At 53.5% G+C, this 128896-nt stretch overlaps 6 protein-coding genes and 3 long non-coding RNA genes across 51 annotated transcripts; 5 read left to right on the forward strand and 4 right to left on the reverse strand.

The window, feature by feature from the left end:
- Positions 1-1928: 1928 nt before the first annotated feature.
- TLCD3B (TLC domain containing 3B) lies at positions 1929-21063 on the forward strand. Its single transcript, XM_085535109.1, has 5 exons — positions 1929-2186; positions 4516-4599; positions 8907-9141; positions 12539-12634; positions 13719-21063. Exons 1-5 carry the CDS (start codon positions 2053-2055, stop codon positions 13983-13985), a joined length of 816 nt encoding a protein of 271 aa, XP_085391235.1. The 5' UTR covers positions 1929-2052; the 3' UTR covers positions 13986-21063.
- On the reverse strand, positions 4558-8737 carry LOC146751243 (uncharacterized). Its single transcript, XR_014941749.1, has 2 exons — positions 8402-8737; positions 4558-4605 (listed from the first exon to the last, which is right to left on the reverse strand). It is a non-coding gene; the product is annotated as an uncharacterized LOC146751243 (long non-coding RNA).
- On the reverse strand, positions 8935-70190 carry RUSF1 (RUS family member 1). Of its 29 annotated transcripts, none has more exons than XR_014941731.1 (18): positions 69774-70088; positions 69522-69599; positions 64519-64633; positions 62755-62800; positions 62022-62054; positions 61826-61931; positions 57241-57342; positions 56566-56636; positions 54262-54659; positions 54082-54139; positions 52937-53007; positions 49105-49266; positions 45675-45752; positions 40249-40544; positions 37835-37882; positions 35917-36015; positions 28514-28559; positions 24349-24811 (listed from the first exon to the last, which is right to left on the reverse strand). XR_014941731.1 is itself a non-coding variant. In XM_085535089.1 (14 exons), the coding sequence occupies exons 1-14, from the start codon at positions 69834-69836 to the stop codon at positions 45479-45481; spliced, it is 1464 nt and encodes a 487-aa protein (XP_085391215.1). In that variant the 5' UTR covers positions 69837-70088; the 3' UTR covers positions 45321-45478. The 29 variants fall into 29 exon arrangements, 11 of the variants coding, with proteins under 11 accessions (XP_085391215.1, XP_085391218.1, XP_085391214.1 ...); XR_014941730.1 differs by lacking the exon at positions 28514-28559 and adding an exon at positions 31322-31448; XR_014941732.1 differs by lacking the exons at positions 24349-24811; positions 28514-28559 and adding an exon at positions 8935-9072.
- LOC107307253 (sodium/glucose cotransporter 2-like) lies at positions 22297-45369 on the forward strand. 4 transcript variants are annotated; one of them, XM_085535084.1, is made up of 15 exons: positions 22297-22418; positions 24770-24841; positions 26956-27060; positions 28516-28575; positions 28679-28783; positions 31359-31464; positions 32320-32400; positions 33156-33346; positions 34409-34544; positions 34993-35100; positions 35927-36077; positions 38882-39050; positions 40275-40574; positions 41564-41657; positions 43531-45369. In XM_085535084.1, the coding sequence occupies exons 1-15, from the start codon at positions 22341-22343 to the stop codon at positions 43881-43883; spliced, it is 2109 nt and encodes a 702-aa protein (XP_085391210.1). In that variant the 5' UTR covers positions 22297-22340; the 3' UTR covers positions 43884-45369. The 4 variants fall into 4 exon arrangements, with proteins under 4 accessions (XP_085391210.1, XP_085391207.1, XP_085391208.1 ...); XM_085535081.1 differs by lacking the exons at positions 22297-22418; positions 24770-24841 and having other exon boundaries at positions 26941-27060; XM_085535082.1 differs by lacking the exons at positions 22297-22418; positions 24770-24841 and having other exon boundaries at positions 26962-27229.
- Positions 70191-70244: 54 nt separating the features above from the next.
- Positions 70245-87320, reverse strand: LOC107307522 (histone acetyltransferase KAT8). Of its 3 annotated transcripts, XM_085535086.1 has the most exons (11): positions 87106-87320; positions 84738-84812; positions 83142-83317; positions 81460-81513; positions 80887-81051; positions 79866-79955; positions 78460-78600; positions 76042-76135; positions 73293-73443; positions 71759-71913; positions 70245-70601 (listed from the first exon to the last, which is right to left on the reverse strand). In XM_085535086.1, the coding sequence occupies exons 1-11, from the start codon at positions 87296-87298 to the stop codon at positions 70537-70539; spliced, it is 1359 nt and encodes a 452-aa protein (XP_085391212.1). In that variant the 5' UTR covers positions 87299-87320; the 3' UTR covers positions 70245-70536. The 3 variants fall into 3 exon arrangements, with proteins under 3 accessions (XP_085391212.1, XP_085391213.1, XP_085391211.1); XM_085535087.1 differs by lacking the exons at positions 70245-70601; positions 71759-71913; positions 73293-73443 and adding an exon at positions 74040-74119; XM_085535085.1 differs by lacking the exons at positions 70245-70601; positions 71759-71913; positions 73293-73443; positions 76042-76135 and adding an exon at positions 76832-77482.
- Positions 87321-87686: 366 nt separating this feature from the next.
- LOC146751245 (uncharacterized) lies at positions 87687-90249 on the forward strand. Of its 4 annotated transcripts, none has more exons than XM_085535102.1 (2): positions 87687-87843; positions 89038-90249. In XM_085535102.1, the coding sequence occupies exon 2, from the start codon at positions 89137-89139 to the stop codon at positions 90220-90222; it is 1086 nt and encodes a 361-aa protein (XP_085391228.1). In that variant the 5' UTR covers positions 87687-87843; positions 89038-89136; the 3' UTR covers positions 90223-90249. The 4 variants fall into 4 exon arrangements, with proteins under 4 accessions (XP_085391228.1, XP_085391227.1, XP_085391226.1 ...); XM_085535101.1 differs by having other exon boundaries at positions 87687-87720; positions 89024-90249; XM_085535100.1 differs by having other exon boundaries at positions 87687-87720.
- Positions 90250-92211: 1962 nt separating this feature from the next.
- On the reverse strand, positions 92212-112143 carry LOC146751246 (translational activator of cytochrome c oxidase 1-like). Of its 5 annotated transcripts, none has more exons than XM_085535106.1 (6): positions 110482-112143; positions 105276-105474; positions 102289-102395; positions 98289-98419; positions 96020-96209; positions 92212-92565 (listed from the first exon to the last, which is right to left on the reverse strand). In XM_085535106.1, the coding sequence occupies exons 1-6, from the start codon at positions 110542-110544 to the stop codon at positions 92344-92346; spliced, it is 912 nt and encodes a 303-aa protein (XP_085391232.1). In that variant the 5' UTR covers positions 110545-112143; the 3' UTR covers positions 92212-92343. The 5 variants fall into 5 exon arrangements, with proteins under 5 accessions (XP_085391232.1, XP_085391230.1, XP_085391234.1 ...); XM_085535104.1 differs by having other exon boundaries at positions 92329-92565; positions 102289-102422; XM_085535105.1 differs by lacking the exon at positions 92212-92565 and adding an exon at positions 92794-93186 and having other exon boundaries at positions 102289-102422.
- Positions 112144-112453: 310 nt separating this feature from the next.
- Positions 112454-112720, forward strand: LOC146751247 (uncharacterized). The gene is made up of 2 exons (XR_014941750.1): positions 112454-112545; positions 112586-112720. It is a non-coding gene; the product is annotated as an uncharacterized LOC146751247 (long non-coding RNA).
- A 703-nt stretch (positions 112721-113423) lies between these two features.
- Positions 113424-116147, forward strand: LOC146751248 (uncharacterized). 3 transcript variants are annotated; one of them, XR_014941748.1, is made up of 7 exons: positions 113425-113689; positions 113910-113969; positions 114030-114109; positions 114170-114672; positions 114813-115539; positions 115620-115719; positions 115960-116147. It is a non-coding gene; the product is annotated as an uncharacterized LOC146751248 (long non-coding RNA). The 3 variants fall into 3 exon arrangements; XR_014941747.1 differs by having other exon boundaries at positions 113424-113689; positions 113790-114672; positions 115600-115719; XR_014941746.1 differs by having other exon boundaries at positions 113424-113689; positions 113790-114672.
- Positions 116148-128896: the final 12749 nt, after the last annotated feature.

Consider the following 128896-nt stretch of genomic DNA (forward strand, 5'->3'; position numbering starts at 1 on the left):
AATCCCCCTTTTTTGGTGCCTCCCCCTCAATATTTAGGCCCAAACTTATGCCCCCTCCTTAATATCACCATTATATGGTACCCAAAACGGCCGCCATCTTGTTTCCCCCCCCCCCAATTTCAACCCGAAATCCTCCATTTTTGTTGCCCCCACCCAAATTTTAGTCCCAAAATCCCCATTTTTAGGGTTTTCTCTTTCAATTTATGGGTCTAAATCCTCCTTTTTTGGTGCCCCCCCCCTCAATATTTAGGCCCAAACTTGTGTCCCCCCCTTCCATATCACCATCATGAGGGTCCCAAAATGGCCGCCATTTTGTTGCCCCCACACACACAATTTTGAGCCCAAATCCTCCATTTCTGTTGCCTCCCCCCCATTTTTGGGTCAAAAATCCCCTTTTTAGGGTCCTCTCCTTCAATTTTTGGGCCTAAATCCCACTTTTTTGGTGCCCCCCCCCTCAATATTTAGGCCCAAACTTGTGCCCCCTCCCCATATAACGTACCGTGAGGGGCGTTCAAAATGGCGACCGTAGACCGTTACGGGCCTAACCGAACCCCCCCCCCCCCCCCCCCTCCCATTTTGGGCCCAAATTCGCCCTTTTTAGCCCCACCACCACCATTTTTATTGCCCCCCTCCATTTCCGGTTCCTCCCCTTCTCATTTTGGGCTCAAATTCCGCATTTTTAGCCCCCCCCCCGACCTTTTAATAACACTTTTTTCGATGTTTCGCTCTCCACCAATAGCAGAGCTCGACGCTTCTAATCTGCCCAGCAACAAGCCCAGCCTTTCTTCCCATTGGCTGCCGCCTTCGCATGCGCTCTCCCCATCCGTCCAGCGGCGCCGTTTGTAAGAAATAAAAGCCATTTTTACCCGAAATTGAGCGGAATGGCCCCAAAATGGGACCAAAATCGGAACTTTTGGCCCCAAATCTTAAACTTTGGACTCAAATCTCCAGTTCTAGGCCTAAATTGGGGCCTTTTTGACCCTACAACCCCATAACGGCCCCATAACGGCCCCATAACGGCCCCATAACGACCCCATAGCCCCATAATGGCCCTATAACCCCATATCACCCCATATCACCCCATAACCACATCTATAACCCCATAACCTACCTCATAACCCACCTTATAACCCCATAACCTGTCCCATAACCCCATATCACCCCATAACCTGCCCCATAACCCCACATCCCCCCCATAACAACCCCTCCCACCCCATAAGTGTGGGGTGGGAGCCTCCGGGGGACTAATGGGGCCCATAAGTTGGGGTCAGTATAGGGCACTGTGGGGTTTCTATGGGGCTCTATGGGGCACTATGGGGTCACTATGGGGTCAGTATGGGGTTCTATGGGGTCTTTATGGGGGACTCTGGGACACTATGGGTCTCTATGGGGCACTATGGGTCTCTATGGGGTCACTATGGGGTTCTATGGGGCGCTATGGGGTCAGTATGGGGTTCCATGGGTCTCTATGGGGCACTATGGGGTTCTATGGGGTCAGTATGGGGCTCTATGGGGTCTCTATGGGGTCAGTATGGGGTTCTATGGGGCACTATGGGGTCTCTATGGGGCACTATTGGTCTCTATGGGGTTCTATGGAATCTATTACCACCCTTAGCCCCGCCCCCTCCTTTAGGCCACGCCTCTTTCGTCCCCAAGCCCCGCCCCTTCTAATCGACCCCGCCCACCTCCTTAGTCCCCGCCCCTTCCCACGTCCACCAATCACAACGCCCCTTCCCTCTGACTCCGCCCACTCCAGCCTTTAAGTCCCGCCCCCTCACAAACTCCCACCACTTCCTCCTTTAGCCCCGCCCCTTCTAATGACACCACCCCACTTCCGGCCGTAGCCACGCCCCTTTTCTATTATCTCATCCCACTTCCGGTATTAACCACGCCCATTGCACGTGACCACGCCCACTTCCGCCTCTCGCCCCGCCCCCTTTCGATGGCCCCACCTACTTCCGGTCATGGCGCCGCCCCACTTCCGGCTGTTGGTCCTTCCCCTTTTACAGTCCCCTCCCGTTCCGGTGCTGTCCCCGCCCGGTTCCGGTTCGGATGGCGGCCCGGTTCGGTTTGGTGCTGTTGGGCTCCGTGTTCTTCCCGTTGTTGTTCGTTCTGATCCGCTCCGCTCTGCGATCGTTACCGGGACAGCGCTGCCCTGAACCGGACGCCGCCATCTTGGCTGCCAGGTAACGGGATTGGGGGGGGGGGGGGGAAATACCCGGATGGAGGGGGGTTAAAATACCCGGATGGAGGGGGGTAAAAGTACCCGGATGGAGGGAGGTAAAGTGGAGGTACCCGGATGGAGGGGGGTTAAAATGGGGGGGGGATGGGAAGTACCCGGATGGAGGGGGGGGATATAGGGGTTATATGGGGTTAAATGGGGTTTTATAGGGGGATCTATAGGGTTATATGGGGGGATATAGGGGTTATATGGGGCTCTATGGGGGATATGGGGTTATATGGGGGGTTTATAGGGGGATCTATAGGGTTATATGGGGTTATATAGGGGGATATGGGGGCTATGGGGGGATATGGGGTTATATGGGGGTTTATAGGGGGATATATGGGGTTATATGGGGGGATATAGGGGGATATATAGGGTTATATGGGGTTATATAGGGGGTATATGGGGCTCTATGGGGATATAGGGGGATATGGGGTTATATGGGGGTTTATAGGGGGATATATGGGGTTATATGGGGGGATATGGGGCTCTATGGGGGGTTATAGGGGGATATAGGGGGGTTGTGGGGCTCTATGGGTGGGTATGGGTTCTATGGGGGGTCTATAGGGTGATATAGGGGGCTCTATGGGGCTCTATGGGGCCCTATGGGGTTCTATAGGGTTTCTATGGGGCCCTATGGGGTTCTATAGGGTTTCTATGGGGCTCTATGGGGTTCTATAGGGTTTCTATGGGGTTCTATAGGGTTTCTATGGGGCTCTATGGGGTTCTATAGGGTTTCTATGGGGCCCTATGGGGTTCTATAGGGTTTCTATGGGGCTCTATGCGGTTCTATAGGGTTTCTATGGGGCGCTACGGGGTTTTATAGGGTTTCTATGGGGCGCTATGGGGTTCTATAGGGTTTATATGGGCCCTTTGGGGTTCTATAGGGTTTCTATGGGGCGCTATGGGGTCTATGGGGCTCTATGGGGCGCTATGGGGGCTGGGTGACATTGTGTGTGTGGGGGGAGGGGACAGAGGACACGGGGGGGGGGGAGGGGAGGGAGGAGATTAATGGGATTAATGGGGTGGGAATAGGGGGGTGGGGCGGAACACGGCCCTATAGGGACACATAGAAACCCCATAGTGCCCCATAGTGCCCCATAGGGACACATAGGGACCCATAGTGCCCCATGGAGCCCTATAGTGACCCCATAGAGCCCCATAGCATCCCATAATCCCATATATCTCCCCATAGGGTGGTCTCAGCCCCATATCTCACCCCATATTTCCTCATAGGGTGGTCTCAGCCCCCCATAGCCCCCTATATCTCCCCATATCTCCCCATGGGGTGGTCTCAGCCCCATATTTCCCCATATATCTCCTGTAGGGTGGTGTCAGCCCTATATCTCACCCCATATCTCACTCCATAACCCTATATCTCACCCCATATCTCTAGGGTGGTGTCAGCCCTATGGCTCACCCTATATCACCCTATATCTCCCTATAGGGTGGTGTCAGCGGTGCAGGCCGTGTGTCAGCCCCATATCTCCCCCATAACCCCATATCTCCCCCCATAACCCCATATCTCCCCCCATAACCCCATATCTCACCCCATAACCCCATATCTCACCCCATAACCCCATATCTCACCCCATAACCCCATATCTCACCCTATATCACCCCATATCTCCCTATAGGGTGGTGTCAGCAGTGCAGGCCGTGTGTCAGCCCTATATCTCACCCCATAACCCTATATCTGACCCTATATCTCACCCCATATATCTCTATAGGGTGGTGTATCTTACCCTATATCACCCCATATATCTCTATAGGGTGGTGTCGGCGGTGCAGGCCATGTGTCAGCGCCATATCTCACTCCATAACCCCATATCTAACCCCATATCTCACCCCATATATCTCTATAGGGTGATGTATCTCACCCCATAACCCCATATATCTCCCTATAGGGTGGTGTCAGCAGTGCAGGCCGTGTGTCAGCCCCATATCTCACCCCATATCTCCCCCCATAACCCCATATCTCACCCCATATATCTCCCTATATCTATAGGGTGGTGTCAGCCCCATATCTCACCCCATATCTCACCCCATATCACCCCATATCTCCCTATATCTATGGGGTGGTGTCAGCCCCATATCTCACCCCATATCTCACCCCATATCTCCCCCCATAACCCCATATCTCACCCCATAACCCCATATCTCACCCTATATCACCCCATATCACCCCATATCTCTCTATAGGGTGGTGTCAGCGGTGCAGGCCGTGTGTCAGCCCTATATCTCACCTCATAACCCCATATCTCACCCTATATCACCCCATATCTCTATAGGGTGGTATCAGCAGTGCAGGCCGTGCTGGCGTCTCTCTCAGGTTTCCTCATTGCCTCCAGCTGCCGGAACGTCATCGACGACACGTGAGTCTGCCCCATAGCGACCCATAAGTGCCCCATAGAGCCCCATAGCGACCCATAAGTGCCCCATAGAGACCCATAGCGACCCATAACTACCCTATAGAGCCCCATAGAGACCCATAAGGGCCCTATAGAGACCCATAGAGACCCATAACTACCCTATAGAGCCCCATAGAGACCCATAAGTGCCCCATAGAGCCCCATAGCGACCCATAAGTGCCCCATAGAGCCCCATAGCGACCCATAAGTGCCCCATAGAGCCCCATAGCGACCCATAAGTGCCCCATAGAGCCCCATAGCGACCCATAAGTGCCCCATAGAGCCCCATAGCGACCCATAAGTGCCCCATAGAGCCCCATAGCGACCCATAACTACCCCATAGAGCCCCATAGCGACCCATAAGTGCCCCATAGAGCCCCATAGCGCCCCATAACTACCCCATAGAGACCCATAGAGACCCATAACTACCCTATAGAGCCCCATAGCGACCCATAAGTGCCTCATAGAGACCCATAGAGACCCATAACTACCCTATAGAGACCCATAGCGACCCATAACTACCCCATAGAGCCCCATAGCGCCCCATAACTACCCCATAGAGCCCCATAGCACCCCATAACTACCCCATAGAGACCCATAGAGACCCATAACTACCCTATAGAGCCCCATAGCGACCCATAAGTGCCTCATAGAGACCCATAGAGACCCATAACTACCCTATAGAGCCCCATAGCGACCCATAAGTGCCCCATAGAGCCCCATAGCGACCCATAACTACCCTATAGAGCCCCATAGCGACCCATAAGTGCCCCATAGAGCCCCATAGCGACCCATAACTACCCTATAGAGCCCCATAGCGACCCATAAGTGCCCCATAGAGCCCCATAGCGACCCATAACTACCCCATAGAGACCCATAGCGACCCATAAGTGCCCCATAGAGCCCCATAGCGACCCATAACTACCCCATAGAGCCCCATAGCGACCCATAAGTGCCCCATAGAGCCCCATAGCGACCCATAACTATCCCATAGAGCCCCACAGCGACCCATAACTACCCTGTAATGCCCCATAGAGACACATAGAGACACAGAGAGCCCCATAACTGCCCAACAGAGACACATAGTGCCCCATAACTGCCCCGTAGAGCCCCATAACTGCCCCATAGCGACCCATAACTGCCCTATAGAGCCCCATAGTGCCCCATAGAGACCCCATAGTGCCCCATAGAGACCCCATAGTGCCCCATACTGACACCGAACCACCTGATAGTGCCCCATAACTGCCCTATAGTGCCTCCTGGTGCCCCATAACTGCCCCATAGAGACCCATAGGACCCCATAGAGACTCATAGACCCCATATCCCCCCATATATCCCCCATATCACCCCATATCACCCCATATAACCCCATATATCCCCATATAGCCCCATATATCCCTTATATAACCCCCTATATCCCCCATATATCCCCATATATCCCCATATATCCCCCATATATCCCCATATATCCCCCATATATCCCCCATATCCCCCCATATGCCCCCATATCCCCCCATAACTGCCCCATATCACCCCATATATCCCCCATATAACCCCATATATCCCCCATATATCCCCCATATATCCCCCATATATCCCCCATATATCCCCCATATATCCCCCATATATCCCCCATATATCCCCCCATATCCCCCATATATCCCCCCATATCCCCCATATATCCCCCCATATCCCCCCATAGACACCCCATATCCCCCCATATCCCCCCATATCCCCCCATATCCCCCCATATCCCCCCATATCCCCCCATATAACCCCATATAACCCCATATATCCCCCCATATCCCCCCATAGACACCCCATAGACACCCCATATCCCCCCATATATCCCCCATATAACCCCATATAACACCCCATATAACCTGATATCCCCACATATCCCCCCATAGACACCCCATATCCCCCCATAGAGCCCCATATCACCCCCATCACCCCATAACTGCCCCATATCCCCCCCATATCCCCCCCATATCCCCCCCTATCCCCCCATAGAGCCCCATATAACCCCATATAACCCCATATATCCCCCCATATCCCCCATATATCCCCCATATAACCCCATGTAACCCCCTATAACCCCATATATCCCCCATATCCCCCCATATCCCCCCATAGACACCCCATATCCCCCCATAGACACCCCATATCCCCCCATAGACACCACATATCCCCCCATATCCCCCCATAGACACCCCATATTCCCCCATATCCCCCCTATCCCCCCCATATAACCCCATATAACCCCACATAACCCCATATATCCCCCATATCCCCCCATATAATCCCATATATCCCCCATAGACACCCCATATCCCCCATATCCCCCATATATCCCCCCATATAACCCCATGTAACCCCCTATAACCCCATATATCCCCCATATAACCCCATATAACCCCATATAACCCCATATCCCCCATATAACCCCATATATCCCCCATATAACCCCATATATCCCCCATATAACCCCATATATCCCCCATATAACCCCATATATCCCCCATATAACCCCATATATCCCCATATAACCCCATATATCCCCCCATAGACACCCCATATCCCCCCATAGAGCCCCATATCACCCCCATCACCCCATAACTGCCCCATATCCCCCCATAGACACCCCATATCCCCCCATATCCCCCCATAGACGCCCCATATCCCCCCATAGACGCCCCATATCCCCCCATAGACACCCCATGTCCCCCATATCCCCCCATATCCCCCTATATCCCCCCCTATCCCCCCATATCCCCACATATCCCCCCATAGACACCCCATAGACACCCCATATCCCCCATATAACCCCATATATCCCCCATATAACCCCATATATCACCCATATCCCCCCATAGACACCCCATATCTCCCCATAGACGCCCCATATCCCCCCATAGACATCCCATGTGCCCCCATATCCCCCCATAGAGCCCCATATCACCCCCTATCACCCCATAACTGCCCCATATCCCCCCATATCACCCCATATCACCCCCTATCCCCCCATATCACCCCCTATCACCCCATAACTGCCCCATATCCCCCCATAGACACCCCATATCCCCCCATAGACACCCCATATCCCCACATATCCCCCCATAGACACCCCATATCCCCCCATATCCCCCCATATGCCCCCATATCCCCCCATAACTGCCCCATATCCCCCCATAACTGCCCCATATCCCCCCATAACTGCCCCATATCACCCCATATCTGCCCCATATAACCCCATATCCCCCCATAGACACCCCATATCCCCCCATAGAGCACCATATCCCCCCCATCCCCCCCCATCCCCCCCCATATCCCCCCATATCCCCCCATATCCCCCCATATCCCCCCATAAACCCCATATAACCCCATATAACCCCATATAACCCCATATAACCCCATATAACCCCATATATCCCCCATATATCCCTATATATCCCCATATAACCCCATATATCCCCCCATATCCCCCCATATCCCCCCATAGACACCCCATATCCCCCCATATAACCCCATATCCCCCCATATAACCCCATATCCCCCCATATCCCCCCATATCCCCCCATAGAGCCCCATATCCCCCATATCCCCCCATATCCCCCCGTATCCCCCCGTATCCCTCCATATCCCCCCATAGACACCCTGTATCCCTCCCTATCCCCCCCTATCCCCCCCTATCCCCCCATAGAGCCCCATATAACCCCATATCCCCCATATCTCCCATTGCAGACACTGGCTGGCGGCTGTTTACCCCCCATTTGCCGTCCCGTACTTCGTGTACGATTTATTCGCCATGTTCCTGATCCCTACCCCATAGCGCCCCATAGAGACCCCATAGTGACCCCATAGAGACCCCATAGGGCCCCCATATCACCCCATAGAGACCCCATAGAGACCCCATAGTGCCCCATAGACCCACATATTACCCCATGACTGCCCCATAGAGACCCCATAGAGCCCCATATCACCCCATAACACCCCATAGAGCCCCATGCTGACCTTATAGTGCCCCATAGAGACACATAGAGCCCCATAGTGCCCCATAGAGCCCCACAGCACCCCATAGAGACCCATAACTGCCCCATAGTGACCCCATAGCACCCCATAGAGCCCCATAGTGACCCCATAGAGCCCCATAGCACCCCATAGAGCCCCATATTGACCCCATATCTGCCTCATATCACCCCCATATAACACCCCATATCCCCCCATATAACCCCATATAACCCCATATCCCCCATATCCCCCTATTACAGACACTGGCTGGCCGCTGTTTACCCCCCATTTGCCGTCCCGTACTTCGTGTACGATTTATTCGCCATGTTCCTGATCCACCGGAACCGGCGGCTCCTCAAAGGCCACAAGAACCGACCGGAACCGACCAGGAACGGAACCGGAACCGGAACCGGAACCGGCAGCTTCCTGCGCAAAGAGGGGTTAATGGTGCTGCACCATGTCACCATGGTCACTGTGTGCTTCCCTATAGCCACGGTGAGGATGTATAGGGTCCTATGGGGCACTATGGGGCTCTGTGGGGTGCTATGGGGCTCTATGGGGTGATATGGGGTGTCTATGGGGCTCTATGGGGTGTCTATGGGGTGCTATGGGGTCTCTATGGGGCACTATGGGGGCAGTATGGGGCTCTATGGGGGCAGTATGGGGTGTCTATGGGGCTCTATGGGGTGTCTATGGGGCTCTATGGGGTGGCTATGGGGTCTCTATGGGGTGCTATGGGGTGTCTATGGGGCTCTATGGGGCACTATGGGGGCTCTATGGGGTGTCTATGGGGCTTTATGGGGTGTCTATGGGGCTCTATGGGGTGTCTATGGGGTGTCTATGGGGCTCTATGGGGAGTCTATGGGGTCCCTATGGGGCTCTATGGGGTCCCTATGGGGCTCTATGGGGTCCCTATGGGGTCCCTATGGGGCTCTATGGGGTCCCTATGGGTCTCTATGGGGTGTCTATGGGTGTCTATGGGGTGTCTATGGGTGTCTATGGCGTGTCTATGGGGCTCTATGGGGCTCTATGGGGTCTCTATGGGGTGATATGGGGTGTTATATGGGGTGTCTATGGGGCTCTATGGGGTTAATGGTGCTGCACCATGTCACTATGGTCACTGTGTGCTTCCCTATAGCCACGGTGAGATATAGGGGGTGATATGGGGTGATATAGGGCTCTATGGGGTGATATGGGGGGATATGGGGCTCTATGGGGTGATATGGGGTGTCTATGGGGTGCTATGGGGTGTCTATGGGGCTCTGTGGGTCAGTATGGGGCTCTGTGGGGTTAATGGTGCTGCACCACGTCACTATGGTCACTGTGTGCTTCCCTATAGCCACGATAAGGATGTATAGGGTCCTATGGGGCTCTATGGGGTGATGTGGGGCTCTATGAGGTGTCTATGGGGCTCTATGGGGTGTCTGTGGGGCTCTATGGGGTCTCTATGGGGTCTCTATGGGGTCTCTATGGGGTCTCTATGGGGTGTCTATGGGGTCTCTATGGGGTCTCTATGGGGTCTCTATGGGGCTCAGTATGGGGCTCTATGGGGTGCTATGGGGTGTCTATGGGGCTCATGGTGCTGCACCATGTCACCATGGTCACTGTGTGCTTCCCTATAGCCACGGTGAGGACATATGGGGTGATATGGGGTGTCTATGGGGCACTATGGGGGCAGTATGGGTCTCTATGGGGTCTCTATGGGGCTCTATGGGGTGTCTATGGGGCTCTATGGGGTGTCTATGGGGCACTATGGGGGCAGCATGGGGCACTATGGGTCTCTATGGGGTGTCTGTGGGGCTCTATGGGGTGTCTATGGGTCTCTATGGGGTGTCTATGGGGTGTCTATGGGGCTCTATGGGGTGTCTATGGGGCACTATGGGGGCAGCATGGGGCACTATGGGTCTCTATGGGGTGTCTGTGGGGCTCTATGGGGTGTCTATGGGTCTCTATGGGGTGTCTATGGGGCTCTATGGGGTTATAGGGTCTCTATGGGTCTCTATGGGGTCTCTATGGTGTTATAGGGTCTCTATGGTGTTATAGGGTCTCTATGGGGTCTCTATGGGGGCTCTATGGGGTGTCTATGGGGTGATATGGGTCTCTATGGGTCTCTATGGGGTGATATGGGTCTCTATGGGGTGATATGGGGTGTTATATGGGGTGATATGGGGCACTATGGGGCTCATGGTGCTGCACCAGTTCACTATGGTGACTGTGTGCTTCCCTATAGCCACGGTAAGTACATATAGGGATCTATGGGGCTCTATGGGGCGTCTATGGGGCTCTATGGGGTGTCTATGGGGCTCTAAGGGGTGTCTATGGGGCTCTATGGGGTGATATGGGTCTCTATGGGGTGATATGGGGTGTTATATGGGGTGATATGGGTCTCTATGGGGCTCTATGGGGTGTCTATGGGGCTCTATGGGGTGTCTATGGGGCTCTATGGGGTGTCTATGGGGCTCTATGGGGTTAATGGTGCTGCACCACGTCACTATGGTCACTGTGTGCTTCCCTATAGCCACGGTGAGATATAGGGGGTGATATGGGGTGTCTATGGGGCTCTATGGGGTGTCTATGGGGCTCTATGGGGTGTCTATGGGTCTCTATGGGGTGTCTATGGGGCTCTATGGGGCTCTATGGGGTGTCTATGGGTCTCTATGGGGTGTCTATGGGTCTCTATGGGGCACTATGGGTCTCTATGGGGTGTCTATGGGGTGTCTATGGGGTGTCTATGGGGTGTCTATAGGCCTCTATGGGGCTCTATGGGTCAGTATGGGGCTCTATGGGGTTAATGGTGCTGCACCACGTCACTGTGGTCACTGTCTGCTTCCCTATAGCCACGGTGAGGACATATGGGGCTCTATGGGGTGATATGGGGTGTCTATGGGGCTCTATGGGGTGTCTATGGGGTGTCTGTGGGGCTCTATGGGGTGTCTATGGGGCTCTATGGGGTGTCTATGGGGCTCTATGGGGCTCTATGGGGTGATGTGGGTCTCTATGGGGCACTATGGGGTGCTATGGGGCCAGTATGGGGTACTATGGGGTGTCTATGGGGTGTCTATGGGGTCTCTATGGGGTGTCTGTGGGTCTCTATGGGGTGTCTGTGGGGCTCTATGGGGTGATATGGGTCTCTGTGGGGCACTATGGGGTCAGTATGGGTCTCTATGGGGTCTCTGTGGGGTGCTATGGGTCTCTATGGGGCACTATGGGGGCAGCATGGGGCACTATGGGGCTCTATGGGGTGTCTATGGGGCTCTATGGGGCTCTATGGGGTGTCTATGGGGCTCTATGGGGTGATATGGGTCTCTATGGGGTGATATGGGGTGTTATATGGGGTGATATAGGGTGATATGGGGCTCTATGGGGTTAATGGTGCTGCACCACGTCACCATGGTCACTGTGTGCTTCCCTATAGCCACGGTGAGGACATATAGGGATCTATGGGGCTCTATGGGGTGTCTATGGGGCTCTATGGGGCTCTATGGGGTGCTATGGGGCTCTATGGGGTTATGGGGTCTCTATGGGGCTCTATGGGGTGTCTATGGGGCTCTATGGGGTTAATGGTGCTGCACCATGTTACTATGGTCACTGTGTGCTTCCCTATAGCCACAGTGAGGACATATAGGGATCTATGGGGTGATATGGGGTGCTATGGGGTGTCTATGGGGTGCTATGGGGTCAGTATGGGTCTCTATGGGGTCCCTATGGGGCACTATGGGAGCAGTATGGGTCTCTATGGGGCTCTATGGGTCTCTATGGGGCTCTATGGGTCTCTATGGGGCACTATGGGGTGTGTGTGTGTCTCTATGGGTCTCTATGGGGCTATAGGGTCGCTATGTGTCTCTATGTGTCCCTATGTGTCTCTATGTGTCTCTATGGGGTGTGTTTGCAGCTGTACCGCGCTGGGAAGGGCGATTTCTTCCTGGGCTGTTTGCTCATGGCCGAGCTCAGCACCCCATTCGTGTGCCTGGGGAAGGTGCTCATCATGGTGAGTGCCCCATAGATCACACACACCCCATAGAAACCCCATTTACCCCATAGAAACCCCATTTACCCCATAGAAACCCCATTCACCCCATAGAAACCCCATCTACCCCATAGAAATCCCGTTCACCCCATAGAAACCCTATTCACCCCATAGAAACACCATCTACCCCATAGAAATCCCACACACCCCATAGAAATCCCATTCACCCCATAGAAATCCCATTCACCCCATAGGAATCCCATTCACCCCATAGGAATCCCATTCACCCCATAGAAATCCCATTCACCCCATAGAAATCCCATTTACCCCATAGAATCCCCATCTACCCCATAGAATCCCCATCTACCCCATAGAATCCCCATCTACCCCATAGAATCCCCATCTACCCCATAGAAACCCTGTTCACCCCATAGAAACCCCATTCACCCCATAGAAATCCCATTTACCCCATAGATACCCCCCCAACCCCATAGATACCAACCCCACCCCACAGACACCCCCATCCCCACCCCATAGATCCCCCCACCCCATAGATCCCCCCCCACCCCATAGACCCCATAACTCCCCCCAACCCCATACCCCATAGATACCCCCCCACACCCCATAGATCCCCCACCACCCCATAGATCTCCACCCAACCCCATAGACCCCATAACCCCCCCACCCCATAGATACCCCCACCCAACCCCATAGACCCTATAACCCCCCCACCCCATAGACCCCATAGATCCCCCCACCCCATAGATCCCACAACCCCCCCCACCCCATACCCCATAGATACCCCCACCCAACCCCATAGACCCCATAACTCCCCCCCCACCCCATAGACCCCATAACCCCCCCACCCCATAGATCCCCCCCACCCCATAACTCCCCCCAACCCCACCCCATAGATGCCTTCACCCCATAACTCCCCCCCACCCCATAGATACCCCCAACCAACCCCATAGACCCCATTACTCCCCCCACCCCATAGACCCCATTACTCCCCCCACCCCATAGACCCCATAACTCCCCCCACCCCATAGACCCCATAACTCCCCCCACCCCATAGCTGCCCCCATAGCGTCCCTATACCCCGCAGTATGGCCGCCAACACACGACCCTACACAAGCTGAACGGTGCCGTCACCCTATTGACGTTCCTGTGCTGCCGTGTCCTCCTGTTCCCGTTCCTTTATGGGATCTACGGGCGCCATATTGGGGTCCCCCTATGGCGGGTCCCGTTCCACATCCCCGGATCCTACAACATGGCGGCCGCCGCCCTATTGGCCCCACAGCTCTATTGGTTCGGGCTGTTGTGCAGGGGGGCCTGGAGGCTGCTCGCCCCACAACCACCGCGGCCACCCTGAGCCTATGGGGGATTTATAGGGGATTTAGGGGGTTTATGGGGTATTTATTGGGGTATTTATGGGGGTTGTGGGGTTTCTATGGGTCTCTATGGGGTACTGGGGCCTGGAGGCTGCTCGCCCCACAACCACCGCGGCCACCCTGAGCCTATGGGGGTTATGGGGGTTATGGGGTATTTATGGGGTCTCTATGGGGTCTATGGGTTCTCTATGGGTCTTTATAGGGTCTATGGGATCTCTATGGGGTCTATGGGTCTCTATGAGGGTCTTGGGGTCTATGGGGTCTCTATGGGGTCTCTATGGGGGTCTTGGGGTCTCTATGGGGTCTATTGGGTCTCTATGGGGGTTGTGGGGTCTCTATGGGGGTCTATGGGTTCTCTATGGGGGTCTATGGGGTCTCTATGGGGTCTATGGGTCTCTATAGGGTCTATGGGGACTCTACGGGGTCCCTAGGGTCTATACAGGGGGTTCTGGGGTCTCTATGGGGTCTCTATGGGTCTCTATGGGGGTCATGGAGTCTCTATGGGTCTCTATGGGGTCTCTATGGGGTCTATGGGTTCTCTATGGGGTCTATGGGTTCTCTATGGGGTCTCTATAGGGTCTCTATGGGGTCTATGGGGTCTCTATTGGTTCGGGCTGTTGTGCCGGGGGCCCTGGAGGCTGCTCGCCCCACAACCACCGCGGCCACCCTGAGCTTATGGGGGATTTATAGGGGATTTAGGGGGTTTATGGGGTATTTATTGGGGCTCTGTGGTGTCTATGGGGTCTCTATGGGGGTTGTGGGGTCTCTATGGGTCTCTATGGGGTTCTATAGGGGTCTTGGGGTCTCTATGGGGTCTATGGGGTCTCTATGGGGTCTATGGGGTCTCTATGGGGGCTCTATAGGGGTCTTGGGGTCTCTATGGGGTCTCTATGGGGTCTATGGGGTCTCTGTGGGTCTCTATGGGGTCTATGGGGTTTCCATAGGTCTCTATGGGGTCTATGGGGTCTCTATGGGTCTCTATGGGGTACTGGGGCCTGGAGGCTGCTCGCCCCACAACCACCGCGGCCACCCTGAGCTTATGGGGGATTTATAGGGGATTTAGGGGGGATTTAATTTATTGGGGTATTTATTGGGGTCTATGGGGTCTATGGGGTTTCTATGGGTAACAATGGGGTCTGTGGGGTCTCTATGGGTCTCTATGGGGTATTGGGGCCTGGAGGCTGCTCGCCCCACAACCACCGCGGCCACCCTGAGCCTATGGGGGGTTATGGGGGTTATGGGGTATTTATGGGGTCTCTATGGGGTCTATGGGTTCTCTATGGGTCTTTATAGGGTCTATGGGATCTCTATGGGGTCTATGGGGTCCTGGGGTCTCTATGGGTCTCTATGGGGTACTGGGGCCTGGAGGCTGCTCGCCCCACAACCACCGCGGCCACCCTGAGCCCACCCCACACTTATGGGGGACTTAGGGGGTATTTAATTTATTGGGGTATTTATGGGGTCTCTATGGGGTCTATGGGGTTTCTATGGGTAACAATGGGGTCTGTGGGGTCTCTATGGGTCTCTATGGGGCACTGATGTCTCTATGGGTCTCTATGGGGGTCTTGGGGTCTCTATGGGTCTCTATGGGGTCTATGGGGTCTCTATGGGGTATATGGGGCTCTATAGGGGTCTTGGGGTCTCTATGGGGTCTCTATGGGGTCTTTATGGGGTCTATGGGGTCTCTATGGGGTCCCTAAGGTCTATACAGGGGGTTCTGGGGTCTCTATGGGTCTCTATGGGGGCACTGTAGGGGTCTTGGGGTCTGTGGGGTCTCTATGGGTCTCTATGGGGGCTCTATAGGGGTCTTGGGGTGTCTATGGGGTCTCTATGGGGTCCTGGGGTCTCTATGGTGTCTCTATGGTGTCTCTATGGGGTCTCTATGGGTCTCTATGGGGGCTCTATAGGGTCTCTGTGGGTCTCTATGGGGTCTATGGGTTCTCTATGGGGTCTATGGGGTGTCTATGGGGTCTCTATTGGTTCGGGCTGTTGTGCCGGGGGGCCTGGAGGCTGCTGGCCCCACAACCACCGCGGCCACCCTGAGCCCATGGGGGTTATAGGGGATTTAGGGGGTATTTATGGGGTATTTAATTTATTAGGGGATTTATATGGGCTCTATGGGGTCTCTATGGGGTCCTGGGGCCTCTATGGGTCTCTATGGGGTTCTATAGGGGTCTTGGGGTCTCTATGGGGTCTATGGGGTCTCTATGGGGTCTATGGGGTCTCTATGGGGCACTGATGTCTCTATGGGTCTCTATGAGGGTCTTGGGGTCTCTATGGGGTCTGTTGGCCCTCTATGGGTCTCTATGGGGTCTATGGGGTCTCTATGGGGCACTGATGTCTCTATGGGGTCTCTATGGGGGCTCTATAGGAGTCCTGGGGTTTCTATGGGATCTATGGGGTCTCTATGGGGTCTTTATGGGGTCTCTATGGGGTCTATGGGGTCTCTATGGGTTCTCTATGGGTCTTTATAGGGTCTATGGGATCTCTATGGGGTCTCTATGGGTCTCTATGGGGTCTGTGGGTCTCTATGGGGGCTCTATAGGGGTCTATGGGGTCTCTATGGGGTCTTTATGGGGTCTCTATGGGGTCTATGGGGTCTCTATGGGGTCTCTAGGGTCTATACAGGGGGTTCTGGGGTCTCTATGGGGACACTATAGGGGTCTATGGGGTCTCTATGGGGGTTGTGGGGTCTCTATGGGGTCTCTATGGGTCTCTATGTGGGCTCTATAGGGGTCTTGGGGTGTCTATGGGGTCTATGGGGTCTCTATGGGGTCCCTAGGGTCTATACAGGGGGTTCTGGGGTCTCTATAGGATGTCTATGGGGTCTCTATGGGGTCCCTATGGGGTCTCTATGGGTCTCTGTGGGGGCTCTATAGGGGTCTTGGGGTCTCTATGGGGTCTTTATGGGGTCTATGGGGTCTCTATGGGGTCTATGGGGTCTCTATAGGGTCTATGGGTCTCTATGGAATCTATGGGGTCTATGGGGTCTCTATGGGGCACTGATGTCTCTATGGGTCTCTATGGGGTCCCTAAGGTCTATACAGGGGGTTCTGGGGTCTCTATGGGGTCTCTATGGGGTCTATGGGGTCTCTATGGGGTCTCTATGGGGTCTATGGGTCTCTATGGGGTCTCTATAGGGGTCTTGGGGTCTCTTTGGGGTCTATGGGGTCTTTATGGGGTCTCTATGGGAGCTCTATGGGGTCTATGGGTCTCTATGGGGGCTCTATAGGGGTCCCTATGGGTCTCTATGGGGTGTCTATGGGGTCTCTATGGGGTCCTGGGGTCTCTATGGGGTCTATGGGGTGTCTATGGGGTCTATGGGGTCTCTATGGGTCTCTGTGGGTGTCTATGGGGGTCATGGAGTCTTTATGGGTCTCTATGGGGGCTCTATGGGGTCTCTATGGGGTCTATGGGGTCTATGGGGTCTCTATGGGGTCCTGGGGTCTCTATGGGGTCTATAGGGTCTCTATGGGGTCTCTATTGGTTCGGGCTGTTGTGCCGGGGGCCCTGGAGGCTGCTGGCCCCACAACCACCGCGGCCACCCTGAGCCCATGGGGGATTTATAGGGGATTTATGGGGTTTATGGGGTATTTATTGGGGTATTTAATTTGTTAGGGTATTTATTGGGGCTCTGTGGGGTCTAAGGGGTCTCTATGGGGTCTCTATAGGGTCTATGGGTCTCTATGGAGTCTATGGGGTCTCTATGGGGTCCCTAGGGTCTATACAGGGGGTTCTGGGGTCTCTATGGGGTCTCTATGGGGTATATGGGGCTCTATAGGGGTCTTGGGGTCTCATAGGGGTCCCTATGGGGTCTCTATGGGTCCTTATGGGATCTCTATGGGGTCTCTATGGGGGTCTTGGGGTCTCTATGGGGTATATGGGGTCCCTATGGGGTCCCTATGGGGTCTTTATGGGGTCTATGGGGTCTCTATGGGGTCTGTGGGGTCTTTATGGGGTCTATGGGGTCTATGGGTCTCTATGGGGTGTCTATGGGGTCTCTATTGGTTCGGGCTGTTGTGCCGGGGGGCCTGGAGGCTGCTCGCCCCACAACCACCGCGGCCACCCTGAGCCCATGGGGGATTTATAGGGGATTTATGGGGTATTTATGGGGTCTCTATGGGGGTTGTGGGGTCTCTATGGGGTCTCTATGGGTCTCTATGGGGTATTGGGGCCTGGAGGCTGCTCGCCCCACAACCACCGCGGCCACCCTGAGCTTATGGGGGTTATGGGGTTTATGGGGGATTTATTGGGGTATTTAATTTATTAGGGGATTTATTGGGGCTCTGTGGGGTCTATGGGGTCTATGGGGTCTCTATGGGGGCTCTATAGGGGTCATGGGGTCTCTATGGGGTCTCTATGGGGTTTCTATGGGGTCTCTATGGGGTCCCTAGGGTCTATACAGGGGGTTCTGGGGTCTCTATGGGGACACTATAGGGGTCTATGGGGTCTCTATGGGGGTTGTGGGGTCTCTATGGGTCTCTATGGGGGCTCTATAGGGGTCTTGGGGTCTCTATGGGGTCTCTATGGGGTCTTTATGAGGTCTATGGGGTCTCTATGGGGTCTATGGGTCTCTATGGGGTCTCTGTGGGGGCTCTATAGGGGTCTGTGGGGTCTCTATGGGGTCTATGGGGTCTCTATGTGGTCTATGGGTCTCTATGGGGGCTCTATAGGGGTCCCTATGGGGTGTCTATGGGGTCTCTATGGGGTCTATGGGGTCTCTATTGGTTCGGGCTGTTGTGCCGGGGGGCCTGGAAGCTGCTCGCCCCACAACCACCGCGGCCACCCTGAGCTTATGGGGGATTTATAGGGGATTTAGGGGGTTTATGGGGTATTTATTGGGGTATTTAATTTATTAGGGGATTTATGGGGTCTCTATGGGGTCTATGGGGTTTCTATGGGTAACAATGGGGTCTGTGGGGTCTCTATGGGTCTCTATGGGGCACTGATGTCTCTATGGGTCTCTATGGGGGTCTATGGGGTCTCTATGGTTCTCTATGGGGTCTATGGGGTCTCTATGGGGTATATGGGGCTCTATGGGTCTCTGTGGGTGTCTATGGGGGTCATGGAGTTTTTATGGGTCTCTATGGGGGCTCTATGGGTTCTCTATGGGGTCTATGGGTTCTCTATGGGGTCTATGGGTTCTCTATGGGGTCTATTGGGTCTCTATGGGGTCTATTGGGTCTCTATGGGGTCTATGGGGTCTCTATTGGTTCGGGCTGTTGTGCCGGGGGGCCTGGAGGCTGCTCGCCCCACAACCACCGCGGCCACCCTGAGCCTATGGGGGTTATAGGGGATTTAGGGGGTATTTATTGGGGTATTTAATTTATTAGGGGATTTATTGGGGCTCTGTGGGGTCTATGGGGTTTCTATGGGGTCTCTATGGGGCACTGATGTCTCTATGGGTCTCTATGAGGGGTCTTGGGGTCTATGGGGTCTCTGTGGGTCTCTATGGGGTATATGGGGTCCCTATGGGGTCTCTATGGGGTCTATGGGGTCTATTGGGTCTCTATGGGGGTTGTGGGGTCTCTATGGGGTCTCTATGGGGGCTCTATAGGGGTCTTGGGGTCTCTATGAGGTCTATGGGGTCTCTATGGGGGTCTTGGGGTCTCTATGGGGTCTCTATGGGGTCTATGGGGTCTCTATGGGGTCTATTGGGTCTCTATGGGGGTTGTGGGGTCTCTATGAGGTCTATGGGGTCTCTATGGGGTCTGTGGGGTCTCTATGGGTCTCTATGGGGGCTCTATAGGGGTCTTGGGGTGTCTATGGGGTGTCTATGGGGTCTATGGGGGCTCTATAGGGGTCTATGGGGGTCTCTATGGGGGTCTCTATGGGGGTCTCTATAGGGTCTCTATGGGGTCTCTATGGGGTCTATGGGGTCTCTATTGGTTCGGGCTGTTGTGCCGGGGGGCCTGGAGGCTGCTCGCCCCACAACCACCGCGGCCACCCTGAGCCCATGGCGGTTATGGGGGATTTATGGGGTATTTATGGGGTATTTAATTTATTAGGGGATTTATTGGGTCTCTATGGGGTCTATGGGGTTTCTATGGGTAACAATGGGGTCTGGGGTCTCTGTGGGTCTCTATGGGGTCTCTGTGGGTCTCTATGAGGTATATGGGGTCCCTATGGGGTCTTTATGGGGTCTATGGGGCCTCTATGGGGTCTCTATGGGTCCCTATGGGGTCTTAGAGGGCTGTGGGGCCGATTGAGGGCTCTATGGGGTCTCTATGGGGTTTATGGGGGTTGTGGGGTCCCTATGGGTTGCTATGGGGTCTCTATGGGGGCTCTATAAGGGTCTTGGGGTCTCTATGGGGTCTGTGGGGTCTATGGGGCCTCTATGGGGTCTATGGGGTGTCTATGGGTCTCTATGGGGTCTCTATCGGTCTCTATGGGGTCTCTATGGGTCCCTATGGGGTCTCTGTGGGTCCTTATGGGGTCTATGGGGTCTGGAGGCTGCTCACCCCACAACCACCGCGGCCACCCTGAGCTTATGGGGTTTATGGGGTATTTATTGGGGTATTTATGGGGTATTTATGGGGTATTTAATTTATTAGGGTATTTATGGGGTTTATGGGGTATTTATTGGGGTATTTATTGGGGTATTTAATTTATTAGGGTATTTATAGGGTATTTATTGGGGTATTTATTGGGTCTATTTATTGGGGGTCTCTATGGGTCTCTATAGAGTCCCTATGGGGTCTCTATGGGTCCCTATGGGGTCTCAGAGGGCTGTGGGGCAGATTCAGGGCTCTATGGGGTCTCTATGGGGTCCCTAGGGTCTATACAGGGGGTTATGGGGTGTCTATGGGGTCTATGGGGTCTCTATGGGGTCTCTACGGTTCCCTATTAATCCTTATGGGTTACAATGAGACCTCCGAGCCGCTAGGGGGCGCTCTACTGTTCTCTATGGGGTCCCTATGGGTCTCTATGGGGTCCCTATGGGTCTCTATGGGGTCCCTATGGGTCCCTATGGGTTCCAATGGGTCTCTATGGGGTTCCTATGGGTCTCTATGGGGTCTCTATGTGCCCCCGACCCCATTAAAGCCGTTTACTGACTGACTCCCGTCTCTGTGTGTCCCTTGTCCGTCCCATGACGTCTAACATGGGGTTACAATGGGGCTCTGTGGGGTGCTATGGGGCCCTATAGGGTCTCTATGGGTCTCTATAGGGTCCCTATGGGTCCTTATGGGTCTCTATGTGTCCCTATGGGGTCTCTATGGGTTCCCATGGATCTTTATGGGGCCTCTATGGGTCTCTGTGGGTCCCTATGGGGTCCCTATGGGTCTCTGTGGGTCTCTATGGGGCCTCTGTGGGTCCCTATGGGGTCCCTATGGGTCTCTATGGGTCTCTATGAGGCCTCTATGGGTCTCTGTGGGTCCCTATGGGTCTCTGTGGGTCCCTATGGGGTCTATATGGGTCACTGTGTGTCCCTATGTGTCCCTATGGGGCTCTATGGGTCCCTATGGGGTCTCTGTGTGTCCCTATGGGGTCTGTATGGGTCCCTATGGGTCTCTATGGGTCCCTGTGGGTCCCTATGGGGTCTCTATGGGCCTCTATGGGTCCCAATGGGGTCTATATGGGTCCCTATGTGTCTCTATGGGTCTCTGTGGGTCCCTATAGAGCCTCTGTGGGTCCTTGTGGGTCCCTATGTGTCTCTATGGGGTCCCTATGGGTCTCTATGTGTCCCTATGGGTCGCTATGGGGTCCCTATGGGGTCTCTATGGGTCCCTATAGTGTCCCTATGGGTCTCTATGGGGTCTCTTTGTGTCTCTATGGGTCCCTGTGGGGTCCCTATGGGGTCTCTATGGGTCCCTAAGGGTCTCTATGGGGTTTCTATGGATCCCTATGGGGTCTCTATGGGTTCTCATGGGTCTCTATGGGGCCTCTATGGGTCTCTGTGGGTCCCTATGGGTCCCTATGGGGTCTCTATGGGCCTCTATGGGTCCCAATGGGGTCTATATGGGTCCCTATGTGTCTCTATGGGTCACTGTGTGTCCCTATGTGTCCCTATGGGGCTCTATGGGTCCCTATGGGGTCTCTGTGTGTCCCTATGGGGTCTGTATGGGTCTCTATGGGTCCCTGTGGGTCCCTATAGAGCCTCTATGGGTCCTTGTGGGTCCCTATGGGGTCCCTATGGGTCTCTGTGTCACTATGGGTCCCCTATGGGTCTCTATGGGTCCCTGTGTGTCCCTATGGGGCCCCACTGTCCCCATCCGCCCCCACATTTCTGTGGGGCACTGAACCGTCCCTAGTTATGGGGCGGAGCTCCAGCCCCACAGCCGCCCCCCTGCCCTATATCAGAGCTGTGGGGCAGAGCTGTGGGGCACAGCTCCATCATGGCCGCCACCGTCGATCCCTGGGACTTGGGGGTCCTGGGGGGGTATTTCCTCTGCGTCTTCGCTGTGGGGCTGTGGGTAAGGACCCATAAGTGGGGGGTGGGACCCATAAGTGTGGGGTGGGACCCACAAGTGGGGGGTGGGACCCATAAGTGAACCTTTGGGACCCATAAGTGGGGGGTGGGACCCATAAGTGGGGGGTAGGACCCATAAGTGGGGGGTGGGACCCATAAGTGAACCTTTGGGACCTATAAGTGGGGGGTAGGACCCATAAGTGAACCTTTGGGACCCATAAGTGGGGGGTAGGACCCATAAGTTATGGGGTAGGACCCACAAGTGTGGGGTGGGAGCCATAAGTGGGGGGTGGGAGCCATAAGTGGGGGGTGGGAGCCATAAGTGGGGGGTAGGACCCATAAGTGGGGGGTGGGACCCATAAGTGTGGGGTGGGACCCATAAGTGGGGGGTGGGACCCATAAGTGGGGGGTGGGACCCATAAGTGAACCTTTGGGACCTATAAGTGGGGGGTGGGACCCATAAGTGAACCTTTGGGACCCATAAGTGGGGGGTAGGACCCATAAGTGAACCTTTGGGACCCATAAGTGGGGGGTGGGACCCATAAGTTGGGGGGTGGGACCCATAAGTGTGGGGTGAGACCCACAAGTGTGGGGTGGGAGCCATAAGTGGGGGGTGGGACCCATAAGTGAACCTTTGGGACCCATAAGTGTGGGGTAGGACCCATAAGTGAACCTTTGGGACCCATAAGTGGGGGGTAGGACCCATAAGTGGGGGGTGGGACCCATAAGTGAACCTTTGGGACCCATAAGTGTGGGGTGGGACCCACAAGTGGGGGGTGGGAGCCATAAGTGGGGGGTAGGACCCATAAGTGAACCTTTGGGACCCATAAGTCTGGGGTGGGACCCACAAGTGTGGGGTGGGACCCGTAAGTGTGGGGTGGGACCCATAAGTGTGGGGTGGGACCCATAAGTGCGGTGGGACCCACAAGTGGGGGGTGGGAGCCATAAGTGGGGGGTAGGACCCATAAGTTGGGGGGTGGGACCCATAAGTGTGGGGTGGGACCCATAAGTGCGGGATGGGACCTATAAGTGTGGGGTGGGACCCATAAGTGAACCTTAGGGACCCATAAGTGGGGGGTGGGACCCATAAGTGCGGGGTGGGACCCATAAGTGGGGGGTGGGACCCACAAGTGGGGGGTGGGAGCCTTCAGGGGACATCTGGGACCCATAAGTTATGGGGTGGGACCCATAAGTGGACCCCTGGGACCCATAAGTGCGGGGTGGGACCCATAAGTGCCCCATAAGTGCCCCATGGGACCCCCAAGTGCCGCCCCCCCCCCGCCCCACACTTGAGTTGTTTGTTCAACCCCTGACCCACGGCTGGGGGGGGGTGTTAATCATTCCCTATGGGGGGGAGACGGAGGGCAGGGGGGTCAGTGGGGCAGTGGGGCATGTGGGGCTCTATGGGGCACTATGGGGCGCTATGGGGTCTCTATGGGGTGCTATGGGGCTCTATGGGGTCCTATGGGTCTCTATGGGGTGCTATGGGGCTCTATGAGGCTCTATGGGGCGCTATGGGTCTCTATGGGTTGCTATGGGGCTCTATGAGTCTCTATGGGGCCCTATGGGTCTCTATGGGGCGCTGTGGGGCTCTATGGGGCGTTATGGGTCTCTATGGGGTTGCTGTGGGTCGCTATGGGGCTCTATGGGGCCCTATGGGTCTCTATGGGGCGCTGTGGGTCTCTATGGGGTGTCTATGGGGCACTATGGGGTTCTATGGGTCATACCGGTCCATACTGGTTCATACTGGTTCATACTGGTCCATACTGATCCATACTGGTTTATACTGGTCCATACTGGTTCATACTGGTCCTTACGTGTCCATACTGGTTTATACTGGTCCATACTGGTCCATACTGGTCCATACTGGTCCATACTGCTTCATACTGCTCCATACTGGTTTATACTGGTCCATACTGGTCCATACTGGTCCATACTGCTCCATACTGGTTTATACTGGTCCATACTGGTTTATACTGGTCCATACTGGTCCATACTGGTTTATACTGGTCCATACTGGTCCATACTGCTCCATACTGGTTTATACTGGTCCATACTGGTTTATACTGGTCCATACTGGTCCATACTGGTTTATACTGGTCCATACTGGTCTATACTGGTTCATACTGGTTCATACTGGTCCATACTGGTCCATACTGGTCTATACTGGTCCGTACTGGTCCATACTGGTCCATACTGGTCTATACTGGTCCATACTGGTTTATACTGGTCCATACTGGTCCATACTGGTCCATACTGGTCCATACTGGTCCGTACTGGTTTATACTGGTCCATACTGGTCCATACTGGTTTATACTGGTCTATACTGGTTCTTACTGGTCCGTCCCGGTTCAGTCCTTACGCCGCAGTTCCCGCAGTTCCGTTACCGGGTATTTCCTGGCCGGGAGGAAAATGGGATGGGCCGTGGTGAGTGACCATGGGGCGCTATGGGGCGCTATGGGGCGCTATGGGGTGCTATGGGGCACTATGGGGAGCTATGGGGTGCTATGGGGCTCTATGGGGCGCTATGGAGCGCTATGGGGCTCTATGGGGTGCTATGGGGCGCTATGGGGCTCTATGGGGCGCTATGGGGCTCTATGGGACGCTATGGGGCTCTATGGGGCGCTATGGGGTTCTATGGGGCGCTATGGGGTGCTATGGGGCACTATGGGGCGCTATGGGGCACTATGGGGCACTATGGGTCTCTATGGGGCGCTATGGGGCTCTATGGGGTGCTATGGGGTGCTATGGGGCTCTATGGGGCGCTATGGGGCGCTATGGGGCGCTATGGGGCACTATGGGGAGCTATGGGGCGCTATGGGGTGCTATGGGGCGCTATGGGGCTCTATGGGGAGCTATGGGGCTCTATGGGGTGCTATGGGGCGCTATGGGGCGCTATGGGGCGCTATGGGGTGCTATGGGGTGCTATGGGGCGCTATGGGGCTCTATGGGGTGCTATGGGGCGCTATGGGGCTCTATGGGGCGCTATGGGGCTCTATGGGACGCTATGGGGCTCTATGGGGCGCTATGGGGTTCTATGGGGCGCTATGGGGTGCTATGGGGCACTATGGGGCGCTATGGGGCACTATGGGGCACTATGGGTCTCTATGGGGCGCTATGGGGCTCTATGGGGTGCTATGGGGTGCTATGGGGCTCTATGGGGCGCTATGGGGCGCTATGGGGCGCTATGGGGCACTATGGGGAGCTATGGGGCGCTATGGAGTGCTATGGGGCGCTATGGGGCTCTATGGGGAGCTATGGGGCTCTATGGGGTGCTATGGGGCGCTATGGGGCGCTATGGGGCGCTATGGGGTTCTATGGGGCGCTATGGGGTGCTATGGGGTGCTATGGGGCGCTATGGGGTGCTATGGGGCGCTATGGGGCACTATGGGGTTCTATGGGGCACTGTGGGGCGCTATGGGGCTCTACGGGGTTCTATGGGGTCTCTATGGGTCTCTATGGGTCTCTATGGGGTCTCTGTGGGTCTCTATGGGGTCTCTATGAGTCTCTATGGGTCTCTATGGGGTTCTATGGGGTTTCTATGGGGTTCTATGGGTCTCTATGGTTCTCTATGGGTCTCTATTGGTCTCTATGGGTCTCTATGGGTCCCTATGGTTCTCTATGGGTCTCTATGGGGTCTCTATGGGTCACTATGGGTCTCTATGGGTCTCTACAGGGTTCTATGGGGTCTCTATGGGTCTCTATGGGTCTCTATGTGTCTCTATGGGTCTCTATGGGGTTTCTATGTGTTTCTATGGGGTCTCTATGGGTCTCTATGGGTCTCTATGGGGTCCCTATGTGTCTCTATGGGGTCTCTATTGGTCTCTATGTGTCTCTATGGGGTCTCTATGGGGTTCTATGTGTCTCTATGGGTCTCTATGGGGTTCTATGGGTCTCTCTCTATGGGTCTCTATGGGGTTCTATGGGGTTCTGTGGGTCTCTATGGGTCTCTATGGGTTTCTATGGGTTTCTATGGGGTTCTATGGGTCTCTGTGGGTCTCTATGGGGTTCTATGGGGTTTCTATGGGGTTCTATGGGTCCCTATGGGTCTCTATGGGTCTCTATGTGGGGTCTCTATGGGTCTCTATGGGTCCCTATGGTTCTCTATGGGTCTCTATGGGGTTTCTATGTGTGTCTATGGGGTCTCTATGGGTCTCTATGGGGTCTCTATGTGGTTCTATGTGTCTCTATGGGTCTCTATGGGTCTCTATGGGTCTCTATGGGGTCTCTATGGGGTTCTATGGGGTTTCTATGGGGTCTCTATGTGTCTCTATGGGTCTCTATGTGGTTCTATGGGTCTCTATGGGGTTCTATGGAGTTTCTATGTGGTTCTATGGGGTCCCTATGTGTCTCTATGTGTCTCTATGTGTCTCTATGTGTCTCTATGGGGTTCTATGTGTCTCTATGTGTCTCTATGTGTCTCTATGTGTCTCTATGGGTCTCTATGGGGTTTCTATGTGTCTCTATGGGTCTCTATGTGTCTCTATGGGTCTCTATGTGTCCCTATGGGGTCTCTATGTGTCTCTATGGGGCTGTTCCAGGTGGGCTCGTCGCTGTTCGCATCCAATATCGGCTCTGGGCACTTTGTGGGATTGGCCGGGACGGCTGCGGCTTCTGGGATCGCCGTGGGAGGATTCGAGTGGCATGTGGGGCTGCCCCATAGATTGGGACCCATAGGGACCCATAGGGACCCCATAGAAACCCATAGGGTCACATAGAGACACATAGGGACCCCATAGAGACACATAGAGACACATAGGAACACATAGGGACCCCATAGAGTCCCATAGCGCCGTGGGAGGATTCGAGTGGCATGTGGGGCTGCCCCATAGCAAGACACTGACACCCCATAGAGCCCCATAGGGACCCCATAGAAAACCATAGAGACACATAGAAACCCACAGACACACACTGGGACCCATAGGGAACCATAGAGACTCATAGGAACCCCATAGGGACCCATTGACACCCCATAGGAACCCATTGACACCCCATAGGGACCCATAGGGACCCCATAGGGACCCATAGACACCCCATAGCGACCCATAGAAACATCCCCTATCCCAGCCCCATATCCCCTCCCTATATCCCTCCCCATATCCCACCCTATATCCCACCCTATATCCTATATCCCCACCCCATATCCCATATCCCACCCTATATCCCCAGCCCCACATCCCAGCCCCATATCCCACCCCATACCCCATATCCCACCCCATATCCCACCCCATATCCCATATCCCACCCCATATCCCACCCTATATCCCCAGCCCCACATCCCAGCCCCATATCCCACCCCATATCCCACCCCATATCCCATATCCCACCCCATATCCTATATCCCACCCCATATCCCACCCCATATCCCATATCCCCACCCCATATCCCCCCACATATCCCATATCCCACCCCATATCCCATATCCCACCCCATATCCCACCCCATATCCCATATCCCCCCACATATCCCATATCCCCACCCTATATCCCACCCTATATCCCATATCCGACCCCATATCCCACCCCATATCCCATATCCCCACCCCATATCCCCCCCTATATCCCCAGCCCCACATCCCAGCCCCATATCCCACCCCATATCCCCCCCTATATCCCATATCCCACCCCATATCCCATATCCCACCCCATATCCCATATCCCCACCCCATATCCCACCCCATATCCCATATCCCACCCCATATCCCATATCCCACCCCATATCCTATATCCCACCCTATATCCCCACCCCATATCCCATATCCCACCCCATACCCCCCCCCATATCCCCCCCTATATCCCATATCCCACCCCATATCCCATATCCCCACCCCATATCCCCCCCTATATCCCCAGCCCCACATCCCAGCCCCATATCCCCCCCATATCCCATATCCCACCCCATATCCCCCCCTATATCCTATATCCCACCCCATATCCCCCCCTATATCCCCAGCCCCACATCCCAGCCCCATATCCCACCCTATATCCCACCCTATATCCCACCCCATACCCCATATCCCACCCCATATCCCCCCCTATATCCCCAGCCCCACATCCCAGCCCCACATCCCAGCCCCATATCCCCCCCTATATCCCATACAGGCCATGTTCATGGTGCTGCTGCTGGGCTGGGTCTTCGTCCCCATCTACATGAGGGCGGGGGTGAGTCCACAGTGACGTCACAATCACCCCCATTATGACGTCACAACGACCCCCATTATGACGTCACAACGACCCCCATTATGACGTCACAATGACCCCATAGGTGACCACGATGCCCCAATATCTTCGGAAGAGATTTGGGGGGACCCGGATCCAACTGTGTCTGTCGGCCCTATCGCTGCTGCTCTACGTCACCACCAAGATCTCTGTAATCTATGGGGCTCTATGGGGCGCTATGGGGCTCTATGGGGCGCTATGGGTCTCTATGGGGCGCTATGGGGTCTCTATGGGGCTCTATGGGGTCGTATGGGGGTCCTATGGGGCTCTATGGGGTCGTATGGGGGTCCTATGGGGGGAGATGGGGTGCTATGGGGCTCTATGGGGTCTATGGGGTCTCTATGGGGTCTCTATGGGGCTCTATGGGGTGCTATGGGGTCTCTATGGGGCACTATGGGGTCTCTATGGGGCGCTATGGGGCTCTATGGGGCTCTATGGGGCTCTATGGGGCGCTATGGGGCTCTATGGGGCGCTATGGGGTCTCTATGGGGCTCTATGGGGTCTATGTGTCTGTCGGCCCTATCGCTGCTGCTCTACGTCACCACCAAGATCTCAGTAATCTATGGGGCTCTATGGGGCGCTATGGGGCTCTATGGGACGCTATGGGGCTCTATGGGTCTCTATGGGGCTCTATGGGACGCTATGGGGCTCTATGGGGTCTCTATGGGGCGCTATGGGGCGCTATGGGGTCTCTATGGGGCTCTATGGGGTCTATGTGTCTGTCGGCCCTATCACTGCTGCTCTACGTCACCACCAAGATCTCAGTAATCTATGGGGCTCTATGGGGCGCTATGGGGCTCTATGGGGCTCTATGGGGTGCTATGGGGCTCTATGGGGTCTCTATGGGGCTCTATGGGGCTCTATGGGGTCTATGTGTCTGTCGGCCCTATCGCTGCTGCTCTACGTCACCACCAAGATCTCTGTAATCTATGGGGCGCTATGGGGTGCTATGGGGCGCTATGGGGCTCTATGGGGCGCTATGGGGCTCTATGGGGTCTCTATGGGGCTCTATGGGGCTCTATGGGGTCTCTATGGGGCTCTATGGGGTCTATGTGTCTGTCGGCCCTATCGCTGCTGCTCTACGTCACCACCAAGATCTCAGTAATCTATGGGGCTCTATGGGGCGCTATGGGTCTCTATGGGGCGCTATGGGGCCTCTATGGGGTCTATGGATCTCTATGTGTCTCTATGGTGTCTCTACAAGTCTCTATGGGTCTGTATGGTGTCTATGGGTCCCTATGGGTCTCTATGGGGTCTCTATGGGGCGCTATGGGGCGCTATGGGGCTCTATGGGGTCTCTATGGGGTCTCTATGGGGCTCTATGGGGTCTCTATGGGGTCTCTATGGGGTCTATGGGGTCTATGTGTCTGTCGGCCCTATCGCTGCTGCTCTACGTCACCACCAAGATCTCTGTAATCTATGGGGCGCTATGGGTCTCTATGGGGCGCTATGGGTCTCTATGGGGTCTCTATGGGTCTCTATGGGGTCTCTATGGGTCTCTATGGGGTCGTATGGGGGTCCTATGGGGGGAGATGGGGCGCTATGGGGTCTCTATGGGGCGCTATGGGTCTCTATGGGGTCTCTATGGGTCTCTATGGCGTCTGAGTGTCTCTATGGGTCTCTATGGGGTCTCTACGGATCTCTATGAGGTCTCTATTGGGGTTATAGGGTCTCTATGGGGCACTGTGGGGCTCTATGGGGTCTCTATGTGTCCCTATGGATCTCTATGGGGTCTCTATTAGTTGCAATACCACTCCCTGCCACTAGATGTCGCTGCTGTCTATTAGTCGCAATACGGCTCCATGTATTTCTATGGGTCTCTATGAGCAGTTGCAATACCTGACATGGCCACACGGTGTCGCTGTTGTCAATGCAGGTCTATTAGCCGCAATAACTCATTGCTGTCTATGGGCAGTTGCAATACCTGACATGGCCACACGGTGTCGCTGTTGTCAATGCAGGTCTATTAGCGGCAATAACTCATTGCTGTCTATGGGCAGTTGCAATACCTCACATGGCCACACGGTGTCGCTGTTGTCAATGCAGGTCTATTAGCCGCAATAACCCATTACTTTCTATGGGCAGTTGCAATACCTGACATGGCCACACGGTGTCGCTGTTGTCAATGCAGGTCTATTAGTCGCAATAACCCATTACTTTCTATGGGCAGTTGCAATACCTGACATGGCCACACGGTGTCGCTGTTGTCAATGCTGGTCTATTAGCCGCAATAACTCATTGCTGTCTATGGGCAGTTGCAATACCTGACATGGCCACACGGTGTCGCTGTTGTCAATGCAGGTCTATTAGCCGCAATAACCCATTACTTTCTATGGGCAGTTGCAATACCTGACATGGCCACACGGTGTCGCTGTTGTCAATGCAGGTCTATTAGCCGCAATAACTCATTGCTGTCTATGGGCAGTTGCAATACCTGACATGGCCACACGGTGTCGCTGTTGTCAATGCAGGTCTATTAGTCGCAATAACCCATTACTTTCTATGGGCAGTTGCAATACCTGACATGGCCACACGGTGTCGCTGTTGTCAATGCAGGTCTATTAGCAGCAATAACTCATTGCTGTCTATGGGCAGTTGCAATACCTGACATGGCCACACGGTGTCGCTGTTGTCAATGCAGGTCTATTAGTCGCAATAACTCATTGCTGTCTATGGGCAGTTGCAATACCTGACATGGCCACACGGTGTCGCTGTTGTCAATGCAGGTTGACCTGTTCTCTGGCGCCGTGTTCCTACAGGCCGCGCTGGGCTGGGAGCTCTATGGGGCCGTGGGGGCGCTGCTGGGGGTCACGGCCCTATACACCATCACCGGTATCAATGGGGTCCATATAGGGGCTATGGGGGCCCTATAGGGGCTATGGGATCAATGGGGACCCTAATAGGGGCTATGGGGGCCCTATAGGGGCTATGGGATCAATGGGAGCTCTATGGGGCCGTGGGGGAGCTGCTGGGGGTCACGGCCCTATACACCATCACCGGTATCAATGGGGGCCCTATAGGGGCTATGGGGCCCTATTGGGATCTATGGGGCCCTATAGGGTGTATGGGGCCCTATGGGGGCCCTATAGGGGCTATGGGATCAATGGGGGCCCTATAGGGGCAATGGGATCAATGGGATCAATGGGATCAATGGGATCAATGGGGCCATATTGGGATCAATGGGATCAATGGGGGCCCTATAGGGGCAATGGGGGCCATATTGGGATCATTGGGATCAATGGGGGCCATATTGGGATCAATGGGATCAATGGGGGCCCTATTGGGATCTATGGGATCAATGGGGCCATATTGGGATCAATGGGATCAATGGGGCCATATTGGGATCAATGGGGCCATATTGGAACCAATGGGATCACTGGGGGCCATATTGGGATCTATGGGGCCCTATTGGGATCTATGGGGCCATATAGGGTCCATGGGGCCCTATTGGGATCTATGGGGCCATATAGGGTCCATGGGGCCCTATTGGGATCTATGGGGCCCTATTGGGGTCTATGGGGCCATATAGGGTCTATGGGGCCCTATAGGGTTTATGGGGCCCTATTGGGATCAATGGGGCCCTATTGGGATCTATGGGGCCCTATAGGGTCTATGGGGCCCTATTGGGATCTATGGGGCCCTATAGGGTGTATGGGGCCCTATAGGTCCATACTGTCCCTATATCAGGGGGGATGACGGCGCTGATGTTCGCCGACATGGTGCAGAGCGCCGTCATGGTGGGGGGAGCCTCCGTGTTAGCGGGATACGGTGCGTACCCCATAGAATCCCATAGAATCCCATAGAATCCCATAGAATCCCATATAACCCCCTATAACCCCATATAATCCCATATAATTCCATATAACCCCTTATAATCCCCCCTAATCCCATATAATCCCATAATCCCATATAATCCCCTATAATTCCCCGTAATCCCATATAACCCCATATAACCCCATATATCCCATATAACCCCATATATCCCATATATCCCATATATCCCCTATAACCCCCTATAACCCCATAGATCCCATATAACCCCATAAAACCCCACAGCGCCCCCTGGTGGCCACTGCATGTAACTACACCCATAGAGCCCATCACTCCACAGCGCCACCTGGTGGCCAAGGCATGTAACTACACCCATAGAACCCCATATAACCCCATATATCCCATATATCCCATATACCCCCATATAACCCCATGTATCCCATATAACCCCATATAACCCCATATAACCCATATAACCCCATATAACCCCATATATCCCATATAATCCCATAAGACCCCACAGCGCCCCCTGGTGGCCACTGCATGTAATAACACCCATATAACCCCATATAACCCCATATATCCCATACATCCCATATATCCCATATAACCCCATATATTCCATATAACCCCATATAACCCATATAACCCCATATATCCCATATAACCCCATATAACCCTATATAACCCCATATAACCCCATATATCCCATATAACCCCATATAACCCTATTAATCCCATATATCCCACAGCTCTTAGGGCCGTTGGTGGGATCCCGGCCCTGTTCCATCGCTTCCCGCTGTCTCTGCCCCCCACAACCCGTCGCTGCCCCATAAGGGACCAGGCCCTAAAACTGCTGCGACCCCCAGGGGGCGACCTGCCATGGCCAGGGATGTTACTGGGATTAGGGGCGACGGCGGGATGGTACTGGTGTACGGACCAGGTATATGGGGTTATATGGGGTTATATGGGGTTATATGGGGTTATATGGGGTTATATGGGGTTATATGGGATCTATGGGGTTATATGGGATTTATGGGGTTATATGGGATTGTATGGGGGTTATATGGGATCTATGGGGTTATATGGGGTCTATGGGGTCCTGTGGGTGTTATTATACCCAGTGGCCACCAGGGGGCGCTGTGGAGTGATGGGCTCTATGGGTGTAGTTACATGCAATGGCCACCAGGGGGCGCTGTGGAGTGATGGGCTCTATGGGTGTAGTTACATCCAGCGGCCACCAGGGGGCGCTGTGGGGTCTTATGGGGTTATATGGGGTTGTATAGGGTTATATGGGGTTATATGGGGGTATATGGGGTTATATGGGGATATATGGGGTTATATGGGGTTATATGGGGTTATATGGGGTTATAGGGGATTGTATGGGGGTATATGGGGTTATATGGGGTTATATGGGGTTATATGGGGTTATATGGGGGGATATGGGGGGATATGGGGTTATATGGGGGTATATGGGGTTATATGGGATTCTATGGGATTCTATGGGGTTATATGGGATTCTATGTGTTTCTATGGGATTCTATGGGGTTATATGGGATTATGGGGGGTTCTATGTAACTCTATGTGACTCTATGTGCCCCTATGGGGTTGTTATGGGGTGATCGTGCAGCGCTGCCTGTCGGGTGGGATTCTATGGGATTATGGGGGTTATATGGGGTTATATGGGATTATGGGGGTTATATGGGATTATGGGGGTTATATGGGGTTCTATGGGGTTCTATATGACCCTATGGGGTTCTATGGGGTTATATATGACTCTATGGGGTTCTATATGACTCTATGGGGTTCTATGGGGTTCTATATGACCCTATGGGATTCTATGGGGTTATATATGACCCTATGGGGTTCTATGGGTGCAGGTGATCGTGCAGCGCTGCCTGTCGGGTGGGATTCTATGGGGTTCTATGTGACTCTATGTGACCCTATGGGGTTCTATGGGGTTATATGGTATTATATGGGATTATATGGGGTTCTATGGGTGCAGGTGATCGTGCAGCGCTGCCTGTCGGGCCGCTCTCTGACCCACGTCCGTGGGGGCTGTGTGCTGTGCGGGTACCTCAAGGTGCTGCCCATGTTCCTCATGGTGCTGCCCGGGATGGCGGCCAGGCTGCTCTACCCCGGTATGGACCCTAAACCTATAGAAACCCTATTGAAACCCTATAGAAACCCTATTGAAACCCTATAGAAACCCATAGAAACACATATAACCACATAGGACCCCATAGAAACCCATATAGTCCCATAGAACCCCATATAACCCCATAGAAACCCATAGAACCCCATAGGAACCCATATAACCCCATACAATCCCCTATAACCCCATATAACCCAATATAATCCCCTATAACCCCATAGATCCCATATAACCCCATAAGACCCCACAGCGCCCCCTGGTGGCCACTGCATGTAACTACACCCATAGAGCCCATCACTCCACAGCGCCACCTGGTGGCCACTGGATGTAATAACACCCACAGGACCCCATAGACCCCCTATAACCCCATATAACCCCATACAATCCCCTATAACCCCCTATAACCCTATATTATCCCATACAATCCCCTATAGAGGTGGTTGCCTGCCCCGACGCGGCCTCGTGTCGTCGCGCTTGTGGGATCGCGGCCGGGTGCTCCAACGTCGCGTACCCCAAACTCGTGGTGGAGCTGCTGCCCCCCGGTACGAGGTTATGGGGTCTATGGGGTTATGGGGTCTATGGGGTCTATATAGGGTCTATATGGGGTCTATTGGTTTCTATAGGACTCTATTGGGCTCTGTGGGGTCTATGGGGTCTCTATGGGGTCTATGGGGCTCTATGGGTCACTATTGGTCTCTATAGGGTCTATGGGTCTCTATGGGGTCTCTATGACGTTCTATAGGTCTCTATGGGGTCTATGGGTCTCTATGGGGTCTATGGGTCTCTATGGGTCTCTATGGGGTTTCTATGGGGTCTGTGTGTCTCTATGGGGTTTCTATGGGTCTCTATGGGTCTCTATGGGGTCTCTATGGGTCCCTATAGGTCTCTATGGGTCCCTATGGGTCTCTATGGGGTTTCTATGTGTCTCTATGGGGTCTCTATAGGGTCTATTGGTCTCTATGGGGTCTCAATGGGTCTCTATGGGGTCTCTATGGGGTCTATTGGTCTCTATGGGGTCTCTATGGGGTCTCTATGGGGTCTATGGGTCCCTATGGGTCTCTATGGGTCTCTATGGGTCTCTATGGGGTCTATTGGTCTCTATGGGGTCTGTGGGTCCCTATGGGTCTCTATGGGTCTCTATGGGGTCTCTGTGGGTCCCTATGGGTCTCTATGGGGTCTCTATAGGGTCTATTGTTCTCTATGGGGCCTATTGGTCTCTATGTTTCTCTATGGGGCTCATTAACACCAATTACCTCCAACCAACCCCCTAATTACCCCCCCCATGTCTCTAATGAGCCCTGAGGCCCATTACCCAGTACCCAAATTACCATAAATTACCATAAATTAGCATAAATTACCTTTAATCAGGTCTCCGCGGCCTGATGCTGTCCGTGGTGCTGGCCGCCCTCATGTCGTCCCTCGCCTCCATCTTGGCCAGCGCCGGCGCCATCTTCAGCCTGGATCTCTATGGCAGGATGAGGCCACAGGCAACGCAACGGCGCCTCCTAATGGCCGGGAGGTGACATTACAACACTGAACCCCATAGAAACCCATAGAACAGCGCCCCCTGCTGGCCAGGAGGTGACATTACAACCCCATAGAAACACATTGAAACCCATTGAAACCCATTGAAACCCATAGAACAGCGCCCCCTGGTGGCCGGGAGGTGACATTACAACGGGTTTATATAGAACCCCATAGAAACCCATAGAACGGCGCAACCTGGTGGTCGGGAGGTGACATTACAACCCATTGAAATCCATAGAAACCCATTGAAACCCATAGAACAGCGACCCCCGGTGGCGGGGAGGTGACATTACAACCCATAGAAACCCATTGAAACCCATAGAACAACGCCCCCTGGTGGTCGGGAGGTGACATTACAACATAGAAACCCATTGAAAGCCATTGAATCCCATATAACAGCGCCCCCTGGTGGTCGGGAGGTGACATTACAACATAGAAACCCATTGAAACCCATGTAATGGCGCCCCCTGCTGGCCGGGAGCTGACATTACAACATAGAAACCAATTTGAAACCCATTGAAACCCATAGAACAGCACCCCCTGCTGGCCGGGAGGTGACATTGCAACACTGAACCCCATAGAAACCAATAGGAACCAATATAATGGCGCCTCCTGGTGGCCGGGAGGTGACATTACAACCCATAGAAACACATTGAAACCCATAGGAACCCATAGAACAGCGCCCCCTGGTGGCCGGGAGGTGACATTACAACCCCATAGAGCCCCATAGAGCCCCATATAATGCTATATAACCCCATAGCACCCTATAGAGCCTGGATCTCTATGGCAGGATGAGGCCACAGGCAACGCAACGGCGCCTCCTGATGACCGGGAGGTGACATTACAACCCATAGAAACACATAGAAACCCATTGAAACCCATAGAACAGCGCCCCCTGGTGGCAGGGAGGTGACATTACAACATAGAAACCCATTGGAAGCCATTGAAACCCATAGAACAGCGCCCCCTGGTGGCCGGGAGGTGACATTACAATGGGCTTATATAGAACCCCATAGAAACCCATTGAAACCCATAGAACAGCGCCCCCTGCTGGCCGGGAGGTGACATTACAACACTGAACCCCATAGAAACCAATAGGAACCAATATAATGGCGCCCCCTAATGGCCGGGAGGTGACATTACAACCCATAGAAACACATTGAAACCCATTGAAACCCATAGAACAGCGCCCCCTGGTGGCCGGGAGGTGACATTACAACCCATAGAAACACATTGAAACCCATAGAGCCCCATGTAATGGCGCCCCCTGGTGGCCGGGATGTAACATTACAATGGGCTTATATAGAACCCCATAGAAACCCATTGAAACACATAGAACAGCGCCCCCTGCTGGCGGGGAGGTGACATTACAACATAGAAACCCATTGAAAGCCATTGAAACCCATAGAACAGCGCCCCCTGGTGGTGGGGAGGTGACATTACAGCATAGGAACCCATAGAAACCCATAAAAACCCATTGAAACCCATATAATGGCGCCCCCTGGTGGTGGGGAGGTGACATTACAACATAGAAACCCATTGAAACCCATAGGAACCCATAGAACAGCGCCCCCTGGTGGCGGGGAGGTGACATTACAACGTAGAAACCCATTGAAACCCATAGAACCCCATTGAAACCCATAGAACAGCACCTCCTAATGGCCGGGAGGTGACATTACAACATAGAACCCCATAGAGCCCCATAGAAACCCATATAATGCTATATAACCCCATATCACCCTATAGAGCCTGGATCTCTATGGCAGGATGAGGCCCAACGCCACGCAACGGCGCCTCCTGCTGGCCGGGAGGTGACATTACAACACTGAACCCCATAGAAACCAATAGGAACCAATATAATGGCGCCCCCTGCTGGCCGGGAGGTGACATTACAACCCCATAGAAACCCATTGAAACCCATTGAAACCCATTGAAACCCATAGAACAGCGCCCCCTGGTGGCAGGGAGGTGACATTACAACATAGAAACCCATTGAAACCCATAGGAACCCATAGAACAGCGCCCCCTGCTGGCCGGGAGGTGACATTACAATGGGCTTATATAGAACCCCATAGAACCCCATTGAAACCCATAGAACAGCGCCCCCTGGTGGTGAGGAGGTGACATTACAACATTGAAACCCATTAAAAGCCATTGAAACCCATAGAACAGCGATCCCTGGTGGTGGGGAGGTGACATTACAACATAGAAAGCCATTGAAAGCCATTGAAACCCATAGAACCCCATACAATGGCGCCCCCTGGTGGCGGGGAGGTGACATTACAACATTGAGCCCCACTGAACCCCATATAATGCTATATAACCCCATAGAAACCCATATAATGGCGCCTCCTGGTGGTGGGGAGGTGACATTACAACATAGAACCCCATAGAGCCCCATATAATTGTATATAGCCCCATAGAACCCCATATAATTGCGCCCCCTAGTGGTCGGGAGGTGACATTACAACATAGAGCCCCATAGAACCCCATAGAACCCCATAGAGCACCATATAATGGCGCCCCCTGGTGGCCAGGAGGTGACATTACAACATAGAACCCCATAGAACCCCATAGAGCACCATATAATGGCGCCCCCTAGTGGCCAGGAGGTGACATTACAACATAGAGCCCCATAGAACCCCATAGAGCACCATATAATGGCGCCCCCTAGTGGTCAGGAGGTGACATTACAATGGGAGGCAATGGGGGGACCCCATAGAACTCCATACAATGACCTGCCCCCCATCTAGTCCTGCCCCATAGCCCTGACCCCCACTTTCTCCCGCCCCACAGGCTGTTCATGCTGTTCCTGGTGGGGGTCAGCCTGGCCTGGCTCCCCATAGTCCGTGGGGCTCAGGGGGGGCGGCTGTTCGATTACATCCAGGCCGTGGGCAGTTTCCTCACGCCCCCCATCGCCGCCCTCTTCTTCCTCGCCGTCTTCGTGCCCAGGGTCAACGAGCCCGTGAGTCTATGGGGCACCATGGGGGGGCTGTGGGGTCTGTGGGGCTCTATGGGGCAGCATGGGGGGGCTATGGGTCTCTATGGGGTCCCTATGGGGCAGCATGGGGGGCCTATGGGGTCTATAGGTCTCTATGGGGCAGCATGGGGGGGCTATGGGTCTCTATGGGGCACCATGGGGGGGCTATGGTTCTCTATGGGGTCCCTATAGGGCAGCATGGGGGGCCTAGGGGGTCTATGGGTCTCTATGGGGCAGCATGGGGGGCCTATGGGGTCTATGGGTCTCTATGGGGCACCATGGGGGGGGCTATGGGTCTCTATGGGGTTTCTATGGGGCAGCATGGGGGGCCTATGGGGTCTATAGGTCTCTATGGGGCAGCATGGGGGGGCTATGGGTCTCTATGGGGCACCATGGGGGGGCTATGGTTCTCTATGGGGTCCCTATAGGGCAGCATGGGGGGCCTATGGGATCTATGGGTCTCTATGGGGTCTCTATGGGGTCTATGGTTCTCTATGGGTCTCTATGGGGTCTCTATGAGGCACGATGGGGGCCCTATGGGTCTCTATGGGTCTCTATGGGGTCCCTATGGGGCAGCATGGGGGGCCTATGCGGTCTATGGGTCTCTATGGGGCAGCATAGGGAGCCTATGGGGTCTATGGGTCTCTATGGGGCAGCATTGGGGGCCTATGGGTCTCTATGGGGGTTTCTATGGGACTCTATCGGTCTCTATGAGTCCCTATGGGTCTCTATAGGGTCCTATGTAAACCCCCCCCCCCAAAATGGCCGCCAATCATGCGTCACTACTACATACCACGTGACCGCCATCTCCCTCACCCCCAAAACGGCGGCTACGAGACCCGGATGTAACACCCCCCCCATCCAAAATGGCGGCTACGATACCCGGATGTAACACACCCCCCCCACTCCCGCATGGCCACCACGATACCCGGATGTAACACCTCCCCCCATCCAAAATGGCGGCTACGATGCCCGGATGTAACACACCCCCCCCCCCCCAGCCCCTCACCACGATACCCGGATGTAACACCCCCCCCATCCAAAATGGCGGCTACGATGCCCGGATGTAACACCCCCCCACCCTCACCACGATACCCGGATGTGACACCCCCCCACCCCAACCACGATACCCGGATGTAACACCCCCCCCATCCAAAATGGCCGCCGCGATACCCGGATGTACCGTTAACATCATGGCTGCCGTTGTAGGGCGCTTTTTGGGGCCTAGTGTCCGGTCTGTCGCTGGGCCTGGCCCGGATGATCCCGGAATTCGCCATGGGGACGGAACCGCCGCCATGTCAAGCCGGAAGTGACGACACCGGAAACGCCACGAGCAGCACATGGGAGCATGTGACCGGAAGTGTGGGGGCGGGTGGAACCGGAAGCGGAAGTTGCCCTGACTTCCTGTGCGGGCTGCACTATCTGCACTTTGCCGCGCTGCTCTTCCTGGTCACGTGTCTCATCGCTTCCGGTATCTCCCTGTGCCACCCCCCCATCGACCGGAAACACGTGAGTGACCCCATAGGGACACATAGGGATCCATAGAGAGACATAGAGACCCATAGAACCCCATAGAGACCCCATAGGGACCCATAGAGACACATAGGGACCCCATAGAGACCCATAGGGACCCATAGAGACCCATAGGGACCCCATAGAGACCCATAGGGACCCATAGAGACCCATAGGGACACATAGAGACCCATAGGGACCCCATAGAGACCCATAGGGACCCATAGGGACACATAGGGACACATAGGGACACATAGGTACCCATAGAGACCCATAGGGACACATAGAGACCCATAGAGACCCCATAGAGACCCATAGAGACACATAGGGACCCATAGAGACACATAGGGACCCATAGAGACCCAATAGAGACCCATAGGGACCCATAGGGGCCCCATAGAGACCCATAGGGACCCATAGAGACACATAGGGACCCATAGAGACCCATAGAGACCCATAGCAACCCCATAGAGACGCATAGAGATGCATAGAGACCCATAGAGACCCCATAGAGACCCATAGAGACACATAGGGACCCATAGAGACCCATAGGGACCCCATAGAGACCCATAGAGACCCCATAGAGACCCATATGGACCCCATAGAGACCCATAGAGACCCCATAGAGACCCATAGGGACCCATAGAGCCCATAGAGACCCATAGGGACCCACAGAGACCCCATAGGGACCCATTGATCCTCATAGGGACCCACTGATCTCCATAGAAACACACTGAGCCCCATAGGGACCCACTGCATCCCATAGTGACCCACAGGGCCCCTTAGAGACCCATAGTGACCCACAGGGCCCCTTAGAGACCCATAGGGATCCATAGGACCCCTTAGAGACCCATAGGGATCCATAGGACCCCTTAGAGACCCATAGGGATCCATAGGGCCCCTTGGAGACCCATAGGGGTCCATAGGGCCCCATAGAGACCCATAGGGCCCCATAGCGCCCCATAGCTGTTGCCGTGTCCCTACAGCTGCACCGGTTGGTGTTCAGCCTCAGGAACAGCCGGGAACCACGAGATGACCTGGATAAGGATGACAACAGGGACGGGGACATGACGCTATGGGGTGAGAATGGGGGGATATGGGGCTATGGGGTAATGGGGTAATGGGGGGTAATGGGGTAATGGGGATAATGGGGGGCTATGGGGGGTATTGGGGGCTATGGGGCTATGGGGGGCTATGGGGTAATGTGGGGCTATGGGGCAATGGGGGGCTATGGGGTAATGGGTGGCTATGGGGTAATGGGGGGCTATGGGGAGCTATGGGGTAATGGGGGGCTATGGGGCAATGGGGGGTAATGGGGGGGTATGGGGGCAATTGGGGGCTATGGGGTAATGGGGGACTATGGGGGGTAATGGGGGGATATGGGGTAATGGGGGGCTATGGGGGGTATTGGGGGCTATGGGGTAATGGGGGGCTATGGGGTAATGGGGGTAATGGGGTAATGGGGGTAATGGGGGGCTATGGGGTAATGGGGTAATGGGGGTTATGGGGCAATGGGGGGCTATGGGGTAATGGGGATAATGGGGGGCTATGGGGGGTATTGGGGGCTATGGGGCTATGGGGGGCTATGGGGTAATGTGGGGCTATGGGGCAATGGGGGGTAATGGGGGGCTATGGGGGGCTATGGGGGCTATGAGGGTAATGGGGGGCTATGGGGTAATGGGGGGCTATGGGGTAATGGGGGGCTATGGGGGGTATTGGGGGCTATGGGGCAATGGGGGGCTATGGGGTAATGGGGGGCTATGGGAGGTAATGGGGGCTATGGGGTAATGGTGGGCTATAGGGGTTATGAGGGGTAATGGGGTAATGGGGGGCTATGGGGTAATGGTGGGCTATGGGGGTTATGAGGGGTAATGGGGTAATGGGGGGCTATGGGGGGTAATGGCGGATATGGGGGGTAATTGGGGGCTATGGGGTAATGGGGGGCTATGGGGTAATGGGGGGCTATGGGGGGCTATGGGGTAATGGGGGGCTATGGGGGGCTATGGGGTAATGGGGGGCTATGTGGTAATGGGGGGTAATGGGGGTAATGGGGGGCTATGGGGTAATGGGGGGTAATGGGGTAATGGGGGGCTATGGGGTAATGGGGGGCTATGGGGCTATGGGGGGCTATGGGGGGCTATGGGGTAATGGGGGGCTATGGGGGGCTATGGGGCTATGGGGTAATGGGGGGCTATGGGGTAATGGGGGGGCTATGGGAAGTAATGGGGGCTATGGGGGTTATCAGGGGTAATGGGGCAATGGGGGGCTATGGGGGGTAATGGGGGGATATGGGGTAATGGGGGGCTATGGGGGTATTGGGGGCTATGGGGCAATGGGGGGCTATGGGGCAATGGGGGGCTATGGGGTAATGGGGGGTAATGGGGGGCTATGGGGGGTATTGGGGGCTATGGGGCTATGGGGGGCTATGGGGTAATGGGGGGCTATGGGGGTATTGGGGGCTATGGGGCAATGGGGGGCTATGGGGCAATGGGGGGCTATGGGGTAATGGGGGGTAATGGGGGTTATGGGGGGTAATGGGCGGCTATGGGGTAATGGGGGCTATGGGGAGATATGGGGGGCTATGGGGGGCTATGGGGTAATGGGGGGCTATGGGGGGCTATGGGTCGCTGTGGGTCTCTATGGGGTCTCTATGGGGTCTCTATGGGTCTCTATGGGGTCTCTATGGGGTCTCTATGGGGTCTCTATGGGTCTCTATGGGGTCTCTATGGGTCTCTATGGGGTCTCTATGGGGTCTCAATGGGTCTCTATGGGGTCTCTATGGGTCGCTATGGGTCTCTATGGGGTCTCTATGGGGTCTCTATGGGTCTCAATGGGTCTCTATGGGGTCTCTATGGGTCTCAATGGGTCTCTATGGGGTCCCTATGGGTCTCTATGGGGTCTCTATGGGTCTCCATGGGTCACTATAGGGCTCTATGGGGCTGTTCCTCCCCAGAGGTCCAAGTGAAGCCGAGCTCCCAGGGGGCGGAGCCTCAACCAATAGGAACGGAGCCTCAACCAATAGGAACGGAGCAACAACCAATAGGAACGGAGCAACAACCAATAGGAACGGAGCCTCAGCCAATAGGAACGGAGCAAAGGACCCAAGGGACGGAGCCTCGACCAATAGGAGCGAAGCTCAGCAGGGAGGGGGCGGGGCTTCGCATCGAGGGGGCGGGGCCTCAGAGCCAGGGGGCGGGGCTTGATGAGGCCCCGCCCCCTGATGCCCATATATGGGCGCGGGTGGTGAATATTAACGCCATCATCATGATGGCCGTCGCCATCTTTTTATGGGGGTATTTTGCCTGAAATCCCTCGAATTTGACCCAAAATTGGACCCAAAATGGCCTTAAGGGGCTCAGGGGGAAAGTGTGGATGTTAAATGTTATAAAATGGGGGGAAATGACCCAAAATTTCAACGTTTTAACCCAAAAAATCATTAATTTCTAGGTAAAATCAGCATTTTTACACCCAAAATCTTCATTTTTACCCCCAAAATCACAATTTCCTTCCCAAAATCCCCATTTTTACCCCCCAAATCCCCATTTTTACACCCAAAATCTTCATTTTTAGCCCCCAAACCCCCATTTTTACCCAAAAATCACCGTTATCCCCCAAAAATCCCCATTTTTACACAAAAAATCTTCATTTTTGCCCCAAAATCCCCATTTTTACCCCATAATCACCATTTTTGCCCCAAAATCCCCATTTTTAGCCTCAAAACCCCCAATTTTGCCCCCAAATCACCATTTTTACCTCCCAAATCCCCATTTTTACACCAAAAATCTTCATTTTTACCCTCAAAATCTCCATTTTTGCCCCAAAATCCCCATTTTTACCCCATAATCACCATTTTTACCACAAAAATCACTATTTTTACCCCCAAAATCTTCATTTTTACCCCCAAAATCCCCAATTTTACCCAAAAATCACCGTTATCCTCCCAAAATCCCCATTTTTAACCCCAAAAATCCCCATTTTTACCCCATAATTACCATTTTTATCCCGTAAATCATTGTTTTTACCCCCAAAATCACTGTTTTTATCCCCAAAATCCCCAATTTTACCCCCAAAATCACTATTTTTACACCAAAAATCCCCATTTTTACCCCATAATCACCATTTTTACCTCCAAAATCACTATTTTTACCCCAAAAATCCCCATTCTAACCCCAAAAATCCCCATTTTTACACCAAAAATCTTCATTTTTTCCCTCAAAAATCCGCATTTTTACCCAAAAATCACCGTTATCTCCCCAAAATTCCCATTTTTACACCAAAAATGTCCATTTTTACCCCATAATTACCATTTTTACCCATAATCCCCATTTTTACCCCAAAAATCCCCAATTTTACCCCCAAAATCCCCATTTTTACACCCAAAATCTTCATTTTTACCCCAAAAATTCGCATTTTTACCCAAAAATCACCGTTATCCCCCCCAAAATCCCCATTTTTACACCAAAAATCCCCATTTTTACCCCAAAATCCCCATTTTTACCCCAAAATCCCCATTTTTACCCCCAAAACCCCCAATTTTGCCCCAAAATCCCCATTTTTACCCCCAAAATCCCCATTTTTCCCCCCAAAATCCCCAATTTTGCCCCAAAATCCCCATTTTTACCCCCAAATCCCCAATTTTACCCCCAAATCCCCATTTTTACCCCCAAAATCCCCAATTTTGCCCCAAATCCCCATTTTTCCCCCCAAAATCCCTTCGATTAAAGCATCAAACCCACCCTTGAATTAGAAATAGAATAAAAATGGCGTTTTTTGGCCTTAAATTGCCCAAAAAGTGGCTTTTTCACTCATTTTTATGGCACTTTATGGGCCCAAAAGAGAGGGGGGGCCTCATTATGCATGCAAATGAGGTCCATGTTTATGCAAATGAAGTGGGCGTGGCCTCATGACGGAGGCTCCGCCCACTCGAGCCGCCATTGGTCGGTTCCTAATTGATGGCTCCGCATCGACCAACCGGCTGCTTCCAAACCTGGGGGGGGGGGGTTTGTGACGTCACAATGGGGGGGTTTGTGACGTCACAATGGGGGGTTTGATGACGTCACAATGGGGGCTTTGATGACGTCACAATGGGGGGCGGACCTTGAATGAAGGCGGGTTCCAGCTTCTTCCATATATGGGAAACTTCAGCCAACGTCGCCCATGGGACCGAACCGGGAGCTGTGGGGTGGGAGAGACACATAGAGACCCATAGAGACCCCATAGGGACCCTATAACCCCATAGGGACCCCATAGGGACCCTATAACCCCATAGGGACCCCATAGGGACCCTATAACCCCATAGAGACCCCATAGGGACATATAGGGACCCTATAACCCCATAGAGACCCATAGAGACCCTATAACCCCATAGAGACCCCATAACCCCATAGAGACCCCATAGACACCCTATAACCCCATAGAGACCCTATAACCCCATAGGGACCCCATAGGGACATATAGGGACCCTATAACCCCATAGAGACCCATAGAGACCCCATAAAGACCCATAGAGACCCTATAACCCCATAGAGACCCCATAGAGACCCCATAGAGACCCTATAACCCCATAGAGACCCCATAGAGACCCTATAACCCCATAGAGACCCTATAACCCCATGGAGACCCCATAGGGACCCTATAACCCCATAGAGACCCCATAGGGACCCTATAACCCCATAGAGACCCTATAACCCCATAGAGACCCTATAGAGACCCATAGGGACCCTATAACCCCATAGAAACCCCATAAAGACCCATAGAGACCCATAGGGACCCATAGGGACCCTATAACCCCATAGAGACCCATAGAGACCCTATAACCCCATAGAGACCCTATAACCCCATAGAGACCCCATAGAGACCCATAGAGACCATAGAGACCCTATAACCCCATAGAGACCCATAGAGACCCCATAGAGACCCCATAGAGACCCCATAGAGACCCTATAACCCCACAGAGACCCCATAGAGACCCTATAACCCCATAGGGACCCTATAACCCCATAGAGACCCTATAACCCCATAGAGACCCTATAACCCCATAGAAACCCCATAAAGACCCATAGAGACCCATAGGGACCCTATAACCCCATAGAGACCCATAGAGACCCTACAACCCCATAGAGACCCATAGACACCCCATAGAGACCCTATAACCCCATACAGACCCTATAACCCCATACAGACCCCATAGAGACCCTATAACCCCATAGAGACCCCATAGAGACCCTATAACCCCATAGAGACCCTATAACCCCATAGAGACCCTATAGCCCCATAGAGACCCTATAACCCCATAGAGACCCTATAACCCCATAGAGACCCCATAGAGACCCCATAGAGACCCATAGAGACCCTATAACCCCATAGAGACCCCATAAAGGCCCATAGGGACCCCATAGAGACCCTATATCCCCATAGAAACCCCATGGAGACCCATAGAGACCCATAGGGACCCATAGAGACCCTATAACCCCATAGAGACCCCATAGAGACCCTAGAACCCCATAGGGACCCCATAGAGACCCTAGAACCCCATAGGGACCCCATAGAGACCCTAGAACCCCATAGGGACCCCATAGAAACCCCATAGAGACCCATAGAGACCCCATAGAGACCCTATAACCCCATAGAAACCCTATAACCCCATAGGGACCCCATAGAGATCCCATAGAGACCCCATAGGGACCCTATATCCCCATAGAAACCCCATGGAGACCCATAGAGACCCTATAACCCCATAGAGACCCCATAGAGACCCCATAGAGACCCTATAACCCCATAGAGACACCATAAAGACCCATAGAGACCCATAGGGACCCCATAGAGACCCTATAACCCCATAGGGACCCTATAACCCCATAGGGACCCCATAGGGACCCTATAACCCCATACAGACCCCATAGAGACCCTATAACAACATAGAGACCCCATAGAGACCCATAGAGACCATAGAGACCCGATAACCCCATAGAGACCCCATAAAGACCCATAGGGACCCATAGAGACCCCAAATTGCCCCATAGACCCCATAATGGCCCCAAATGGCCCCACAGAAACCCCAATCCACCCCATATCACCCCATAGATACCCCATATCACCCCATAGATACCCCATATCACCCCATAGCAACCCCAAACCATCTCAGGACCCCTAATCCGCCCCATAGATCCCCCATATCACCCCATAGATCCCCCATATCACCCCATATCACCCCATAGATACCCCATATCACCCCATAGATACCCCATATCACCCCACAGACACCCCATATCACCCCATAGATCCCCCATATCACCCCATAGATCCCCCATATCACCCCATAGACACCCCATATCACCCCATAGATACCCCATATCACCCCATAGATCCCCCATATCACCCCACAGATACCCCATATCACCCCATATCACCCCATAGATCCCCCATATCACCCCATAGACACCCCATAGATCCCCCATATCACCCCATAGATCCCCCATATCACCCCATAGACACCCCATATCACCCCATATCACCCCATAGATCCCCCATATCACCCCATAGACCCCCCATATCACCCCATAGACACCCCATATCACCCCATAGATCCCCCATATCACCCCATAGATACCCCATATCACCCCATAGATACCCCATATCACCCCATAGATCCCCCATATCACCCCATATCACCCCATAGATCCCCCATATCACCCCATAGACCCCCCATATCACCCCATAGACACCCCATATCACCCCATAGATCCCCCATATCACCCCACAGACACCCCATATCGCCCCATAGATACCCCAAATCACCCCATAGATCCCCCATATCACCCCATAGATCCCCCATATCACCCCATAGACACCCCATATCACCCCATAGACACCCCATATCACCCCATAGATACCCCATATCACCCCATAGACACCCCATATCACCCCACAGACACCCCATATCACCCCATAGATCCCCCATATCACCCCACAGACACCCCATATCGCCCCATAGATACCCCATATCACCCCATAGATCCCCCATATCACCCCATAGATACCCCATATCACCCCATAGATATCCCATATCACCCCATAGATCCTCCATATCACCCCATATCACCCCATAGATCCCCCATATCACCCCATAGATACCCCATATCACCCCATAGATACCCCATATCACCCCACAGATACCCCATATCACCCCATATCACCCCATAGACACCCCATATCACCCCATATCACCCCATAGATACCCCATATCACCCCATAGCGACCCCAAACCATCTCAGGACCCCTAATCTGCCCCATAGATACCCCATATCACCCCATATCACCCCATAGATCCCCCATATCACCCCACAGACACCCCATATCACCCCATAGATACCCCATATCACCACATAGCGACCCCAAACCATCTCAGGACCCCTAATCCGCCCCATAGATCCCCCATATCACCCCATAGATCCCCCATATCACCCCATAGATACCCCATATCACCCCATAGACCCCCCATATCACCCCATAGCGCCCCCCAACTCACGGCAGTGCCTCAGTCTCCTCTGTAGGGCTCTGAGTTCAGCCCCCATTGGTGCCCCCATGGGGAGGTCCGGCCCCATAAGTTCCTCTAATAGGATCGCGTGGGCACAGCCCCGCAATGGGGCGTCGGGGGGGGCCCCGGCACGGAGCCCCACACCCACCCAACCTATGGGGGGGGACACAAATGGGGGTCAATCAATGGGGCTGGGGGTCCTCTATGGGGCTGGGGGTCCCCTATAGGGTCTGGGGGTTCTCTATGGGGCTGGGGGTCCTCTATGGGGCTGGGGGTCCCCTATAGGGTCTAGGGGTCCTCTATGGGGCTGGGGACCCCTATAGGGTCTAGGGGTCCTCTATGGGGCTGGGGTCCCCTATGGGGCTGGGGGTCCTCTATGGGGCTGGGGGTCCCCTATGGGGCTGGGGGTCCTCTATGGGGCTGGGGGTCCCCTCATAGGGGTTGGGGGTCCTCTATGGGGCTGGGGGTCCCCTATAGAGTCTTGGGGTCCTCTATGGGGCTGGGGGTCCTCTATGGGGCTGGGGACCCCTCATAGGGGTTGGGGGTCCTCTATGGGGCTGGGGGTCCCCTATAGAGTCTTGGGGTCCTCTATGGGGCTGGGGGTCCTCTATGGGGCTGGGGACCCCTCATAGGGGTTGGGGGTCCTATATGGGGCTGGGGGTCCCCTATAGAGTCTTGGGGTCCTCTATGGGGCTGGGGGTCCTCTATGGGGCTGGGGACCCCCCATAGGAGTTGAGGTTTCTCTATGGGGCTGGGGGTCCCCTATAGGGTCTTGGGGTCCTCTATGGGGTTGGGGACCCCCCATAGGAGTTGGGGTTTCTCTATGGGGCTGGGGGTCCCCTATAGGATCTGGGGGTTCTCTATGGGGCTGTGGACACCCCATAGGGGTTGGGGGTCCCCAGTAGGATCTATGGGTCCCCAATGGGATCTGTGGGTCCTCAATGGGGCTGGGGGTCCCCTATAGGGTTTGGGGGTCCCCTATAGGGTCTGGGGGTTCTCTATGGGGCTGGGGGTCCTCAATGGGGCTGGGGATCCCCTATAGGGTCTTGGGGTCCTCTATGGGGCTGGGGACCCCTCATAGGGGTTGGGGGTCCTCTATGGGGCTGGGGGTCCCCTATAGGGTCTGGGGGTCCCCTATAGGATCTGGGGGTTCTCTATGGGGCTGTGGACACCCCATAGGGGTTGGGGGTCCCCAGTAGGATCTATGGGTCCCCAATGGGATCTGTGGGTCCTCAATGGGGCTGGGGGTCCCCTATAGGGTTTGGGGGTCCCCTATAGGGTCTGGGGGTTCTCTATGGGGCTGGGGGTCCCCTATAGGGTCTGGGGGTCCTCTATGGGGCTGGGGACCCCCCATAGGAGTTGGGGTTTCTCTATGGGGCTGGGGGTCCTCAATGGGGCTGGGGACACCCCATAGGGGTTGGGGGTCTTTAATGGGGTCTGGGGGTCCCCTATGGGGCTGGGGACCCCCCATAGGGGTTGGGGTTTCTCTATGGGGCTGGGGGTCTCTTATGGGATCTATGGGTCTGTAATAGGGCTAGGGGTCCTCAATGGGGTTGGGGGTCCTCAGTGGGATCTATGGGTCCCCTATGGGGCTGGGGACACTCAATAGGGGTTGGGGGTCCCCAGTAGGATCTATGGGTCCCCAATGGGATCTGTGGGTCCTCAATGGGGCTGGGGGTCCCCTATAGGGTTTGGGGGTCCCCTATAGGGTCTGGGGGTTCTCTATGGGGCTGGGGGTCCTCAATGGGGTTGGGGGTCCTCAGTGGGATCTATGGGTCCCCTATGGGGCTGGGGACACTCAATAGGGGTTGGGGGTCCCCAGTAGGATCTATGGGTCCCCTATGGGGCTGGGGACACTCAATAGGGGTTGGGGGTCCCCAGTAGGATCTATGGGTCCCTAATGGGATCTATGGGTCCCCAATGGGGCTGGGGGTCCCCTATAGGGTTTGGGGGTCCCCTATAGGGTCTGGGGGTTCTCTATGGGGCTGGGGGTCCTCAATGGGGCTGGGGGTCCCCTATAGGGTCTGGGGGTCCTCTATGGGGCTGGGGACCCCTCATAGGGGTTGGGGTTTCTCTATGGGGCTGGGGGTCCTCAATGGGGCTGGGGACACCCCATAGGGGTTGGGGGTCTTTAATGGGGTCTGGGGGTCCCCTATGGGGCTGGGGACCCCTCATAGGGGTTGGGGTTTCTCTATGGGGCTGGGGGTCTCTTATGGGATCTATGGGTCTGTAATGGGGCTAGGGGTCCTCAATGGGGCTGGGGGTCCTCAGTGGGATCTATGGGTCCCCTATGGGGCTGGGGACACTCAATAGGGGTTGGGGGTCCCCAGTAGGATCTATGGGTCCCCAATGGGATCTGTGGGTCCTCAATGGGGCTGGGGGTCCCCTATAGGGTTTGGGGGTCCCCTATAGGGTCTGGGGGTTCTCTATGGGGCTGGGGGTCCTCAATGGGGCTGGGGGTCCCCTATAGGGTCTGGGGGTCCTCTATGGGGTTGGGGACCCCCCATAGGGGTTGGGGGTTCTCTATGGGGCTGGGGGTCCCCTATAGGGTCTGGGGGTCCTCTATGGGGCTGGGGACCCCTCATAGGAGTTGGGGTTTCTCTATGGGGCTGGGGGTCCCCTATAGGGTCTTGGGGTCCTCTATGGGGTTGGGGACCCCCCATAGGGGTTGGGGGTTCTCTATGGGGCTGGGGGTCCCCTATAGGGTCTGGGGGTCCCCTATAGGATCTGGGGTTTCTCTATGGGGCTGTGGACACCCCATAGGGGTTGGGGGTCCCCAGTAGGATCTATGGGTCCCCAATGGGATCTGTGGGTCCTCAATGGGGCTGGGGGTCCCCTATAGGGTCTGGGGGTCCTCTATGGGGCTGGGGGTCCCCTATGGGGCTGGGGGTCCTCTATGGGGCTGGGGGTCCCCTATAGGGTCTGGGGGTCCTCTATGGGGCTGGGGATCCCCTATAGGGTCTTGGGGTCCTCTATGGGGTTGGGGACCCCCCATAGGGGTTGGGGGTTCTCTATGGGGCTGGGGGTCCCCTATAGGGTCTGGGGGTCCCCTATAGGATCTGGGGTTTCTCTATGGGGCTGTGGACACCCCATAGGGGTTGGGGGTCCCCAGTAGGATCTATGGGTCCCCAATGGGATCTGTGGGTCCTCAATGGGGCTGGGGGTCCCCTATAGGGTCTGGGGGTCCTCTATGGGGCTGGGGGTCCCCTATGGGGCTGGGGGTCCTCTATGGGGCTGGGGGTCCCCTATAGGGTCTTGGGGTCCTCTATGGGGTTGGGGACCCCCCATAGGGGTTGGGGGTTCTCTATGGGGCTGGGGGTCCCCTATAGGGGTTGGGGGTCTTTAATGGGGTCTGGGGTTTCTCTATGGGGCTGGGGACACCCCATAGGGGTTGGGGGTCCCCAGTGGGATCTATGGGTCCCCAATGGGATCTGTGGGTCCTCAATGGGGCTGGGGGTCCCCAGTAGGATCTATGGGTCCCCAATGGGATCTGTGGGTCCCCAATGGGATCTGTGGGTCCTCAATGGGGCTGGGGGTCCCCTATAGGGTCTGGGGATTCTCTATGGGGCTGGGGGTCCTCAATGGGGTTGGGGGTCCTCAATGGGATCTATGGGTCCCCTATGGGGCTGGGGACACTCAACAGGGGTTGGGGGTTCTCTATGGGGCTGGGGGTCCTGGTACTGATTGTGGGTCCCTAATGGGATCTATGGGTCCCTAATGGGATCTATGGGTCCCCAATGGGATCTATGGGTCCCTAATGGGATCTATGGGTCCTGAATGGGATCTATGGGTCCCAGTTGTGGGTCCGGGTTGTGGGTCGCACCTTGGCTGGGCCTCAGCACCACGATGTAGTCGGGGGTCCCACATTCCTTCGCCTTCCGGAACTCGGCCTCGCTATGGGGCACAGATGGGACCCATAACCTCCATGTAACCCCCAGCCCCACATAACCCCCACCCACTGCCCCATAGCATCCCCCCAGCCCCACATAGCCCCTCCCTGCCCCATAGCATCCCTCCAGCTCCCCATATCCCCCTCCCCCTGCCCCATATCCCCCCCCCAGCCCCACATATCCCCCCCCCTGCTCCATATCCCCCCCCCCAGCCCCATAGCATCCCCCCAGCCCCACATATCCCCCTCCCCCAGCCCCACATCCCCTCCCTGCCCCATATCCCCCCCCCCACCCCATAGCATCCTCCCAGCCCCATATCACCCCCCAGCCCCACATATCCCCTGCCCCATATACCCCCCCTCCTGCCCCATATCCCCCCCCAGCCCCATATATCCCCTGCCCCATATCTCCCCCCCTGCCCTATATCCCCCCCCCGCCCCATATCCCCCTCTCCCTGCCCCATATCACCCCCCTGCCCCATATAAACCCCCCTGCCCCCCATATTCCCCTCCCCCTGCCCCATATCCCCCTCCCCCTGCCCCATATCCCCCCCCTCCCTGCCCCATATCCCCCCCCCCAGCCCCACATATCCCCCCCCTCCTGCCCCATATCCTCCCCCCCTGCCCCATAGCATCCCCCCAACCCCCATATCCCCCTCCCCCTGCTCCATATCCCCCCCCCAGCCCCATAGCATCCCCCCAGCCCCACATATCCCCCTCCCCCAGCCCCATATCCCCCCCCCAGCCCCATATCCCCCCCCTGCCCCATATCCCCCCTTGCCCCATATCAACCCCCTGCCCCCCATATCCCTCCCCTCCTGCCCCATATCCCCCCCCAGCCCCACATATCCCCCTCCCCCTGCCCCATAGCATCGCCCCAGCCCCACATATCCCCCTCCCCCAGCCCCATATCCCCCCCCCAGCCCCATATCCCCCCCCTGCCCCATATCCCCCCCCCAGCCCCACATATCCCCCACCCACTGCCCCATATCCCCCCCCCCAGCCCCACATATCCCCCACCCACTGCCCCATAGCATCCCCCCAGCCCCACATATCCCCTCCCTGCCCCATAGCGTTACCTCCCCACAAGTCTCTCTAATGGAGCTCCCAGTTCGAGGCGGAGGCGGCTGCTGTAACCTATGGGGTGCCATAGGGCGCTATAGGGTGCCCCATAGGGCGCTATAGGGTGCTATAGGGCGCTATAGGGTGCTATGGGGCGCTATAGGGTGCCCTATGGGGCGCTATAGGGTCCCACTCACCAGGCAGCAGCGGCTCTATGGGGTTGACCTCCTCCGGGGGGGGGACGCGGACGCTGACGCCCCCCAAGTTGGGGGTCGGGACTTGGGGGTCGCTGGGACCCCATAGGGACCCATTGGGACCCATTGAGGCCCCATAAGGACCCCATAGGGCCCTATAGAGATCCCTTAAGGCCCTATAGGGACCCCATAGCGCCCCATCGAAGCCCCATAGCGCCCCATTGCTGCCCCATAGCGCCCCATAGCGGCCCCATAGCGCCCCATAGCGGCCCCATAGCGCCCCATGGATGGCCAGGCGGAGTCGGGGCCTGTTGAATGTGGGGAAGCAAAGGGATCTGACGGCGGCAACGTTGCCCCATAAGTGGGCCCCCATTAACAGCAGAACCAGCGGCCACGTCAACCTGTGGGCCCCATAGATCCCATATCAGCCCCATAGATCCCATGTCAGCCCCATAGATCCCATATCAGCCCCATAGATCCCATGTCAGCCCCATAGATCCCATATCGGCCCCATAGATCCCATATCGGCCCCATAGATCCCATGTCAGCCCCATAGATCCCATATCGGCCCCATAGATCCCATATCAGCCCCATAGATCCCATATCGGCCCCATAGATCCCATATCTGCCCCATAGATCCCATATCGGCCCCATAGATCCCATGTCAGCCCCATAGATCCCATATCGGCCCCATAGATCCCATGTCAGCCCCATAGATCCCATGTCAGCCCCATAGATCCCATTTCAGCCCCATAGATCCCCTGTCAGCCCCATAGATCCCATGTCAGCCCCATAGATCCCATATCTGCCCCATAGATCCCATGTCAGCCCCATAGATCCCATGTCAGCCCCATAGATCCCATATCTGCCCCATAGATCCCATGTCAGCCCCATAGATCCCATGTCAGCCCCCTAAATCCCATATCAGCCCCATAGATCCCATGTCAGCCCCATAGATCCCATGTCAGCCCCATAGATCCCATATCAGCCCCATAGATCCCATGTCAGCCCCATAGATCCCATGTCAGCCCCATAGATCCCATATCAGCCCCATAGATCCCATATCAGCCCCATAGATCCCATATCAGCCCCATAGATCCCATATCGGCCCCATAGATCCCATATCAGCCCCATAGATCCCATATCAGCCCCATAGATCCCATGTCAGCCCCATAGATCCCATGTCAGCCCCATAGATCCCATATCGGCCCCATAGATCCCATGTCAGCCCCATAGATCCCATATCGGCCCCATAGATCCCATGTCAGCCCCATAGATCCCATATCGGCCCCATAGATCCCATATCGGCCCCATAGATCCCATGTCAGCCCCATAGATCCCATATCGGCCCCATAGATCCCATATCGGCCCCATAGATCCCATGTCAGCCCCATAGATCCCATGTCAGCCCCATAGATCCCGTATCTGCCCCATAGATCCCATATCGGCCCCATAGATCCCATATCTGCCCCATAGATCCCATGTCAGCCCCATAGATCCCATGTCAGCCCCATAGATCCCATATCGGCCCCATAGATCCCATATCGGCCCCATAGATCCCATATCAGCCCCATAGATCCCGTATCTGCCCCATAGATCCCATATCGGCCCCATAGATCCCATAACAGCCCCATAGATCCCATTTCAGCCCCATAGATCCCATAACAGCCCCATAGATCCCATTTCAGCCCCATAGATCCCATGTCAGCCCCATAGATCCCATATCGGCCCCATAGATCCCATATCGGCCCCATAGATCCCGTATCTGCCCCATAGATCCCGTATCTGCCCCATAGATCCCATATCAGCCCCATAGATCCCATATCAGCCCCATAGATCCCATATCGGCCCCATAGATCCCGTATCTGCCCCATAGATCCCATATCAGCCCCATAGATCCCATATCAGCCCCACAGATCCCATATCAGCCCCATAGATCCCATATCAGCCCCATAGATCCCATATCAGCCCCATAGATCCCATATCTGCCCCATAGATCCCATCTCTGCCCCATAGATCCCATATCGGCCCCATAGATCCCATGTCAGCCCCATAGATCCCATATCTGCCCCATAGATCCCATGTCAGCCCCATAGATCCCATGTCAGCCCCCTAAATCCCATATCGGCCCCATAGATCCCATATCTGCCCCATAGATCCCATATCAGCCCCATAGATCCCATATCAGCCCCATAGATCCCATATCTGCCCCATAGATCCCATATCAGCCCCATAGATCCCATATCTGCCCCATAGATCCCATATCTGCCCCATAGATCCCATATCTGCCCCATAGATCCCGCTCACCACGGCCGTCCCTCCAGCACCGGAAGCAGCAGCAGCGCCAACAGCAGCCCCACGGCGTTAACCAGCGTCTCCTGACCCCATTAAACCCCATTAAATCCCATATAACCCCATAAAACCCCATTAAATCCCATATAACCCCATTAAATCCCATATAACCCCATTAAATCCCATATAACCCCATTAAACCCCATTAAACCCCATTAAATCCCATTTAACCCCATTAAACCCCATTAAACCCCATTAAATCCCATTAAACCCCATTAAACCCCATTAAACCCCATTAAATCCCATTAAACCCCACTATATCCCATTAAACCCCATTAAACCCCATTATATCCCACTAAACCCCATTAAATCCCATATAACCCCATTAAACCCCATTAAAACCCATTAAATCCCATTATACCCCATTACACCCCATTAAACGCCATTAAAGCCCCATTAAATCACATTAAACCCCATTAAATCCCATTACACCCCATTAAACCCCATTACACCCCATTAAACCCCATTACACCCCATTACACCCCATTAAACCCCATAAAATCCCATATAACCCCATCAAACCCCATATAACCCCATTAAACCCCATTAAATCCCATTAAATCCCATTAAATCCCATATAACCCCATTAAACCCCATAAAACCCCATATAACCCCATTAAATCCTATTACCTGGCTCCCGTCCTTTGCCGCCACCTCGGCCGCGTTGTCCTTTATGGCCTGATGGGCAGCAACGGCCGCACGCGTGGCCCCGCCAGCGACACCCACAACACTCTATGGGGCACAGACCCCATAGCGACCCCATAGACACACATAGAGACCCCATAGAGACCCATAGAGACCCCATAGAGACCCTATAACCCCATAGAGACCCTATAACCCCATAGAGACCCTATAACCCCATAGAGACCCCATAGGGACCCTATAACCCCATAGAGACCCCATAGAGACCCTATAACCCCATAGAGACCATATAATCCCATAGAGACCCTATAACCCCATAGAGACCCCATAGAGACCCTATAACCCCATAGCGACCCATAGAGACCCATAGAGACCATATAACCCCATAGAGACCCATAGAGACCCCATAGAGACCCATAGAGACCCCATAGAGACCCTATAACCCCATAGAGACCCCATAGAGACCCCATAGAGACCCCATAACCCCATAGAGACCCTATAACCCCATAGAGACCCATAGAGACACATAGAGACCCCATAGAGACCCATAGAGACCCCATAGAGACCCTATAACCCCATAGAGACCCATAGAGACTCTATAACCCCATAGAGACCCTATAACCCCATAGAGACCCCATAGAGACCCATAGGGACCCTATAACCCCATAGAGACCCTATAACCCCATAGAGACACATAGAGACACATAGAGACCCTATAACCCCATAGAGACCCTATAACCCCATAGGGACCCCATAGAGACCCTATAACCCCATAGAGACCCTATAACCCCATAGAGACCCTATAACCCCATAGAGACCCTATAACCCCATAGAGACCCATAGAGACCCATAGAGACCCTATAACCCCATAGCGACCCATAGAGACCCATAGAGACCCATAGAGACCCTATAACCCCATAGGGACCCTATAACCCCATAGAGACCCCATAGAGACCCATAGGGACCCTATAACCCTATAGAGAACCCATAGTGACCCCATAGAGACCCTATAACCCCATAGAGACCCATAGAGACCCACAGGGACCCATAGAGACCCCACAGAGACCCTATAACCCCATAGAGACCCTATAACCCCATAGAGACCCTATAGAGACCCCATAGAGACCCTATAACCCCATAGAGACCCCATAGAGACCCCACAGAGACCCTATAACCCCATAGAGACCCTATAACCCCATAGAGACCTCATAGAGACCCTATAACCCCATAGAGACCCCATAACCCCATAGAGACCCTATAACCCCATAGAGACCCCATAGAGACCCTATAACCCCATAGAGACCCCATAGAGACCCTATAACCCCATAGAGACCCCATAGAGACCCTATAACCCCATAGAGACCCATAGAGACCCATAGAGACCCATAGAGACCCCATAGAGACCCTATAACCCCATAGAGACCCTATAACCCCATAGAGACCCTATAACCCCATAGAGACCCAGTGACCCTATAACCCCATAGAGACCCTATAACCCCATAGAGACCCCATAGAGACCCTATAACCCCATACAGACCCTATAACCCCATAGAGACCCATAGAGACCCCATAGAGACCCCATAGGGACCCTATAACCCCATAGAGACCCCATAGAGACCCATAGAGACCATATAACCACATAGAGACCCTATAACCCCATAGAGACCCCATAGAGACCCCATAGAGACCCTATAACCCCATAGAGACCCCATAGACCCCATAGAGACACTATAACCCCATAGAGACCCTATAACCCCATAGAGACCCATAGAGACCCATAGAGACCCTATAACCCCATAGAGACCCTATAACCCCATAGAGACCCTATAACCCCATAGAGACCCCATAGAGACCCTTAGGGACACATAGAGACCCCATAGAGACCCTATAACCCCATAGAGACCCCATAGGGACCCTATAACCCCATAGAGACCCTATAACCCCATAGAGACCCTATAACCCCATAGAGACCCCATAGCGACCCATAGAGACACATAGAGACCCTATAACCCCATAGAGACCCATAGAGACCCCGTAGAGACCCTATATCCCCATAGAAACCCCATGGAGACCCATAGAGACCCTATAACCCCATAGAGACCCCATAGAGACCCTATAACCCCATAGAGACTCCATAGAGACCCTATAACCCCATAGAGACCCCATAGAGACCCCATAGAGACCCTATAACCCCATAGAGACCCCATAGAGACCCCATAGAGACCCATAGAGACCCCATAGAGACCCCATAGAGACCCTATAACCCCATAGAGACCCCATAACCCCATAGAGACCCCATAGAGACACATAGAGACCCTATAACCCCATAGAGACCCCATAGAGACCCTATAACCCCATAGAGACCCTATAACCCAATAGAGACCCCATAGAGACCCATAGAGACCCCATAGAGACCCTATAACCTCATAGAGACCCTATAACCCCATAGAGACCCCATAGAGACCCATAGAGACCCCATAGAAACACATAGAGACCCTATAACCCCATAGAGACCCTATAACCCCATAGAGACCCTATAACCCCATAGAGACCCTATAACCCCATAGAGACCCATAGAGACCTTATAGAGACCCTATAACCCCATATAGACCCTATAACCCCATAGAGACCCTATAACCCAATAGAGACCCCATAGAGACCCATAGAGACCCCATAGAGACCCTATAACCTCATAGAGACCCTATAACCCCATAGAGACCCCATAGAGACCCATAGAGACCCCATAGAAACACATAGAGACCCTATAACCCCATAGAGACCCTATAACCCCATAGAGACCCTATAACCCCATAGAGACCCTATAACCCCATAGAGACCCATAGAGACCTTATAGAGACCCTATAACCCCATATAGACCCTATAACCCCATAGAGACCCCATAGAGACCCATAGAGACCCTATAACCCCATAGAGACCCATAGAGACCCATAGAGACCCATAGAGACCCTATAATCCCATAGAGACCCCATAGAGACCCATAGAGACCCTATAACCCCATAGAGACCCCATAGGGACATATAGGGACCCCATAGAGACCCCATAGAGACCCTATAACCCCATAGAGACCCCATAGAGACCCTATAACCCCATAGAGACCCTATAACCCCATAGAGACCCCATAGAGACCCTATAACCCCATAGAGACCCCATAGAGACCCTATAACCCCATAGAGACCCTATAACCCCATAGAGACCCCATAGAGACCCTATAACCCCATAGGGACCCTATAACCCCATAGAGACCCATAGAGACCCTATAACCCCACAGAGACCCTATAACCCCATAGAGACCCCATAGAGACCCATAGAGACCCTATAACCCCATAGAGACCCCATAGAGACCCCATAGAGACCCTATAACCCCATAGAGACCCCATAGAGACCCATAGAGACCCTATAACCCCATAGAGACCCCATAGAGACCCATAGGGACCCTATAACCCCATAGAGACCCCATAGTGACCCCATAGAGACCCTATAACCCCATAGAGACCCTATAACCCCATATAACCCCATATAATCCCATATAACCCCATTAAACCCCATATAACCCCATATAACCCCATATAACCCCATATAACCCCATTAAATCCCATATAACCCCATATAACCCCATATAACCCCATATATCCCCATATAACCCCATATAACCCCATATAACCCCATTAAATCCCATATAACCCATATAACCCCATATAACCCCATATAACCCCATATACCCCCATTAAACCCCATATAACCCCATTAAATCCCATATAACCCCATATAACCCCATTAAATCCCATATAACCCCATATAACCCCATTAAATCCCATATAACCCCATATAACCCCATATGACCCCATATAACCCCATTAAATCCCATATAACCCCATTAAATCCCATATAACCCCATTAAATCCCATATAACCCCATATAACCCCATATAACCCCATATATCCCCATATAACCCCATATAACCCCATATAACCCCATTAAATCCCATATAACCCATATAACCCCATATAACCCCATATAACCCCATATACCCCCATTAAACCCCATATAACCCCATTAAATCCCATATAACCCCATATAACCCCATTAAATCCCATATAACCCCATATAACCCCATTAAATCCCATATAACCCCATATAACCCCATATGACCCCATATAACCCCATTAAATCCCATATAACCCCATTAAATCCCATATAACCCCATTAAATCCCATATAACCCCATATAACCCCCTATAACCCCATATAACCCCATATAACCCATATAACCCCATATAACCCATATAACCCCATATAACCCCATATAACCCCATATAATCCCATATAACCCCATATATCCCATATACCCCCATATAACCCCATATAACCCCATATAACCCCATATATCCCCATATAACCCCATATATCCCATATAACCCCATATATCCCATATAACCCCATATATCCCATATAACCCCATATAACCCCATAGATCCCCATATAACCCCATATAACCCCATTAAATCCCATATAACCCTATATAACCCCATTAAATCCCATATAACCCCACCTACCCTGGCTGCGGTGGCGGCTGCCAACAATCCGGGCGCCGCCATTGGCCACAGCGGGGCCGTGAGCTCCAATAGGAACGCGGCGTCGTTGGTGACGTCGGCAACCAGCCTATGGGAGGGCAGCGGGGCTGTGACGTCATCAATGGGGCTGTGACGTCATCAATGGGGTGATGATGTCATCAATGACGTCATCACTCACCGCCATTGCTTGGCCTCGCAGTCCAGGGCTCTCCTATGGGGGAAAGAATAGACCAGTATAAACCAGTATAAACCAGTATAGGCCAGTATGGACCAGTATAAACCAGTATAGACCAGTATGGACCAGTATGGACCAGTATAAACCAGTATAGACCAGTATGGACCAGTATGGACCAGTATAAACCAGTATAGACCAGTATGGACCAGTATGGATTGGTATAGACCAGTATGGACCAGTATAGACCAGTATGGACCAGTATAGACCAGTATGGACCAGTATAGACCAGTATAGACCAGTATGGACCAGTATGGACCAGTATAGCCCAGTATAAACCAGTATGGACCAGTATGGACCGGTATGGACCAGTATGGACCAGTATAGACCAGTATGGACCGGTATGGACCAGTATGGACCAGTATAGACCAGTATGGACCAGTATGGACCAGTATGGACCAGTATGGACCGGTATGGACCAGTATGGACCAGTATGGACCAGTATGGACCAGTATAGACTGGTATGGACCGGTATGGACCAGTATGGACCAGTATGGACCGGTATGGACCAGTATGGACCAGTATGGACCAGTATGGACCGGTATGTACCAGTATGGACCAGTATGGCCCAGTATAAACCAGTATGGACCAGTATGGACCAGAATGGACCAGTATGGACCAGTATAGACCAGTATAGACCAGAATAGACCAGTATAGACCAGTAGGGCCCAGTCCTCACCCCTGTATGGAGGCGAATGCGATGCGTGTCACCATCCCAACTCCATCTGTGGGGGGAAAAAGGACAATTTTGGGTCATTTTGGGGTGAAAAAAGGACATTTTGGGGGTATTTTGGGGTGAAAAAGGGCCATTTTGGGGTTAAAAAGGGCCATTTTGGGGCATTTTGGCACTAAAAATGGCATTTTTGAGGTGAAAAAGGGCCATTTTGGGGTGAAAATGGGCTATTTTGGGTCATTTTGGCATTAAAAACGGTGGTTTTGGGGTGAAAAGGGGCTATTTTGGACCATTTTGGGGTGAAAAAGGGCCATTTTAGGGCATTTAGTATTAAAAAGGGCCTTTTTGGGGTGAAAAAGGGCCATTTTGGGGCATTTTTGGGTGAAAAAGGGCCATTTTGGGGCATATTGGGTCGAAAAGTGCTATTTTGGGGTGAAAACGGGCCATTTTGGGGCATTTTGGGGGTGAAAAAGGGCAATTTTGGGGTGAAAATAGGTGATTTGGGGCAATTTGGGGAGAAAAAAGGCAGTTTTGGGGTGAAAAAGGGCCATTTTAGGGCATTTGGGGGTGAAAAAAGGCCATTTTGGGTTGGAAAAAGGGGATTTTTGGGGTGAAAAAGGGCCATTTTGGGTCATTTTGGGGTGAAAAAGGGCCATTTTGGGGCATATTGGGTCGAAAAAGGGGTATTTTGGGGTGAAAAGGGCCATTTTAGGGTGAAAAAGGGGGATTTTGGGGTGCAAAAGGGCCATTTTAGGGCATTTTGGTGTTAAAAATGGCATTTTTGGGGTGAAAAAGGGGCATTTCGGGGTGGAAAAGGGCCATTTTAGGGCATTTTGGTGTTAAAAAAGGTGTTTTTGGGGTGAAAATGGGCTATTTTGGACCATTTTGGGGTGAAAAAGGGCTATTTTGGGGCATATTGGGTTGAAAAGGGCTATTTTGGGGTGAAAAAAGGTTGATTTGGGGCATTTTTGGGGTAAAAAGAGGTTTGGGGGTAATTTGGGGGTGAAAAAGGGCCATTTTGGGGTGAAAAAGGGCCATTTTGGGGCATTTTGGGGTGAAAAAGGGCCATCTTGAGCATTTTTGGGGTAAAAAAGGGGGGTTTGGGGTCATTTTGGGGTGAAAAAGGGCCATTTTGGGGTGAAAAAAGGTGATTTTGGGGTAATTTGGGGTGAAAAAGGGGGATTTTGGGGTGAAAAAGGGGGATTTTGGGGTGCAAAAGGGCCATTTTAGGGCATTTTGGTGTTAAAAATGGCATTTTGGGGGTGAAAAAGGGCCTTTTTGGGGTGAAAAAGGGGCATTTTGGGGTGAAAAAGGGGGATTTTGGGGTGAAAAAGGGCCATTTTAGGGCATTTTGGTGTTAAAAATGGCATTTTGGGGGTGAAAAAGGGCCTTTTTGGGGTGAAAAAGGGGCATTTTGGGGTGAAAAAGGGGGATTTTGGGGTGAAAAAGGGGCATTTTAGGGCATTTTGGTGTTAAAAATGGCATTTTTGGGGTGAAAAAGGGCCATTTTGGGGTGAAAAAGGGGGATTTTGGGGTGAAAAAGGGTCATTTTGGGGTGAAAAAGGGCCATTTTGGGGTATTTTGGGGTGAAAAAGGGGGATTTTGGGGTGAAAACGGGCCATTTTAGGGCATTTTGGTGTTAAAAATGGCATTTTTGGGGTGAAAAAGGGCCATTTTGGGTCATTTTGGGGTGAAAAAGGGCCATTTTGGGGTGAAAAAGGGCCATTGTGGGTGATTTTGGGGTGAAAATGGGGTATTTGGGGCTGTGACCTCGCAGTAACCATGTCAATGTGGCTCCGGTGGCTGTGGCTGCTCCGTCCCCGACCCCGACGGCCTCAAACACGGCGCGAGTGGCAACGACCCCACACACGGAACTGCACAGAGCCTGCAATGGGACCCCATTACATCCTATTGTACCCCATTAGATCCCATTATATCCTATTAGATCCCATTAGATCCTATTGTACCCCATTAAAACCCATTAAATCCCATTACACCCCATTAGATCCTATTGTACCCCATTAAAACCCATTACATCCCATTAGACCCCATTAGATCCTATTGTACCCCATTACACCCCACCAGACCCCATTAGATCCTATTGTACCCCATTACACCCCATCAGACCCCATTAGATCCTATTGTACCCCATTAGATCCCATTAGATCCTATTGTACCCCATTAGATCCCATTAGACCCCATTAGATCCTATTGTACCCCATTGGATCCCATTAGACCACATTAGATCCTATTGTACCCCATGGGATCCTATTGTACCCCATTAGATCCTATTGTACCCCAATAGATCCCATTAGAACCCATTAGATCCTATTGTACCCCATTAAAACCCATTAAATCCCATTAGATCCTATTGTACCCCATTAGACCCCATCAGACCCCATTAGATCCTATTGCACCCCATTATACCCCATCAGACCCCATTAGATCTTATTGTACCCCATTAGACCCCATCAGACCCCATTAGATCCTATTGTACCCCATTAGACCCCATCAGACCCCATTAGATCCTATTGTACCCCATTAGGCCCCATTAGATCCTATTGTACCCCATTATACCCCATTATATCCTATTAAACCCCATTAGATCCTATTGTACCCCATTATACCCCATTGGACCCCATTAGATCCTATTGTACCTCATTAGATCCCATTAGACCCCATTAGATCCTATTGTACCTCATTAGATCCCATTACACCCCATTACACCCCATATAACCCCATTATAGCCCATTAGATCCCATTACACCCCATTACATCCCATTATGCCCCATTATAGCCCATTATATCCCATTAGACCCCATTATATCCCATTAGACCCCATTAGATCCTATTGTACCCCATTAGATCCTATTGTACCCCATTAGATCCCATCGGACCCCATTAGATCCTATTGTACCCCATTAGACCCCATTATATCCCATTAGACCCCATTAGAACCCATTAGATCCTATTGTACCCCATTAGACCCCATTATATCCTATTATACCCCATTATATCCCATTAAATCCCATATAACCCCATTACACCCCATTAAATCCCACTAAATCCCATTAAACCCCATTACACCCAATTAAACCCCATTACCCCCCATTATACCCCATTAAACCCCATTACCCCCCATACAACCCCATTAAATCCCATTAAACCCCATATAACCCCATATACCCCCATATAACCCCATATAACCCCATTAAATCCTATTAAATCCCATATACCCCCATATACCCCCATATAACCCCATATAACCCCATATAATCCCATATAACCCCATATACCCCCATATAACCCCATATACCCCCATATAACCCCATATACCCCCATATACCCCCATACAACCCCATATAACCCCATACAACCCCATATAACCCCATATAACCCCATATAATCCCATATAACCCCATATACCCCCATATAACCCCATATAACCCCATATACCCCCATATAACCCCATATAACCCCGCATACCCCCATATAACCCCATATATCCCATATAACCCCATTAAACCCCATTAAACCCCATATAACCCCATATAACCCCATATACCCCCATATAACCCCATATACCCCCATATACCCCCATATAACCCCATATAACCCCATATAACCCCCTATATCCCCCATATAACCCCATATAACCCCATAAAACCCCATATATCCCATATAACCCCATAGAACCCCATAGAACCCCATAGAACCGCATATAACCCCATATAACCCCATTGACTCCCATTACCTGCACGCAGTCCCATTGCTGATACCCCATATAACCCCATTACCCCCCATATAACCCCATTACACGCCATATAACCCATATAACCCCATTAAATCCCATATAATCCCATTACACCCCATTAAATCCTATTAAATCCCATATAACCCCATTGACTCCCATTGACTCCCATTGACTCCCATTGACTCCCATAGACTCCCATTACCTGCGCACAGTCCCATTGCTGATACCCCATATAACCCCATTAAACCCCATTACCCCCCATTAAACCCCATATAACCCCTTTAAATCCCATATAACCCCATATAACCCCATATACCCCCATATAACCCCATTGACTCCCATTGACTCCCATAGACTCCCATTGACTCCCATTGACTCCCATTGACTCCCATAGACTCCCATTGACTCCCATTAACTCCCATTGACTCCCATAGACTCCCATAGACTCCCATTGACTCCCATTAACTCCCATTGACTCCCATTGACTCCCATTGACTCCCATTGACTCCCATTGACTCCCATAGACTCCCATTGACTCCCATTGTCTCCCATTGACTCCCATTGCCTCCCATTGACTCCCATTGACTCCCATAGACTCCCATTGACTCCCATAGACTCCCATTGACTCCCATAGACTCCCATTGACTCCCATATACCCCCATAGACTCCCATTACCTGCGCACAGTCCCATTGCTGATACCCCATATAACCCCATATACCCCCATATAACCCCATATACCCCCATATAACCCCATATAACCCCATATATCCCCATATAACCCCATATCCCCCCATATAACCCCATATACCCCCATATAACCCCATATAACCCCATTGACTCCCATTGACTCCCATAGACCCCCATATACCCCCATAGACTCCCATTACCTGCGCACAGTCCCATTGCTGATACCCCATATAACCCCATATACCCCCATATAACCCCATATACCCCCATATAACCCCATATAACCCCATATATCCCCATATAACCCCATATCCCCCCATATAACCCCATATACCCCCATATAACCCCATATAACCCCATTGACTCCCATTGACTCCCATAGACCCCCATATACCCCCATAGACTCCCATTACCTGCGCACAGTCCCATTGCTGATACCCCATATAACCCCATATACCCCCATATAACCCCATATACCCCCATATAACCCCATATAACCCCATATATCCCCATATAACCCCATATCCCCCCATATAACCCCATATACCCCATATACCCCCATATAACCCCATTGACTCCCATTGACTCCCATAGACTCCCATTGACTCCCATAGACTCCCATTGACTCCCATATACCCCCATAGACTCCCATTACCTGCACGCAGTCCCATTGCTGATACCCCATATAACCCCATATACCCCCATATAACCCCATATAACCCCATTAAATCCTATTAAATCCCATATAACCCCATATAACCCCATTACCCCCCATATACGCCCATATGCCCCCATATAACCCCATATACCCCCATATAACCCCATATCCCCCCATATCACCCCATATAACCCCATATGCCCCCATATAACCCCATATAACCCCATATACCCCCATATAACCCCATATAACCCCATATAACCCCCATATAACCCCATATAACCCCATATACCCCCATATAACCCCATATGCCCCCATATAACCCCATATCCCCCCATATACCCCCATATAACCCCATTAAACCCCATATAACCCCATTAAACCCCATATAACCCCATTAAACCCCATTAAATCCCATATACTCCCATTACCTGCACGCAGTCCCATTGCTGATACCCCATTAAACCCCATTACCCCCCATATAACCCCATTAAACCCCATTAGATCCTACTGTACCCCATTATAACCCATTATACTCCATTATATCCCATTAGACCCCATTAGATCTTATTATACCCCATTAGATCCTATTATACCCCATTATATCCCATTAGACCACATTGTATCCCATTAGACCCCATTAGATCCTATTGTACCCCATTATACCCCACTATATCCTATTATACCCCATTAGACCCCATTATACCCCATTAGAACCCATTAGATCCTATTATACCCTATTAAACCCCATTACACCTCATTATATCTTAATATATCCTATTATAACCCATTAGACCCCATTATATCCCATAAGACCCCATTATATCCCATTAAACCCCATTAGATCCTATTATACTCCATTACACCCCATTATACCCCATTAGATCCCATTAGACCCCATTAGATCCTATTGTACCCCATTATACCCCATTATACCCCACTATATCCCCTCATCCCCTATTAAACCCCATTAAATCCTATTAAATCCCATATAACCCCATTAAACCCCATTAAATCCCATATAACCCCATTACCCCCCATATACCCCCATATAACCCCATATAACCCCATATAACCCCATATAACCCCATAGAACCCCATAGAACCCCATAGAACCCCATAGAACCCCATATACCCCCATATAACCCCATAAAACCCCATATAACCCCATATAACCCCATATCCCCCCATATACCCCCATAGACCCCATATAACCCCATATAACCCCATATAACCCCATATAACCCCATATCCCCCCATATACCCCCATAGACCCCATATAACCCCATATAACCCCATATAACCCCATTAAACCCCATATACCCCCATATAACCCCATTAAACCCCATTAAATCCCATATAACCCCATTACCCCCCATATACCCCCATATAACCCCATATAACCCCATATAACCCCATAAGACCCCACAGCGCCCCCTGGTGGCCACTGCATGTAACTACACCCATAGAGCCCATCACTCCACAGCGCCACCTGGTGGCCAAGGCATGTAACTACACCCATATAACCCCATAGACCCCATATAACCCCATATATCCCATATAACCCCATATAACCCCATATAACCCCATTAACTCCCATATAACCCCATATAACCCCATTAAATCCCATTGACTCCCATATACCCCCATATACCCCCATTGACTCCCATTACCTGCGCACAGTCCCATTGCTGATATCGCAGATAATCCGGACTCACGCTCTGTGGGAACCCATTTGGCAGCAGCACCTTCTGGGGGGGGGGGGGGGGGGTGTATTAAAACCCCTAAAAAACCCCCAAAATCCCCCGATTTCACCCCAAATCCGACCCCCCTCCCCCCTTATCTCAGTCCGTTCTTTCCATTTTTGCCCATTTTGAGCCGGTTTTTGACCGTTTTTTGTTCTTTTTAAGCACTTTTTTTCCTACCTCCGCCGCTCGGAGAACGGACGTTTTGAGGCGGGACCAGGCCGCGCTCGAACGTTCCGCCATTTTGTGGATGACCGGAAGCGCTGGGAGCGACTTCCGGTCCTCTATGGGAACGACTTCCGGTACTCTATGGTGCCTCGCTGTGGAGGACTTCCGGTCCTCTATTGTGCCGCGATGTGGATGACTTCCGGTCCTCAGTGGTGCCGCGCTGGGAGCGACTTCCGGTCCTCTATGGTGCCGCGATGTGGACGACTTCCGGTCCTCAGTGGTGCCGCGCTGGGAACGACTTCCGGTACTCTATGGTCCCTCATTGGGACGCTCTAGGAGCTGAGTCCTCCAGGCCTCTCTATCGTTTCCGGGACGCTCTAGGCCGATGACTTCCGGTACTCTATGGTCGCTGTGCCCCTCTGGCATCTCTTCCCCCCCCTCTCTATGGTCTCAGCCCCCCCATAAGAGCCACAGGGACCCATAGGAATGGAAGAAAGGCTTTATTGGGGGGGGGGGCTCTTGTGGGGCACCCGTGGGTGCTATGGGGCAGCTATGGGGCAGCCAATGGTGCTATGGGGCAGCCTATAGGGCAGCCAGGGGTGCTATGGGGCAGCCTTGGTTTCTGTGGGGCACCATGGGGCAGCCAATGGTGCTATGGGGCAGCTATGGGGCACCCAGGGGTTCTATGGGGGCCGTAGGGGGGCACCCATGGGTGCTATGGGGTTCTATGGGGTTCTATGGGGCGCTATGGGGCGCTATGGGGTTCCTTATGGAGTCACTTCTTGGCTATCTTGGTCTGTTTGTGCTTCGGAGGAGCCCAGCGCAGACAGATGGAGTCCACTATAAAAGGGAGGGGGGGGGGGGAGAGATAATGAGCGTTAATTAATTAACATAGGAGGTGCTAATTAACAAAGACAGGGCACTAATTAAGACAGAAGAGGTTAATTAACATCATGGGGGGGTTTGGGGTCGTTAACGAGGGGCTGTTAATGAGTTAGTTATCTGTAATGAGGGGGGGGTTAGGGTTGGAAGTAATGGGGCGGGGGGGGAGATAAAGAGCCCTAATTAATTAATGTAGGAGGCACTAATTAACGAACAAAGGGCACTAATGAACACAGAAGAGGTTAATTAACATCATGGGGGGGGTTGGGGTCGTTAATGAAGGGTTGTTAATGAGTTAATTACCCATAATGGGGGGAGGGAGCAATGGAAGGGAGTTGAGGTAGTTAACGAGTATAAGGTGGGGGGGGAGGGGGAAAAAGAGCCCTAATTAATTACCATAGGAGGCGCTAATTAACAAAGACAGGGCACTAATTAAGACAGAAGAGGTTAATTAACATCTTGGGGGGGTTGGGGTCGTTAATGAAGGGTTGTTAATGAGTTAATTACCCATAATGGGGGGAGGGAGCAATGGAAGGGAGTTGAGGTAGTTAACCTGTATAAGGTGGGGGGGGGGGGGGGATAAAGAGCCCTAATTAATTAATGTAGGAGGCACTAATTAACGAACAAAGGGCACTAATGAACACAGAAGAGGTTAATTAACATCATGAGGGGGGTTGGGGTCGTTAACGAGGGGCTGTTAATTAGTTAATTACCCATAATGGGGGGAGGGAGCAATGGAAGGGAGTTGAGGTAGTTAACCTGTATAAAGGGGAGGGGGGGGAGGGATAAAGAGCCCTAATTAATTACCATAGGAAGCACTAATTAACAAAGACAGGGCACTAATTAACACAGAAGAGGTTAATTAACATCATGGGGGGGGTTGGGGTCGTTAACGAGGGGTTGTTAATGAGTTAATTACCCATAATGGGGGGAGGGAGCAATGGAAGGGAGTTGAGGTAGTTAACGAGTATAAGGAGGGGGGGGGGGAGGGATAAAGAGCCCTAATTAACTACCATAGGAGGCGCTAATTAACGAACAAAGGGCACTAATGACCACAGAAGAGGTTAATTAACGTGATGGGGTCGTTAATGAAGGGTTGTTAATGAGTTAATGACCTGTAATGGGGGGTTTCTTGTACTGGGCGCTCTTGAGATGCTCCTCCACCAGTTTGGGGGTGACGCAGATGACGTGCTGCCCCTTCCAGTACTTGACCATGTTGAGGGACTGCAGGGTGCTGATGATGTCGGTCTGCGTGATGCTCGTCATCTGGCTACATGGGAGGCAATGGGTTATACTGGGTTATACTGGGATGGACTGGGAGGCAATGGGAGGCAATGGGTTATACTGGGGGGCAATGGGGGGCAATGAGAGTCAATGGGAGGCAATGGGGGGCAATGGGAGGCAATGGGAGGCAATAGGAGCCAATGGGGGGCAATAGGAGCCCAATAGGAGGGACTGGGAGGGGACTGGGATAGACTGGGATGGACTGGGATGGACTGGGAGCCCAATGGGGGGCAATGGGAGGCAATAGGAGCCAATGGGGGGCAATAGGAGCCCAATAGGAGGGACTGGGAGGGGACTGGGATAGACTGGGATGGACTGGGAGGGAACTGGGGGGGCAATGGGAGTCAATGGGGGGCAATGAGGGGCAATGGGAGGCAATGGGAGGCAATGGGACTCAATGGAACTCAATGGGAGTCAATGAGAGTCAATGGGAGTCAATGGGGGGCAATGGGAGGCAATGGGAGGCAATGGGGGGCAATGGGGGCAATGGGAGGCAATGGGGGCAATGGGGGGCAATGGGAGTCAATGGGAGTCAATGGAACTCAGTGGGAGTCAATGGGAGTCAATGGGAGGCAATGGGAGGCAATGGGAGGCAATGGGGGGCAATGGGGGGCAATGGGAGTCAATGGGAGGCAATGGGAGTCAATGGGAGGCAATGGAGGGCAATGGGGGTCAATGGGGGGCAATGGGAGTCAATGGAAGTCAATGGGACTCAATGGGAGCCAATGGGACTCAATGGGAGTCAATGGGGGTCAATGGGAGTCAATGGGAGTCAATGGGAGGCAATGGGGGGCAATGGACTCAATGGGAGTCAATGGGGGGCAATGGGGGGCAATGGGGGGCAATGGGACTCAATGGGACTCAATGGGACTCAATGGGAGTCAGTGGATCTCAGTGGGAGTCAATGGGGGTCAATGGGAGTCAATGGGGGGCAATGGGAGTCAATGGGAGTCAATGGGAGTCAATGGGAGTCAATGGGAGTCAATGGGAGGCAATGGGAGTCAGTGGGGTCAATGGGAGTCAATGGGAGTCAATGGGAGGCAATGGGGGGCAATGGGAGTCAATGGGAGTCAATGGGAGTCAATGGGAGGCAATGGGAGTGAATGGGGGGCAATGGGGGGCAATGGGAGGCAATGGGAGTCAATGGGGGGCAATGGGAGCCAATGGGGTCAATGGACTCAATGGGAGCCAATGGGACTCAATGGGAGTCAATGGGACTCAATGGGACTCAATGGGGTCAATGGGAGTCAATGGGAGTCAATGGGAGTCAATGGGAGTCAATGGGAGGCAATGGGAGTCAATGGGGGGCAATGGGGGGCAATGGGAGGCCCATATACTGGTCCATACTGGTCCATACTGGTGTACCTGAGGTCCTTGATGGACAGGGTCCCCCTGAAGTCCCTGAGGATCTCCAGCAGCACCCAGGACCAGTAGCTGCGGTAGCTCAACTTGCCCAGGTCTGATAAGGGCTTCTCTGGGGAGCCCACGGTGCTCTCCAGCTTGGACAGCTCGTAACCTAGGGGATGAACCCAAAAAGAGACGAAATTAACCCAAAAATGGCATGAATATGGGCCTAAATGGACCTAAATGGCCTTAAATGGACCTAAAATGGTCCTAAATCGACCTAAATGGACCCAAAATGGCCCCAAATTGGCCCTAAATGGACTTAAAATGGTCCTAAATCGACCTAAATGGACCCAAAATGGCCCTAAATGGACCTAAAATGGTCCTAAAACAACCTAAATGGACCCAAAATGGCCCTAAATGGACCTAAAATGGTCCTAAATCGACCTAAATGGACCCAAAATGGCCCCAAATTGGCCCTAAATGGACTTAAATGGCTTTAAATGGACCTAAAATGGTCCTAAATCGACCTAAATGGACCCAAAATGGCCCAAAATTGGCCCTAAATGGACCTAAATGGCCTTAAATGGACGTAAAATGGTCCTAAATCGACCTAAATGGACCCAAAATTGGCCCTATATGGCCTTAAATGGACCCAAAATGGCCCAAAATTGGCCCTAAATTGACCCAAAACGGCCCCAAATGGACTTAAATGGACCCAAAATGGCCCTAAATGGACCGAAATGGACCCAAAATGGCTCTAAATCAACCCAAAAATGGACCCTAAAGGTCTGATAAGGGCTTCTCTGGGGAGCCCACGGTGCTCTCCAGCTTGGACAGCTCGTAACCTAAGGGAAGAACCCAAAAAGAGGCGAAATTAACCCAAAAATGGCATGAATATGGCCATAAATGGACTTAAATGGCTTTAAATGGACCTAAAATGGTCCTAAATCGACCTAAATGGACCCAAATGGCCTTAAATGGACCTAAAATGGTCCTAAATCGACCTAAATGGACCCAAAATTGGCCCTATTTGGCCTTAAATGGACCCAAAATTGGCCCTATTTGGCCTTAAATGGACCCAAATGGCCCCAAATAACCCCCAAATAACCCCAAATAACCCCAAAATAACCCTAAAATGGCCCTAAATGGCCCCAAATAACCCCAAAATAACCCCAAAATAACCCCAAAATGGCCCTAAATTGCCCCAAAATGCCCCAAAATGGCCGTAAATGGCCCCAAAATGCCCCAAAATGGCCCTAAATTGCCCCAAAATGCCCCAAAATGGCCGTAAATTGCCCCAAAATGGCCCAAAATGGCCGTAAATGGCCCCAAAATGGCCGTAAATGGCCCCAAAAAGCCCCAAAATAACCCCAAATAACCCCAAAATGGCCCCATATAACCCCCAAAAAGGCCCCAAATAACCCCAAAATAGCCCTAAATTGCCCCAAAATGCCCCAAAATGGCCCTAAATTGCCCAAAATGGCCCAAAATTGCCCTAAATTGCCCCAAAATGGCCGTAAATGGCCCCCAAATGGCCGTAAATTGCCCCAAAATGCCCCAAAATGGCCCCAAATAACCCCAAAATGGCCCCCAAAATGGTCGTAAATGGCCCCAAAATGGCCGTAAATGGCCCCAAAATGGCCGTAAATGGCCCCAAATGGCGATAAATGGCCCCAAAATGGCCCTAAATTGCCCCAAAATGGTCATAAATTGCCCCCAAATGGCCGTAAATGGCCCCAAAATGGCCGTAAATGGCCCCAAAATGGCCCTAAATAACCCCAAAATTGCCCCAAATAACCCCAAATAACCTCAAAATAACCCCAAATAACCCCAAAATAACCCCAAAATGGCCGTAAATGGCCCCAAAATGGCCGTAAATTGCCCCCAAATGCCCCAAAATGGCCCTAAATTGCCCCCAAAAGCCCCAAAATGGCCCTAAATTGCCCCAAAATGGCCGTAAATGGCCCCAAAATGGCCCTAAATTGCCCCAAAATGCCCCAAAATGGCCGTAAATTGCCCCAAAAAGCCCCAAAATGGCCGTAAATGGCCCCAAAATGGCCGTAAATGGCCCCAAAAAACCCCAAAATGGCCCCAAATAACCCCAAAAAGCCCCAAAATGGCCCTAAATTGCCCCAAAATGGCCCAAAATGGCCGTAAATGGCCCCAAATAACCCCAAAATAAACCCAAATAACCCCAAAATGGCCCCATATAACCCCAAAAAAGGCCCCAAAATAACCTCAAAATGGCCCCAAAATAACCCCAAAATAACCCCAAAATGGCCCCAAATAACCCCAAAATTGCCCTAAATAACCCCAAAATAACCCCAAAATGGCCCCAAATAACACCAAAATCGCCCCAAATAACCCCAAATAACCTCAAAATAACCCCAAATAACCCCAAAATGGCCGTAAATGGCCCCAAAATGGCCCTAAATTGCCCCAAAATGGCCCAAAATGGCCGTAAATTGCCCCAAAATGCCCCAAAATGGCCCCAAAATGGCCGTAAATTGCCCCAAAATGGCCCTAAATTGCCCCAAAATGCCCCAAAATGGCCGTAAATGGCCCCAAAATGGCCCTAAATAACCCCAAAATTGCCCCAAATAACCCCAAATAACCTCAAAATAACCCCAAATAACCCCAAAATAACCCCAAAATGGCCGTAAATGGCCTCAAAATGGCCCCAAAATGGCCGTAAATGGCCCCAAAATGCCCCAAAATGGCTGTAAATGGCCCCAAAATGGCCGTAAATGGCCCCAAAATGACTCACTGAACGCGATGAGGAACTTCCCGTATCCGCGGCGCTGATACGGCGGCAGCGTCAGGATACACGCAACGTTGTTACCGTCGGGGGACTCCTTCTCCTGGGGACACAATGATACAACAGTGATACAACATCACAATGATACAACAGTGATACAACATCACAATAACACAACAACACAACAATACAACAACTATACAACCGTCGGGGGACTCCTTCTCCTGGGGACACAACAACACAACATCACAATAACACAATGATACAACAACACAATGATACAACAACACAACGATACAACAGTGATACAACAACACAATGATACAACACAACGATACAACAGTGATACAACAACACAATGATACAACACAACGATACAACAGTGATACAACAACACAATGATACAACAACACAATGATACAATAACACAACAATACAACAACACAATGATACAACAACACAATGATACAACAACACAATAACAATAACAATACAACTCCTTCTCCTGGGGACACAATGATACAACATCACAATGATACAACAACACAATGATACAACAACACAATGACACAACAACACAATGACACAACAACACAATGATACAACATCACAATGATACAACAACACAGTGATACAACAACACAATGATACAACAACACAACAATACAATAACAATAACAACACAACTCCTTCTCCTGGGGACACAACAACACAACGACACAATGATACAACAGTGATACAACAACACAATGATACAACAATGCAATAACAATAACAACACAACTCCTTCTCCTGGGGACACAACAACACAACATCACAATGATACAACAGTGATACAACAATACAATGACACAATGATACAACAACACAATAATACAATAACAATACAACTCCTTCTCCTGGGGACACAACAACACAACATCACAATGATACAACGATACAATGACACAACGATACAATAACACAATGATACAACAACACAATGATACAATGACACAACAACACAACAATACAATAACAATACAACCGCTGTGGGACTCCTTCTCCTGGGGACACAACAACACAACAACACAATGATACAACGATACAACAACATAATGATACAACAGTGATACAACATCACAATGATACAACAACACAATGATACAACAACACAATAACAATAACAATAACAATAACAACACAACTCCTTCTCCTGGGGACACAACAACACAACGACACAATGATACAACAGTGATACAACAACACAACAACACAATGATACAACAACACAATGATACAACAACACAATAACAATAACAATACAACTCCTTCTCCTGGGGGCACAATGATACAACAGTGATACAACAACACAACAACACAATGATACAACAACACAATGATACAACAACACAATAACACAACAACACAATGATACAATAACTATACAACCGTCGGGGGACTCCTTCTCCTGGGGACACAACAACACAACGACACAATGACACAACAGTGATACAACAACACAATGATACAAAAACACAATGATACAACATCACAATGATACAACAACACAACAATACAACAACACAATGATACAACAACACAATGATACAACAGTGATACGACACAATGATACAGCAACACAATGATACAACAACACAATGATACAACATCACAATGATACAACAACACAATGATACAACAACACAATGATACAACAACAACACAACAACACAACAACACAACATCACAACAACACAACACAATAACACAACACAACATCACAACAACACAACACAACATCACAACATCACAACACAACAACACAACACAACAACACAACAACACAACAACACAACACAACAACACAATAACACAACAACAACACAACACCACAACGACACCACAACACCACACCACAACATCACAACATCACAACAACACAACAACACAACAACACAACAACACAACATCATAACACAATAACACAACACAACGACAACACAACAACACAATAACACAACACAACAACACAACACATACTGACCTTAGAGAAGTACCCGACAATGTGCGCCCCCTGCCAGTCCACAACACAACACAACACAACAACACAACAACACAACAACACAATGATACAACATCACAACAACACAACACAACATCACAACAACACAACATCACAACACAACACAACACAACAACAACACAACAACACAACACATCACAACAACACAACACCACAACACAACAACACAACAACACAACAACACAACACAACAACACAACAACACAACACAACAACACAATAACACAATGATACAACACCACAACAACACAACACATACTGACCTTAGAGAAGTACCCGACGATGTGCGCCCCCTGCCAGTCCACAACACAACACAACACAACACAACAATACAACAACACAACAACACAACACACACTGACCTTAGAGAAGTAGCCGACGATGTGCGCCCCCTGTCGATCCACCTCTGTGAGCAGGTAGAACACGAAGGGCTCCACGTCGAAGTACAGCGTCTTGTGGTCCAGGAACAGCTTGGCCAGCAGGCACAGGTTCTGGCAGTAGATCTATGGGGCACATGGGGGGCACAGCCCCATATCACCCCATAGCCCCCCATATCCACCCCATAACCCCATATCACCCCATAGCCCCCCATATCCCCCCCATAGCCCCATAACCCCCCATATCACCCCATAGCCCCCCATATCCACCCCCATAACCCCCCATATCTCCCCATAGCCCCCCATATCCACCCCCATAACCCCATAACCCCCCATATCACCCCATAGTCCCCCATATCCCCCCCCATAACCCCCCATATCACCCCATAGCCATCCTATATTACCCACCCATAACCCCATGACCCCCCATATCACCCCATAGCCCCCCCATATCCACCCCCCATAACCCCATAACCCCCCAAATCACCCCATAGCCCCCCATATCCACCCCCATAACCCCATAACCCCCATATCACCCCATAGCCCCCCATATCCACCCCCATAAACCCCCATATCACCCCATATCCACCCCATAACCCCTCATATCCCCCCATATCCCCCCATATCTCCCCATATCCACCCCATAACCCCTCATATCCCCCCATATCCCCCTATATCCCCCCATATCCACCCCATAACCCTTCATATCCCCCCCATATCACCCTATATCCCCCCATATCTCCCCATATCCACCCCATAACCCCTCATATCCCCCTATATCTCCCCATATCCACCCCATAACTCCTCATATCCCCCCCATATCCCCCCATATCTCCCCATATCCACCCCATAACCCCTCATATCCCCCCCATATCCCCCTATATCCCCCCATATCTCCCCATACTCCCCCATATCCCCCCCATACTCCCCCATATCCCCCCCATAACCCCATAACCCCCCATATCAGCCCCATATCCCCTACTATGACCCCATATCCCCCCCATAACCCCCGTATCCCCTCCCATAACCCCATATCTCCCTATATCCCCCCCATAACCCCCCATATCTCCCCATACTCCCCCATATCCCCCCCATAACCCCATATCCCCCCCATATAACCCCCATATCCCCCCCATATAACCCCCATACTCCCCCATATCCCCCCCATAACCCCATATCCCCCCATATCTCCCTATATCCACCCCATATCTCCCCATATCCCCCCATATCCCCCCATATCTCCCTATATCCACCCCATATCCCCCCATATCTCCCTATATCCACCCCATATCCCCCCATATCTCCCTATATCCACCCCATATCTCCCCATACTCCCCCATATCCCCCCATATCTCCCTATATCCACCCCATATCTCCCCATATCTCCCCACCTTGTGGTCTTTGCCATCCACCTCATAGACCGAGATGTTGCTCTTGCGGTAGATCTCCCTTCCCGGGGGCTGCCTCCATTGGCACTGACCCTGCAGACGACCACACGCGTGTCAACACGCATGTACTTGGCATGTCATACGTGTCACACGCGTGTCACCAGCAACATGGATGCATATGGGCCCATTTATCAAGGCAACACCCTCATAACCAAGCATCCCCGTGTCCCTATGTGTCCCGTGTGCCCCCTAAGCGTGCCATACGTGTTCCTAAGCGTGTGACACGCGTGTTGTTCGCGTGTTATATGCGTGACCCACCAGATGGATTCACACTGATGCATCGGAGCTCATTTATCAAGTCCCTATGTGTCCCGTGTGCCCCCTAAGCGTGCCATACGTGTTCCTAAGCGTGTGACACGCGTGTTGTTGGCGTGTTCCAGGCGTGACCCACCAGATGGAGGCACACTGATGCATTGGAGCCCATTTATCAAGTCCCTATGTGTCCTGTGTCCCCCCTAAGCGTGCCATACGTGTCCCTAAGCGTGTGACACGCGTGTTGTTGGCATGTTCCAGGCGTGACCCACCAGATGGAGGCACACTGATGCATTGGAGCCCATTTATCAAGGCAGTACCCACATAACCAAGCCCCTATGTGCCCCCTAAGCGTGCCATACGTGTCCCTAAGCGTGTGACACGCGTGTTGTTGGCGTGTTATATGCGTGACCCACCAGATGGAGGCACACAGATGCATCTGAGCCCATTTATCAAGGCAGCACCCACATAACCAAGCCCCTATGTGTCCCATGTCCCCCCTAAGCGTGTCATACGTGTTCCTAAGCACGTGACACGCGTGTCGTTGGCGTGTTCCACGCGTGACCCACCAGATGGAGGCACACAGATGCATCTGAGCCCATTTATCAAAGCAGCACCCACATAACCAAGCCCCTATGTGTCCCGTGTACCCCCCTAAGCGTTCCTAAGCGTGTGACACGCGTGTTGTTGGCGTGTTATATGCGTGACCCACCAGATGGAGGCGGTAGGTCCTCTCGTACTTCATGTATTTGAGGCAATACTCGCAGATCCAGAGCTTGGGTTGTTTGCCATAATCCTCGGGGAAGGGGGAGAAATACCAGGCGTCGATCTCATAGCGCCCTATGTGGATCTTGTCCACGTATTTCACTTTGGTGATCTGAAATTGGGGGGAAAAAGGGCGATTTTGGGGCTCTGCTGAACGCTTAGGGGTCACTATGGGGTGGGAGAGGGGAGATTTGGGGGGAAAAAGGGAGATTTTGGGGTGAAAAAGGGGGATTTTGGGGTGAAAAAGGGGGATTTGGGGGCTCTGCTTCACGCTTAGGCGTCCCTATGGGGTGGAAAATGGGGATTTGGGGGTGAAAAAAGGCCTTTTTGGGGCTGTTCTTCACCCTTAGGGGTCCCTATGGGGTGAGAGAGGGGAGATTTGGGGTGAAAAAGGGGAATTTTGGGGGTGAAAAAAGGGCCTTTTTGGGGCCCTGTGGGGCTCTATGGGTCTCTATGGGGCTCTGGATGGGGGGGAGGGGAGATTTGGGGTGAAAAAGGGGGATTTTGGGGTCGGACTCACTGCTTCATGTTCCTTTTCTAAGGCGGCCGTGGTGGGGTCCATCTCTGCGTAGGTCTGGGGGTCCCAGTAAGGCCCAGTTGGTCCCAGTAATTCCCAGTATATCCCATTATACCCCATTATATCCCATTATATTCTATTATATCCCATTATACCCCATTATATCCCATTATATTCTATTATATCCCAGTATATCCCATTATATCCCATTATATTCAATTATATCCCATTATATCCCAGTATATCCCATTATACCCCATTATACCCCATTATATTCTATTATATCCCAGTATATCCCATTATACCCCATTATATTCTATTATATCCCAGTATATCCCATTATACCGCATTATATCCCAATACATCCCATTAAATCCCATTATATCCCATTATATCCCATTATATCCCAGTATATCCCATTAAATCCCATTATACCCCATTATATCCCATTACACCCCATTACATCCCACTATATCCCATTAAATCCCATTATACCCCATTATATCCCATTATATTCTATTATATCCCATTACATCCCATTAAATCCCACTATATCCCATTATATCCCATTATATCCCAGTATATCCCATTAAATCCCATTATATCCCACTATATCCCATTCCATCCCATTAAATCCCATTCCATCCCATTCCATTACATTAAATCCCACTATATCCCATTAAATCCCATTAAACCCCATTGAATCCCATTAAACCCCATTAAACCCCATTAAAATCCCATTAAACCCCACTTTATCCCATTAAATCCCATTAAACCCCATTAAATCCCACTATATCCCATTATATCCCATTCCATCCCATTAAATCCCACTATATCCCATTAAATCCCACTATATCCCATTACATCCCATTACATCCCATTACATCCCACTATATCCCATTATAACCCATTAAACCCCATTAAATCCCATTAAATCCCAGTCTACCCCATTAAATCCCATTAAATCCCATTACACCCCATTAAACCCCATTATAACCCATTACACCCCATTAAACCCCATTAAATCCCATTAAACCCCATTAAATCCCATATAACCCCATTAAATCCCATTAAATCCCATTAAATCCCACTAAATCCCATTACACCCCATTAAACCCCATTAAACCCCACTAAACCCCATTAAATCCCATTAAACCCCATTAAATCCCACTAAATCCCATTAAATCCCATTAAACCCCATTAAATCCCACTATATCCCATTATATCCCATTCCATCCCATTAAATCCCACTATATCCCATTAAATCCCACTATATCCCATTAAATCCCACTATATCCCATTAAATCCCATTAAACCCCATTAAATCCCATTAAATCCCAGTCTACCCCATTAAATCCCACTAAACCCCATTAAACCCCATTGAACCCCATTAAACCCCACTAAACCCCATTACACCCCATTAAACCCCATTAAACCCCATTAAATCCCACTAAACCCCATTAAACCCCATTAAACACCATTAAACTCCATTAAACCCCATTACACCCCATTAAACCCCACTAAACCCCATTAAACCCCACTAAACCCCATTAAACCCCACTAAACCCCATTAAACCCCTTTAAACCCCACTAAACCCCATTAAACCCCATTAAACCCCATTAAATCCCATTAAACCCCATTAAACCCCATTAAACCCCATTAAACCCCATATAACCCCATTGACCTTCTGGACGTGGTTGATCTCATCGTGTTTCCTTTTCTGGTTCCTGGTGATTTTTCGTTCCGGTTCCCCCTGAATTTCCCCCAAAAATTGTTCGGTGTTTTTTTGCACGGCGTCTTTTAGGGTTTTACTCAGCGCCAAACGGTTCCGGTCAACCCACTCATCCAACCGCCTGTTAACTGGGAACATACAACAACCCTATAGATCCTATATGGCCCTATAAGACCCCATAAGACCCTATAAGGTCCCATAAGGCCCTATAAGACCCCATAAGACACTATAAGACCCTAAAAACCCTATAGATCCTATATGGCCCTATAAGACCCCATAAAGCCCCATAAGACCCCATAAGACCCCATAAGGCCCTATAAGACCCCATAAGGCCCTATAAGGCCCTATAAGACCCCATAAGGCCCCATAAGGCCCTATAAGACCCCATAAGACCCCATAAGGTCCCATAAGACCCCACAAGGCCCTATAAGACCCCATAAGACCCCATAAGGCCCTATAAGGCCCTATAAGACCCCATAAGACCCCATAAGGCCCTATAAGGTCCCATAAGGCCCTATAAGGTCCCATAAGGCCCTATAAGACCCTAAAAACCCTACAGATCCTATATGGCCCTATAAGACCCCATAAGGCCCCATAAGACCCTATAAGGCCCTATAAGGTCCCATAAGACCCTATAAGGTCCCATAAGACACTATAAGACCCTAAAAACCCTATAGATCCTATATGGCCCTATAAGACCCCATAAGGCCCCATAAGGCCCTATAAGGTCCCATAAGAGCCCATAAGGCCCTATAAGACCCCATAAGGCCCTATAAGACCCCATAAGGCCCTATAAGACCCCATAAGGCCCCATAAGGCCCTATAAGGCCCTATAAGACCCCATAAGGTCCCATAAGACACTATAAGACCCTAAAAACCCTATAGATCCTATATGGCCCTATAAGACCCCATAGCAGCCCTATAAGGTCCCATAAGACACTATAAGACCCTAAAAAACCTATAGATCCTATATGGCCCTATAAGACCCCATAGCAGCCCTATAAGGTCCCATAAGACACTATAAGACCCTAAAAACCCTATAGATCCTATATGGCCCTATAAGACCCCATAGCAGCCCTATAAGGTCCCATAAGACACTATAAGACCCTAAAAACCCTAAAGATCCTATAAGGCCCTATAAGACCCCATAAGGCCCTATAAGGTCCCATAAGACACTATAAGACCCTAAAAACACTATAGATCCTATATGGCCCTATAAGACCCCATAAGGCCCCATAAGACACTATAAGAGCCTAAAAACCCTATATGGCCCTATAGAGTTCTATATGGCCCTATAATACTCTACGTGACCCTATGAAGTCCTATAAAACCCTATAAGACCCCATAAGGCCCCATAAGACCCCATAAAGCCCTATAAGGTCCCATAAGGCCCTATAAGGTCCCATAAGACACTATAAGACCCTAAAAACCCTATAGATCCTATATGGCCCTATAAGACCCCATAGTGGCCCTATATAGCCCCATAGCGGCCCTATAGCGGGTATTTGGGGTGTTTTGGGGTTTTTTTGGGGTATTTGTAGGACTTACAGCCGACGTAATGGACGTAGAACTCCTCGCGTCCCTCCTGCTCGTTGAGCCGCGACTGGATCACCTCCGCCGAGTCTATAGGGGAAATATAGGGGGTACAATGGGGTCGGGACCCCATAGGGACCCATAGAGACCCATAGGGCCCCATAGAGCCCCATATGGGCCCCATAGAGACCCACAGACCCCATAGAGCCCCATAGAGCCCCCATAAAGCTGGGATTGAATCACCTCCGCCGAGTCTATAGGGGAAATATAGGGGGTACAATGGGGTCAGGACCCCACAGACCCCATAGAGCCCCATAGAGACCCACAGACCCCATAGAGCCCCATAGGACCCCATAGAGCCCCATAGAGCCCCATAGAGACCCATAGAACCCCCATAAAGCTGGGATTGAATCACCTCCGCCGAGTCTATAGGGGAAATATAGGGGATACAATGGGATCGGGACCCCATAGGGACCCATAGAGACCCATATGGCCCCATAGAGGCCCCATAGACACCCACAGACCCCATAGAGCCCCATAGGGCCCCATACAGGCCCCATAGAGACCAACAGACCCCATAGAGCCCCATATGGGCCCCATATAACACCATAGGGCCCCATAGAACACCATAGAAGCCCCATAGAGACCCACAGACCCCATAGAGCCCCATAGGGCCCCATAGAGACCCACAGACCCCATAGAGCCCCATAGAACACCATAGGGCCCCATAGAGCCCCATATGGGCCCCATAGAGACCCACAGACCCCATAGAGCCCCATAGGGCCCCATAGAACACCATAGAAGCCCCATAGAGACCCACAGACCCCATAGAGCCCCATAGGACCCCATAGAGACCCACAGACCCCATAGAGCCCCATAGGGCCCCACAGAGGCCCCATAGAGCCCCATAGGGCCCCATAGAGACCCACAGACCCCATAGAGCCCCATAGAGCCCCCATAAAGCTGGGATTGAATCACCTCCGCCGAGTCTATGGGGGAAATATAGGGGGTACAATGGGGTCAGGACCCCACAGACCCCATAGAGCCCCATAGAGACCCACAGACCCCATAGAGCCCCATAGGACCCCATAGAGCCCCATAGAGCCCCATAGAGACCCATAGAACCCCCATAAAGCTGAGATTGAATCACCTCCGCTGAGTCTATAGGGGAAATATAGGGGATACAATGGGATCGGGACCTCATAGGGCCCCATAGAGCCCCATAGGGCCCCATAGAGACCCACTGACCCCACAGACCCCCATAAAGCCCCAGAGAACCCCAAAGACCCCCATAAAGCCCAACAGAGCCCTATAGACCCCACAAACCCCCATAGAGCCCCACAGAAAACCCATAGGGCCTCACTGACCCCGTTAGACCCCATTGAACCCCCATAGAGGTCCCATAGAATCCCATAAAGCCCCACAGAGCCCAAAAGACCCCCCATAGACCCCTATAGATCTCACATAAGGCCCTACAGGCCCCATAGACCCCTATAGACCCACATAAGGCCCTACAGGCCCCAGAGACCCCCATAGGGCCCCATAGACCCCCATACGGCCCCATAGACACCATATAAGGCCCTTCAGGCCCCATAGGCCCCACAGACACCGCATAGACCCCATAGGGCCCCATAGACACCACATAAGGCCCTACAGGCCCCATAGGCCCCACAGACACCGCATAGACCCCCATAGGGCCCCATAGACATTACATAAGGCCCTACAGGCCCCATAGGCCCCACAGACACACCATAGACCCCCCATAGGCCCCACAGACACCCCATAGACCCCCATAGGGCCCCACAGACACCCCATAGACCCCCATAGGGCCCCACAGACCCCACATAAGGCCCTACAGGCCCCATAGACCCCCATAGGGCCCCATAGACACCACATAAGGCCCTACAGGCCCCATAGGCCCCACAGACACCCTTTAAAGCCCCATAAGGCCCCATAGACGCCCACATAAGGCCCTACAGGCCCCATAGGCCCCACAGACACCCCATAGACCCCATAGGGCCCCATAGACCCCAACAAGGCGGCCATCTTGCCCCCCCCCAGCCGCCATCTTGCCCCCCCCAAGCCGTCATCTTGCCCCCCCCAGCCGCCATCTTGCCCCCCCCCCCCGGCCGCCATCTTGCCCCCCCACCCGGCCGCCATTTTGCCCCCCCCCGTCCGCCATCTTGCCCCCCCCCAGCCGCCATCTTGCCCCCCCCCCAGCCGCCATCTTGCCCCCCCCCACACACAGCCGCCATCTTGCCCCCCCCCCCACACACAGCCGCCATCTTGCCCTTCCCACACACAGCCGCCATCTTGCCCCCCCACCCGGCCGCCATCTTGCCCCCCCCCGTCCGCCATCTTGCCCCCCGTAGGCCCGACTCACGCCAGCTGCCGTCGGCCCGTCGGCACAGATAAGTCTCCCCGATCTCCACCGTCACTTCCGCCTCCCGGGGTGGGGGAGGGGGTGGGGGTGGAGGTGGGGGGGGTGGGGGAGGCCTCGGTCCCGCTTCAGCTCCCCCCGAGCCGCCATTTTCCGCCGGTACAGGAGGAGATGAGAGAGAAGGAGAGTCCGCCATATTGGATTACGTGAGGGAGGGGGGGAGGAAGGCGTCGCGCCGGAAGTGACGCAAACGGTAGCCGGAAGTGAGCAATGCGGAAGCCGGAAGTAGGTGTACGGAGGCGCTGAGAGGGTAATGGCGGGACCGGAAGCTGGGTATAATCACTTGACGAGTCGCTAATTGGACCCAATTTCCCCCTTTTTCAACCCAAAATCCCTTCTAGGATCCCCCCCTCGTTCCAGTATGGACCAGTAGGGACATATAGGAACCGCTATGGCCCGATAGAAGCTTTTATGACCACTTCCGCTTCCGCCCGTAGCCCCGCCTACGTCACTTCCGCCCGAAGCCTTGCCTACGTCACTTCCGCCCAAAGCCCTGTCTGTGCCGCTTCCGCCCGAAGCCCCGCCCACTCGCTTCCGTTTCCGGCTTCCGGCGGCTGTGTGAGTGGGGTTGGGGGCGGCATTGAGGGCGGACAGAGGCGGTTAATTGCGGCCTAATTAGCGTTAATTAGCGTTAATTAGAGCTAATTAGGTGCTCTGGGGAACACTGTGGGGCTCTATGGGGTGTGTATAAGGCTCTATGGGTCTCTATGGGGTTCTATGGGGGTCTGTAATTAGTGCTAATTAATTAACGACTCATTAACGACCCGGAGCTCATTAAGGGCTCTAATTGCATGGCAGTAATTAATATGCATGGTGTTGATTGCACCCAATGCGTGGCGCTAATTAATATGCACGTGGCTCATTAATACACATAAGGCTCATTAATATGCCCATGTCCAGTAATATGCATGAAGCTAATTAATATGCACGGAGCTAATTAATATGCATGATGCCAACTATAGTATGTTCATTGCAGTGTGCTAATTGATATGCGTTGTGCTAATTAATATGCACAGCACTTATTGTAATGTAGGCTGGTAATTGCATGTGCTGCCGTAATTAATATGCTAATTCACGGCTAATTAATATGCAGGGCGCTAATTGCAATGGATGCTGTTAATGGAATGGTATTGCGTTAATTGTGTGGCTAATTAACATGCTTAATATGCATAGCAGTGTGCTGTTGTGGTGTGCTCATTAATATGCACAATGTTAATTAATACGCATTGCACTGCAGTGGACTAATTGCAGTGTGCTCATTAATATGCACGGTGCTAATTACAATGTTAAGGAACTAGCCAAGTAGCCAATCAACCAATGAATTAGCCAATTAACAGACCAATTAACTAATTACCGCTCTTCTCTCCTTTCATTAAGGAGCTCATTAGCAAAGGAGGTCATTAATGAACGGAGGAGTTCATTAATTAACGAAGGATCTACTTAATTACCATAGGAGCTGGTTAATTACCTTAGAAGTTCCTTAATTACCATAGGAGCTGGTTAATTACCATAGGAGCTAGCGCTAATTAAGCACCCAGTTACCATAGGAGCTCGTTAATTACCTTAGAAGTTCCTTAATTACCATAGGAGCTGGTTAATTACCTTAGGAGTTCCTTAATTACCATAGGAGCTGGTTAATTGCCATGGGAGGTCATTAACGAACAAAGGAGTTCATTAATTAACGAAGGAGCTGCTTAATTACCATAGGAGCTGGCGCTAATTAAGCACCCTATTACCATAGGAGCTGGTTAATTACCTTAGGAGTTCCTTAATTACCATAGGAGATGGTTAATTACCTTAGGAGTTCCTTAATTACCATAGGAGCTGGTTAATTACATTAGGAGTTCCTTAATTACCATAGGTTAATTTCCATAGGAGCTGCTGCTAATTAGACAATCAATCACCCCAGGACCTTCTTCATTCCCCATCACCGGAAGGCGGCCATTAACGAACGAGCTAATGAATTAATTAGTGATGCCCCGCCCCCAGGCTCGTTACCGCCGCCTCCGTCGCTGGGCCCGGCTCCTGGTGCTTCAAAATGGCGCCTTGTGCGATGAACTGGCCAGGGTGGAAAGCAAATGGCTGCGGGCACGAAGCGAGAGACGCTTCCTCCTCACCCGGCTCCTCCAATACCGAGCCGCCTCTTTGAACCCTCAGCCAATCAGGAGGGCAAGGAGGAGGAGCGAAGGGGGGAGGAAGGGGGAAATGGGAGGGGAGATGGCTGCGGGGCAAGATGGCGGGTGGCAAGATGGCCGACAACAAGATGGACGACAGCAAGATGGACGACAGCAAGATGGACGATACCAAGATGGCCGACACCAAGATGGCCGACACCAAGATGGCCGACAAGATGGTGGATGGCAAGATGGCCGACTGAGAGATGGAAGGCAGCAAGATGGCCGACATCAAGATGGTGGCTGGCAAGATGATGGGCGGCAAGATGGCCGACACCAAGATGGCCGACACCAAGATGGCCGACTGCAAGATGATGGCTGGCAAGATGGCGGACGGCAAGATGGCCGAATCCAAGATGGCCACCGCCAAGATGGCGGATGGCAAGATGGCCGAATCCAAGATGGCCGACAGCAAGGTGGGCAGCAGCAAGATGGCTGCCGGCAAGATGGCGGCTACCAAGACGGCCAGATCCATGATGGCGGGTGGCAAGATGGCCGCCAGCAAGATGGCGGCCTCCAAGATGGCCGCCACGATGACGGCAGGTGGCAAGATGGCGGAAACCAAGATGGCGGATGGCGGGACGGCGGCCATCGCAGGGGATGGCAAGATGGCCGACGGCGAGACGGCGGCCATTTCCAAGATGGCGGCCTCCGCTCCGGCGGCCATTTTGAAGATGGCGCCCGCCAAGCTGGAGCTCAGGACTCAATGAACCCAATTAACGAAGGCCTCATTAATGAGCCCCTCGTTAACGCGGGGTCAATGAACGAGCTCGTTAACGAGGAGGAGGAGAACGAGGAGAATGAGGAGGAGGAGGAGGAGGAGGACGATGAGGATGAAGATGGCGCCTTGTTTCCCTATGGGGACATCTTCCTCCATAGCCCCTGAGGGCAATAAAGCAACATGGCGACCTAAGATGGCTGCCGCGTGAACAAAGATGGCGGCTGGGTGGGCAAAGATGGCTGCCGGGTAAACAAAGATGGCGGGTGGGTGAACAAAGATGGCCGCCGGGTGAACAAAGATGGCTGCCGGGTGAACAAAGATGGCTGCCGGGTGAGCAAAGATGGCGGCCGCGTGAGCAAAGATGGCGGCTGGGTGAACAAAGATGGCGGCTGGGTGAACAAAGATGGCTGCCAGGTGGGCAAAGATGGCCGCCGGATGAACAAAGATGGCGGCTGGGTGGGCAAAGATGGCGGCTGGGTGAACAAAGATGGCTTCCGGGTGAACAAAGATGGCCGCCCGGTGAACAAAGATGGCCGCCGGTTGGGCAAAGATGGCGGCTGGGTGGGGAAAGATGGCGGGTGGATGAACAAAGATGGCTGCCATGTGAACAAAGATGGCGGCCGGGTGAACAAAGATGGCCGCCGGGTGGGGAAAGATGGCGGGTGGGTGAACAAAGATGGCGGGTGGGTGAACAAAGATGGCGGCCGGGTGAACAAAGATGGCGGGTGGGTGAACAAAGATGGCGGGTGGGTGAACAAAGATGGCTGCCGGGTGGGCAAAGATGGCTGCCGGGTGAACAAAGATGGCTGCCGGGTGAACAAAAATGGCTGCCGGGTGGGCAAAGATGGCCGCCGGGTGAACAAAGATGGCTTCCGGGTGAACAAAGATGGCTGCCGTGTGAACAAAGATGGCCGCCGGGTGGGCAAAGATGGCGGCCGGGTGAACAAAGATGGCGGCCGGGTGAACAAAGATGGCGGCTGGGTGAACAAAGATGGCTGCCATCCCACTTATGGGGCAGCCAGCCCCATTTCTGGGCCCCCCAGCCCCATTGACGGACTCGATCCACACTGAGGCCAATGAGATGCTTTAGTCAGGCAAAAATCAACACTTAGGGGTCACAGACACACACTTCCTCTTCCTCCCCCCCCCCCCCCCACTTCCTCACCCACTTCCTGTCCCATGACCACCACCCCCCAACTTCCTGTCACATGACCCCCCCCCCTTCCTCCCCCCATACTTCCTCCCCCTCCCCCCACTTCCTGTCTGCCCCCCCATCACTTCCTCCTTCCCCCACTTCCTGTCACATGACCCCGCTTCCTCCCCCCCCGCTTCCTCTTCCTCACCCCCCCACTTCCTGTCACATGACCCCCCCCCTTCCTCCCCCCCTACTTCCTTCCCCTCCCCCCACTTCCTGTCTGCCCCCCCCACTTCCTCCCCCCACTTCCTGTCCCATGACCTCCCCCACTTCCTCCCCCCCCACTTCCTGTCACATGACCCCCTGCACTTCCTCCCACCCACTTCGTCACATGACCCCCACTTCCTCTTCCTCCCCCCACTTCCTGTCACATGACCTCCCCATCACTTCCTCCCCCCCGCTTCCTGTCACATGACCCCACTTCCCCCCACTTCCTCTTCCTGTCCCCCCCACTTTCCCCCCCCCCACACTTCCTGTCACATGACCCTCCCCATCACTTCCTCTTCCTGTCCCCCCACTTCCTCTTTTTCACCCACTTCCTGTCACATGACCTCCCCCCTTCCTCCCCCCACTTCCTGTCACATGACCCCCACTTCCTCCCCCCCACTTCCTGTCACATGACCTCCCCATCACTTCCTCCCCCCCCCCACTTTCTGTCTGCCCCCCCACTTCCTGTCACATGACCCCCCACTTCCTGTCTGCCACCCTACTTCCTCTTCCTGCCCCCCACTTCCTGTCACATGACCCCATTCCACTTACCCCCCCACTTCCTCTTCCTGTCCCATGACCACCACCACCCCACTTCCTGTCACATGACCTCCCCATCACTTCCTCCCCCCCCACTTCCTGTCTGCCCCCCCACTTCCTGTCACATGACCCCCCCACTTCCTTACCACTTCCTGTCACATGACCTCCCCATCACTTCCTCCCCCCCCTTTCTGTCTGCCCCCCCACTTCCTGTCACATGACCTCCCCACACTTCCTTCCCCCACTTCCTGTCACATGACCCCACTTTTTCTTCCTCCCCCCCACTTCCTGTCACATGACATCCCCCACTTCCTCCCCCCCACTTCCTGTCACATGACCCCCCCCTATATGTCCCCCTCCCCCTCCCCCCGGAAGTTGTGGATGACCCCAATGACCCCGTGGCACTTCCTGATGTCCCGCACCATGTTTAGGGCCCTGTGTTCATCCTCCTCCTGCAGCGCCACCCAGCGCTGGGGGACCAAACTCACCCCCTGCCACAGCACCAGCAGCCCGGCCACCCGCAGCCGCTGCCCCACGGCACACACGGAACATGGCGGGCACAGGAACTATGGGGGGGGACATGGAGTTACTTATGGGGCACTTATGGGGCTGGGAGGGTTCTATGGGGCAGTTATGGGGCACGGAGGGGGATAGGGGGTTTCTTATGGGGCTGGGGGGGTTCTATGGGGCACTTATGGGGCAGGGGAGGGTTCTATAGGGGAGATGTGGGGCTTATAGGGGCACTTATGGGGCAGGGAGGGGGATAGGGGGTTTCTTATGGGGCTGGGGGGTTCTATAGGGGAGATGTGGGGCTCATAGGGGCACTTATGGGGCAGGGGAGGGTTCTATAGGGGAGATGTGGGGCTCATAGGGGCACTTATGGGGCAGGGAGGGGGATAGGGGGTTTCTTATGGGGCTGGGGAGGGTTCTATGGGGTACTTATGGGGTGAGATGTGGGGCTTATAGGGGACTTATGGGGCAGGGGAGTATTCTATAGGGCACTTATGGGGCTGGACAGGTTCTATAGGGCACTTATGGGGCTGGAGGGGTTCTATAGGGCACTTATGGGGGGCAGATGGGGCACTTATGGGGTGGGGGACCAGACTGACCCCCTGCCACAGCACCAGCAGCCCGGCCAGCCGCAGCCGCTGCCCCACGGCAACCACGGAACATGGGGGGCACAGGAACTACAGGGGGACATGGACGTGGGGGGTTACTTATGGGGCACTTATGGGGCAGGGAGGGGGATAGGGGGTTTCTTATGGGGCTGGGGGGGTTCTATGGGGCTGGGTAGGGGGATAGGGGGTTTCTTATGGGGGGCACAGGAACTGGGGGGGGACATGGACGTTACTTATGGGGCACTTATGGGGCAGGGAGGGGGATAGGGGGTTTCTTATGGGGCAGGGGAGGGTTCTATGGGGCTGGGAAAGGGGAAATGTGGGGCTTATAGGGGCACTTATGGGGCACTTATGGGGCAGGGAGGGGGATAGGGGGTTTCTTATGGGGCAGGGGAGGGTTCTATGGGGCACTTATGGGGCTGGAAGGTGTCTATAGGGGCACTTATGGGGCAGGGAGGGGGATAGGGGGTTTCTTATGGGGCTGGGGGGCTTCTATGGGGCTGGGAAAGGGGAAATGTGGGGCTTATAGGGGCACTTATGGGGCAAGGGAGGGTTCTATAGGGGAGATGTGGGGCTCATAGAGGCACTTATGGGGCACTTATGGGGCAGGGAGGGGGATAGGGGGTTTCTTATGGGGCAGGGGAGGGTTCTATAGGGGAGATGTAGGGCTTATAGGGGACTTATGGGGCTGGGGGGGTTCTATAGGGGAGATGTGGGGCTCATAGGGGCACTTATGGGGCAGGGAGGGGGATAGGGGGTTTCTTATGGGGCTGGGGGGGTTCTATGGGGCACTTATGGGGTATATATGGGGCACTTATGGGGCAGGGAGGGGGATAGGGGGTTTCTTATGGGGCTGGGGGGGTTCTATAGGGGAGATGTGGGGCTTATAGGGCACTTATGGGGCAGGGGAGGGTTCTATAGGGGAGATGTGGGGCTTATAGGGGACTTATGGGGCAGGGAGGGGGATAGGGGGTTTCTTATGGGGCTGGGGGGGTTCTATAGGGGAGATGTGGGGCTTATAGGGCACTTATGGGGCAGGGGAGGGTTCTATAGGGGAGATGTGGGGCTCATAGGGGCACTTATGGGGCAGGGAGGGGGATAGGGGGTTTCTTATGGGGCAGGGGAGGGTTCTATAGGGGAGATGTGGGGCTTATAGGGGACTTATGGGGCAGGGAGGGGGATAGGGGGTTTCTTATGGGGCTGGGGGGGTTCTATGGGGCACTTATGGGGTGGGGGACCACACTGACCCCCTGCCACAGCACCAGCAGCCCGGCCAACCGCAGCCGCTGCCCCACGGCAACCACGGAACATGGCGGGCACAGGAACTACAGGGGGACATGGACGTGGGGAGTTACTTATGGGGCTGGGAGTGCTTCTATGGGGCTGGGAAAGGGGAAATGTGGGGCTTATAGGGCACTTATGGGGCACTTATGGGGCAGGGAGGGGGATAGGGGGTTTCTTATGGGGCTGGGGAGGGTTCTATAGGGGAGATGTGGGGCTTATAGGGGCACTTATGGGGCACTTATGGGGCAGGGAGGGGGATAGGGGGTTTCTTATGGGGCAGGGGAGGGTTCTATAGGGGAGATGTGGGGCTCATAGGGGACTTATGGGGCAGGGGAGGGTTCTATAGGGGAGATGTGGGGCTTATAGGGGCACTTATGGGGCAGGGAGGGGGATAGGGGGTTTCTTATGGGGCAGGGGAGGGTTCTATGGGGCACTTATGGGGCAGGGAGGGGGATAGGGGGTTTCTTATGGGGCAGGGGAGGGTTCTATGGGGCTGGGAAAGGGGAAATGGGCTTATAGGGGCACTTATGGGGCAGGGAGGGGGATAGGGGCACTTATGGGGCTGGGGAGGGTTCTATAGGGGAGATGTGGGGCTTATAGGGGTCTTATGGGGCTGGAAGGTGTCTATAGGGGCACTTATGGGGCAGGGAGGGGGATAGGGGGTTTCTTATGGGGCTGGGGGGGTTCTATAGGGGAGATGTGGGGCTTATAGGGGTCTTATGGGGCAGGGGAGGGTTCTATGGGGCACTTATGGGGTATATATGGGGCACTTATGGGGCAGGGAGGGGGATAGGGGGTTTCTTATGGGGCTGGGGGGGTTCTATGGGGCACTTATGGGGTGCAGATGGGGCAATGATGGGGCTGGGTGTGGTTCTATGGGGCTGGGAGGGGGATAGGGGGTTTCTTATGGGGCAGGGGAGGGTTCTATAGGGGAGATGTGGGGCTTATAGGGGTCTTATGGGGCAGGGGGGGTTCTATAGGGCGCTTATGGGGCTCATAGGGGAATTATGGGGGCAGATGGGGCACTTATGGGGCAGGGGGGGTTCTATAGGGCACTTATGGGGTCTATATGGGCCATTTATGGGGCAGGGAGGGGGAATGGGGCCTTGTAAGGGCACTTATGGGGCAGGGGGGGGTTCTATGGGGCACTTATGGGGCTGGATGGGGTCTATAGGGGAGACGTGAAGCTCATAGGGGCACTTATGGGGCAGGTCCTAGATAGTCACTTCCGGTGGGATCATAGAGAGCCACTTCCGGGATGGGGCGTGTCCTAGACAGTCACTTCCGGTGGGATCATAAAGAGCCACTTCCGGGATGGGGACTGTCCTAGACAGTCACTTCCGGTGGGATCATAGAGAGCCACTTCCGGGATAGGGACTGTCCTAGACAGTCACTTCCGGTGGGATCATAGAGAGCCACTTCCGGGATGGGGACTGTCCTAGACAGTCACTTCCGGTGGGATCATAGAGAGCCACTTCCGGGATAGGGACTGTCCTAGACAGTCACTTCCGGTGGGTACATAAAGAGCCACTTCCGGGATGGGGGGTGCCCTAGATTGTCACTTCCGGGACGGGGGGGTCACTTCCGGGGTAGGGGGCGGTTACATCCGGGTCACCACCTGCAGTGCCGGCTGCCCGTCGCCATCTTGGATGTCCGGATCCCTCCTGACATCTTCGGCCCCGGCCGTAATGGCGGCGTCCAGGGCGACTTCCGGTTCTATGGCGGAACCGGAAGTGCTTCGGGACGCTGTACGGATCAACCCCCGTTCCTCGAAGCAGCCAATGGGGAACGAGGGCGACAGGGAGGCCCTGGAAAGGAAACGGCCATAGGGACACATGGGGATCTATGGGGCTCTATGGGGTCCTATGGGGCACTATGGGGATCTATGGGGCTCTATGGGGCACTATGGGGAACTATGGGGCACTATGGGGTTCTATGGGGTTCTATGGGTCTCTATGGGGATCTATGGGGCACTATGGGGCTCTATGGGGCACTATGGGGATCTATGGGGCTCTATGGGATTCTATGGGGTTCTATGGGGCTCTATGGGGATCTATGGGGTTCTATGGGGCTCTATGGGGATCTATGGGGCTCTATGGGTTCTATGGGGTGCTATGGGGGATCTATGGGTCTCTATGGGGTTCTGTTAGGTGTCTATGGGGCTCTATAGGGTTCTATGGGGTGCTATGGGGCACTATGGGGCTCTATGAGATTCTATGGGGCTCTATGGAGCTCTATGGGTCTCTATGGGGTTCTATGGGGCTCTATGGGGTTCTATGGGGTTCTATGGGGCTCTATGGGTTCTATGGGGATCTATGGGGCTCTATGGGGCTCTATGGGGTCCTATGGGGCTCTATGGGTCTCTATGGGGATCTATGGGGATCTATGGGGTTCTATGGGTCTCTATGGGGCTCTATGGGGTCTCAATGGGGCTCTATGGGTTCTATGGGGCTCTATGGGGGTTTATGGGGTTCTATGGAGCTCTATGGGGGCTTATGGGGTTCTATGGGTCTCTATGGGGCTCTATGGGGTTCTATGGGTATCTATGGGGCTCTATGGGGTCTCAATGGGGCTCTATGGGGCTCTATGGGGATCTATGGGGTTCTATGGAGTTCTATGGGTCTCTATGGGGCTCTATGGGTTCTATGGGGTCCTATGGGGTCTCAATGGGGCTCTATGGGATTCTATGGGGTTCTATGGGGCTCTATGGGGCACTATGGGTCTCTATGGGGCTCTATGGGGCTCTATGGGGTCCTATGGGGCTCTATGGGATTCTATGGGGATCTATGGGGCTCTATGGGGCACTATGGGGCTCTATGGGGTCTCAATAGGGCTCTATGGGGTTCTATGGGGCTCTATGGGGCCTATGGGGCTCTATAGGACCCTATAGGGTCTCTATGGGGCTTTATGGGGTCCCTATGGGGCTCTATTGGGTGTCTATGCAGCCCTATGGGGTTTCTATGGGGTCTATAGGGCTCTATAGGGTGCTATAGGGTCTCTATGGGGTTCTATGGGGTGCTATGGGGTTCTATGGGGCTCTATAGGGCTCTATGGGTCTCTATGGGGTTCTATGGGGATCTATGGGGCTCCATGGGGCTCTATGGGGATCTATGGGGCTCTATGGGTTCTATGGGGCTCTATGGGGCCTATGGGGCTCTATAGGACCCTATAGGGTCTCTATGGGGCTCTATGGGGTCCCTATGGGGCTCTATTGGGTGTCTATGCAGCCCTATGGGGTTTCTATGGGGTCTATAGGGCTCTATAGGGTGCTATAGGGTCTCTATGGGGTTCTATGGGGTGCTATGGGGTTCTATGGGGCTCTATGGGTTCTATGGGGTGCTATGGGGTTCTATGGGGGTTTATGGGGTTCTATGGGGCTCTATGGGGCACTATGGGGTGTCTATGGGTTTCTATGGGGCTCTATGGGGTTCTATGGGGATCTATGGGGTTCTATGGGGTTCTATAGGGCTCTATGGGTCTCTATAGGGCTCTATGGGTCTCTATGGGGTTCTATGGGGCTCTATGGGGATCTATGGGGATCTATGGGGCTCTATGGGGCTCTATGGGGTTCTATGGGGTTCTGTTGGGTGTCTATGGGGCTCTATAGGGCTCTATGGGTCTCTATGGGGTTCTATGGGGCTCTATGGGGCTCTATGGGGTGTCTATGGGTCTCTATGGGTCTCTATGGGGTTCTGTTGGGTGTCTATGGGGCTCTATAGGGCTCTATGGGGCTCTATGGGGATCTATGGGATTCTATGGGGCGCTATGGGTCTCTATGTGTCTCTATGGGTCCCTATGTGTCTCTATGGGTCCCTATGGGTCCCTATGTGTCTCTATGGGTCCCTATGGGTCCCTATGGGTCCCTATGGGTCCCTATGGGTCCGTACCCGTCCCGTTGCAGGACCCCTTTAATGGCGGCCATCCCTCGCTCTTCATCCACTTTCCTGATGATGATGATGATGGAGGAACCGCCCGGACCCCGAACAGCCAACAGCCGCTCCTGCCCCATAGATTGAGCCTATAGGGACACATATGGGGCAGCCCCATAAGTAAATGGGGTCACACAGCCCCATAGATTGAGCCTATAGGGCGAGATATGGGGCAGCCCCATAAGTAAATGGGGTCACACAGCCCCATAGATTGAGCCTATAGGGACACATATGGGGCAGCCCCATAAGTAAATGGGGTCACACAGCCCCATAGATTGAGCCTATAGGGACACATATGGGGCAGCCCCATAAGTAAATGGGGTCACACAGCCCCATAGATTGAGCCTATAGGGACACATATGGGGCAGCCCCATAAGTAAATGGGGTCACACAGCCCCATAGATTGAGCCTATAGGGACACATATGGGGCAGCCCCATAAGTAAATGGGGTCACACAGCCCCATAGATTGAGCCTATAGGGACAGATATGGGGCAGCCCCATAAGTGGGGGGGTATAGACATCACACAGCCCCATAGATTGAGCCTATAGGGCGAGATATGGGGCAGCCCCATAAGTAAATGGGGTCACACAGCCCCATAGATTGAGCCTATAGGGCGAGATATGGGGCAGCCCCATAAGTAAATGGGGTCACACAGCCCCATAGATTGAGCCTATAGGGACACATATGGGGCAGCCCCATAAGTAAATGGGGTCCCACATTGAGTCTATACCCCCATAGGGTTTCCCATATACAGGGGGATCTATGGGGCAGCCCCATAAGTTGTGGGTCCCACATTGAGTCTATGTGACCCCATAGGGTTTCCCATATATGGGGGATCTATGGGGCTGCCCCATAAGTTGTGGGTCCCACATTGAGTCTATACCCCCATAGGGTTTCCCATATAGGGGGATCTATGGGGCTGCCCCATAAGTTGTGGGTCCCACATTGAGTCTATACCCCCATAGGGTTTCCCATATAGGGGGGATCTATGGGGCTGCTCCATAAGTTGTGGGTCCCACATTGAGTCTATGTGACCCCATAGGGTTTCCCATATAGGGGGGATCTATGGGGCTGCCCCATAAGTTGTGGGTCCCACATTGAGTCTATACCCCCATAGGGTTTCCCATATAGGGGGGATCTATGGGGCTGCCCCATAAGTTGTGGGTCCCACATTGAGTCTATACCCCCATAGGGTTTCCCATATAGGGGGATCTATGGGGCTGCCCCATAAGTTGTGGGTCCCACATTGAGTCTATACCCCAATAGGGTTTCCTATATAGGGCGGATCTATGGGGCTGCCCCATAAGTTGTGGGTCCCACATTGAGTCTATACCCCAATAGGGTTTCCCATATAGGGGGATCTATGGGGCTGCCCCATAAGTTGTGGGTCCCACATTGAGTCTATACCCCCATAGGGTTTCCCATATAGGGGGATCTATGGGGCAGCCCCATAAGTTGTGGGTCCCACATTGAGTCTATACCCCCATAGGGTTTCCCATATAGGGGGGATCTATGGGGCTGCCCCATAAGTTGTGGGTCCCACATTGAGTCTATGTGACCCCATAGGGTTTCCCATATAGGGGGGATCTATGGGGCTGCCCCATAAGTTGTGGGTCCCACATTGAGTCTATACCCCCATAGGGTTTCCCATATAGGGGGGATCTATGGGGCTGCCCCATAAGTTGTGGGTCCCACATTGAGTCTATATCCCCATAGGGTTTCCTATATAGGGGGGATCTATGGGGCTGCCCCATAAGTTGTGGGTCCCACATTGAGTCTATACCCCCATAGGGTTTCCCATATAGGGGGGATCTATGGGGCTGCCCCATAAGTTGTGGGTCCCACATTGAGTCTATACCCCCATAGGGTTTCCCATATAGGGGGATCTATGGGGCTGCCCCATAAGTTGTGGGTCCCACATTGAGTCTATACCCCAATAGGGTTTCCTATATAGGGCGGATCTATGGGGCTGCCCCATAAGTTGTGGGTCCCACATTGAGTCTATACCCCAATAGGGTTTCCCATATAGGGGGATCTATGGGGCTGCCCCATAAGTTGTGGGTCCCACATTGAGTCTATACCCCCATAGGGTTTCCCATATAGGGGGATCTATGGGGCAGCCCCATAAGTTGTGGGTCCCACATTGAGTCTATACCCCCATAGGGTTTCCCATATAGGGGGGATCTATGGGGCTGCCCCATAAGTTGTGGGTCCCACATTGAGTCTATGTGACCCCATAGGGTTTCCCATATAGGGGGGATCTATGGGGCTGCCCCATAAGTTGTGGGTCCCACATTGAGTCTATACCCCCATAGGGTTTCCCATATAGGGGGGATCTATGGGGCTGCCCCATAAGTTGTGGGTCCCACATTGAGTCTATACCCCCATAGGGTTTCCCATATAGGGGGGATCTATGGGGCTGCCCCATAAGTTGTGGGTCCCACATTGAGTCTATACCCCCATAGGGTTTCCCATATAGGGGGATCTATGGGGCTGCCCCATAAGTTGTGGGTCCCACATTGAGTCTATACCCCCATAGGGTTTCCTATATAGGGGGGATCTATGGGGCTGCCCCATAAGTTGTGGGTCCCACATTGAGTCTATGTGACCCCATAGGGTTTCCTATATAGGGGGGATCTATGGGGCAGCCCCATAAGTAAATGGGGTCCCACATTGAGTCTATGTGACCCCATAGGGTTTCCCATATAGGGGGGATCTATGGGGCTGCCCCATAAGTTGTGGGTCCCACATTGAGTCTATGTGACCCCATAGGGTTTCCCATATAGGGGGATCTATGGGGCTGCCCCATAAGTTGTGGGTCCCACATTGAGTCTATACCCCCATAGGGTTTCCCATATAGGGGGGATCTATGGGGCTGCCCCATAAGTTGTGGGTCCCACATTGAGTCTATACCCCCATAGGGTTTCCCATATAGGGGGGATCTATGGGGCTGCCCCATAAGTTGTGGGTCCCACATTGAGTCTATACCCCCATAGGGTTTCCCATATAGGGGGATCTATGGGGCTGCCCCATAAGTTGTGGGTCCCACATTGAGTCTATGTGACCCCATAGGGTTTCCCATATAGGGGGATCTATGGGGCTGCCCCATAAGTTGTGGGTCCCACATTGAGTCTATACCCCCATAGGGTTTCCCATATAGGGGGGATCTATGGGGCTGCCCCATAAGTTGTGGGTCCCACATTGAGTCTATGTGACCCCATAGGGTTTCCCATATAGGGGGGATCTATGGGGCTGCCCCATAAGTTGTGGGTCCCACATTGAGTCTATACCCCCATAGGGTTTCCCATATAGGGGGGATCTATGGGGCTGCCCCATAAGTTGTGGGTCCCACATTGAGTCTATACCCCCATAGGGTTTCCCATATAGGGGGATCTATGGGGCTGCCCCATAAGTTGTGGGTCCCACATTGAGTCTATACCCCCATAGGGTTTCCCATATAGGGGGATCTATGGGGCTGCCCCATAAGTTGTGGGTCCCACATTGAGTCTATGTGACCCCATAGGGTTTCCCATATAGGGGGGATCTATGGGGCTGCCCCATAAGTTGTGGGGCCCACATTGAGTCTATACCCCCATAGGGTTTCCCATATAGGGGGGATCTATGGGGCTGCCCCATAAGTTGTGGGGCAGGGGGGGTCTCACCGCAGCGTTGATGGCGGCCATGATGGAGGCCCCATAAGTTGTGGGTCCCACATTGAGTCTATACCCCCATAGGGTTTCCCATATAGGGGGGATCTATGGGGCTGCCCCATAAGTTGTGGGGCAGGGGGGTCTCTCACCGCAGCGTTGATGGCGGCCATGATGGAGGCCCCATAAGTTGTGGGTCCCCATACGTTGCGGGTCCCACATTGAGTCTATGTGACCCCATAGGGTTTCCTATATAGGGGGGATCTATGGGGCTGCCCCATAAGTTGTGGGGCAGGGGGGGTCTCTCACCGCAGCGTTGATGGCGGCCATAATTGAGGCTTTGGGGACGTTCTTGGCTTTACATTGAGCCACAACCTGGGCCAGCTCCGCGTTCAGAGCCGGGTCCGGGCCCCCATCTGTGGGGCAGAGAGTGTGGGGTGGATCTATGGGGCACACAGCCCCCATAGCCACATTATTACCCCCCATAGCACCCCATATCCCCCCCATATAACCCCATATGCCCCCATAGCAGCCCTATATGGTCCCATATCCCCCCTATCTGGCCCCATATCCCCCCACAGCTGCCCTATAGGGTCCCAAATACCCCCATACCTCCCCTATATGTTCCCATATCCCCCCATATCCCCCCTATATGTTCCCATATAACCCCATATCCCCCCATAGCAGCCCCATATCTGCCCATAGCAGCCCTATAGGGTCCCATATTCCCCCCATATGGTCCCATATCCCCCCATAGCAGTCCTATACGTTCCCATATAACCCCATATCCCCTCATAGCAGCCCTATATGGTCCCATATCCCCCCATAGCAGCCCCATATCCCCCCATATCAGCCCCATATCCCCCCATAGCAGCCCCATATCCCCCCACAGGAGACCTATAGGGTCCCATATCCCCCCATATCAGCCCCATATAACCCCATATCCCCCCTATATGTTCCCATATAACCCCATATCCCCCCTATATGTTCCCATATAACCCCATATCCCCCCATAGCAGCCCTATAGGGTCCCATATAACCCCATAGCAGCCCTATATGGTCCCATATAACCCCATAGCAGCCCTATAGGGTCCCATATCCCCCCATAGCAGCCCCATATCCCCCCTATATGTCCCCATATCCCCCCATATCCCCCCATATCAGCCCCATATGTTCCCATATCCCCCCATATCCCCCCCATATCCCCCCATATAACCCCATATCCCCCCATAGCAGCCCCATATGGCCCCATATCCCCCCATAGCAGCCCCATATGGCCCCATATCCCCCCATATGTTCCCATATCCCCCCATATCCCCCCATATAACCCCATATCCCCCCATAGCAGCCCTATATGGCCCCATATCCCCCCATAGCAGTCCCATATAACCCCATATCCCCCCCATATCAGCCCCATATGTCCCCATATCCCCCCATATCCCCCCCATATAACCCCATATCCCCCCACAGCAGTCCCATATAACCCCATATAACCCCATATCCCCCCATATCCCCCCAAATAACCCCATATCCCCCTATAGCAGCCCCATATGGCCCCATATCCCCCCATAGCAGCCCCATATCCCCCCAATATAATCCCATATCCCCCTATAGCAGTCCCATATAACCCCATATCCCCCCATATCCCCCCATAGCAGTCCCATATAACCCCGCATCCCCCCATATAACCCCATACCCCCCCATAGCAGTCCCATATCCCCCCATATCCTCCCATAGCAGCCCCATATCCCCCCATATCCTCCCATAGCAGCCCCATATCCCCCCATAGCAGCCCCATATAACCCCATATCCCCCCATAGCAGCCCTATATAACCCCATATCCCCCCTATATGTCCCCATATCCCCCCATATCCCCCCATATAACCCCATATCCCCCCATATAACCCCATATCCCCCCATATCCCCCCTATATGTTCCCATATCCCCCCCATATCCCCCCCACATCCCCCCATATCCCCCCAATATGTTCCCATATCCCCCCAAATAACCCCATATCCCCCCATATCAGCCCCATATGGCCCCATATCCCCCCATATCCTCCCATATCCCCCCATAGCAGCCCCATATCCCCCCATATCCCCCCCATATGTCCCCATATCCCCCCATATCAGCCCCATATAACCCCATATCCCCCCATAGCAGTCCCATATAACCCCATATAACCCCATATCCCCCCATATCCCCCCATAGCAGCCCCATATCCCCCCATAGCAGCCCTATATGTCCCCATATCCCCCCATATCAGCCCCATATGTTCCCATATCCCCCCATATCCCCCCATATCCCCCCATATCAGCCCCATATCCCCCCATATAACCCCCATATAACCCCATATCCCCCCATATCCCCCCGTATCCCCCCATATAACCCCATATCCCCCCATAGCAGTCCCATATGTCCCCATATCCCCCCATATCCCCCCATAGCAGTCCCATATAACCCCATATCCCCCCATAGCAGCCCCATATGGCCCCATATCCCCCCATATCCCCCCATATAACCCCATATAAACCCATATCCCCCCATATTCCCCCCATAGCAGCCCCATATCCCCCCATAGCAACCCCATATCCCCCCATATCCCCCCCATATAACCCCATATCCCCCCATATCCCCCCATATAACCCCATATCCCCCCATATCCCCCCCATATAACCCCATATCCCCCCCATATCCCCCCCATATAACCCCATATCCCCCCATATAACCCCACATCCCCCCATATAACCCCATATCCCCCCCATATAACCCCATAACCCCCCATATCCCCCCATATCCCCCCTATATCCCCCCATATCCCCCCCATATCCCCCCATATAACCCCATATCCCCCCATAGAACCCCATATCCCCCCATATCAGCCCCATATGTCCCCATATCCCCCCATATCCCCCCCATATCCCCCCATAGCAGTCCCATATAACCCCATATAACCCCATATCCCCCCATAGTAGCCCCATATCCCCCCATAGCAGCCCCATATCCCCCCATAGCAGCCCCATATAACCCCATATAACCCCATATCCCCCCATACCCCCCCTATATAACCCCATATCCCCCCAATATACCCCCATATCCCCCCCATATCCCCCCCATATAACCCCATATCCCCCCCATATAACCCCATATCCCCCCCATATCCCCCCCATATAACCCCATATCCCCCCATATCCCCCCCATATCCCCCCATATAACCCCATATCCCCCCTATATCCCCCCATATAACCCCATATCCCCCATATCCCCCCATATCCCCCCATACCCCCCATACTCACTGCACACAGCAGCCCTGATCCTGGCGCTCAGTCTCTGTATGGCCTGTGCTCTCTCCCCGTCCCGTTTCCCTTTATGGTGTTTCACTTTGGACCATCGATTGTGGCCGGCCCCGAACGGAACCGACCCGTGGAAGAACCGACCCCACAACTGGGCCAACAAATAGGGACGGGGGGCAACCGGCATGGCCGCCATGGGGCCCTACAGGGGGATAGGGGGTGATATAGGGGGATATGGGGGGATATAGGGGGTCTATGGGGGTCTATGGGGTGATATAGGGGGTCTATGGGGTGATATAGGGGGTCTATGGGGGTCTATGGGGTGATATAGGGGGATATGGGGGGATATAGGGGGTCTATGGGGGTCTATGGGGTGATATAGGGGGTCTATGGGGTGATATGGGGGGTCTATGGGGTGATATAGGGGGTCTATGGGGGTCTATGGGGTGATATAGGGGGTCTGTGGGGTGATATAGGGGGTCTATGGGGGCCTATGGGGTGATATAGGGGGTCTATGGGGTGATATAGGGGGTCTATGGGGTGATATAGGGGGTCTATGGGGTGATATAGGGGGTCTATGGGGGTCTATGGGGTGATATAGGGGGGATAGGGGGTGATATGGGGGGATATAGGGGGGATATGGGGTGATATAGGGGGTCTATGGGGGTTTATGAGGTGATATAGGGGGTCTATGGGGTGATATAGGGGGTGTATGGGGTGATATAGGGGGTCTATGGGGTGATATAGGGGGTCTATGGGGGGGTCTATGGGGGGGTTCCGAACCGTGGAAGAACCGACCCCACAACTGGGCCAACAAATAGGGACGGGGGGCAACCGGCATGGCCGCCATGGGGCCCTACAGGGGGATATGGGGTGATATAGGGGGGATATGGGGATCTATGGGGTGATATAGGGGGGATATGGGGGGATATGGGGTGATATAGGGGGGTATGGGGGGTTTATGGGGGGATATGGGGTGATATAGGGGGGATATGGGGGGATATAGGGGGTCTATGGGGGGATATAGGGGGTCTATGGGGGTCTATGGGGTGATATAGGGGGTCTATGGGGTGATATGGGGGGTCTATGGGGTGATATAGGGGGTCTATGGGGGTCTATGGGGTGATATAGGGGGTCTATGGGGTGATATGGGGGGCCTATGGGGGGCTATGGGGTGACATAGTGGGTCTATGGGGTGATATAGGGGGTCTATGGGGTGATATAGGGGGTCTATGGGGGGGTTCCGACCCGTGGAAGAACCGACCCCACAACTGGGCCAACAAATAGGGACGGGGGGCAACCGGCATGGCCGCCATGGGGCCCTACAGGGGGATATGGGGTGATATAGGGGGATATGGGGGTCTATGGGGTGATATAGGGGGTGTATGGGGTGATATAGGGGTCTATGGGGTGATATAGGGGGTCTATGGGGGGATATGGGGTGATATAGGGGGTCTATGGGGGTCTATGGGGTGATATAGGGGGGATAGGGGGTGATATAGGGGGTCTATGGGGTGATATAGGGGGGCTATGGGGCGATATAGGGGGATATAGGGGGTCTATGGGGGGATATAGGGGGTCTATGGGGTGATATAGGGGGGATATGGGGTGATATAGGGGGGATATGGGGGGATATGGGGGGTTTATGGGGGGATATAGGGGGGATATGGGGGGATATGGGGGGATATAGGGGGGATATGGGGGGGATATGGGGTGATATAGGGGGATATGGGGGGATATAGGGGGTCTATGGGGTGATATAAGGGGTCTATGGGGGTCTATGGGGTGATATAGGGGGTGTATGGGGTGATATAGGGGGGATATGGGGGGATATGGGGTGATATAGGGGGTGTATGGGGTGATATAGGGGGTCTATGGGGGTCTATGGGGTGATATAGGGGGTCTATGGGGTGATATAGGGGGTCTATGGGGGTCTATGGGGTGATATAGGGGGTCTATGGGGTGATATAGGGGGTCTATGGGGTGATATAGTGGGTCTATGGGGTGATATAGGGGGTCTATGGGGGTCTATGGGGTGATATAGGGGGTCTATGGGGTGATATAGGGGGTCTATGGGGGGCTATGAGGTTATATGGGGTGATATAGGGGGTCTATGGGGTGATATAGGGGGTCTATGGGGTGATATAGGGGGTCTATGGGGGTCTATGGGGTGATATAGGGTGATATAAGGGGTGTATGGGGTGATATAGGGGGTCTATGGGGTGATATAGGGGGTCTATGGGGGTCTATGGGGTGATATAGGGGGTCTATGGGGTGATATAGGGGGTCTATGGGGGTCTATGGGGTGATATAAGGGGTCTATGGGGTGATGCAGAGGGGATATGGGGGGATATGGGGGGGATATGGGGTGATATAGGGGGGATATGGGGGGATATGGGGTTATATGGGGGGATATGGGGTGATATAGGGGGATATGGGGGGATATGGGGTGATATAGGGGGACTATGAAGGTCTATGGGGGGCTATGGGGTGATATAGGGGGGATATGGGGGGATATGGGGGGGATATGGGGGGATATGGGGGGATATAGGGGGGATATGGGGGGATATAGGGGGTCTATGGGGGGATATGGGGTGATATAGGGGGTCTATGGGGTGATATAGGGGGTCTATGCGGGTCTATGGGGTTATATGGGGTGATATAGGGGGTCTATGGGGTGATATAGGGGGTCTATGGGGTGATATAGGGGGTCTATGCGGGTCTATGGGGTTATATGGGGTGATATAAGGGGTCTATGGGGTGATATAAGGGGTCTATGGGGTGATATAGGGGGTCTATGGGGTGATATGGGGGGTCTATGGGGTGATATGGGGGGTCTATGGGGTGATATGGGGGGTCTATGGGGGTCTATGGGGTGATATAGGGGATCTATAGGGTGATATAGGGGGGCTATGGGGGTCTATGGGGTGATATAGGGGGTCTATGGGGGTCTATGGGGTGATATAGGGGGTCTATGGGAGTCTATGGGGTGATATAGGGGGTCTATGGGGTGATATAAGGGGTCTATGGGGGTCTATGGTGTGATATAGGGGGATATGGGTGATATAGGGGGTCTATGGGGTGATATAGGGGGTCTATGGGGGTGTATGGGGTGATATAGGGGGTCTATGGGGATCTGTGGGGTGATATAGGGGGTCTATGGGGGTCTATGGGGTCCATAGAGCCCCCATAGATCCCCATAGAACCCCATAGGACCCCATAAGACCCCATAGAACCCCATATGGACCCCATAGAGACCCCATAGAACCCCATAGGGACCCCATAGAACCCCATAGAGACCCCATAGAACCCCATAGAGACCCCATAGAGACCCCATAGACCCCATAGGGCCCCATAGAGACCCCATAGAACCCCATAGACCCCATAGAACCCCATAGGGACCCCATAGAACCCCATAAGACCCCATAGAACCCCATAGGGACCCCATAGAACCCCACAGACCCCATAGAGACCCCATAGAACCCCATAGGAGCCCCATAGAACCCCATAGCAGCCCCATAAGACCCCATAAGACCCTATAAAACCCCATAGGGCCCCATAGAACCCCATAAGACCCCATAGAACCCCATAGGGCCCCATAGAGCCCCCATAGATCCCCATAGAGACCCCATAGAACCCCATAGGGCCCCATAAGACCCCATAGAACCCCATAGAACCCTATAGACCCCATAGAACCCCATAAGACCCCATAGATCCCCATAGAACCCCATAGACCCCATAGAACCCCATAGAACCCCATAGACCCCATAGGGCCCCATAGAACCCCATAGAGACCCCATAGAACCCCATAGACCCCATAGAGACCCCATAGAACCCCATAAGACCCCATAGAACCCCATAAGACCCCATAGAACCCCATAGGACCCCATAGAATCCCATAAGACCCCATAGACCCACATAATACCCCATAGAACCCCATAGGGACCCCATAGAACCCCATAAGACCCCATAGAACCTTATAGAACCCATAGAACCCCATAGAACCCCATAGAATCCCTATATGACCCCATAGAAACCCCATAGGGCCCCATAAGACCCCATAGAACCCCATAGAACCCCATAGACCCCATAGGACCCCATAGGACCCCATAGGGACCCCATAGAGACCCCATAGACCCCATAGGGCCCCATAGAGACCCCATAGGGACCCCATAGACCCCATAGAGACCCCATAGAACCCCATAGACCCCATAGAGACCCCATAGAACCCCATAAGACCCCATAGGGCCCCATAGACCCCATAGAACCCCATAGGGACCCCATAGAACCCCATAGAGACCCCATAGAACCCCATAGAGACCCCATAGAACCCCATAGGGCCCCATAGAACCCCATAGAGACCCCATAGAACCCCATAGGGCCCCATAGAACCCCATAGGACCCCATAGGGCCCCATAGAACCCCATAGAACCCCATAGAACCCCATAAGACCCCATAAGACTCCATAGAACCCCATAGAACCCCATAAGACCCCATAGACCCACATAATACCCCATAGAACCCCATAGACCCCATAGAACCCCATAGGACCCCATAAGACCCCATAGAGACCCCATAGACCCCATAGGGCCCCATAGAGACCCCATAGAACCCCATAGACCCCATAGGGCCCCATAGACCCCCACAGACCCCATAGGACCCCATAGAACCCCATAAGACCCCATAGAACCCCATAAGACCCCATAGACCCCATAGAGACCCCATAGAACCCCATAGGACCCCATAGAACCCCATAAGACCCCATAGACCCCATAGAGACCCCATAGAATCCCATAGGACCCCATAGAACCCCATAGAGACCCCATAGGACCCCATAGGGCCCCATAGACCCCATAGAGACCCCATAGAGACCCCATAGAACCCCATAGACCCCATAGAACCCCATAAGACCCCATAGAGACCCCATAGAACCCCATAGAACCCCATAGAGACCCCATAGAACCCCATAGACCCCATAGACCCCATAGAACCCCATAGACCCCATAGAGACCCCATTGAACCCCATAGATCCCATAGAGACCCCATAGAACCCCATAAGACCCCATAGAACCCCATAGACCCCATAGAACCCCATAAGACCCCATAGAACCCCATAAGACCCCATAGAACCCCATAGACCCCATAGAGACCCCATAAGACCCCATAGAATCCCTATATGACCCCCCCCCCCCCCCCCGGTCGCCATTACCGTCCCGACGCAAAGGATCATGGGAAACCGGAACAAGAAGCGGCGCCGTTGTGACGTCACCATCCCCTTCGCTTCCGGCGCATGTGTGATGTCACTTCCGCTTGTTGGGGGAGGGGCGGAGCCTCGTAGAGCTCTCTATGGGGTTTCTATGGGGTTCTATTGGGGTCTATGGGATGTATGGGGCTCTATGGGGTTTCTATGGGGCTCTATGGGGCCTTCGAGCTCTATGGGGTTTCTATGGGGCTCTATAGGGTTCTGTAGGTCTCTATTGGGGTCTATGGGGTGTATGGGTCTCTATGGGGTCCCTATGGGGCTCTATGGGTCTCTATGGGTCCCTATGGGGCTCTATGGGGTCCCTTTGGGGCTCTATGGGTCTCTATGGGGTCCCTATGGGGCTCTATGGGGTTTCTATGGGGCTCTATGGGGCCTTCGAGCTCTATGGGGTTTCTATGGGGCTCTATAGGTTTCTGTAGGTCTCTATTGGGGTCTATGGGTCTCTATAGGTTTCTATGGGTCTCTATGGGGTCCCTATGGGGTCTCTATGGGGTTTCTATGGGGCTCTATGGGGTTTCTATGGGGTTCTATTGGGGTCTATGGGGTGTATGGGGCTCTATGGGGTTTCTATGGGGCTCTATGGGGTCTTCGAGCTCTATGGGGTTTCTATGGGGCTCTATAGGGTTCTGTATGTCTCTATTGGGGTCTATGGGTCTCTATGGGGTCCCTATGGGGCTCTATGGGTCTCTATGGGTCCCTATGGGTCTCTATGGGGTCCCCATGGGGCTCTATGGGTCCCTATGGGGCTCTATGGGTCCCTATGGGTCCCTATGGGGCTCTATGGGGTCCCTATGGGGCTCTATGGGGTCCCTATGGGTCTCTATGGGGTCCCTATGGAGCTCTATGGGTCTCTATGGGTCCCTATGGGGCTCTATGGGGTCCCTATGGGTCCCTATGTGTCTCTATGGGTCTCTATGGGTCTCTATGGGTCTCTATGGGTCTCTATGGGGTCCCTATGGGTCTCTATGGGGTCCCTATGGGGCTCTATGGGTCTCTATGGGTCTCTATGGGTCCCTATGGGTCTCTATGGGGTCCCTATGGGGTCTCTATGGGGCCTGGGGGCTCTATGGGGTTTTTATGGTTCTCAATGGGGCTCTATGGGGTTTTTATGGTTCTCAATGGGGCTCTATGGGGTCTCTATGGGGTCTTAAGGCTCTATGGGGCTCTATGGGTCTCAATGGGGTGTTAATGGGGTTCTATGGGGTCTCAATGGGGTTCTATGGAGTCTCAATAGGGCTCTATGGGTTCTTAGAGCTCAGTGGGGCTCTACTGGGTGTCTATGGGGCTCTATGGGGTTTCTATGGGGCTCTATGGGGTTTCTATGGGGCTCTATGGGTCTCAGTGGGGCTCTATGGGGTTTCTATGGGGCTCTATGGGTCTCAATGGGTTTCTATGGGGCTCTATGGGGTTTCTATGGGGCTCTATGGGGTTTCTATGGGGCTCTATGGGGCTCTATGGGGTTTCTATGGGGCTCTATGGGGTTTCTATGGGGCTCTATGGGTCTCAGTGGGGCTCTATGGGGTTTCTATGGGGCTCTATGGGTCTCAATGGGGCTCTATGGGGTTTCTATGGGGCTCTATGGGTCTCAATGGGGTTCTATGGGGTTTCTATGGGGCTCTATGGGGTTTCTATGGGGCTCTATGGGTCTCAATGGGTTTCTATGGGGCTCTATGGGGTTTCTATGGGGCTCTATGGGGTTTCTATGGGGCTCTATGGGGTTTCTATGGGGCCATCCATGGGGCAGAGCCGTGCAGTCACCTCTCATTTATTGCCATCCAACACCGTCACACCCCGACCCACACCGCGCCCCACACTTATGGGGCCACCCATGTGCCTATGGGGTCAATAAGGTCCCTATGGGGCTGCCCATGTCCCTATGGGGTCAATAAGATCCTTATGGGGCCAATAATGTCTTTATGGGGTCAATAAGATCCTTATGGGGCCAATAAGGTCTTTATGGGGTCAATAAGGTCCCTATGGGGCCAATAAGGTCTTTATGGGGTCAATAAGGTCTCTATGGGGCTGCCCATGTCCCTATGGGGTCAATAAGGTCCCTATGGGGCCAATAAGGTCTTTATGGGGTCAATAAGGTCCCTATGGGGCCAATAAGGTCTTTATGGGGTCAATAAGGTCCCTATAGGGCCAATAAGGTCTTTATGGGGTCAATAAGGTCCCTATGGGGCCACCCAAATCCCTATGGGGTCAGTAAGGCCCCTATGGGGTCAATGAGATTGCTATGGGGCCACTCATATCCCTATGGGGTCAATAAGGTCCCTATGGGGCCACTCATATCCCTATGGGGTCAATAAGGTCCCTATGGGGCCACTGAGGTCCTTATGGGGCCAATAAGGTCTTTATGGGGTCAATAAGGTCCCTATGGGGTCACTGAGGTCCTTATGGGGTCAATAAGGTCTCTATGGGGCTGCCCATGTCCCTATGGGGTCAATAAGGCCCCTATGGGGTCAATAAGGTCCTTATGGGGCCACCCAGGTCCCTATGGGGCCAATAAGGTCTTTATGGGGTCAATAAGGTCCCTATGGGGTCACTGAGGTCCTTATGGGGTCAATAAGGTCTCTATGGGGCTGCCCATGTCCCTATGGGGTCAATAAGGTCCCTATGGGGCCAATAAGGTCTTTATGGGGTCAATAAGGTCCCTATGGGGCCACCCACATCCCTATGGGGTCAATAAGGCCCCTTAAATGACCCTAAAATCCCCATAAATGACCCCAAAGTGCTTTTAAATGACCCCAAAACCCCATAAATGACCCCAAAATCCCCATAAATGACCCTAAAACCCCATAAATGACCCTAAATCCCCCTAAATGACCCCAAAACCCCATAAATGACCCTAAAACCCCCTAAATGACCCCAAAACCCCATAAATGACCCGAAAACCCCATAAATGACCCTAAAACCCCATAAATGACCCTAAAAACCCCATAAATGACCCCAAAAACCCCTTTAATCCCCCCCTATGAAGGGCCCTATTAAGGGATCCCCTTCCCCCACGGCTGCCCCATATCCAGCCCCACATCTTCCTCCCCCAGCCCCATAGATTCCCCCCCGACCCTTTCCCTTATGGCCGCCCTTAAAGCCCCCTATGGGGTCAATAAGGTCCCTATGGGGCTGCCCATGTCCCTATGGGGTCAATAAGGTCTTTATGGGGTCAATAAGGTCTTTATGGGGTCAATAAGGTCTTTATGGGGTCAATAAGGTCTTTATGGGGTCAATAAGGTCTTTATGGGGTCAATAAGGTCCCTATGGGGCCAATAAGGTCTTTATGGGGTCAATAAGGTCTTTATGGGGTCAATAAGGTCCCTATGGGGCCAATAAGGTCTTTATGGGGTCAATAAGGTCTTTATGGGGTCAATAAGGTCCCTATGGGGCCAATAAGGTCTTTATGGGGTCAATAAGGTCCCTATGGGGCCAATAAGGTCTTTATGGGGTCAATAAGGTCCCTATGGGGCCACCCACATCCCTATAGGGTCAATAAGGTCCCTATGGGGTCAATGAGATCGCTATGGGGCCACTCATATCCCTATGGGGTCAATAAGGTCTCTATGGGGCTGCCCATGTCCCTATGGGGTCAATAAAGCCCCTATGGGGCCAATAAGGTCTTTATGGGGTCAATAAGGTCCCTATGGGGCCAATAAGGTCTTTATGGGGTCAATAAGGTCCCTATGGGGCCAATAAGGTCTTTATGGGGTCAATAAGTTCCCTATGGGGCCACCCACATCCCTATGGGGTCAATAAGGCCCCTTAAATGACCCTAAAATCCCCATAAATGACCCTAAAACCCCATAAATGACCCTAAAACCCCATAAATGACCCCAAAACCCCCCTAAATGACCCCAAAAACCCCTTTAATCCCCCCCTATGAAGGGCCCTATTAAGGGATCCCCTTCCCCCCACGGCTGCCCCATATCCAGCCCCACATCTTCCTCCCCCAGCCCCATAGATTCCCCCCCGACCCTTTCCCTTATGGCCGCCCTTAAAGCCCCCTATGGGGTCAATAAGGTCCCTATGGGGCTGCCCATGTCCCTATGGGGTCAATAAGGTCTTTATGGGGTCAATAAGGTCTTTATGGGGTCAATAAGGTCCCTATGGGGCCAATAAGGTCTTTATGGGGTCAATAAGGTCCCTATGGGGCCACCCACATCCCTATGGGGTCAATAAGGTCTCTATGGGGCTGCCCATGTCCCTATGGGGTCAATAAGGCCCCTATGGGGTCAATAAGGTCCCTATGGGGCCACTGAGGTCCTTATGGGGCCAATAAGGTCCCTATGGGGTCAATAAGGTCCCTATGGGGTCAATGAGGTCCTTATGGGGCCAATAAGGTCTTTATGGGGTCAATAAGTTCCCTATGGGGCCACCCACATCCCTATGGGGTCAATAAGGCCCCTTAAATGACCCTAAAATCCCCATAAATGACCCTAAAACCCCCTAAATGACCCTAAAACCCCATAAATGACCCCAAAATCTCCATAAATGACCCTAAAACCCCATAAATGACCCCAAAATCTCCATAAATGACCCTAAAACCCCATAAATGACCCTAAAACCCCATAAATGACCCTAAAACCCCCATAAATGACCCCAAAATCCCCATAAATGACCCCAAAAACCCCATAAATGACCCTAAAACCCCATAAATGACCCCAAAATCCCCATAAATGACCCTAAAACCCCCTAAATGACCCCAAAACCCCTTTAATCCCCCCCTATGAAGGGCCCTATTAAGGGATCCCCTTCCCCCCACGGCTGCCCCATATCCAGCCCCACATCTTCCTCCCCCAGCCCCATAGATTCCCCCCCGACCCTTTCCCTTATGGCCGCCCTTAAAGCCCCCTATGGGGTCAATAAGGTCCCTATGGGGCTGCCCATGTCCCTATGGGGTCAATAAGGTCTTTATGGGGTCAATAAGGTCCCTATGGGGCCAATAAGGTCTTTATGGGGTCAATAAGGTCCCTATGGGGCTGCCCATGTCCCTATGGGGTCAATAAGGTCTTTATGGGGTCAATAAGGTCCCTATGGGGTCAATAAGGTCTTTATGGGGCCAATAAGGTCTTTATGGGGTCAATAAGATCCTTATGGGGCCAATAAGGTCTTTATGGGGTCAATAAGGTCCCTATGGGGCCAATAAGGTCTTTATGGGGTCAATAAGGTCCCTATGGGGCCAATAAGGTCTTTATGGGGTCAATAATGTCTTTATGGGGTCAATAAGGTCCCTATGGGGCCAATAAGGTCTTTATGGGGTCAGTAAGGTCCCTATGGGGTCAATAAGGTCTCTATGGGGCTGCCCATGCCCCTATGGGGTCAATAAGGTCTTTATGGGGTCAATAAGATCCTTATGGGGCCAATAAGGTCTTTATGGGGTCAATGAGGTCCCTATGGGGTCAATGAGGTCCCTATGGGGTCACTGAGGTCTTTATGGGGTCAATAAGTTCCCTATGGGGCCACCCACATCCCTATGGGGTCAATAAGGCCCCTTAAATGACCCCAAAATCCCCATAAATGACCCTAAAATCCCATAAATGACCCCAAAACCCCATAAATGACCCTAAAACCCCATAAATGACCCTAAAACCCCATAAATGCCCCCAAAAACCCCTTTAATCCCCCCCTATGAAGGGCCCTATTAAGGGATCCCCTTCCCCCCACGGCTGCCCCATATCCAGCCCCACATCTTCCTCCCCCAGCCCCATAGATTCCCCCCCGACCCTTTCCCTTATGGCCGCCCTTAAAGCCCCCTCTAATCTATGGGGCCGAGTAACCGCCTGAGCCACCCTATATAACCTATGGGTCAGCCCCATCACTTCATCCCTCTCCGACCCCATAGAACGGCCCCTATTCCCCCCCCATAAGATCCTATGGGCCGCCCTAAGGGCCATAATAGGGGACGCCGACCTCTCGGCCAGACCCCATAGATCTATGGGGCAGGATACGAGGTCGGCCGCGACCACGTCGAATCCCGACACCATAAAACGATGGGCCAACGCTGAGGCGGCTTCTATGGCCGCTAATGGGATCGGGGGGGACAGGAGGGGGCAGATATGGGGTGTGGGGCGGGGGGGGGCACTTATGGGGCAGGGGGTCTCACTTATGGGGTGGGAGGTCTCACTTATGGGGCAGGGGGTCTCACTTATGGGGTGGGAGGGGGGATCGGTTATGGGGTGGGAGGTCTTGGTTATGGGGTGGGAGGTCTTGGATATGGGGCAGGAGGGGGCACTTATGGGGCCGGGGGTCTCGGTTATGGGGTGGGAGGTCTTGGATATGGGGTTGGGGGTCTTGGATATGGGGCAGGAGGGGGCACTTATGGGGCAGGGGGTCTTGGTTATGGGGTTGGGGGTCTTGGATATGGGGCAGGAGGGGGCACTTATGGGGCCGGGGGACTCGGTTATGGGGTTGGGGGTCTTGGATATGGGGTTGGGGGTCTCACTTATGGGGCAGGGGGTCTGACTTATGGGGCAGGGGGTCTCACTTATGGGGCAGGGGGGGGTCTGACTTATGGGGCGGGGGGTCTCACTTATGGGGCAGGGGGTCTCACTTATGGGGCAGGGGTTCTGACTTATGGGGCAGGGGGTCTGACTTATGGGGCAGGGGGTCTCACTTATGGGGCGGGGGGTCTCACTTATGGGGCAGGGGGTCTCACTTATGGGGCAGGGGCTCTGACTTATGGGGCAGGGGGTCTCACTTATGGGGCAGGGGGTCTCACTTATGGGGCAGGGGCTCTCACTTATGGGGTGGGACCCCCTTATGGGGCAGGGGGGGGTCTCACTTATGGGGCAGGGGGGGCTCTGACTTATGGGGCAGGGGGTCTGACTTATGGGGCAGGGGCTCTGACTTATGGGGCAGGGGGGGCTCTCACTTATGGGGCAGGGGGGGGTCTGACTTATGGGGCGGGGGGGGGTCTGACTTATGGGGCAGGAGGTCTCACTTATGGGGCGGGACCCCCTTATGGGGCAGGGGGTCTCACTTAGGGGGTGGGACCCCCTTATGGGGCAGGGGGGGGTCTCACTTATGGGGCAGGGGGGGTCTCACTTATGGGGTGGGACCCCCTTATGGGGCAGGGGGGGCTCTGACTTATGGGGCAGGGGGTCTCACTTATGGGGCAGGAGGTCTCACTTATGGGGTGGGACCCACTTATGGGGCAGGGGGTCTCACTTATGGGGCGGGGGGGGCTCTGACTTATGGGGCGGGGGGTCTCGGTTATGGGGTTGGGGGTCTTGGATATGGGGCAGGAGGGGGCACTTATGGGGCAGGGGGTCTTGGATATGGGGCAGGAGGGGGCACTTATGGGGCAGGGGGTCTTGGATATGGGGCAGGAGGGGGCACTTATGGGGTTGGGGGTCTCAGTTATGGGGTCGGGGGTCTTGGATATGGGGCAGGGGGTCTCACTTATGGGGCAGGGGGGGGTCTGACTTATGGGGTGGGAGGTCTGACTTATGGGGTGGGGGGGGGTCTCACTTATGGGGTGGGACCCCCTTATGGGGCAGGGGGTCTCACTTATGGGGCAGGGGGTCTGACTTATGGGGCAGGGGGTCTCACTTATGGGGCAGGGGGGGGTCTGACTTATGGGGCGGGGGGGTCTCGGTTATGGGGTTGGGGGTCTTGGTTATGGGGTTGGGGGTCTCACTTATGGGGCAGGGGGTCTGACTTATGGGGCAGGGGGTCTCACTTATGGGGCAGGGGCTCTGACTTATGGGGCAGGGGGGGCTCTGACTTATGGGGCAGGGGGTCTCACTTATGGGGCGGGGGGTCTCACTTATGGGGCAGGGGGTCTCACTTATGGGGCAGGGGGGGTCTGACTTATGGGGCAGGGTGGGGGCCGGCAGCCATGTATGAAGTGCAGTAGGATGAGCAGGGGGAGCCGTGGGGCGCAATGGAGGGGGATGGAGGGGAGCTGGGTTTCCCTATAGGGCCCCCCCCCCAACATGGCGGCCAAGGGGGGGGAATGGAGGCACAGGGACCCCCGGGTGGCGGCCAGGGGGGGGGGGCGACCGTCGGGTAATAGGGTCAGGTCATGGGGGGACAGGGAATAGGGGCAGGGGGGGGGATGGGGGATATGGGGTGAATGGGGTGAATGGGGGCTATGGGGTGAATGGGGGATATGGGGTGAATGGGGGCTATGGGGTGAATGGGGTGAATGGGGGCTATGGGGTGAATGGGGGCTATGGGGTGAATGGGGTGAATGGGGGCTATGGGGTGAATGGGGGCTATGGGGTGAATGGGGGATATGGGGTGAATGGGGGCTATGGGGTGAATGGGGGCTATGGGGTGAATGGGGGCTATGGGGGGAATGGGGGCTATGGGGTGAATGGGGGCTATGGGGTGAATGGGGGCTATGGGGGTTATGGGGTGAATGGGGGCTATGGGGTGAATGGGGTGAATGGGGGCTATGGGGTGAATGGGGGCTATGGGGTGAATGGGGGTTATGGGGTGAATGGGGGCTATGGGGTGAATGGGGGTTATGGGGGGGCTTTTAGGGGGGCTATGGGGTCTATGGGGGTCGTGGGGGGGGCTTTTAGGGGGGCTATGGGGTGAATGGGGGTTATGGGGCGGGTTATGGGGGGTCTTATGGGGCGAATAGGGGGGGTTATGGGGGCTATGGGGTGAATGGGGGTCGTGGGGGGATTTATGGGGGGTCTTATGGGGCGAATAGGGGGGGTTATGGGGGCTATGGGGTGAATGGGGGTCGTGGGGGGGATTATGGGGGGGGTTATGGGGCGAATAGGGGGGGTTATGGGGGCTATGGGGCCTATGGGGGCTATGGGGGGGGCTTTGAGGGGGGTTATGGGGCGAATGGGGGGGGTTGGGGGGCAAATGGGGGCCATTGGGGGCAGTTATAGGGGGGTTAGGGGGGGAATGGGGGCAATAAGTGGGGCTGGGGGGTGAATGGGGGCTGTGGGGGGGGGTCAATGGGGCTCTATGGGGCGCTATGGGGTGGTTGGGGGTCAATGGGGCTCTATGGGGCGCTATGGGGTGGTTGGGGGTCAGTGGGGCTCTATGGGGCGCTATGGGGTGGTTGGGGGTCAATGGGGCGCTATGGGGCGCTATGGGGTGGTTGGGGGTCAATGGGGCGCTATGGGGCGCTATGGGGTGGTTGGGGGTCAGTGGGGCTCTATGGGGCGCTATGGGGTGGTTGGGGGTCAATGGGGCTCTATGGGGCGCTATGGGGTGGTTGGGGGTCAATGGGGCTCTATGGGGCGCTATGGGGTGGTTGGGGGTCACTATGTGGGTCTGGGGGGGGGATGTGTGGGGCTGGGGGTCCAAACGGGGCCGCTTATGGGGCGGGGGGGATGTGGGGGGGTTGGATGTGGGGTCAGCGTTGGCATCCTCCATGTCAGCGCCAATGGGGGGCTGTGGGGGGACCCAAAAACCCCATAAGTGACCCCAAAATAAGCCCCCCATAACCCCATAGCCCCCCCATAACCCCCCTATAATCCCCCCATAGCCCCCCTATAATCCCCCCATAACCCCCCTATGATCCCCCCATAACCCCATAACCCCCCTATAATCCCCCTATAACCCCATAACCCCCCCATAATCCCCCCATAACCCCATAACCCCCCTATAACCCCCCCATAGCCCCCCTATAATCCCCCCCCATAACCCCATAACCCCCCCATAACCCCCCTATAATCCCCCCCATAACCCCATAACCCCCCTATAATCCCCCCCATAACCCATAACCCCCCTATAATCCCCCCCATAACCCCATAACCCCATAGCCCCCCTATAATCCCCCCCCATAACCCCATAACCCCCCTGTAATCCCCCTATAACCCCATAACCCCATAACCCCATAGCCCCCCTATAATCCCCCCATAACCCCATAACCCCATAGCCCCCCATAACCCCATAACCCCCCATAACCCCATAACCCCATAACCCCCCCATAACCCCATAACCCCCCTATAACCCCATAACCCCATAACCCCCCTATAACCCCATAACCCCCTATAACCCCATAACCCCCCCATAACCCCATAACCCCCCTATAACCCCATAACCCCCTATAACCCCATAACCCCCCATAACCCCATAACCCCCTATAACCCCATAGCCCCCCATAACCCCATAGCCCCCCATAGCCCCATAACCCCATAACCCCATAACCCCATAGCCCCCCATAACCCCATAACCCCATAACCCCATAACCCCCCATAACCCCATAGCCCCCCATAACCCCATAACCCCCCATAACCCCATAACCCCATAACCCCCCATAACCTCCCTATAACCCCATAACCCCCCATAACCCCATAACCCCCCTATAACCCCATAGCCCCCCATAACCCCATAGCCCCCCATAACCCCATAACCCCATAACCCCATAACCCCCCATAACCCCATAACCCCATAACCCCATAGCCCCCCCATAACCCCATAACCCCCCTATAACCCCATAACCCCATAACCCCCCATAACCCCATAACCCCCCATAACCCCCCATAACCCCATAACCCCATAACCCCCCTATAACCCCATAACCCCCCTATAACCCCATAGCCCCCCATAACCCCATAACCCCCCCATAACCCCCCATAACCCCATAACCCCATAGCCCCCCTATAACCCCATAACCCCATAGCCCCCCTATAACCCCATAACCCCATAGCCCCCCTATAACCCCATAACCCCATAGCCCCCCATAACCCCATAACCCCATAACCCCATAACCCCCCTATAACCCCATAGCCCCCCTATAACCCCATAGCCCCCCATAGCCCCCCATAACCCCATAGCCCCCTATAACCCCATAGCCCCCCTATAACCCCATAACCCCATAACCCCCCATAACCCCCCCATAACCCCATAGCCCCCCCATAACCCCCCTATAACCCCCCATAACCCCATAACCCCCCTATAACCCCATAACCCCATAACCCCCCATAACCCCATAGCCCCCCATAACCCCATAGCCCCCCTATAACCCCATAACCTCCCCATAACCCCCCATAACCCCATAACCCCCTATAACCCCCCCATAACCCCATAGCCCCCCTATAACCTCCCCATAACCCCATAACCCCCCTATAACCCCATAACCCCCCCATAACCCCATAACCCCATAACCCCCCTATAACCCCCCCATAACCCCCCTATAATCCCCCTACAACCCCATAACCCCCCTATAATCCCCCCATAACCCCATAACCCCCCTATAATCCCCCCATAACCCCATAACCCCCCTATAACCCCCCATAACCCCATAACCCCATAGCCCCCCATAACCCCATAACCCCATAGCCCCCCATAACCCCATAACCCCATAACCCCCCTATAACCCCATAACCCCCCTATAACCCCATAACCCCATAACCCCATAACCCCCCATAGCCCCCCATAGCCCCATAACCCATAACCCCATAGCCCCATAACCCCATAACCCCCCTATAACCCCATAGCCCCCCTATAACCCATAACCCCCCCATAACCCCATAGCCCCCCATAACCCCATAACCCCCCTATAACCCCATAACCCCCCTATAATCCCCCCATAACCCCATAACCCCCCTATAACCCCCTATAACCCCATAGCCCCCCTATAACCCCATAGCCCCCCATAACCCCATATCCCCATAACCCCCCATAACCCCATAGCCCCCCATAACCCCATAACCCCATAACCCCATAACCCCATAGCCCCCCATAACCCCATAGCCCCCCATAACCCCATAGCCCCCCATAACCCCATAACCCCCCTATAACCCCATAACCCCCCTATAATCCCCCCATAACCCCATAACCCCCCTATAACCCCCCTATAACCCCATAGCCCCCCTATAACCCCATAGCCCCCCATAACCCCATATCCCCATAACCCCCCATAACCCCATAGCCCCCCATAACCCCATAACCCCATAACCCCATAGCCCCCCATAACCCCCCTATAACCCCATAACCCCCCATAACCCCATAGCCCCCCATAACCCCATAACCCCATAGCCCCCCATAACCCCCCTATAACCCCATAACCCCCCCATAACCCCATAACCCCCCATAACCCCATAGCCCCCCATAACCCCATAACCCCCTATAACCCCATAACCCCATAACCCCATAACCCCATAGCACCCCATAGCCCCCCTATAACCCCATAACCCCCCATAACCCCATAACCCCATAGCCCCCCATAACCCCCCTATAACCCCATAACCCCATAACCCCCCTATAACCCCATAACCCCCCTATAACCCCATAGCCCCATAACCCCATAGCCCCCCTATAACCCCATAACCCCCCATAACCCCATAACCCCCCTATAACCCCATAACCCCCCTATAACCCCATAGCCCCCCATAACCCCATAACCCCCCATAACCCCATAGCCCCCCATAACCCCATAACCCCCCTATAACCCCATAACCCCCCATAACCCCATAGCCCCCCCATAACCCCATAACCCCCCTATAACCCCATAACCCCCCTATAACCCCATAACCCCATAACCCCCCTATAACCCCCCCATAAACCCCCTATAACCCCATAACCCCCCTATAATCCCCCCATAACCCCATAACCCCCCATAACCCCATAGCCCCCCTATAACCCCATAGCCCCCCATAACCCCATAACCCCATAACCCCATAACCCCATAGCCCCCCATAACCCCATAGCCCCCCCATAACCCCATAGCCCCCCATAACCCCATAACCCCCCTATAACCCCATAGCCCCCCATAACCCCATAACCCCATAACCCCCCTATAACCCCATAACCCCCCTATAACCCCATAACCCCCCTATAACCCCATAACCCCATAACCCCCCCATAGCACCCCATAGCCCCCATAACCCCATAACCCCCCTATAACCCCATAACCCCCCATAACCCCATAACCCCATAACCCCCTATAACCCCATAACCCCCCTATAACCCCATAACCCCATAACCCCCCTATAACCCCATAACCCCATAGCCCCCCATAACCCCATAGCCCCCTATAACCCCCTATAACCCCATAACCCCCCATAACCCCATAACCCCATAACCCCCCTATAACCCCCCATAGCCCCCCTATAACCCCATAACCCCCCATAACCCCATAACCCCATAACCCCCCATAACCCCATAACCCCATAACCCCATAACCCCATAACCCCATAACCCCCCTATAACCCCATAACCCCATAACCCCCATAACCCCATAACCCCATAACCCCATAACCCCCCTATAACCCCATAACCCCCCATAACCCCATAGCCTCCCCATAACCCCCCCCTATAACCCCATAGCCCCCCTATAACCCCATAACCCCCCTATAACCCCATAACCCCCCATAACCCCATAACCCCATAACCCCCCATAACCCCATAACCCCATAACCCCATAACCCCCCTATAACCCCCCTATAACCCCATAACCCCCCTATAACCCCATAACCCCCCTATAACCCCATAGCCCCCCATAACCCCATAGCCCCCCCATAACCCCATAACCCCATAACCCCCCATAACCCCATAGCCCCCCTATAACCCCATAACCCCCCCATAACCCCATAACCCCATAACCCCATAGCCCCCCTATAACCCCATAACCCCCCCATAACCCCATAACCCCCCTATAACCCCATAGCCCCCCCATAACCCCATAGCCCCCCATAACCCCATAACCCCATAACCCCATAACCCCCCATAACCCCATAGCCCCCCTATAACCCCATAACCCCCTATAACCCCATAGCCCCCCATAACCCCATAGCCCCCCATAACCCCATAGCCCCCCATAACCCCATAACCCCCCTATAACCCCATAACCCCCCCATAACCCCATAACCCCATAACCCCCCTATAACCCCATAACCCCCCTATAACCCCATAACCCCCCATAACCCCATAACCCCCCTATAACCCCCCCATAACCCCCCATAACCCCATAACCCCATAGCCCCCCCATAACCCCATAGCCCCCCCATAACCCCATAACCCCATAACCCCCCATAACCCACTATAACCCCATAACCCCCCTATAACCCCCCTATAACCCCCCTATAACCCCCCTATAACCCCATAACCCCATAACCCCATAGCCCCCCTATAACCCCATAGCCCCCCATAACCCCATAACCCCCCATAACCCCATAACCCCCCATAACCCCATAACCCCATAACCCCCCATAACCCCATAACCCCCCTATAACCCCCCATAACCCCATAACCCCATAACCCCATAGCCCCATAACCCCATAACCCCATAGCCCCCCCATAACCCCATAACCCCCCATAACCCCCCATAACCCCATAGCCCCCCATAACCCCATAACCCCCCATAACCCCATAACCCCATAACCCCCCTATGACCCCATAGCCCCCCTATAACCCCATAGCCCCCCCATAACCCCATAGCCCCCCCATAACCCCATAGCCCCCCATAACCCCATAGCCCCCCATAACCCCCCTATAACCCCATAGCCCCCCTATAACCCCATAGCCCCCCTATAACCCCATAACCCCCCTATAACCCCATAGCCCCCCATAACCCCCCATAACCCCATAACCCCCTATAACCCCCCCCATAACCCCATAACCCCCCCATAACCCCATAACCCCCCCATAACCCCATAGCCCCCCATAACCCCATAACCCCCCATAACCCCATAACCCCCCCATAACCCCATAGCCCCCCATAACCCCATAGCCCCCCATAACCCCATAACCCCCCTATAACCCCATAACCCCCATAACCCCATAACCCCATAGCCCCCCATAGCCCCATAACCCCATAACCCCCTATAACCCCCCATAACCCCCCTATAATCCCCCCCCATAACCCCCCATAACCCCCCCATAACCCCATAGCCCCACTATAACCCCATAACCCCCCATAACCCCATAACCCCCCATAACCCCATAACCCCCCATAACCCCATAACCCCACTATAACCCCATAACCCCCCCATAACCCCATAACCCCCCTATAACTCCCCATAACCCCCCATAACCCCATAACCCCCCATAACCCCATAGCCCCCCATAACCCCATAACCCCCCCATAACCCCATAACCCCATAACCCCCCCATAACCCCATAACCCCCCTATAACCCCATAACCCCCCTATAACCCCATAGCCCCCCCATAACCCCATAACCCCATAACCCCATAGCCCCCCTATAACCCCATAGCCCCCCATAACCCCATAGCCCCCCATAACCCCATAGCCCCCCTATAACCCCATAGCCCCCCTATAACCCCATAACCCCCCCATAACCCCATAACCCCCCATAACCCCATAACCCCCCATAACCCCATAGCCCCCCTATAACCCCATAACCCCCCTATAACCCCATAGCCCCCCTATAACCCCATAGCCCCCCTATAACCCCATAACCCCATAGCCCCCCTATAACCCCATATCCCCCCTATAACCCCATAGCCCCCCATAACCCCATAACCCCCCATAACCCCATAGCCCCCCATAACCCCATAACCCCATATAACCCCATAACCCCATAACCCCCCATAACCCCATAACCCCCCCATAACCCCATAGCCCCCCTATAACCCCATAACCCCATAGCCCCCCTATAACCCCATAACCCCATAACCCCCCTATAACCCCCCTATAACCCCATAGCCCCCCATATCCCCTACTCACCCCATTCCCCATTAGGGCTGTGATGGCGGCGGCGGCGTATAGGGTGAATTGTGGGGGGGGGTCCCGTTGTAGGGTCGAGCTCCCACTCACTGCCCCCAATAGGACCCTCAGAGCCCCCCCCCGGCCCCACAGCAACGGCCTCAATGGGGGGCACAGCCTGTGGGGCACAATGGGGTCAATATGGGCTCTATGGGGTCTATGGGGTCTTATGGGGCTCTATTGGGTCTCTATGGGGTGTCTATGGGGTCTATGGGGTCTCTATGGGATCTATGGGGTTCTTATGAGGCTCTATGGGGTGTCTATGGGGTCTATGGGGTCTCTATGGGGTCTATGGGGTCTTATGAGGCTCTATGGGGTGTCTATGGGGTCTATGGGGTCTTATGGGGTCTATGGGGTCTATGGGGTCTCCATGGGGTGTCTGTGGGATGTCTATGGAGTGTCTATGGGGTCTATGGGGTCTCTATGGGGTCTTATGGGGTCTATGGGGTCTATGGGGTATCTATGGTGTCTATGGGGTCTATGGGGTCTCTATGGGGTGTCTATGGGGTCTATGGGGTGTCCATGGGGTCTATGTCGTCTCTATGGGGTCTATGGGGAGTCTATGGGGTCTATGGGGAGTCTATGGGGTCTATGGGGTCTCTATGGGGTCTGGGGGGTCTTATGGGGTTTCTATGGGGTTTCTATGGGATGTTATGGGGTTCTTATGAGGCTCTATGGGGTCTATGGGGTTCCTATAGGGTGTTATGGGGGCCTATAGGGTCTCTATGGGGTCTATGGGATGTCTATGGGGTCTATGGGGTGTCTATGGGGTGTCTATGGGGTGTCTATGGGGTCTATGTGGTGTCTATGGGTCTTATGGGGTCTTATGGGGTTTCTATGGGATGTTATGGGGTTCTTATGAGGCTCTATGGGGTGTCTATGGGGTCTATGGGGTCTCTATGGGGTCTGTGGGGTGTCTATGGGGTCTATGGGGTCTCTATGGGGTCTATGGGGTCTCTATGGGGTGTCTACGGGGTGTCTATGGGGTCTATGGGGTCTCTATGGGGTATATGGGGTCTCTATGGGGTCTCTATGGGGTCTATGGGGTGTCTATGGGGTGTCTATGGGGTGTCTATGGGGTCTATGGGGTCTCTATGGGTCTATGGGGTGTCTATGGGGTCTATGGGGTCTCTATGGGGTCTATGAGGTCTCTATGGGGTGTCTATGGGGTCTATGGGGTCTCTATGGGGTGTCTATGGGGTCTATGGGGTCTAGGGGTCTTATGGGGTTTCTATGGGATGTTATGGGGTTCTTATGAGGCTCTATGGGGTGTCTATGGGGTCTATGGGGTGTCTATGGGGTCTCTATGGTGTCTATGGGGTCTCTATGGGGTCTAAGGGGTGTCTATGGGGTCTATGGGGTCTCTATGGGGTCTTATGGGGTTTCTATGGGATGTTATGGGGTTCTTATGAGGCTCTATGGGGTCTCTATGGTGGGGTCTTATTGGGGTCTTATGGGGTTTCAATGGGATGTTATGGGGTTCTTATGAGGCTCTATGGGGTGTCTATGGGGTCTATGGGGTCTCTATGGGTCTATGGGGTCTTATGGGTCTTATGGGGTTCCTATAGGGTGTTATGGGCTCTTATGGGGTTTCTATGGGATGTTATGGGGTTCTTATGAGGCTCTATTGGGTGTCTATGGGGTCTATGGGGTCTCTATGGGGTCTATGGGGTGTCTATGGGGTGTCTATGGGTCTCTATGGGGTGTCTATGGGGTCTTTATGGGGTGTCTATGGGGTCTATGGTCTCTATGGGGTCTATGGGGTCTCTATGGGGTGTCTATGGGGTCTCTATGGGGTCTATGGGGTCTATGGGGTCTCTATGGGGTCTATGGGGTCTCTATGGGGTCTAATGGGTCTCTATGGGGTCTAAGGGGTCTATGGGGTCTCTATGGGGTCTATGGGGTCTCTTATGGGGTATTATGGGGTATTATGGGTTTCAATGGGATGTTATGGGGTTCTTATGAGGCTCTATGGGGTGTCTATGGGGTCTATGGGTGTCTATGGGGTCTCTATGGGGTCTATGGGGTCTCTAGGGTGTCTACAGGGTCCATGGGGTCTCTATGGGGTCTATGGCGTCTATGGGGTCTATGGGGAGTCTATGGGGTCTCTATGGGGTCTAAGGGGTGTCTACGGGGTCTAGGGGGTTCCTATAGGGTATTATGGGCTCTTATGGGGTTTCTATGGGATGTTACGGGGTTCTTATGAGGCTCTATGGGGTGTCTATGGCGTCTATGGAGTGTCTATGGGGTCTATGGGGTCTCTATGGGGTCTATGGGGTCTCTATGGGGTTTCTATGGGGTCTATGGGGTGTCTATGGGGTCTATGGGGTCTCTATGGGGTCTATGAGGTCTCTATGGGGTGTCTATGGGGTCTATGGGGTCTCTATGGGGTCTATGGAGTGTCTATGGGGTCTCTATGGGGTCTATGGGGTGTCTATGGGGTCTATGGGGTGTCTATGGGGTCTATGGGGTCTCTATGGGGTCTATGGGGTTCTTATGAGGCTCTATGGGGTGTCTATGGGGTCTATGGGGTCTCTAGGGTGTCTACAGGGTCTATGGGTTCTCTATAGGGTCTATGGGATCTGTGGGGTCTCTATGGGGTCTATGGGTGTCTATGGGGTCTATGGGGTCTCTATGGGGTCTATGGGGTATCTATGGGGTCTATGGGGTGTCCATGGGATCTATGGTGTGTCTATGGGGTCTATGGGGTCTATGGGGTG

Source organism: Coturnix japonica, unplaced genomic scaffold, assembly GCF_054131305.1.
Source record: "Coturnix japonica strain WE unplaced genomic scaffold, WE-NBRP24 Scf108, whole genome shotgun sequence".
Classification (NCBI taxonomy): domain Eukaryota; kingdom Metazoa; phylum Chordata; class Aves; order Galliformes; family Phasianidae; genus Coturnix; species Coturnix japonica.

Excerpts from the sequence above, each read along its gene's own strand:
- TLCD3B (XM_085535109.1), top strand. The coding sequence starts at position 2,053 with ATGGCGGCCCGGTTCGGTTTGGTGCTGTTGGGCTCCGTGTTCTTCCCG. Across the intron at positions 2,187-4,515 it reads GCCGCCATCTTGGCTGCCAG|GGTGGTATCAGCAGTGCAGG; the intron begins GTAACGGGATTG and ends ATATCTCTATAG. Across the intron at positions 9,142-12,538 it reads TGTGCTTCCCTATAGCCACG|CTGTACCGCGCTGGGAAGGG; the intron begins GTGAGGATGTAT and ends GTGTGTTTGCAG.
- LOC107307253 (XM_085535084.1), top strand. The coding sequence starts at position 22,341 with ATGGCCGCCACCGTCGATCCCTGGGACTTGGGGGTCCTGGGGGGGTAT. Across the intron at positions 24,842-26,955 it reads GGAAAATGGGATGGGCCGTG|GTGGGCTCGTCGCTGTTCGC; the intron begins GTGAGTGACCAT and ends GGGCTGTTCCAG. Across the intron at positions 27,061-28,515 it reads TGGGAGGATTCGAGTGGCAT|GCCATGTTCATGGTGCTGCT; the intron begins GTGGGGCTGCCC and ends TATCCCATACAG.
- RUSF1 (XM_085535088.1), bottom strand. The coding sequence starts at position 69,836 with ATGGCGGAACGTTCGAGCGCGGCCTGGTCCCGCCTCAAAACGTCCGTT. Across the intron at positions 62,055-62,754 it reads GCATTCGCCTCCATACAGGG|GAGAGCCCTGGACTGCGAGG; the intron begins GTGAGGACTGGG and ends TTTCCCCCATAG. Across the intron at positions 45,753-49,104 it reads GAGGAGACTGAGGCACTGCC|CTCCCGGTTCGGTCCCATGG; the intron begins GTGAGTTGGGGG and ends CCCACCCCACAG.
- LOC107307522 (XM_085535085.1), bottom strand. The coding sequence starts at position 87,298 with ATGGCGGACTCTCCTTCTCTCTCATCTCCTCCTGTACCGGCGGAAAAT. Across the intron at positions 83,318-84,737 it reads CTACGTCCATTACGTCGGCT|TTAACAGGCGGTTGGATGAG; the intron begins GTAAGTCCTACA and ends GTATGTTCCCAG. Across the intron at positions 77,483-78,459 it reads TCGTCGGCTACTTCTCTAAG|GAGAAGGAGTCCCCCGACGG; the intron begins GTCAGTGTGTGT and ends TTGTGTCCCCAG.
- LOC146751245 (XM_085535102.1), top strand. The coding sequence starts at position 89,137 with ATGCCCCGCCCCCAGGCTCGTTACCGCCGCCTCCGTCGCTGGGCCCGG.
- LOC146751246 (XM_085535104.1), bottom strand. The coding sequence starts at position 110,544 with ATGGTGACGTCACAACGGCGCCGCTTCTTGTTCCGGTTTCCCATGATC. Across the intron at positions 98,420-102,288 it reads TGGCCGCCATCAACGCTGCG|GCTCAATCTATGGGGCAGGA; the intron begins GTGAGAGACCCC and ends GTGTCCCTATAG. Across the intron at positions 92,566-96,019 it reads ACGGGCAGCCGGCACTGCAG|TTCCTGTGCCCGCCATGTTC; the intron begins GTGGTGACCCGG and ends CCCCCCCCATAG.